The sequence below is a fragment of the Nothobranchius furzeri genome, chromosome 10 (assembly GCF_043380555.1).
Source record: "Nothobranchius furzeri strain GRZ-AD chromosome 10, NfurGRZ-RIMD1, whole genome shotgun sequence".
NCBI lineage: Eukaryota > Metazoa > Chordata > Actinopteri > Cyprinodontiformes > Nothobranchiidae > Nothobranchius > Nothobranchius furzeri.
In genome coordinates this window covers 54,195,094-54,339,272 of record NC_091750.1, presented here as the reverse complement: position 1 = coordinate 54,339,272, position 144,179 = coordinate 54,195,094, and the positions used below count along the sequence as shown (strand labels likewise).

The 144,179-nt window shown below is 41.2% G+C and overlaps 3 protein-coding genes across 8 annotated transcripts; 1 reads left to right on the top strand and 2 right to left on the bottom strand.

Moving 5' to 3' along the window:
* Nucleotides 1-58,703: 58,703 nt before the first annotated feature.
* On the bottom strand, nt 58,704-74,491 carry macroh2a1 (macroH2A.1 histone). Of its 3 annotated transcripts, none has more exons than XM_015961256.3 (9): nt 74,343-74,491; nt 72,612-72,812; nt 72,408-72,514; nt 72,125-72,316; nt 71,881-71,988; nt 69,763-69,862; nt 65,101-65,190; nt 59,563-59,737; nt 58,704-59,430 (listed from the first exon to the last, which is right to left on the bottom strand). In XM_015961256.3, the coding sequence occupies exons 2-9, from the start codon at nt 72,781-72,783 to the stop codon at nt 59,265-59,267; spliced, it is 1,110 nt and encodes a 369-aa protein (XP_015816742.1). In that variant the 5' UTR covers nt 72,784-72,812; nt 74,343-74,491; the 3' UTR covers nt 58,704-59,264. The 3 variants fall into 3 exon arrangements, 2 of the variants coding, with proteins under 2 accessions (XP_015816742.1, XP_015816743.1); XM_015961257.3 differs by lacking the exon at nt 69,763-69,862 and adding an exon at nt 67,615-67,705; XR_011521706.1 differs by lacking the exon at nt 69,763-69,862 and having other exon boundaries at nt 58,825-59,430.
* A 2,764-nt stretch (nt 74,492-77,255) lies between these two features.
* faxdc2 (fatty acid hydroxylase domain containing 2) lies at nt 77,256-86,697 on the top strand. The gene is made up of 9 exons (XM_015961255.3): nt 77,256-77,381; nt 78,155-78,195; nt 80,369-80,466; nt 80,935-81,038; nt 81,269-81,390; nt 85,531-85,736; nt 85,813-85,918; nt 85,997-86,163; nt 86,442-86,697. The coding sequence occupies exons 1-9, from the start codon at nt 77,357-77,359 to the stop codon at nt 86,596-86,598; spliced, it is 1,026 nt and encodes a 341-aa protein (XP_015816741.1). The 5' UTR covers nt 77,256-77,356; the 3' UTR covers nt 86,599-86,697.
* A 4,173-nt stretch (nt 86,698-90,870) lies between these two features.
* larp1 (La ribonucleoprotein 1, translational regulator) lies at nt 90,871-135,832 on the bottom strand. Of its 4 annotated transcripts, none has more exons than XM_015961251.3 (21): nt 135,230-135,832; nt 110,538-110,602; nt 108,447-108,512; nt 105,009-105,080; nt 100,373-100,523; nt 98,531-98,665; nt 98,219-98,371; nt 95,937-96,099; nt 95,051-95,195; nt 94,795-94,969; nt 94,557-94,723; nt 94,373-94,468; nt 93,926-94,252; nt 93,043-93,166; nt 92,452-92,657; nt 92,267-92,373; nt 92,019-92,176; nt 91,792-91,936; nt 91,606-91,715; nt 91,377-91,504; nt 90,871-91,304 (listed from the first exon to the last, which is right to left on the bottom strand). In XM_015961251.3, the coding sequence occupies exons 1-21, from the start codon at nt 135,597-135,599 to the stop codon at nt 91,101-91,103; spliced, it is 3,267 nt and encodes a 1,088-aa protein (XP_015816737.1). In that variant the 5' UTR covers nt 135,600-135,832; the 3' UTR covers nt 90,871-91,100. The 4 variants fall into 4 exon arrangements, with proteins under 4 accessions (XP_015816737.1, XP_015816738.1, XP_015816739.1 ...); XM_015961252.3 differs by having other exon boundaries at nt 94,373-94,453; XM_015961253.3 differs by having other exon boundaries at nt 94,373-94,450.
* Between the last annotated feature and the right edge of the window lie 8,347 nt (nt 135,833-144,179).

Here is a 144,179-nt window from a genome sequence, read left to right as displayed (position 1 = left end):
CTCAGCCACCCAGCCATTGCCAGATTATAGAACGTTATCCTAGTAGATTCTCCAGCATTCTCTTACCTTGTCTCCTGATCCCGACTCTGTTCCGTTCCTGACCTTGATTATTGGATTATCCTGTTGGCTCCGACTCTGCTCCGTCTCCGACTCCGATTCTTGGATTACCTTGTCTGCACCGCTGCCTTTCTGATCCTCTGGCTCCGACTCTGCTCCGTCCCCGACTTCGCTTCCTGGATCTCCCTTGTGGATTATTCTCTGCTTCAGATCTCCCGGTAACGACCTCCTGCCTCCTGACATTGCCTCTGCCTCTCTCCTTTAAATAAACTCGTTTAACTGTCATTCTGTGTTGGGTGTTTTTACGGATCCGCCAGTCAGCTCGTTACACCCCCGTACCCGCTGGTGGACACCAGAGGTTCGGGGAGCCGTCAGGCTGAAGAAGGAGGCCTACAGGGCGTGGCTGGTCTGTGGGTCTCCGGAGGCAGCAGACAGGTACCGGATAGCCAAGCGGGGTGCAGCAGTGGCAGTTGCCGAGGCAAAATCTCGGGAGTGGGAGGAGTTTGGTGAGGCCATGGAGAAAGACTATCGATCGGCTCCAAAGAGGTTCTGGCAAACTGTCCGGCGCCTCAGGAGAGGAAGGCAGCAACTCGCTCACACTGTTTACAGTGGGGATGGGGAGCTGCTGACGTCAACTGAGGCTATAGTCGGACGGTGGAAGGAATACTTTGAGGAGCTCCTCAATCCCACCAATGCGCATTCCGAGGAGGAACCAGAGCTGGGAGGCCTGGGGATGGACTGTCCGATCTCGGGGGCAGAAGTTGCTGAGGTAGTCAAACAACTACACAGCGGCGGAGCCCCGGGGGCGGATGAGGTTCGTCCTGGGTATCTCAAGGCTATGGATGTTGTAGGGCTGTCATGGTTGACACGTCTCTACAACATTGCGTGGTCATCGGGGGCAGTTCCTAGGGAGTGGCAGACCGGGGTGGTGGTCCCCATCTTTAAGAAGGGTGACCTGAGGGTGTGTTCCCACTATAGGGGGATCACACTCCTCAGCCTCCCTGGAAAGGTCTACTCCAAGGTACTGGAGAGGAAGGTCCGATCAATAGTTGAATCTCAGATAGAGGAGGAGCAATGTGGTTTTCGTCCTGGCCGTGGAACTGTGGACCAGCTCTATACCCTTGCAAGGGTGATGGAGGGGGCATGGGAGTTTGCCCAAACAATCCACATGTGCTTTGTGGATTTGGAGAAGGCTTATGACCGTGTCCCCAGGGGCACCCTGTGGGGGACGCTCCAGGAGTATGGGGTGGGTGGCTTTCTGTTAAGGGCCATTCAGTCCCTTTACCAGAGGAGCGTGAGTTTGGTCCGCATAGCCGGTAGTACATCGGACCTGTTCCCAGTGGGGGTTGTACTCCGCCAGGGCTGCCCTTTGTCACCGGTTCTGTTCATCACTTTTATGGACAGAATTTCTAGACGCAGCCGTGGTGTGGAGTGTGTCGAGTTTGGTGGCAGGAGAATCTCGTCTCTGCTTTTTGCGGATGATGTGGTCCTCCTAGCTTCATCCAGCTCTGACCTTCAGCTCTTGCTGGGTAGGTTCGCGGCCGAATGTGAAGCGGCTGGGATGAGGATCAGCACCTCCAAATCTGAGACCATGGTTCTCGACCGGAAAAGGGTGGCTTGCCACCTCCGGGTCGGGGGAGAGGTCCTACCTCAAGTGGAGGAGTTTAAGTATCTCGGGGTATTGTTCACGAGTGAGGGTAGGAGGGATCGGGAGATCGACAGGCGGATTGGTTCGGCGTCTGCAGTGATGCGGACGCTGAGCCGATCTGTCGTGGGGAAGAGGGAGCTGAGCCAGAAAGCCAGGCTCTCGATTTACCGGTCGATCTACGTCCCAATCCTCACCTATGGTCATGAGCTTTGGGTAATGTCCGAAAGAACGAGATCGCGGATACAAGCGGCCGAAATGAGTTTCCTCCGTAGGGTGGCCGGGCTCAGCCTTAGAGATAGGGTGAGGAGCTTGGACATTCGGGAGGGACTCGGAGTAGAACCGCTGCTCCTCCGGATCGAAAGGAGCCAGTTGAGGTGGTTTGGGCATCTGGCCAGGATGCCTCCTGGACGCCTCCCCGGGGAGGTGTTTCGGGCATGTCCTGCCGGCAGAAGGCCCCCGGGTCGACCCAGGACACGTTGGAGAGGTTACATCTCCAATCTGGTCCGGGAACGCCTTGGGGTCCTGCCGGAGGAGCTGGTGGACAAGGCCGGGGAGAGGACGGCCTGGAGCTCCCTAGTTGGGATGCTGCCCCCGCGACCCGGACCCGGATAAGCGGAGGAAGACGAAGACGAAGACGTATTCAAACGCATTTCAACTAATCAGTCACCATTATCAATTCATTATCAGTTAATAGCAATGCCAGGGTATCGACAACAGAGAACTAATGCAACTAAGTGAAACTTTGATGGTAAACTTATGTCCTTTTTTTTCTTTAAAAAATCTTTATTAGCAGTTTAAACATTACAAACCTTCATCTGATTTGCAGATGGAGGACGTGATGTCATATGTCAGCTTGGCTGGAGCTACTGACTGGTTTTAGTTGGTTTGTGTTCTATTAAAACATGCTGCTAAATTTCTTGGTGTTTATTAGTTATGCCCCCGTGTTCATATTGGAAAATATAGATGGGGGTGGGGGGGGGGGGGGGGGCACTTTTGGGCTTGAAAACTTGGACTCCATCTGCCAACACTGACTGCAGCTAACTTGCTAAAATATCAATTTTAATAGGTATACAGTCAACTTTGGTCTTGGCCTTACCATCATTAGCGTTAACATGTTAGTCCTGTTAGAAATAACCTAAAAACTAAGGTAGTTAGGGTAAGATATTAATTGGGGCAACGGTGGCAGAGGAGTTAAGTTTCTGCCCTGTATTTGGACAGTTGCAGGTTCAAGGGGACGTCAGGGCCCAAAGGGCTGGGACCGGGTGGAAAGACCTGGCAGGCCAGAAGTGGCCCACGAATCGCCAGCTGAGGTTTATGGTGTTAATGCGTTTACCGTGTTTATCTCCTGAAGCCAGAATAAAAGGAAGAGGAGAGGGAGATAGAGATGTTGTTTAACAGAATAATGGTCATGTCTGTGACGCAATATGAGGCTCTGCTGTGTGTCTGAGCTCCCGCTCTAACCGTCTTTGGCGGCTTCATCGACCACCGGCCACAAACATCTTTATCTGATTTTAATGTTTGTTGTACAGAAAACCATTCACACGCTCTCCCTGCCTGCAGAGCACTGTGACTGAAACAGAAATGCCAGAATGATATTAATAGAAGAAGCAGTGTGGATTCATGTGAAATACTAAACTTTCACAAACACAAAGTCAACTAAAACGAAAGGAAAAAGTGTTTAGCTGAACATTTTAATGCAACGTTTGCACAGTTTTTGTGCCTATTTAAAAAGGAGTGTAATGTAAACTTTACATGTCTTCCATGAATTACAGCTAATAAAAGGGATAAACATTTCAACAAAAGGCCCACATTTTAAATTGAGAATGCATCAAACATAAAAATGCTAAACTACCCCTAAAAACATTTATCACCTTGCTAACTAAGTTAGCGGAAAGACAGAATCAGCCGAGTTTTGCTGCATTAAACTCTGTTTTGGTGGGAATATTATGCTGGTTCACTCTTCCTACTGTAACAAATGCATTCCTCTGCAAAAGAGAGAAGAGCTGAAGAACCAGTCATGACTAAGACACATCCTGGTAAAGCCTGACTTTCATGGATCATCAGCAGCCTCTTTAGCTGATCCAACATCAGTCATGAAGTTCATGGGTGGATTGCTGTCAATCGCCACCACGCATCCACAGCTGCTCCCTTTACAGAAGAGCTGACGTATTTACTGTGAAGCTGCAAAGCTTTGTGTCATATTAGAGGCCTCAGAAAGCTGTCCAGCATCATTTCAGATAACATTTATTAAACTGTCGATTTCAGATTCACCTGCAGGAGCAGGAAACGAGATCTGCAAAACACCTGGAGTCAGTCAGGTTAACCAGACCATCATAATGTTGCCTTTTTGTGAGACGTTGGTCTAACAATGGCGAGTGCCCATAAAAACAAAGCATATGTCATGTAATCCAATGAATATTTCATTTTTTTTCATATCTCATTTATTCAGCGCCTATAAGAAACATAATTATAGAGCTGGAGAATCTGATTAAATACATTTTCATGCTTGGCAGCACTACTGTCAGACGCTTATTGTTGTTGTGCAAACCTTTCATCGATTAATCTTACTGTTCCCAGTCAAGTGTTTGTTCAGACAAAATACAGGATGAAGGTGTGTGTAGTCTGGGCGTTATTTCCTCTCCTATTGTGTGTTGTCATACAGCAACATGGTGGGAACTTCGCAAACACACTCGTTTGTGTGTGTGTGCGTGTGCGTGTCACTGTGGTTTCTCACACTAACTAGTGTCTGCTTGCCTTGCAGCTACATCTGAGGTTAGGAGTGTGTGTGCTTTATGAAATACATGCTCTTTGTGTGTGTGTGTGTGTGTGTGTGTGTGTGTGTGTGTGTGTGTGTTCGTGTGCGTGAGTGTGTGTGTGCGTGTGTGTGTGTGTGTGTGTGCGTGTGTGTGTGTGTGTGTGTGTGTGTGTGTGTGTGTGTGTGTGTGTGTGTGTGTGTGTGTGGTCTACAGGTGTCAATCAAAATTAAATCCAAAGATTAAAGGAAGGGGATGCCCGTCCCCAGGTTTTGATTATAGTGTTAGTGGTGAGGTCGGCAGATGCAGATGCAAATCGTAAGGTGGGCAATGGCGGAGTCACCTGCACAGGTAAACAGGAAGAAATGAGTCACATGTTTATTGTCTCGTTTATTCATTTAGCAGATTTAAATGAAGGCAGTAGACCAAAATAAGTGGGTGTCTGATTTTTATGGTAGGAAAATGAGGAGGAGATTAGACACAAAGAGGGTGGTCACCATGGCAACCCAAACACATCATATATTGTTTAAGGTGGAAATGAGACACTGGAGGCGGACAGGTTAATCCTATGTTGGCATCCCTCCTATTCATCCCTCCTTCATCACACTCCTCTCCACCTGACGTTTATTCCAACCATCAACCTCACTCCTCCTTCGTTTTCGGCCACGCGTTCTGAGAATTATCTTCAGAAGTTGAGCAGCCTGATGCAACACTCTGACTCAGTCTTTTTTCATCTTTAACAGAGCAGATCTGTCATGCACCGTCGCGCCGATAAAATCTGCAGACCGCGTTTTGATAACTGAACTAACAGAAAAACTGCCACCTTTTTGAGGTGAACATGAAAGTTTGCTTCTACTGGTAGTGGTATATTTGGTGCAGATAAAACCTAGACTGGAAATGTCAATCTAAAAATACTGTTGGCTTTAGCTATTGTAATTACAGGATGTCCCACTATCATTAAATTCTCCTGATTGCTTCTAAAGGCTGAAAAGCAACTGCAGCTTATTCAGAATGCTGCGGCTAGAGTCTTAACAAGAACCAAGAGAACTGAGCACATCATTCCTGTTCTGGTCAAACTACAGAATCAGTTTCAAAGAGCTACTGCTAGTTTATAAACCTCTCAATGGCATGGGGCCAGAATACTTGTTGGATCTCCTTGTAATATGTATAAAACCAGCAGTCAGTCAGCTGGTAGAACCCAGCAGTTCACCACTGGAGAATCCGCCCCAGTCCTTTTACATTTGTTATTTGGTTTGTGTTTTTTCTTCTGTCATTCCCAGTTGTACTTGTGTTTTCTGCTTTATTGGTGTTCTGTTCCCTTTCTCCAGTTCTGTTTTATTTAGTCATCTATTGTTGTATTCTTTCAGCGTTTAGTTGTAGCGTCTTATTGTTTTATCTGGTTCTGTACAGCCCTTTCGTGTTTTTGTACTGCCTCCATTTCCTGTAGTTCTGTTCTTTTTTCTTTATGCTTTCCCTCAGTGCCATGTTAACCAATCTCACCTGCAACTAATCAGCAATCATCACACCTGTTCCCTTTTCCTCCTCACTGCTTCAGTCTATATTTGAACCCGGTTCAGTCTTCCCCTCACTGTTGGTTCCTTGTGTAAGTGTCATCATGTGTTCATCGTCTTGTTCCATATCGCCACAACTTAAAAGCAAACTTTTGAACCTATCTGGCTTCCTCCTGAATTTACCAGATTTTTTGGGTCCTGCTTCAAAATCCACCGATTCCATGACAGATTCCAGTTTTAATTCAAAATAAAGCTTCAAGATGGCCTCTATTAATATCTGATCTAACTTATATCTGTCATCAGCTCTTAAAAATACCGCAGAAGTCAGTGTCATTGTCAGATTTTTTGTCTGCATTTGATTTAATTAAAATCTATGATCAGGACTGAAGTTGGTTAAAATAATTAATAAAGCAAAAGTGAAAAAATAATACATTTTTGGACACTTTTTAAAGAAACTGGAAGCATTCAAAGCTAAAATCTGAGTTGTTTTGAGGCGTGCAGGTTTTTGATGGCGGCAGACGTAACGAACCAGGAAGTAAGTAATCAGCTCCTTTAATCGGCTGATTTACCTCCTCAGACCAACACGGCATGTGCTAAACACGCTTCTTGTATCTGCTGCACTCTGGAAGTGCATCAATGTTCTTAGTTGTGTCACAAATCCTTACAAGAGTCTTTTCTCTTGTTGAATGATGTCAGAGCTATAGTTCAATAAAAACCTCATCTTCATGTCTGAGGATGAAACGGGTTCATAAGAACAGAGTGAACATCTGTGTGTGTGTGTGTCTTTCTCTCTGTGTGTGTGTGTGTGTGTGTGTGTGTGTGTGTGTGTGTGTGTGTGTGTGTGTGTGTGTGTGTGTGTGTGTTTACAACTTAATCTGACATCAGGTTTCCTGTAAAGTGAGTTTATTTATTTATTTTATCCTAACTAGTTTTACCGTTAGAAGTGTGGCCTTAGTGGCAGCAGCGCAACACGGTTTCTGTTTAGATTCACTGAAAATAAATTAATTTTGGAACAATAATTTATTTGATATCACTTACAATTTTTTATTTTTTAAGAATGGATTTTAATAAAAATATCGACTTTTTAAACCCACACTGAACTATTTTGACTAGATCCTTTTCATTTTATAAGTAACAAATACAAATAAAAAGCATAAATGATTACAAATTTGGACACAAGCTTCATATCTAAATCTAAAACACACGTTTTCATCTATTAAGAATATTTTCGTGTCATGTCACTGAAGAACGTTCCAGTTGACAGATTCATTTTTTGTTCTCTCAGTACGACGGTTTGATTTCAGGTGAACGGGACCATAAATGAGCTAAAGTGGGTCAGGAGACGTACGGGAGCAGACAGGACAGTTTAGGTCTGCCTTTGATCTGGGGACCAGCAGAATCCTCTGTAATCCTTTAATGGGTGGCTGCTGACTCACCAGGACGGTCGTCGCACTGGAAACCATCTGTCACACTTACAGCAGCAAGTCTGAACCAACTTGTGTCTATCGCTGATGAACACGGGATTAAAACATCTGAGCAAGAGGAAAAACGAGTTAGTTTGGTCTGAGTGTTTGAAATTGAGATTACTTTTTTATCATTCTTGCTACGATTTAATGATTGTTGTGCTGTTTTCCTGTCCTTAAACCAGCAGAATAATAGTGTGTTACTTTTATAATCATGATTATAATCTGGTAATCATGTCTGGATTACAAAGGGGTGGCCTTCAAGAATAATCTGAGATGATTCTTTTTGTTTTAAACAGCTTCATGTTGTAGCTAAGAAATGATCAAAATGTTAGAAAACTTCTTCAGCAACTTGGACAAATAAGAAGTAGTTTTCCTGCAGGACGGTTTGGCTTCAGGGTTCCAATTAGTTGTGTGGACCTGAGGAAGACTCTGGAGACGCTCTCCCTTCCTCCCACCTCTGAGCCTCTGAGCGGGGATTAAAGATGGCTGGGTAAGAAAATGATGACCTGCTAAGCCTTTTGCTCTTTTTTTGTTCTTGTGTGTCAGAATGGTTGTGAACTTTGTGGGGGGAGGATGGATAAAGGTGTGTCTGCATCGCTGAGTCTGCTGATGGGATGTCCTACTTTCAACCCACCCTAACTGTGCATCTGCTCACCTTACAAGGTGTGTGTGTGTGTGTGTGTGTGTGTGTGTGTGTGTGTGTGTGTGTGTGTGTGTGTGTGTGTGTGTGTGTGTGTGTGTGTGTGTGTGTGTGTGTGTGTGTGTGTGTGTGTAAATAAACAGACTTATGAGGGGGTTGAGCTATCAGCCTTGTTGGACACCCTTATCTCCAGGATCTGCTCCACAAGCATCACACTTCTGAACCACAGTTACATAAAAATGACTCAATTATGTGGTTACCATGGTGACCATATAAGCCACTGGCATCAGCATTAACCTTTTGTTTGTTCTTGTTTCCATTTAAACTGCTTGTTGGTCCAAATGTGCTATTTTGTTCTACCTTAATGTTCAGACACACCTTAAATTCCTTCGAACATTTCAGAATTATTATAATTCTCTTTAAATTTATCATCATACCAGCAAACACTCGGGTTACGGCTCACTGGAGAAATTAATCTACTTTTGTTCAAATTACTTTTTTAAGACTTTTATCAGCAACTTTTTTCAGCTCATTCATTTCTATCAAATATTCTGCTCTCAGCCTCCTTTGCCTATACAGAGTGCTCTCTCTTTCTCCTACACACACACACACACACACACACACACACACACACACACACACACACACACACACACAAAGAAATGGTTGCCAGTCTCTGGCAGAGTAAAGAAAAAAACCAAGCAGCTCAAAGTGGGGCATCATTCCTTCCCGAGGTCGAAATTGCGCTGGAATGTTGAAGCAGCCAATCAGATTGAAGCAGAGTAGGAGGGGCTGGCGTTTAGCCATGATGATGCTAATTCATCCAATTAGAGCCGTGCAGACCACGCCCCCCCCACCCCCACCCCCCACACACACACACACACACACACAAGCACACACCCTCCGCAATGTCAATGGCAACATTTATCCCCCAATAAAGCAGACGTGATCTCAGGGGCCCGGGCCCTGCCAGGGCTTTCCGTTCCTACAAATTTGACCTGATTGTACAGTGCTGCGCCTGTAAGCACTCCGAGGGATGATTACTGAGCTTATATTGCATGTTTTAAAGGCATTTCACTCGGTTTTCTCTTTCTCCTCTGCGAGCTGAAACCCTTGATTGAAATATGAAGGCTTAGACACAAAGGTTGCACAGATGGAGAGCGGTAGGTTGCAGTAGGTCTGAGGGAGGTTAGCTAATATCCCGTCAATCAGTGCAAAAGGGCTTCAAAGCTGTCAGTGAAAATGAGCAGAAGAACATGTATTTACCAATATGGCGGATAAAAGTATCATAGCTCTCATGTTCTTTAGTTTGTTCTAGAGAAAATGATAAACACTGAGATCTAAAAGCAGAAAGTAAAACATTCATAAATGAGTCCGTTTTTGACCTTCTTGCAGGAAAATGCATGAAAGTTGCAGCTAATCTTGCTGAAGCATCTAAAGACCTTTCCATGTGGAGATCTGCATCAAACATCTCCCTAATCCTGTTGAAGCCAAACTAGTTAACGGAGCATCACCTGCACAGGTACGTTCCGCAAAGCAACATGCATGTTTTTACAAAATGCACATTTGTGTGGTTTTGGTTGCTGTTTGAGTTTAAGGCGTCTCTTTTCGGCATGTTTTGCTGCTAATGTGTGTTGAAGCTGCACATAAGGTCTTAGGGGAGTTTCGCTCCCGACACCCAGGAGTAAAGTCAGCTGGTGTTTGACTAATTTAAGGTTCATTTTGCTGTTTTACTAGATGTCCCTGAAAGCTAAACTCAAATAAATGATCTGGAGTTTAAAAAAAGTGGGATAAAAAAGGGTTTAATGAAAATTCTTGATGAGCAAGGTAGTGGGGTTGTTGTCTTTGGGCCCAATTATAATCATTTGTGTCCTAATTTCATTTTCAAAAGTCTGGATTAGATTATAAATAGCCGCTGCTCCTCGACTGGGCAGTCCAATGGGATTAGAGATTATCAGATGCACAAACCTGCATCATCTTTATTAACCAGGTGTTTTGACATATCCAGAGGTTTCGTTTATAGAGTTCTCAGTTATCCAGGATGCAGTCAGAGTAAAAAAAAAACTCTTACTAGAAAAGAAATTGGAGGCTTTGTGAATCTGTGAGGGACTCTGACTTTTTATGAACACGTGTTTCTTCATCCCACCACCATCTTCCCAGTAATTCATGCCTGAACCCAAACACTTCTGCTAATCTTTGGAGCTTTTTCATTAATCTCATTAAGACCGTCCCTTTCCCTGGATAGCGGCTGCTGCAGCTAATTAAAGAGCATAAACGGATCCAGGATGAGGATTTTAGTGCTGCTGGAGATCAGCGTGGCTCAGCCCGGGCCTTGTGTGTGAGGCCCTGCAGCGCTGACCCCACATCTGCTGCAAACCCACGTCAGGCAGGGTGTGTGTGTGTGTGTGTGTGTGTGGAGGGGGGGTGAAACAGCCTGCCAGAGTTTATAAGACAGTAAAGGCTGCACGATAAAGTAACCAAATGTGCCTGTTTGGAGGAAACAGTCTACTCATTCATCCAAATGTCAGCTCCACTCCAGATGATGGAAATCAACTTATATTTGTATTTGTTTGTTGTTGTTTTTGATACAAAGGATTTTAAGTGGAGTTTGTAGAAACTTGCATGAACAAAATGTTTCTGCAATTTAATAAAAATTAGATCTTTTTTTTCTTTGCAGGGAAGATTTTGCTGCCCGCCGGAATGAATTGGATCAGTTTACGAGGATTAAAATGTCTCATGAAATATACTTAATTTAAAAAATCTACATAAAATGTAAAGTGTTTGTTATTTGTTCTGATTTAAAAATAACGTAAAAGATCAGTAAGAATTACTTGTTTAAAAAGTGGCATTGTTTAAACTTTTCAAGTTTGAAAATGAAATTTAGAAGAATTTGTTTTTAGATGTTGTCACATTTACATAAAAAATAAACATTGCTGTTATTGTTGCACCAGATTAATGAAATAAATGCATTTTTTTGTTTGAGCTTCAAAGTGTTAAAGGAAGAATTATGAGCTCCTATTGGTAATTATGATTTTTATTTTTGATAGGAAAACTTCCAGTTTTTCAGTAATATGAATAATTGTCAGTTCGCTGAAAAAACAGAGCTTTTGTTTTTTCAGTGTAGTTTTGTGAATGTTCACCATATTTATTTTATTGAAAAACTCTATTTAAATTAACGTTTTAGAAAGGTAACAAATGATTTACAAAAAATAAATGAAATAATTTTGATGGGCCCTATAAATGTTTCTAATCATCTGAAAAATTCAGGCATCCAAACATCAACTTAGTCCTGTTGGGGTAGACAGGAGAAGGATGGGGGAGGCTGGGGGGGAGTCAAGGAAGCCAAGGGGGGCAAGAAGAGATGGGTGGAGGCTGTTGGAAGTGGTAGGAAGCTGGGAGAGACATGAGGCTGGAGGGAGACAGGGGAGTCAGCTGCAGATATATCGATCAGCTTCTCAGATTAGGGGACATCTCCAGATCCAGTTTTTATTCCCTGAACTCATCGCTGCTTCTTTGATAGTGTGGAGCCGCACGCCTGACACATTAAAATCCTCACATTTAGTTTTAATCTGGAGAAAAGGAAGAAAATCTGATAAATATTTTTCCATCCTGTTGGTTCTGCAGGTTCCATGTGGATGAGAGCATGGGGAACTTTGATCTGTGAGCGGCTCGGAGGTCCTGAAGGGTAAAAAAAACCTCCAGAGCTGGACTCCTGCTCACCTCAGCAAAATAAACCATCACAACTAAAACACGTCAGGAGAAGTTTACTAGACACGTTTTAATTGTGTTCAGAGAGAATTTTAGAAAAATGTAAATTTTTATTATTTGATGACTTTTTAATTTTATGTTTAGAATTTTTTATTATCAATAACTTGATGTTATGTTTGAAAATAAACATAAATGTTTGGAATCAGTATGATCTTCAAAGTAAAAATGAACAGGGACAATTATGGCCACCTGTAAAATGTTAGTTGTTTTTTTATTAAGCTCCATTTTCTCTTTTTTGTCTGCACTGATGCAGTCAGATCCTCTGAATGAGAAAAACGAAGCTTCCTTTTAATTTGACAGAAGATTCAATATTTTCTGTTAATTCTTCATTCTAAAACTGAAAAAAAATAAATGGATGCAATGGGTCAAAATACTTAAAATGACAGAATTTGCTTTCATCAGTATAAAAATTAAAAAAGTAAAGTAAAACAAACTCTTAACTCTAACTACTTAATTATCTCTACAAGAAACACGCATTTAAATGGTTTTATTGATATTTTAAGTTAATGGATTGGAATTATTATTATTATTATTATTATTATTATTATTATTATTATTATTGTTGTTGTTGTTTTCTGTTCATATTTTGTCTTTGTTTTCTTTTTCATGTTAATATGTAAAATAAAAATCCGCGTTTTTTATCCGGTAATTTGTTTTCTTCACCGAGACTCGGAGGACATCTTGTTTTAAAGCGTCTCCGACTCCAAAAGCTACAAATAAAACCTCTAAATGATGCCCATTTCTCTCTGGGCTCCCATCTGCGCGTCTGCACACGGAGGTGATAATCAAACCGCCGCAAACTGCACGATCTGCGCAGAATTAACACCGCTCTTTGCTACACGATTCAAATCTGGAGGACTGGGTTTAATATCGCTGCGGTCAAGAGAAGAAAAAACTCCCGCACAGTTTTAATCAACTTTGAGCAACACGAAGGAGCGGAGTGCGCAGCCGTTTGACCGCAGAGCTGCACTTCGGGATTTTACTGTCATTAGGAAGAAAAAAATCACCTGATTAATGTGGAGAGTTTGGAGCAGCTTAACTTCTGGATTTGTTTATTTTTATCTGTAGTTTTCACTTTTTTATGTTGAGCATCGTGAGAAAAAACACCAACAAGAGGATTTTTTTTAATAAATAAAATATTTTACCTTCAAAGCATTCTCCCACAAAAGAAAACCAATTCATTATGGAAAGATTCTGCATCCCTGTTGGTCTGCATCAAGTTTTATTGTTTTAGATTTTTTTAAATGATCACAACAAAAAATATTTTTCTGTGGCTTGCTACAAATGAGAGTAAACTATAATTTTCAGAGACAAAACTTGTGTCCATCGACGGGTTTACTCTAAATCTGTTCATCAGGCTGAGAAAAGTATCTGAACCCAATTTTTAGGACATTTCTGTGAATTTCTGGTGGAAAACTGATCAAAATTTGTATAAAACTCAGGATTAACTATTGTTCTGAACGTTGCAGGAATGAAAATACTGCAAGTTTTTGCTTTGATCAGTTTACAGGGATATTCCCCCTAAGTCAAATATTCCCCAGAGTTAGATAAGTGAGAAAAAAGCATTTTGTAACCAGCACAGTAATTCTCCTGGTCTGGAAGCAGTCTGTCTGCTTTAGCGTTGCATAAACAATGGCAGTGAATAGCAGGAACTAGCATTTTGTGTGCAAAAGACATTAAAACAGGAATAATTTTTATAATTGTTGAATAATTTTAATCACTTTTGCACACATAATGCCAGTTTCTGCTATTAACTTCCATTGTTTATGCTAAGCTAAAGCAGCCGGACTGCTGCCAGACCAGAAGAATTACTACGCTGGTTACAAAAGGCTTTTTTCTCACTTACCTAACTCTTTAAGTTCTTCTGGCTTCTCAGAACATTTCTGATTTTGAAGGTTTGAAGACAAGAAAATGAATTTTAAAAGTATTCTTTTTCCTCATTTTGCATTAAAACTGTTGTTTTCTGACAGGAAAAAAATCTTTTTTTGAAGTTGTGTTGGAATAGAGGAAGGTGTTGTCCTCTGCAGGAACATCTGCACCAAAAACTGTCTGAAGAACAAAAGCTTTTCTGCAAAATTTTGCATCAGAAATTCACACATGGACATCTACACCAGTAGATCCACCCCAAAACAACTGATCTCAGAATAGATGTAAGAAAATCCTCAAAAAACTCTCACAGAATGTGTGCTAACATTTTTTGTCGTAACAATTGGAAAAGATAAAAACAGTTAATTTTAACATTTAAGATTATTGTTTTGGTTTAAAAATCAGAATGTTTTACTTTATAATCTAAACTTTTTTTCCCCAAACTGACAACTGATTTTCTGCAGGATGACTGTGTTTTATTCATGGGTTTAGATTAGATTTTAAAGCAAAATCACAAAAATGCAATTGTGATCATGAGGTCAAAGGTCAAGGGTCAGCTGGTAAGCCCTCTAACATGCAGGAATTGGTGTATTTTTCCTTTATATTTGGCCCTGCGGACCTCCTCCTGTTCTGCCTGCAGCTCCTGCAGACTCGGACCGGTTCTCAGCTCTGCTGTTCCGTGATAACGCCGAGGCCTCAAATCCCTCTGTAGAGCTGACCTTTGTCCTCCGCTCTATTTTTAAACTGTCTTGTGCGTAGACGAGCGCTGCGATCCGGCTGCGAGGATTAGCTGTATGTTTGGGCAGAGGTGACTCCAGCAGCCCCTCTGTGTTTGGTTTGGCAGCACCACACAGCTGCTGGCGAAAGCCCGCTTGATACCAGAACCTAAAAAAAAAAATCATTATGTGCTGTTTGTTATGGAGGCAGGCAAAGTGAAAAGGGGAAAAGAGGAGACAGATTTGCATTTGTTTGGAGAGGATCTGGAGGGTTTGGAGTTTGGTCACAAGTTACAGAGGTCCTTTTAAACGTGACGGATGGATTTATTAACAGCTGCTTTTGTGTTTTATCATTTTTAATCCAAAAGCACGCAGAATGTAAAGTATCACACAAACTTTTACAGTCAGCGCCCGATTGGGATGGAAGACGATAAAAGTTTAAAGCCTCTCCTTATTAATAGTTAATAAACATGTGATTGATTCATCTGTAAATCTTTATATATCTTGAATGTTTGTTTTGCACTTAAAACATTGAGAGATCTGTCTGCTTTCTTGCTAGTGTGCCAGACCTGTTTTTGTCCTTATTACCCTTAATTACTGTATAATAAATACAAATTAATCGATGACAAAGTGTTACAGATTAATAAATAACATGTCTATAAACCATTTTAAAGAGAGTCTCAGTATAAAAGTATACATTTATTTTATGCAATATCAGGTTTATAAAGGGATGCATCATGTTAATACTAGAGCTGTCATGGCAGTCATCCTGACTGTTTAGCCAACACATTCTCACTCCCAGCGTATCAAAAACAAACGCGTGGTCAGCCACCCTCCGCGTCAGACCCATGACTCCAAAAGCGCCCTTTATCGTCACTTATGTGCGAAAATGATTTTTTCCCTTATCTGACTGCAGATCCCAATGCAGCGTAAAACTGACCCGATGGGATGTCCGCTGATGCGGCTCCGAACCAGCTCATTTAACCGCACCTAAACCTTAATGTTTTGCTGTTTATAACCTTCCCCTCACCCTCATCCTAACCTTAACCCTCTTGCTACCTAAAACGTTACTCTCGCTGTAATCAAGCGTTTGTTTCCCATGCATTCTGACTGTGAAATTTTGTATTTGCTGCCCAAGGGGAACGTTAGAACATACCATCTGGTGAGGGGGAGGTTACAAATACCCTCTACTTTTAACCTCCACCTTGGTAGTTGAAACCTCCCCCTCGCAGTGGCTCGTTCCAAACCCAACCAATGACGAGGCGGCTCCCGCCATTCACTTCATAGAGCCGGCTTTCAGAGTGACCAACACATCACGAATGTGTTAGCTAGCAAGATGGTTAAGGTTAGGATAGGGGTGAGGGGAAGGTTAAATAACAAGAGGATAAGGTTAGGGTGAGGTACAATGAGCTTGTTTGGTGCCCTGGCTGCGGGCATCCCATCACGTCAGTTTAACGCTGCATTGGGATCTGCAGTCAGAAAAGGGAAAAAACCCTTTTCGCACATAAGTGACGAAAAAGGGCACTTTTGGCGTCAGGGGTCTGAGGCGGAGGGTGGCTGACCAAGCGTTTGTTTTTGACGTGCTGGGAGTGTTGGTCTAGCATGAATTTGCATGTTTCATTTATTCACCTAATAAAGACAAACAGCTTCACTCGTCCCTGACTTTTCCTAAGTCAGTTTAAATTTTCACAAGAAAATTATTTTATGTTAATTGTGCAAAAGACCAACAAAATATGATCATTTCTACCCATTTGGTCCAATGTGGTCGTTTTTGGTTTTCTCGCTGAGTTCCCTGGACAAGAATGCCAAGAATGCAAATTTCTACAGTCAAACAGAATCTCCAGCATTTGATCAGTCTTTTTTCTTCTTCTTAGATTTGTTCTTTTGTCTTTTGTAACTAAATATGAAGGAAGAGAGAAAATCGTGCAGAGGTGTAAAAGAAATATGCCATAAAAATGAAGTTAGACATCAGTTATCTGAAATTATAAAGTTACAAGGTGAATAAATAGACCTTTAAGCGCAGCAGTCAAAATGAGACCAATCTACACTCAAAAAATTATTCTTGGCCATAATAAACACAAGGTGAAATATTCTATAAGGTTTACTTAAAATTTAATAAATCACTACTTTTATGTATCAAACTGGTAAAACAAACTCAAATATACTAATTGTAAACCTAAACTAAGCATGTTTTGTAAACCCTTCTTACCATTTTGAGACCTTTAAAGAACTCAGTAGCCAGCAGCGTATCCTCAGTGTGTCATTTGCTCTTCATGGGCTGAAGAAGAATAAAGAAGGAAACTAGTGACGGTGTGGTGGCAGTTCTACCAGTATGTATTTAGAATACTAAGTACTCCGTTACAGCTACTAGTTTTAGACATGGTATTTAGAATACAATTACATTTGTAATACAATGGAATACCTGTGTGTTTTCCTAGCCTGGCAAACCACCCTATTTACATGAATATGTAGTCTGACCAACGACAATTGACAACTCTCACTCGTGTGTCGGGATCTACGGTTGTCTTTCATACTGTCTCTGCATACTACTGGATAACAGTGTGACATAGTCATCGCTACGGATGTCAGTCAACAAAGCCGTCCGCCATACTCCAGCAAAGAAGATGCAAATACATCCTCTTTCTAAATAAACTAGTACCTCCTTCTGCTCAAAGAAAAGTCCAAGTCAAAATCGTCCAAAGTTGATGCCAAAGCCATCTTGAGCCATCACCATCTTTGTTTTTACAGTCCTGCCCACCAACAGAGAGCTGTGATTGGCCCACCAAACCAACAAAGTGCTGTGATTAAACCGCCAACAATGTCAGTCACAGCCCACGGTGCATACACTGTCGAAGAAGAAGCAACATCTCGCCCACCAAACGGGTAGAGCGCTGTGATTGGACTGGCACCAGATGTTCAGGGCTGCTTTAATTCCAGTATTACAGACAGCAATGCTGTGCTGTCTTCTAGCACTTTTCACTTTATTACAGGAACAGAAATATAATTTATTGGCACTTTGATAAATAAAGTAACAAAAATGATTAAATAGTTGTATTTAGTTTTTCCCACTCATTACATAATTACATAATTAATATGCCCTCTTTTTTCCTGCGGAGGTAGCTACCAACACATCTATAAGACTTAAATCCCGTTTCTAAGGGGAAGTAATCCAAGTATTTAGAATCGAGTACCAGGATTAAGTAAAGTAACGGAGCACGTTACAAAACACATTTTAAAGCAGGTATCTGGTATTCTGTAACTAAATACATTTACAAGGTATTCTCCCCAACAGTGATGCCTAATTATTCTAAAAACATGAAATAAAGGCAATGAAACCATAGCTTTAAAACTGAAATTGAAGTCACTTATCTGTAAATAATAACAACTCCACAATTAGGATGGACATTTTTTTATGAGAAGTATTGTTTTTTTTTCAAATAAAATAGAAATAAGTTCCCTCTCATGAAATTTGAAAGCCAAAATCACCTAACAGAAAAAAAGTAGAAGAAAAATTATGAATATTTTTTTCAAATAAATGTGATAATAAAGAGACCTGAAACACTCCGTCATTCTCACACAAACCAGGAAATGGGTTTGTTCCTCTGATGAACTGGGATAAATGGAGACCACTTGGTGTAAAAGCAGCAGGAGGGAAACTACTGCCCCCTGTTGTTCTCAAACGCTTAACAAAAGCTCCATAATCTGAAATAAAAAGACAAAATATAACATTAACATGTCTATTTGTGGTCTTTTTTTTAGTGCAAACACCAAAAACAAACAGGCTCAGATCAGAAACAAGATATTTTTCTCCTGTTCTTCTGCTAGAATGAGAAACACATGAAAAATGTTGCTGCGAGCAGCGATCAAGGGATTTAAACCCATGTGGGAATGTTAATAATTTAAGGCTGTCAGGGGTCAAGAGCTTCATGGGAATGTTGGGAATGCTGACAGCAGAGTTTCTGGCAATCACGGACATAATGACATGGAAACACGTCCAGAGGAGAGAGGTTCACTTTAGCATTTATCCACTTTTATTTTTCTGTTGTTGTTTTGATGGATTCACTGCTAGCTTCCTGTCTCGGGAGCGAGCACTGCGTGTCATAAATGTTGGAGTGTGAGGACTTTGTCCAGGAGTGTGTGAGTTAAACAGACCAGCACCTGGAAATCCCAGTCTCAAGATTTAGACTCTTGGTGATCAGACGTTTCTTTTGCATCAAAATCTGACATTTCCAAGGATAAAACCAAACGTGGCGTTCATTTTTTTTTCTCATTTTAATATTGAAACAAATTTGGTCTGATTCAGCTCAAAATGTTTGGAGCTCATTGGTTTCATGTAAATATGTCAAATTTCTAAATGCGGTCATCTAGAAAGCCCGGTGTGTGTCAGATTTAGACAGAAACAGAACCATTTGGACACGTTTTAAGACAGACTTTACTAAACATACCCTGGTTTTATAATCACCAACACTCATTAATATTCTTAAATTTCAATTTAGACTCATGAAAGTATCCAGAATTCCTGTCTTCTGTACAACTTCACTCGTCAGATGCAAAGTTGAATTATTAATAGGTATTTTGTTGAATAACTGTGCAACATAACATTTATTCACCATTTATTTAGAGATGAACCCCGTCCATGTGGAGAGTTAGAGCTGTTGTGTTTTGTGAAATGCGAGGAAGATAAAGTATAGCAGTATTTATGAGTTGCACGGCGATGCTTTGTGAACAGATGTTACATTATTTTAAACACAGAGGGTGAAGCTGCAGAAACCTGCTGAGTTAAACAATAAAAAAATCTGATTTTGATCCGTGGCAGGATTCAAACTTTTGTCTTTATGTTCCAGCCTGTTGCACGGGAATATCCACCATATTGATAGAAATGCAAACAAAAAGTTTCATTTGTCTCAAAATTTAGCAAAAAATTAGTTTGTTAACAGTGCTAAATGATAAATCGGACTGAAATTGAGAATTATGGAGGTAGATTATTATATTCAGATTAAGACGTTTTTATGATTTGAAATTTCAGGAATTATTTAACCTCAAAAACTTCTCAACCTGGTTTTAGTCTTCATTTGTATCTTATTGAAGGAGGTGTTGACCTAATGAAAAAAAATTTTTGGACTGTGTTGCTTTTTCAAGTTTTATTATTATTATTTTATTATTTTTGTAGTACATTGTACATTTTTACAGAAATGACTCCCTTTGCTTTAAGTAAATCAAAAATCACACACACACAAGAAACATTTGGCTTTTTCTTTATTTAATATTGTTGTCAAAGTGTTTGTACTGAATTTGTTTAATTTCTGGTGTTTTAAAAAGACTTTTTGATAAATTAAGGAAATATTTTTATTTATTTACAGTAATATTTATGTGTAAGGACAACACGTCTTCTAAATTATTTTATTTATTTCATAAGTGTCATCTGGAAAGCATCTCTGTCTTTGGTTCCTATCTGTTAAGTGTGTCCAGTGTGTTTGCATCTCCAAAGATAATGTGACATGTTGCTATGGTTACGCACATTGAATGAGTTTTAATCAGGTGAAAATGGATGGAATCTGATTGGAAGTCTTCCATCAGTCAGACATAAAGATGTCCATTACCGGCCGGGTCCCCTACATTAGCCGGTCCTGCCGACAGTGGGGGTAAATAAAGGCCAGTCTCTATTAGTGAACGGCTTTACGACACAAACCTAACCGCCAGCACAAACCCAGACACAGTTTTGATAGCTTTAAAGTACTATTGATGTTAAAATATTTGGATAAATAGCGTACTTCCCCACTGTTGATGAATTAGAGTCTCACAAATCACGACGCCAGTCTGATGACGTATAAACAATAGAGTCACTTCCCGCTTCCTGTTTATTTTGTCGTCGTCGTCGTCGTCTTCCTCCACTTATCCGGGTCCGGGTCGCGGGGGCAGCATCCCAACTAGGGAGCTCCAGACCGTCCTCTCCCCGGCCACCTCCACCAGCTCCTCCGGCAGGACCCCAAGGCGTTCCCGGACCAGATCGGAGATGTAACCTCTCCAACGTGTCCTGGGTCGACCTGGCGGCCTCCTGCCGGTAGGACATGCCCGAAACACCTCCCCGGGGAGGCGTCCAGGAGGCATCCTGACCAGATGCCCAAACCACCTGTTTATTTTGCTCAAATTGAAATTGAGGCCTGCCTATAATTCTGGCCTGCTTCCAATAAAGGCCTGAACCAGGATGTCCTTGAGCAAATAAAGACCCAGGCCTGTATTAGAGGATTTACGGTAATGTCTAAAACATTACACTGTAAAAAATTGTTTTAGCAAAATAATCTTATGTTAGGTTTATTTCAGCTTCACAGGCAGATTTTTTACACAGAATAAGAATATTTGATCATATTTAAGAATTATTATCTTATTTAGAAAAAATATCTAACAACAATTCTTGAAAATCAGATTTTGCAGTGTATTATTTATACTAAAGTCAAGTTTAACGCAATTCCTGCTTGTACCTCAACGTAATTTATGCAATTTCATATAAATGAAAATGTGTACTAAAATCTATCTAAAAACCTTTATTGCCATAATATTTTTAATCATTTAAACCCAACAGGAAATGGTTGATTTTAACAGTTTTAATTCTGATATAATGAAAGAATTATGAACGCTCTCTGCAAACATGTTGTTATCTTTTTCATTTCTACAGGTTAACTTTTTTATTTTTAAGATTTAAAACATTGTTTTAATTTTTTCATGAAGCTGACTCAACAGGCTAAAGGACTTGATGCTTCAGTCACAGCTGAGAGCAGATTAAACACGAGTTACCCCTCATCTCAGATCTCCATAACACACACACGCACACACACACACACACACACACACACACACACACGCGCGCGCGCGCGCACGCACGCTCCACGAGATCTGAGGCTGGAAGTTTGATTTACACTGACGAGGTCAGAGAGAATGCATTAGAACCTTCTGCAGGAGAGGTGCAGGGAACAGCCAGGACGGATGCTGACACTCGCTCCTCGTTCTGTGCACTGGCCCTGACCTCCTCCTGCACCTCCTCCACAAACACCCACCACACTTCTTTCTCTTCTCTTCCTCTCTGTCCAGAGTTTCAATCATTCTCCTGAGCTGAAAGTCTTTCCTCATCAATCCCATTTGTTATAAATAATCATCACTTATTAACACATAGCTGTCAGCAGCATTGACTCATCTTTTATTTGCACTTTTCTCTGGCTGGGAAACAGAGGGCAAATCACTCCCCTTTTAATGTGTTATCTGAAGATTTTTATGTCTGTCGTAACAACTCTTTATCTCTGTTTGAACTGATTACTCAGTGAAAGGATCTGCTGGTGCATTTTACACTCATTCACACTGTTTTATAACATGATGACACTCAGTTCAAGCATCATGACGTCCTTCAGGCCTTCATATTTCAAGTCAGCGGCAGACTTTTATTAGTTGGGAGTTTATTTTTGTAAAATTGTTCTTTAGAAAGCAGCTGAATCCTAATTAAATTAATTTAAATATGGAATTCTGATAGGATGGGAACAAGTGTAATTAGAAATAGTACAAATTAAAAAGATCTCCGTGTGGGGAAAAATTAACTGTGTTTCATAGATAAATGAATGTTCCAATACCAATGCGAAAAAAGAGAAAATACATTAAAAAATTCCAGAGTAAAATAATATAAAAGTTCTGCTTTTCAGAGTATTTATACTAAAGTTTCAGATTTATTTATTTTTATTCTAAAATATCAGAGCTTAAAGGAGTGGAACACTTATTTGATCTGCAGCGATCTCTAGTAGGAAGGAATGCCTCGTGAGTATTACTCGAAGGCAAAAACACCAGTGCACCATTTCTAGGAACTAGAAGCGAATCACGTCACAGCTGAGCTTCAGACAGCAGGATTTAGAATCTTATTTCCTGACATTTAGACATCTCGCTTCGAATTAGGGAACAGCAACACAAATCTACCACTGACTTGCAATGTGGATGTTTTATTTCCACAAATAACACAAGCCTGAAGGAGTCCTGCCGTGTGGTGAAGTTGCTAACGCTAACATTAGCTTCCACTAGCCTAGAAATTCTCTACTGCTTCCTGGACGCTAAATAAACAACAACCTTCCCCGTCGTGAGTCAGGATGGGTGAGTCCGTGAAATTTAAGTGACAGTGTGACGTAGATCTGTCAGGATTTTCTAATCCTAGAGTTTGACCGTTTATTTTCTGCCAGAGGCTAATGCAGCAGATAGGTATAGGAGACTTTTTTCATTATAATCAGAAATAATATTTTTAAAATGGTTTTATCGTATTTCACACCTTAAAATTAAGTCAAACTTATATACGTATATATGTATATATGTATGGTCTTAAAACACTCTCCCTCGGCTCTGCACCATCACAGCTGCAGGCCCGTCTCCTTCTTCAGACCTCTCATTCAATGTTTGCATCACTGTTTTTATAACACCGGGATGACAGACAAAGATGGACTGCACAGTGAATACTCGACAGACTACACACACACACACACACACACACACACACAATTGTGTCTGGACAGCATCAGGCCACACTTCAAAGTGTAGGATACCCCTCTTTACAAGCCATATTAGGCTCACATCAAAGCGTGCCCTGCACTTCTGACCTGAGTTTTCTGGACAAATGAAACTCTGCTTTAGAGGGGCGACGAAGCAACACAGCGCGTCACATCTGACCTGGAATCAGCCTCCATGCCAATATTCACAGTAGAAATTTATGCCAAGATGTCAAAGGATTCCAGCTGCAAGCAAGGCTGGAAATCAGTCCATCCACGGGGAGGTGGGTGTAATTTCTAGAGTTTTAATGTTTGCAGGATTCTGATGCACCTGGTCAGACTGGTGAATTTAATCCAGTAGTTTAAAAGGTAAGTTGGAGAAAAGCATCAATAACCTGAGTATGCGCAGCAGTATAATGGGCGACAGTAGGAAGCAAAACTCCTTTATAACAGGAAGAAACCTTCAGCTGATCTGGGATCAGGTTGAACAGCCTTCTGCTTATGACCATGTGTATTTTAGTCATACAGAATCCTTACCACTCCTGTAAATCTCACATTTAAGTGCTACTGTAGCTGCAAAAAGACTAAAGAGTCCATGTTTCTTCTCTCTCCTTTCGTTGATAATCTCCTGATGAAAAGCACTTGAAAGCATCGTGCAGCGCTGTTGCCGTAGCGTGTTCCACGCCTGGATTCCCATGCGGTCACGCTCCTGCTAGAACACTGGATGTGCCATTCAGGAACATGACGTCTGCCAGAGCACCAAGATGCCTGACACCCCAGTTGCTGTTCCTGACTGTCGTCATGGCAACAACCAAATAAATACCCAGGATCAACGAGCTCAATCACGCAGACAAAGAGGAGCTATCTGTCTTTTTGACAACAGACAAGTCCTTTAATAAACACGGCAGCACCCATGGCATCTCTCGCATGCTGTCAGCTTTCTGGTCTGGTTGGATTTGGGTTGATGTCGGGTGCGGATGGTGCACGAGGAAGTTGGCCCTTGTGAAAAAGATGGATGCTCTTTGATGGTGTCTTTTAGGAGCGATTGCTGCAAGGATACAACTGGGACTGGACCCATGCCATCCACCTCCACCACTCGGCATAAAGAGACAGTCAACTTTATCCACAGTAGAAAATGTCAAACTGCATATTTCTCTTTGCTTTTCACTCGCCACTCCTTGGCCCTGCCAAACAGACGTGTAGGTCGTCTATTCATCCACATTTGTTTACTCTTTGTTTGAGAGTCAGCGTGTTTTTCCAATGAGCGACGTTTTGGAGGGAAACTCCCTCAGCAGAAGTTGACTTTGTGCAACCGTACCACCCGTCTTGATGCAAAAGTCCCATAATTCATCAGATGCTTTCCCTCAGAGGCCCACTGTCATCTGAGGGGTTCACATGACCGTTCCACCCCTCCTCCACCCCACGGTGCGTGCAGTCGCTCCCCTTTCAGGTCGTGAAGTTAAAACACACCTGCATCTATCTGAGAGCTGTAGCTGTCCTGCAGATTTGCATTTTGGTGACAAAATGCTTCATCAGTCGGACCTCTACGGAACAAAACTGTTTATATCCTACAGTATTCAAATCGTTTTGTGTTAATGCACTCCTCAGTGTCCAGTTATAGCAGTGGTTAAGTGTTTCTGCTCACCGTAAGTTCATTTTATTTTCAAATTTACTTTCCTCTGTTCAAATTTATGCAAAACTGCAGCCTTTAAAACATGCTGCACAGCTTTAGCATGATGCAAAAGTTCCAGATTGGATATAATGTAAAGCTCCAGCAATAAAGGAGCTTCAGAAGTGGCAATGTCTCTCATAAGAGTGGTTTTATAAAGAAATAAAAAACATTTTCACATGCAAATTTGTTTTTAAAATGTAACTAAGTCCCTGACACTAGAAAATAATTTGATCACATAGAATAATTTCTTTTAGTCTTTTTTAGCAACAAAATGTTGAAACCTTTTAAAATTGTGCTGCTGAGTTCTCACCTGATTTTCAAAATAAAGCAACAAATTTAAAAACAGATGACATCTTTATTATGTTCTGAACTGAAATAGTGAAACACGAGTCCAACAGGCTGAGACTCTGCATCAGGATCCTCACAAACTCTTGAATCAACCCAAGTTTAACCTTTTAAATTCACATCAACATTTCATGACCCCCAGCTCATCACCTCTGGGTTTTTATACGTACATATTATCTTGTGTGTAGAATAACTCTCTCCAGTGTGTTTTACTGCAGAGTAAACTCCCATTCGTTAAACAGGTATGTGTGTTGTTATTGCCCTCTTAAAGTTATTTTAGCAGTTTTCAGGCTTCCCTCCAAGCTCTCATGCCCTCCTCCTCTCCAGCTCTGAGACCTGCAGAAGCACAATCTCTGCAGGATTAACCCAAAGTTCTCTAATGGAGCCCGAGGAAGAGAAACCTGCAACAAAATTTAAAGATCACCTCTTAAGCTTCAGGTACTTAGGCCAGATCCTCAGCTAAGTCAGGCTACTTGGTGCTTAGCACTGTGGTCCACTTTGTGATTTTTTAAAATACAAACTTTCACAGATAATTAGAATGCATCTAAATACCGTAATCAAAGAGAGGCTACATGTTTTTCTTTAATATTTATTAAAAAAAACTCCTGTTTTTTCCTTTGGTTTGTCACCTGTTTAAAAAATTCAATTCAGTTCAGTTCAATTCAATTTAATTTATTAATCCCATTTATTAATGCCTGAACTGACAGAGCAGTTTTAGCATTTTTTGCATGTAAATATACTAGCACTCATCAGCCAGTTTCCTAAAACTGCTCATAAACTGAGGAAACCATCGTGTTTAAACAGCGATCCATATCTCCTCCTCAGGACAAAGAGATAGCCTGCGTAGACCAGATCCTCCCTGATTCATTCACCTAAACTATCTCCAAGTCATTGGGCATTAACAAGGATCTAATGGACTAATTGCCATTAGTGATGGTTGTTATCAGAGAGGCTTTAGGCGGCCTATCGCCCAGTGTGAACGTGTGTGTGAGTGTGTGTGTGTGTGTGTGTGTGAGTGTGTGTGTGTGTGTGTGTGTGTGTGTGTGTGTGTGAGTGTGTGTGTGTGTGTGTGTGTGTGTGTGTGTGTGTGTGTGTGTGTGTGTGTGTGTGTGTGTGTGTGTGTGTGTGTGCGTGCGTGCGTGTGTGTGTGAGTTCCTCGCCCTGAGGAGAGGCTCTTGGGTAATCCAGTGTTGACCAGAGGGCTTCGTGGTCCATTACAGGTCATGGCTTGAGACGGAGGGTAAACAAATTCCTAACTAACGAGGAAAGAGTAGGAGGGAGGAGGCCAACTTCCATCACACACACACACACACACACACACACACACACACACACACACACACACACACACACACACACACACACATACCTAGTCCTAACCCCATACACACCTCTTCACTCAGACATAACAAATTACCTACGCTCCAGTGTTTTAGGACATCTTGTCACGTTTTGATAATAATTATTTTTTGCATCTTTTACTTTATTTCTGATTTCATCTTAGCTTTGAAGAATGCTCTGAATTTTTTTTAAGTGTGTTGTTTGGATTTTTCTGCAAGAAGTTGCAAAAAGTTTTTGAGATCAAAGGTGGAAGAAATTTAAAAAATGATGAATTGAGAATTTGCACAAATGGTTTAGCAAAAAAGTACATCAATGATCTATATTTATGCTAATTTGTGTAACTCAACATGAAGATTATGAGTTAATTTGGGACTTAAATGTTTAAAATCTTTATATTTAAGTGGCTTCTTCTCACATATGACATGCCTGCACCCAAACACACCGAGGGACTTTCTCACACACACTCATGCACAGACCTGCAGGTGCTTCTGCACCAATTCAAACTACATTTACTCAGGATCAGTGAGTGCATTTAACTATTTGTGGAGCAAATGCACCTGAAGAGCCTCTAAACTGGGATAAAGTTGAAATGAGTGCAGCTTCTGTCTGCAACGTTTAGGTTTCTGCCACTAAAGAGTTAAAATCTGATCTCTTGTCTCCTTCATCCTGAGCATTACCAAACCTCTTTAAACATTCAATTAAGTTTAAGACACATTGACACAAACTGTAATTTTAGGTGTTATCACTAATGCTTAAATTACCCTGTGATGAAATCATTGCGTGAAACAAAAGAATTATCGACAACAGAAGAGAGTTGGTAAGAAATACAGATTTTAAAAAGTATATTTTTTCTGGATTTTTTGCTCAAGTTAAAATGGGTGAAAGTGAAATGATTTAATCTGAACATTTATTGTTTAGTCAGTTCCAAAATGGATTAGTTCCGTTTGACTCACCTTTAAAGGGAGACTAGGCAGTTTGGGCTTGCTTTTAGCACCCCCTAGTGTCCCTTTGTAGAACAGAAACCAAAACCTCCTCGCTGAGCGTTTGTATTTTTAACACCTTAATCTAACAGCTGAAACATCTCCCAGCCTCCATTAGTGTCTACAGGAGTGATTGATAATGAATTAAACTAATCAGCTGTGTTCATGACCTACAACATACAGGAAACGTGCTGGAACCAGACTGCAGCACCAGTATTTAAGCTCAGTTTTTTCTATTTCCAACAGACCAGACCGGTGTTACACCAAATTCTGCGACCCTTCACATATTGTGACTGCGTCTGTACACCCCATATTGGCATACACTGTAAAGTCAAAAGTTCAAAACAATCAAATATATTGAGTAGATAAAACTCATAATAAAAAAATGTTTTTAGAACTCAAATGTGTTGAGCTTGTTCAACTTTTTCCTTGTTTTAAGTAGATTGAACTCAAACGTTTTAATTAATCTGAACTATTTCTTTTTTTAAGTAAGCATAACTTTAATTAATCAATAAAACTTAACTTTAATGATTAAAGTTAACAAAAAATGATTGATTTATTGTTTTATGTTTCTATGTTATTCTGTTCGTCTTTACGTCAACCCTAAAGTGTGTCTGATAAAAAGACTTGTATCTTTTTAAAAGACAGTTGTGGATTTCCAGGAAAAACAACCACAAACTAGCAATTTTGATGGATTGCAGGAACAATAAACAACTGCTGGGCGTGGTGAATTGTGGGTAGTCGTATTTTCAGTTATTTTGCTCTATTTTGGGGTGTTTATGCATGTTCATTGTGGAGGATTGTTGTTCTCAGTTATTATTCCATTCAGTGTTGCAGATGTGGTGTTACTTTTTGTATCATGTTGGCCCCATAAGTGAGGAGGTTGGTCAAAGTAATGCTGTATGGCTGTGCCGTCCCATTGTTATTAATACTGTGGTTGTTCACACCAGATACTCTTGACTTGACTTTGAGTGTCCCACTTTCATTGGCTGTTAGCATCTAGGGGTGTGTGAGTCATGATCTGGTGTTAGTCACTGCCTTCACCAGCCTGTCACATTGTCACTTTTAAGTAAATTCAGCTTATTTGGGTTAGAGTTTAATAGGTCCATTTAGAGTTCATATAAGTTATATTATTTAAGTTAGTAAAAACATGTAATATACTTAAAATAAAATAAAATATGCAAGTTTGGTGAAATAAAACTTTGTAAGTTGCTTAAGTTCTAAGTTATAGGTTGGAGGTAGTTAAATGCTTTGATTTTATTCAGGTCATATTTTTTAGGTTATGGTAAACTTCGTTTTTAGATAAGTTAACTTAAAAATTATTAGGTAATCAGTTTCCTCATAAATTTTGAGTTCAGTGAACTTATTCGGGGTTACAGTGTAAAAGAAGATGCTTCGTTAAACCCTCAAGCTACCTAAATTAACTTTGAGGGAGCTGTGCAGCGCGGGCCATGATGGATATTAAATAAAGTGTTCAAAGTTGATTTTAGACATATGTGACATTAAATGCAGCGATAAGCAGGGCTTTGACAAGAAACGTTTGCTAATGGTTAATAGTGATTGTACAACATGTGGCAGCCACAGTCTGTGATAGCTGCTACCACATTCTGTGACATTGCTGTAACTACAGTTATTATGACTTTAACATCAAACAAACTGTTTCTGATAACTTCTCTGATGATGTAGTTTTTACAAAAAAGTGCATTTGACCTCTGACATCTGCATAATTACTGAGATGCAGACGACCACATTCTGTGACCCTAAAAATCTTAGTAACGTCATTAAACGTGATAGCAGCTATCACAGACTGTGGCCGCCGCATGTTGTACAATCACTTTTTACCATTAGCAAACATTTTTTGTTAAAGCCTTGCTTATCGCTGCATTTAATGTCATGGTTGTCTGCAATCAACATTAAACACTTTATTTAATATTCATCATGGTCCGCGCCGCACAGCTTGCTCAAAGTCAGTTTACGTATAGCTTAAAGTTGTAATGTAGCATCCTCTTCTTTTATGCCCATTTGGGATGTACAGACCCAACAGAATTCAACACTGCCCCTGGATGTGATAGGTCACAGAATTTGGTGTAACACCGGCAACTGTGAAGTTGCAAGTGTGATATTCTGGCCACAGGAGGCGATAGAGGCTGGGTGGCATTTCAGTAACCATGTAAATGCTGCCCCCGCGACCCGGACCCGGATAAGCGGAGGAAGACGAGACGAGACGAGAGATGTAAATGGTCATTTTAGCACATAACTAGCTTAAGAAAATGATTTTCAAATGTGAAAAAGTTGTAACGTACCCCTTTAAACTCAAAATGTTACAGTAGTTTATGTAAAATATGTCATATCTACCTTTTGCAATACATTTCACATTACATGGTAGCGCAGTTGTTAGCACTGTTGCCTCGCAGCATGAAGGTTGCAGGTTCGAAACTCGGCTGCTGCCTTTCTGCGTGGAGTTGCGTGTTCTCCCCATGCATGCGTGGGTTTGCTCCGGGTACTCCAGTTTCCCCCACAGATCACAACATGCCCTATAGGTTATAAATTGTAAGTCGCTTTGGATAAAAGTGTCTGCCAAATAAATAAACATGAACATAAACATAATATAAAATTTTATGGTTTTAACACTTTCAGTTTTATATGATTTCTGCCAGAATAATTGTGTGATTTAGAACTAATGCAGTGCTGAAGTTTAAAAAGTGGAGTGCGCATGATTTTTGAGTTTGTGGCAGTTTACGGTGGCAGTAACCAGGGGCGGTGCTAAGCGGGGTCCAGGGTGGGCCAGTGCCACCTTGTGGCCCCCCAACTGAGGGCAGAGCTTAAGCATTAATAAGCATGTTTTTTTTTGTGATAATTGAGCCAAAGCATGTGAATTTATTTATCTGCAGCTGAAAAGACAACACATTCTCACACAAGGCGTCAAAATATGATGCGTGTGACCAAGCCTCGATATATGACGATTCGGAATGCCCCAGCATATCAGGAGACGATGATCAGAGACAAACTGCTGACGCAGCGTCCCAGAGCGTTGCTATCTGACGCTGGTGCTGAGATGTACATTAGAACTACTTGTGAACTACTTAACCTTCCCCTCACCCCAATCCTAACCTTAAGGTCACAGTTTATGGACCTTAAGGTTAGGATTGGGGTGAGGGTAAGGTAAAATAGTCGAATAATGTCCATGTGACCGTGCGTGTCAAACAGTGACGCCAGCAGAGCCACGTGTCCCAGCGTGTCCCTGATTGTCAGCTCCTGATGCGCTGGGGTGTCCCAAATCGTCATATATTGAGGCTTGGTCACACGCGTCATATTTTGACACCTTGGGTGTGAGAATGTGTTGGAAAAGAAATGCTGAGACAAATATTTTCATGATGTTACTGTGATAGATAACTACAATATCAACATACGTTTGCAAAAATATATTGAAATGGTGTAAAGCAAGTGTAACTCAGTTGTAATTACTTATATTGTTCTAATTACACACTAAATTTTAAAATACTTAAGGGAGGGCAGAAAACAGCAGGATTCGTAGTCTGACTCATTAGAATTCATGATGTTTGGACATTTCAGATCAGATTGGCAAACATCAACATAACTCGTCCACTCCTCCACACCTCCGTTCACTCTTCAACATTTTATCTCCACAAATAACCCAAGCCTGAAGGAGTTCTGCCGGTTTGGGAAGCTGCTAATGCTAACGGTTAGCTTTTACTAGCCGAGGCATTCTCTACTGTTTTCTGGACATTAAAACAATAACAGCCTTCCTGGTTAAGATGGGTGATCCCATGAATCCTAATTTTCTGTGTAACATAGATCTGTCCGGCTTTTGCTGACTCAAGACTTTATCCGTCTATTTTCTACCAACGGCTAATGCAGGAAGTAGGGGTGGAAGACTATTTTCATGTTCAGCCTGCATGTTAAACTCAGAGTGACGGATTAGATTTCAAAAACAAGTAAATAAACTGTTTTTCAGTGAACTTACTCTTTAATGTTTTATTACAAATGTGCCTCTCTAACAGAGCAGCTGCCGCCCCACCTCTAAACTTGGTTTATAGCCTTCCCTGGCACTGTAATTATTGCGTCTGCAGCTAACGGCTGTTAGCTTGTCTGTTTGTTCAGAGCACCGAGGTTTAAGGAATCTACAACAGGTATGCTACCTTTCATAATAGTTCCACACAATCATCCCATAACAATAATAATAATTTCATTTAAGCATTCTCTTACTGTACATCCTTATATAAAAATCATGTTTTAAATTAAACAGTAAGGTTTTGTTGTAATATCAGAGATCAAGTATCTCAATCTAATTTTATTGCTTTTTTGATTCTTTTATTAATCAGTTAAAAAAAACACTTGATATTTTAAAACTACAGTGTCCAAAACTGAAAAAAGGATTCACAAATGAGGAAAAAAAAAAAAAAAACCCTTTTAGTGTAAATCCCAAGCCCTTTTAAGCCTGCTCATGAACAGGAGTTGACACTTCCTTTCGCTCTGAGCTCTGACTCTGCTTCCTTCATGCTAACATCAGATAAGAGGGACAACATCCCGGCCTCCTTAAGACTCAAAAACACAAACTCACAAATCCATCCTCCGAGACAGTGAAAGCAGTGGGAAAAGGCAGCGTTACACTACATCCGACAGCTCGTCTTCATCACGCTGTCACGACTGCTCAGAACAATGGTTCAGACTTTCTTTGTTGTTACATTAAAGAATTCAACATATCAGACCTCTCATGAAGGTAAATTTGTTGTAATCTTTGTATAAAATGAACAAAAATGTCTTTTTTCACACAAATCTTCTCTACTGACGTTATATTTTGTAGATTATTGCAGAGTATGCTCACTTTCTCATGCTTTCGTCTCATTTCAGCATCCCATCTGTCACTATCGAACAATGACACATAACTTGAGCTCATGACCAAGCATCAGCCGGATGCCCCGGAGCACCGTGTCCCCCCCTGACGCCACGTCTGTCACACCAACATGTCACCCATGTCTGCAGGTTCTTTTTAACACCTCAGGGTGGATCTGGGCAGAAAAGCAGCAGTCCAGCTGACAGAGCGGAGGCTTTCTTTTAACGTTCCTGTAAAAGCTCTACGACATCAGCAAAATATACAATGTGGACGCTGTCCTGCAAGAGACAAGCAGGAGGGACAACATTTGGTGTTTAAAGGTGTAGAATTCTGAAAAAACATGTTTTAAAGATTATTCCTGATTATAATCAGTCACTCTGAGACTTTCATGCAGGCTGAACATGAAAATAGTCTCCTACACCTCTCCTGCATTAGCATCTGATAGAAAATAGGACTCACCCATCTTGACTCACGACGGGGAGGGCTGTTGTGTGTTTAGCACCCAGGAAACAGGAGAGAACGTTTTGACTAGTAGAAGCTAACTATGAGCATTGGCAACTCCACCACACAGCAGAACTCCTCCAGGCTTGTGTTATTTGCGGATATAAATGTGGTAGAGTCACGTTGCTGTTAGCCAAAAAGAGGCGAGATGTCCAACTATCAGGAAACAAGACTCCAAATCCTGTCGTGTTCAGCTCAGCTCTGATGTGAAGAAGAAGAAAATATCTTTTCTATAGCACCTCTCAAGATAGAAATCACGAGGCGCTTCACAAAAACAAAAAATGTAAAAATATAAAAAATAATTTAGAAAATGTTGAAAAATATATTTAAAATGAGCAAAAAATTGGCAATTGTGATAAAGTGTTAAGAAAGAGAGAAAGTGAACATGAAAGAAGGAAATCAGTGGATCCTGAGGAAGGTGGAATAGGTGGGGAGAGCTGAATAAAGAGAGAGTGGTGAAGAAGGTCATACAAAAACCAGCTTGAACAAGTGAGTCTTCAGCTGCTTTTTGAAGGAGACCACTGAGTCCACTGATCTCAGGCTCAGGGGGAGAGAGTTCCAGAGTCTGGGGGCCACAGCATCAAATGATCTGTCACCTTTGGTCTTTAGCCTGGTGCTGCACAACCAGTAGGCTTTGACCACTGGACCTCAGGGACCTGCTGGGGGTGTAGGGACTAAGAAGATCACCAATGTAAGATGGTGCTTGTCCATGTAAGGCCCTATAGACTAGAACCAGGATCTTGAAATGAACCCTGAAGTTGACTGGCAGCCAGTGAAGCTGGGGGAGAAGCGGGGTGATGTGGGTGTGTTTGGAGGACTTGGTCAGAAGCTGAGCACAGGCATTCTGAACCACCTGTAGACGGTTCAGGGAGGCTCTGCTCAGACACGTGAAAAGAGAGTTACAGTAGTCTAAGCGTGAGGAGATGAAGGTGTGGATAACTGTCTCAAGTTCAGAGCGAGACAGAATGGGACTCAGCTTAGCAATGTTCCTGAGATGGAAGAAGGAAGAGGGTGCAAGATAACTGACATGAGGATCCAGGGTGAGAGCTGGGTAAAAAGTCACACTGAGATTCCTGACAGAAGGTTTGGTGTGAGAAGCAAGCTGACCAAGAGAGTCTCTGACTTTGGGAACCAGCTTGTCTGGGGCACAGATGAGGATCTCAGTCTTATCTTAATTCAGCTGAAGAAAGCTCCCAGCCATCCAGGTTTTGATAGAGTCTAAGCAGGTGTGTAACAGCTGCAGCTTAGACATCTCATGGGGTTTAAAGGAGACGCACAGTTGGATGTCATCTGCATAAAGATGGTAGGAGATTCCTTTGAAGGAGCTCAGGATGTGCTGAAGAGGAAGCAGATAGAGGAGGAAGAGCAGAGGCCCCAGCACAGAACCTTGTGGGACACCATGGGTAAGAGAGGTGGTGGAGGACCTAAACTTGGAGACGGCCACAGTGTGGCTCACTTCCAGTTCCTAGAAATGGTGCACCAGTGTTTTTTGCCCTTCAAGAATGACTTACAAGCCAAGGTATTCATTCCTACAAGAGACCACTGCAAATGTACAGATTAGATGAGTAGTGAATAGTGAATATGAATGTACAGGAGCCGAGAGATGACATTCCTAGACATTAATTTTCATGATATCATAAAATAAGTGGCTTATCTCAGTCATTTAAAGTAAAGCAGCTTGTTTTTTTAGATCTTTGTTTATTTATTTGATCATTTATTCAATAAAACTAATGTTATAATAAAGCTTGTTTTGTATTAAATTAAAATTGTGAAATTACCAATTCAGGCTATGAAGGAAATACCAACAAGATTACTTAGTTTTTGTCTTTTTATTGGTATAAAAGTAAACAGAGTCATCTGATGTTGATAAAAATCCGAATTCAGTGAATTTCTACCATCTTTCATGAGTCATTAATGATTAAAGACTTTCTTCCTTGACATTCAGGTCATTAAATTGATCAGTAACCTGCAGACATAACCTTTCTTCTCAGCAAATGAATAAGAGTCCGCTAATGATCGCCACAGCCACCCCTTACACACACACACACACACACACACACACACACACACACACACACACACACACACACACACACACTTGAATGGACAGCCAAGGCGTTTGATATGATGACCTCCCGTCTGATAAGCTCACAGCTTTATAATCAGGCCGCAACAGTTCCTGTTGCAGTGCAACGCACTGAGGTAACCATTTACCAAGAATCAACAACGCCCTGGACCCTTCGACAAACACAACACAGGTAAGTATGCTTATAAAACCAGGCGCTGGAATGTTAGTGAGGGCGGGGCCATTGAGAATGAGTGACAGATGAGATGACGGGGGGGGGGGGGGGGGTCAGGACTTTAGGGGTTTTATTTGAAATTTAATGATTGCTCAACCATTTAAACAACTTACTGATAACTCGGTACTAGAACAAGTTGCAGGCACTCATGCAACAAATCATGCAAACTATGAAGCGTTCTTAAAGATTAAATGAATGTTGTGCTCAAAGTTGTGTTATTTGAAAATAAATTGTTCAGATATTTGTTGTTTTTGTTGATCAGATCCAATAGTTTACAACATCCGTTAAAAAATCCCTGCAACATCAGAGTCTTCCCTCTGTTCACACATGTTGTTAATGATATTCACATCCTTTCGTTTGTTCCCTTTGTTTAGACGTTTGTTTGTGTGCTTACAGTAATTACCCCCGTGTAAAATTTCCCACTCACTCTTTCTGAGATTTGTTTCCATTCAGAGGAATCAAACAAATCTCATAAATGCTGTCATGGAGGAAGGGAATGAAGCTTCACTGTAACTCTAGAGACCCCCTCTGCTCTCTCAATGTGGACCAGCTGTGCCGACCAATCTGTCGCCATGCAGAGGATTTAGAGACCGCGGCCATTTTAACTGGGCATTAATTGTAAACAGTGCCATTTTCTATTGAGGTGATTAGAGTGGGGTTTCTCTTGTGTTGGTCATTCACCAATCTCAGATTTTGTTTTGGAGTCATTTTATCATTTGGAATGAATATTTCACAGTAACATTTAATAAATGGTTTTATCCACATGATTGTAGAGACGAGTTGCATGGTCGTTACCTCGCAGCAAGAAGGTTGCTGGTTCAAATCCAACCTGTACGGCCTTTCTGCAAGGATGTTGAAAGTTCTTCCCCATGCAAGTTTGGGTTTTCTATGGAGACTCCAGCTTCCTTCCTCTTGCAGACTCTAAATTGTCCCAACGTGTGTGTGAGTGTGTGTCTCTGTGGTGACCTGAGTATGGATGGATGGATGGATGGATTCATGTTCCTCCTGCGGGTGGTGGGTCCACAGTTGGATGAGCCCATGTATCCGGTTCGGGCTGGGCCCGGCCGGGCCCCATGGGCGAAAGCCCGGCCACCAGGTGCTCGCTCACTGGCCCCAACCCCAGGCCTGGTTCCAGGGTGGGACCCCGGTAACCCTCCGGGCCCGGGTACTCCGGCTCTTTGATTGTATATTCATGAAAGATCCTCTGAACTGTTCTTTGTCTCACCCTTCACCTAAGACCAATTTGTCATGGGAGACCCCACCAGGGGCACAAAGTGCCCCAGACAACATAGCTCCTAGGATCATTAGGGCACTCAAACTCCTCCACCACGATAAGGTGATGGTTCAAGGAGGAGCAAAATAATGCATTAGATCATTTTATGTTAAAGGTTTGAAATACTACAAAAACATTTTTTTAATTATTGTATCTAATTATAAATGTGAAAATAGCCTCCTACACCTATGTCTTGCATTAGCTTCTGATAGAAAATAGACGGTGTAACTCTAGGATTGGAAAATCCTGGCAGATCTATGTCACACTGTCACTTAACATTCATAGACTCATCCACCTTGACTCACGTCGAAGAAGGCTGTTGTTGGTTTAGTGTCCAGGAAACCGCAGAGAAAGTCTTGGCTAGTAGAAGCTAACTGTTAGCATTAGCAACTCCACCACACAACAGAACTCCTTCTGACTTGAGTTATTTGTGGAGCTAAAACATCAACACTGCAAAGCAAACCGAGTCAGTGGTAGAGTTGCACTGCTGTTATCCAATCAGAGGCAAAATGTCAAAATATAAGGAAATAAGGGTCCAAATCCTGCCATCTAAAGCTCAACTTCTAGTTCATGAAACTGGTGCACCAAAACGTTGTTTCCCCAGTGTACGACTTACAAGGCATTCATTCCTAATAAAGAGCGTTCCACACCTTCAAATAATGGAGTCTTGTGGTAGTCTTAGTCTTTTAGACAAATGCAGACAACAATGCTATGCAATCACAAGATCTCCCTCTGAGCTACTGTAAGATTTAAGCTCAATATGGGTCCAACTGACTGAGCTTGTGCTAATATTGTGTTTGCTTTAACGCTGTGATAGCCAACTTGAATAGATAGGGTTGACTACCAAAGGGAGTCAGTCATAGACAAACAACTAATTAAATTAACTTGATTTAAGATTTAAGTGCATCAGACGTAGGGAGAGAATCAACAGACATATCTAACCCCTACGTCACACTGAAAGCATCAGCTGTGCAGAACGTCACTGCTTCAAATAGAATCCATTATAGTGTATGGGAGTAGTTCAAACCAGCTGCGACACAGAAGTTTTCAGGCGCATTGCAGAAGCAGCTTGCCACACCGCATTGCTAGGGATAGGATTGGATTCTATTTTTGCCGTGAGCCGCTTCTGGGACATGTCAATTTCTGCAGTTAACATAGTGGCTAGACAGGAAATCACACATGGTTTCAATGTGAAACCTTAGGTAATTTTCTAAATAAAAGACTATTGAAGCAATGCTATTTTCATATTACATCAATATAAGAGCTCTAATGGCTTGTTTACCCCAGCATTGCTCCAGAAGTGCAGCGGTGTGTTTTTCATGGTTTTAATCCTGGCAGTGGAGAGGAACAACATCCTATTTGACATCAATAACCAGCTCACTATCCTGGTGGTATGAGTGCCCGCCCTGGGACTGGGAGATCGGGGGTCATACCAAAGACTTTAAAAATGGGACCCAAAGTCTCCCTGCTTGACTCTCAGCTTTAAAGGGTTGGATTGAGGGTTAAACCTCCAAATAGCTCCAGAGCGCAGCCAAAGCTGCAGCTCACCGCTCCCCATGGGGATGGGTCAAATGCGGAGATGTAATTTCACCAGAGTGTGATGATGACTAATGGGACTTTAAACAGAGATGTCAAGCGCAGTTGTTGGTTTAACGGTGAATGACATAAACAAACCGTGACCTTTGAAGTCTCGAGGGATTTTACAATTTTGCTAATCCAGTGAGGAGATTCTCCCAGTACTGGCACGCAGCAAAACTCATGAGTAAAGTTTTTCGCTGCCATCCCGCATCGCTGGTACCTCCAGTGGGAAGTAGGAGCCGTCTGCGTGGGAGGAAAGGTGTGCTGGTTTCTCTCAACCAGCTCTGAGTGGCAGCCCCCCTCCCCCCCAGAAAAAAACTCATACATCTGAACCAGATCATTTTGTCCACTCTAAAAGAAACCTCTCTGCTAGAGGTTACAGGAAGAAAAATAAGCTGTCCTCAGCTAAAACAGGCAGCGGCGAACTGTTGACTCATGGAGATGGTGTGGTAGTCTAAACACCAATTAATCTCTGATCTCTCTGAGTGTAGAAGTCAAAAATGATGTAGCACTTGAGTCTGCTTTTATCTGCAAGGGGTCCGTGCTCCTCATATAGAAGACTAAACTAGCATTTTAGGGCAATAGCTAAACAGAAGGCTCATCACAGTCCAACGGGCACAATTAGACCTCAAAAAGACAACATTTGATATTTACACCTAAGTATTTTTTACAACCATTAAAAAGTGAAATGAAACATTAACGCAGCTACAAAATAAAAACCTTTTATATCAACAAAATCCAATGCTGGGAGAACACTATGGTGTATTTTTAATTTTTCATGAAGAAAATGCTGCTAGAAAAGTCAGGATATAGAGCACATCAATACAAAGAAAGATAATTTACCACAGCTGATTGGATATTGCTTCTGTTAACACATTAGTAGCTTCCTTTTTTCTTATCATCTTCTCTCAACAATTACATTTGTTCCCCCAGAAAACTAAAACGTTCGGTTAAACCTCGTTGTTCCTAAGCAGCTAATTAGCAAAGAAGGCTTCAGCACTAATACTTTGATTAAATATATATCTTTATACATAGGAAAAACATTTTCCCCTAACATGTTCAGTTTTTGGGTGAACTGGGTTTCCGATCCACCATCTTTACTCCAAAATTTCCTTCTTTTGTCTGATATTTATTGACGGGTCTGTCAGGGTACCAAAGGACACATGTTCAGTCTAATCAAAAATGGACACTTGTTCATGATTTTTCTGTGCCTCTGGAATTTTTTTTTCTAAACCATGACGCTGTCTCTACCTCACCAAGAGGTTTTGGTGTGCATACCAAATCAGCAAACCACACAAATTAAATCTGTAATTGTCCATCCAACAATCACAACTGTCTGGTGCCATCTCCCACATGGAACATGAGCAGTTTACAATAAAAACCATATGACCTCTTTAACGTTACGGTGATGTCGAAAACAAAGGGTCTTTCAGAGAGAAACGTTGCCTTTTCTCTTTTGGCTTCAAACGCTGATTTTCTTGGCCCAAACTCTTTCAGTAATGCAGTTTAATGGGAAGGGATTTATGTCTCAAAAGTTTTAGACCTCCCTTGAAATCCAAGAAAGAAAAAAAAACTAAAACAACATATCTTAATGTTAACGTGCCTGATAGAAGCCATTATATTTCTGACATAGAAGAAGGAACAAAGGAACAATGGCTACAAAGTTACAAGTCTCATCTTCTTGGAGTTTTAACATCAACATCAATGTTTTTTTTAACTGGTTGGGGCTGAAAAAGACACTATGATACAGAGAAAATAATGCATTATGGGAGGTTTCCAGTTTGGCAATTGTTATCAAGGGGTAAACTCCACCTGCCAAAAGTAAAGCCGATGTGAAGTGACAAAAATTGCAGTTCCACCCTCCTCCACTAGGGGCTGGCTCCAGAAAGTAGCAAGTTCCCATCGATTCAAACATCACTAAATTAAAATGTATTTAAGCTGTTTAAAAAAGTGTCCCAGAATAATAATTACAGGGTTCAAACATCAACCTACAGGGTTTCATATTCAGAATGACAGTCCAGACTATTTGCTGAATAAATTTATAAACCACAAGAATTTTTTTGTGTTTACAGAAGATGGTGAGGACCACTGAAAAATCATGATTTTAAAGTGAGTGTGTATTTTCCCTGGCAATAGGGGGCAGTAGATACCTAAATCATTGCAAGTAAGCATTATTATTTTGTTCAAGTAAGACCTTACCAACACCTTACCAACAGAAGCTAATTAGGGTCAAAAATCCTTGGGAGTACAACCTCCAACAAAATAACAAGTACATCAGACTTCCTTTCATCACTGGAGATGAGTGAAGAGGTAAATGTGTAAAAGAACAACATTTATTAATGCTGAACATTTTGTAACCATTTGTTACAAATCAGTAAATGCATTCTGTCCTCACGGGCTTCCGTAGAAGGAAACATGGCATCCAATATGGCGTCGCCCAAAGACTTAGGGTGTGTCACACCCTGTCCTGTCTCCCCATTCTGTTCAGTCATGTGTCTCTGTTAATTGCTCCAACCTGCCTCTCGTTTTCCAATCACCTTCTCTGTGTTCCCGTGGGTGTCTGGAATCCGCCCTTTTGGGGGGGTGGGGTGGGGGTGGGGGGGTGGGGGTACTGTCACACCCCGTCCTGTCTCCCCATTCTATTCAGTCATGTGTCTCTGTCAATTGCTTCCACCTGCCTCTCGTTTTCCAATCACCCAAGCTCCCAGCCCTCATGTATTTAAACCCTCTCAGTTCTACCTCCCATCTTGTATGTGGTACTGTCACGATCTGCTCCTACCTACCTCTGACTCCTACTCTCCTGCCTCTGATTAGCTGTTTATTGGTCTCACCTGCCCCTTGTTAACCTGCCCATGTGTTCCTGATTATTCCCTGTGTATTTATACCTCCCGTCTTGTATGTGTCAGTTGTTGGATCATTGTCGTATGTTGTCTTTCCTGCTATATCTTCTACCATTAAATCCATTTTACTTCATCTGAGCCTGCATTTCTGCCTCCTGGTCAGCTCCACCACACATGGTCCGCCGCCACCCACACCTCAACATGACAGGGTCGACGTCGTCTCCTCCAGCGTCTCGACCAGCCGAGTCTACCCCTGCAGCGGCTCTACCTCCGGTTCCGCCGGTCCTGCCCTCGCCAGGTGCGAGCCTCCCAGAGCCCGTCGCCGTCTCCTCCTCTGCCCCAGACGCAGGCCCCCAAGAGCCCGTCGCCGTCTCCTCCTCTGCCCCAGACACAGGCCCCCGGACTCTACTGGTCCCTGCCTCCTCTCCACCAGTCCCTCGGTTCCTCTCGGCCCTCCTTCCTCGTCCCCCTCCTCCCGCCCTTCTCTGTGTTCCTGTGGGCGTCTGGAATCTGCCCTTTTGGGGGGTGGGGTGGGGGGTGGGGGGGTGGGGGTACTGTCACTTCCTGTCCTGTCTCCCCATTCTATTCAGTCATGTGTCTCTGTCAATTGCTTCCACCTGCCTCTCGTTTTCCAATCACCCAAACTCCCAGCCCTCATGTATTTAAACCCTCTCAGTTCTGTGTCTTGTCGGTTCATTGTTTCAGTGTCAGCGTGTTTATTATTAAAGCCTTTAATCGTTCGTGTCTGCCTGCCTACCTTCTTCACCCACGTGTGGATCCTCACCTCCGCTTCACTCACCAGCACGCCTGACAGGGTGTTTCTCAATGTCAAGGTGCCTGGCCTTGCGAGGCGATGTCTTGTGAGGCCAGACGCCTTTCTTGCGAGGACACTGTCCTTCCTTGGTTAAAGAAAATGGTTAAATGGAACAGACTTGCATCATGTGACCACGGCTTCCATGGCAGTCACGTAAAGTCACGTGACACGGGAGACAACGTCATATTTTATACGTATTAGTTTCAATATAAATATATAACAAGCTTTTACTTTTTAAATTGTGTACATGTTTATTAAAATAAAATATAAGTGAGTTACTACCTGCAAGCCACCGAAGCTGCAACTACTGAGCAACTAACCAACAATACATAACTTCTTTGGATCTAAAAAAAAACATTTTAAATTTGTTGACTTGCTTTTAAACTTGAAAATTGTCCCCGAAGTAGCTGCCGGCTTCTGATCTGCCGTCCTTTTGAAAATACTGCGGTGTACAGGTGCTGGCCAGTAAATTAGAATATCATCAAAAGGTTGAAAATATTTCAGTAATTCCATTCAAAACGTGAAACTTGTACATTATATTCATGCAATGCACACAGACCAATGTATTTCCAATGTTCATTACATTTAAATTTGATATTCATAAGTGACAACTAATGAAAACTCCAAATTTGGTATCTCAAAAAATTAGAATATTCTGAAAAGGCTGAATATAGAAGACACCTGCTGCCACTCTAATCAGCTGATTTACTCAAAACACCTGCAAAGGCCTTTAAAAGGTCCCTCAGTCTTGTTTTGAAGGCACCACAATCATGGGGAAGACTTCTGACTTAACAGCTGTCCAAAAGACAATCATTGACACCTTGCACAAGGAGGGCAAGACACAAAAGGTGATTGCTAAAGAAGCTGGCTGTTCGCAGAGCTCTGTGTCCAAGCACATTAACAGACAGGCGAAGGGACAGAAAAAATGTGGTAGAAAAAAGTGTACAAGCTCTAGGGATAACCGCACCCTGCAGAGAATTGTGACGACAAACCCATTCAAAAATGTGGGGGAGATCCACAAAGAGTGGACTGCAGCTGGAGTCAGCGCTTCAAGAACCACCACGAGGAGACTCATGAAAGACATGGGATTCAGGTGTCGCATTCCGTGTGTCAAGCCACTCCTGAACAAGAAACAGCGCAAGAAGCGTCTCGCCTGGGCCAAGGACAAAAAGGACTGGACTGATGCTGAGTGGTCCAAAGTTATGTTTTCTGATGAAAGCAAGTTCTGCATTTCCTTTGGAAATCAAGGACCCAGAGTCTGGAGGAAGAGCGGAGAAGCACAGAATCCACGTTGCATGAGGTCCAGTGTAAAGTTTCCACCGTCAGTGATGGTGTGGGGTGCCATGTCATCTGCCGGTGTTGGCCCACTCTGTTTCCTGAGGTCCAGGGTCAATGCAGCCGTCTACCAGGAAGTTTTAGAGCACTTCATGCTTCCTGCTGCTGACCAACTTTATGGGGATGCAGACTTCACCTTTCAACAGGACTTGGCACCTGCACACAGTGCCAAAACCACCAGCACCTGGTTCAAGGACCATGGTATCCCTGTCCTTGATTGGCCAGCAAACTCGCCTGACCTTAACCCCATAGAAAATCTATGGGGTATTGTGAAGCGGAGGATGCAATACGCTAGACCCAACAATGCAGAGGAGCTGAAGACGACTATCAGAGCAACCTGGGCTCTCATAACACCTGAGCAGTGCCACAGACTGATCGAGTCCATGCCACGCCGCATTACTGCAGTTATTGAGGCAAAAGGAGCCCCGACTAAGTATTGAGTGCTATACATGCACATTCTTTTCATGTTCATTCTTTTCAGTTGGCCAACATTAGAGAAACAAACATTTTTTCATTGGCCTTTAGAATATTCTAATTTTCTGAGATACCATATTTGATGTTTTCATTGGTTGTCACCTATAAATATCAAAATTAAACGTAATAAACATCGGACATACATTGGTCTGTGTGCATTGCATGAATATAATGTACAAGTTTCACGTTTTGAATGGAATTACTGAAATATTTTCAACCTTTTGATGATATTCTAATTTACTGGCCAGCACCTGTATTCTGGGTAGTTTCTTGGCCAAGGCTAGGCTACAAGACACCTCCCATGTATCCTCACTAAGCTAGCTAAACGGCTAACAAACCGAGAACACACGCCTCGGTGGAACATGAACATTGGAACACGTCTTGGCGGTTCCTGATGACGTATCTCCTAGGCAACTGGAACGGGGCCAAGACATCAAGGTGAGGTTCCTTAGCATTGAGAAACACCCTTAGACCCGCTCCCATTTATTTTAGATCTGATTTTTATAGTTATATGTTATGAAACCGCCAATATTTTTCAACAACTGGGTATCTTTTAATTCATTTACAACAACATTTCAATGGATATTTCCAGAGATTAATGGAAAACTACACATTGTCACTTTGGCATTCATCTGCATCAACAATCAATTTTCTTTCTTCAAAAGGTCTTGTAATGGTTGCAGCTCTAAACTATTTTTATTTAGGCAACTGTGGGGGCAAACGGCTCTTTGGATTGTAAAGGTTGCACACTGCCAGTCTAAACTAAATAACAACAATACCAGGAGCTGATCCACTGAAATGTGGGCAAATGTCTAATAAAGGAAAGATTCAAACAGAGCACAAATAAGTGGTTAGAGGTACTCAAAGAATGTTAGGTGTGAACTCCACTCATACTGAAGGGTTTACTTGTTTACTACGTTCAAACAGTCCAATATTAGTTTACTGTAGGTTAGGAGTTAAGGTTTTCAATGCAGTCGTCTTTTCTACAACCAACTAGCGACACCAAGACAAAACTATCCTTACAAAACTTTACAAACTCTTTAATTTAACATGAAGTCAAATATGTCCCGTGATTCTCTGGACCAATGCAACTGACTCCAAACCTGCAGCTGCATCTTCATGTTGTCAGAAATCAAAATGACATTTTTTTATTCCATTTTCCTGGAAGTGGTTTCAAACATACAGTTGTTGTGCCATCAGTCATATCTGGCCCAGATGTTCTGGTCACAAACCGGTGAAGCTTCTCTGTCACAGATTTTCTCTTACCCAGAAACAACAGAGTCCAAACCACACATTTCATGACTCCGAGTCATTTCGGCATGTCTGACCGTCATATTATCCGCTCCCTCATCTCCTCCATCATCCCTCAGTGTCATGTTGTAGATAGAGCCAGAACCTGGACGTTAAGATGATCTGAGGTCTTCGTAAACTCTAGACACAACAGTCATTCTTTCTGGTCACCTGTGGTCTGGTCGCCATGTGTTTCTACTCATCATCGTTTTCAGAACTGATCAGTTTTGGTTTCCTGATGTTTTACACCACTGATCTTTTGGTGGTTGCTTTTGTTATGTTTCAAACACGTTCCTATGTGGAGGAGGTGTTTCTATGAGCCAGACTCATCTTCTAGCAGCACTTTGAGCTCCTGTCTGTTATTTGCATGTTGGTCCTGATGATGAGTGTTTGTGTTGTTGCGCTGCTAACAGGGGTGACAGCAGCTCTAAGGTTTCAGATTGATTCAGCTGCATGTTTCTGGGGATTAGAGCCGGTAGCCAGCCAGTCTAGACTGGTCTCCAGTTACAGTGGACACACACAATGACCGGGACGAAGAGGGGACACCATGAACAATATGTTTAAAGGGTATGGTGGTAGTGGGGGTAGGGTGCACTTATTCAGTACGCTCCTGATGGAAATGTGTAATTAGGTTGCATTATTTCTAGTCTAAATGAAAAATAAACTTAATATCTCCAATTTTAGCTGTTGAATGAAATGGATTTGGTTTATTTATCAGTTGAAGTTACTGTACATTTGAATATCTGGTGTATTTGGTGGAACAGTGATGACCCAACACCCAGCTCTAATGTTCATGCAACAACCAGGACAACCGTAGCCTCAAGTTCTACTCTGATCACCTTTTTCTGGGCTAAAAACAGTAAATGTTAACTTCTTTATTGGTTAGGGTTAGGGATTGGTATCTGAATTGCAAAACCTCCACTTATGTTCCAAAATGAGAAGCTTTTCATAAAAAAACACATTTATCTATCTATCTATCTATCTATCTATCTATCTATCTATCTATCTATCTATCTATCTATCTATCTATCTATCTATCTATCTATCTATCTATCTCTCTATCTATCTCTCTATCTCTCTATCTATCTAGATAGAGAGATAGATAGATAGATAGATAGATAGATAGATAGATAGATAGATAGATAGATAGATAGATAGATAGATAGATAGATAGATAGATACATATTTCCATATCTGTTGTTAATTTGATTTTTTTATCGAGTCCCACCCGTAATATAAAATGTTGTGCCTAATCACTGCAAATGTGTTCATTTTTAAACCAACCTGACAAAGAGAAATTCACAATCACGAGAATTAAATTCATTTATGCCTTTAGTATTATATTTTTGTTTTAGTTTCCTGTTTTTAACACATACTTCAGGCATTATTCTGATTAATTAAAAGGAGTTTTCTTGTGGACCACCAGGTTTGCCAGAAAGTAATCATGATAATGGGATTCTGTGAAGTCTCATGATCCACACCACTCTGCAATATTAAAACCCTACAATTAACTCTGCGGAAGTCTTCTCTAATGTAATTGTGTCAGAGAAAAGACCAAAGAAAAGGCTAACTGGTGATAGAAAAAAGGAAATAAACACCCACAAGGATTTTCTGTATGTTCTCCTGCTCATGTCTGTCAGCCTAACAGAGAAAAGCGCAGATCCTCTCTGTAAGCTCCTAATTGTCTCTCATTGTTCTGTTGGACTTTGAACTCCGAGGGGTAATAGATGACACCGAGGGCTGCTGTTTGAGCTCCATGCACACTCTCTGCAGTGTGTGTGTGTGTGTGTGTGTGTGTGTGTGTGTGTGTGTGTGTGTGTGTGTGTGTGTGTGTGTGTGTGTGTGTGTGTGTGTGTGTGTGTGTGTGTGTGTGTGTGTGTGTGTGTGTGTGTGTGTGTGATGGGTCCTGAAGGTACAAAAAAGTAGAGGCTTAAAGTGTCAAGACCCTGACACCCAAAACTCACAAAGGTGTGCATGTGTGGCCCGAAAGAGCATCAAAACGTGATGCAGACATGGCGACTCAAGGCTTTGGCGTGAAAATACACACACACACACACACACACACACACACACACACACACAGCCAAGCCTGAGCTTTTTTGATCCAAATTCTCTTGACCTCCAACCTGGATAAAGATCACCAGTTTATCTCCACCTTTTCTTTATCTCTGTGACCTTATATTTTTGTTACCTGTTGGAAGATCTAGTCTGTCTGAGGGGGTAATGTTTCCCGCTTCTCCCTCCTACTGGATGAAAGAGGAACTACAACAGTTGTAAATAACCCGAAATAACCCTGCTGTAGCCTGCTGCTCCCAGCGCTAACAACAAGCTAATGCTAACACTAGCTAACTGATACTAAATAAGCCACGAACAAAAATACCCACATTGTTGGACAAAAAAAATATAACTTACGACAGTAGCAACAAAGATGCACGTCACCATCAGTCCGTGATTTTGCAGCCATCCTTTAGCTCTCTCAAACTAGTGTAAGCCTCACCGATGTTCACTCTGGTTTTAGCTCTTTGCTTCACCTCCAAATACATTATTCTCTTACTTTTACTTCCTGGCTCCACTATGATGCCAAAAAAGAGCTAAATTTTTCTTTATCTTCTTGTGTTATTTGTTGACAGCTGACAAACTGAAAAAGCTACTTGCTGGCATTTATATTAGCTAAAGGCACAGTGAATGGCTATTGCCATAAGGTAGAGACCCCCCATTAGTGTTTGTACTCTGACCATAAAACTGTAAAATGCAGTTTCTTGTCGGAAGAGGGCTACAGAGTGCTGTACAGTATAATAATGCTCAAGTTTATGGCTCAAGAACAATTGAAACCAGTTTGAAAGCAATATCTTAAAGTGTTTAAAACTCTTTAATGTTGCTTTAAAGGTATGGTGGAGGATGTTTCTGAAGTTCAGGAAATCTCTCCACGTTTTGAAAAAATGCACGCTCTGTTTAGCCACCGGCCTTGCAGCACTTCTTCTGGCATTAATCTGAAATGAATTTCTTCAGATAGCATGCTGAACTTTAGCTTACCTGTCGAGCAGAAAACCAGCAAAAAAAGACTTCTGTGGAGAGCCCAGCCTTTGCCATTATTGAAAAGAGTCACCTAAAAGAGTCTTATTTCTCACTTCGGAGGTCTTTTTCTTCTTATCATAGACTTCAAAGACATTCTTTCTCTTGCAACTCTCAGCCATTTTCTAAAGAGCTTGGTGAGAACAGCAAGAAATGCAGGTACGCTAAATGCATAAACAGAATGCACAGGAAGTGAAACCCTGGAACGAGCACGTACGATGACGGCCTTGCATGAAATTCACCAGAATGATTGGCAGTTATGCGGACCAATGGTTCAGATGATCGAGGGTTCGATTAACAGGGGCGCTAAGGGGAGCCCGGCTCACCCGAAAGGGTGACAGGCTCCCCTGGAAGCCCTCAATTCACACACCCAGAGGGAGCCTGAAAAAAGATCCCAGGGATTCTTTTGAGCGGAGAGGGCGCAGAGCGCTGGTCATTGCGCTCTAGAAAGTTTCCTGCTCACAGCCACAATAACGTTCTCAAAGTGTTGCCATGAACCCCACAAAAATTCAATAAAAACACGATTGTTTATGTCAGCTCATATTCTCTCTTGCTTTTTGAGCCTGATGCGCTGCGGAGCACATCACCTGTCCTGTGCTACGGTGACTCACTGGTGCAGCCGGCGCGTAACGCACGTTCCGCCATTTTTGCGGTAGGTAGATCCCTTTGATCTGCTTAGTTCAAAAGTAGCTCTGGAGGTGAAAATATACAATACATTCTCACACCCTAAGCGTCAAAAAATGACGCGGTGTGAAATGTCGGGGAAATCGCCCTTTTACCACGGGCGTCAGATACTGACGCCCTGCACAGTGCGTCGTCTCCCGGCGCGCAGGGACTCCCTACGCGTCGGAAACAAACACTTGGTCACACCGCGCCATTTTTCGATGCTTAGGGTGTGAGAATGTGTTGAAATATAGGAAGTCAGGCAACAGTTTTTCTGTAGGGTTGAGAGATGATGCAGGAAGAAAAAAGACTGACAGGACAGAAAACAAAACAAAGTGTTAAAATGAAGGAAGATTTATCCCACTACGTGTTTTAAATTTTCTAAATCAAACAATCTATAAGCATGTAATATTTATATATTTGATAGAGTTCAGATTGTCTTAAAGCTCAGTCCCACACCCAGGGCCGTTTCAAGCCATTTGAGGAACCAGGGCAAGGATTTGTGACTTCAGCTAGCAGCTCTACGATCAAAGGATGGCAAACCTCATCCTCTGGTTGTTATTATTTCCTCTGCCTCCCAAACCACACAATAACTGAATACATGCTGAGGGGAATGGTTCAACACATTAACATGAATATAACAACTGTTCTCGTGTTTGAGAAACATATTGATAAATCCATGACACTAGTGAACGTTTTCATGTCTCAACATCCCAGTTTAACCACACAAGCAAAAATTAAAAGTCACTTTTCCTGTACAAGAAACGATTCATCCAAAGCTACAAGACAGAACAAGAGATAAAAAATGTCAGAACATTTGAAACGTCACCGTTGGGTAAGGGAAACGATGTAAAGAGATGCAGCGACAGTAGACAACGTTTTTACTGAGATACACTTAAAGCAGCTCATCTCAGATCAGTCACTATATTTATTATTACAGATTATTTAAGACAAGTTGATGTTTTTTTTCTGTTTATTTAAATTTCAGCAGTATTTGTGCTGAAAAGCCCACAGTCTAAGTAAACTATGTACTGACACAAAAGCGATCTTTCATGTTTTGTGTCAAACCGAAACGATGACAGAGTTCTTGGCTGTGTTTAAATGTTTTATTGTCAGTGTTTGCTGCTGCCTTCACTCCCAGGGAACACACCCTTTTGATTACCAGGAATGAGCATGCAGCTCGGCACAGAGGTGCATGTTAAGAGTGTGCATGCTTCCACATGTACGTTTGAATACAGAGACGAGTAAGAATCCATACACATAGGTTCACTGACACAGATGAACCTGATCATCAGAGCTCACCCCGAGGTGAACCTTCAACCTATCCCACCCTATTTAACCCCTTTTCTTTGGTGGGATGGAGGAGTGGGGCGTGTCCTGGCATCACCTGTCTGCCTCTGTAGGTGTCAAAGCACCGAGGTGGGGTCTGTTTGAAAAAATGCTGTGATCCCAATCAGCCAGAGGCCAACAGATGTGTTACCATGAAGCTGCAACACCAAGTTCTTTTTTGAATAACAGAAACTTTAAACATCAGTGTGTCGAACAGGTGATATCTCCCAAATGTACCCTTTTTTCTCAAGTTTATTCTCAGCTCTTTTTCTCTCTTTGCTCTTCTTCTTCAGCCCTTTTCTTCTCTTCATTCTGGACCTCCCTTCGTGGCAAACTTCCACGCTTTGATACCCTTCATTAAGCATGTCAGTAGTGATGACACATGTGCCCATTCATCCAGCCCTCTTTACTTTGTTGAAAGTGTATTCCAAATCAAGCAGGAACAAGCACAACCCATTACTTCCCATTGAAAATGTTCTGCCCAATAGAGCCTACAGACATTCAGCTGGCTGAATATATGTATGGCCTTCTACAATAGGATTCCTCCTCTGAGATCCATCATACAAAGCCAGGGGAGAATATAATGTGCACAGTGTGTTTTCAGCTAGATCTTCTCCTGTCAGAGCTGAAGGATCTTTTATCTCTGGGGTTGTCCTGAGTGGCTCCCTTGTCTGGTTCAGAGCGTGCACGAAGAGCAAGTGCAGCAGCAGCGGTCAGCAGCAACGGCTCGGACAAATCTTCCCTATCTGGCCCAGAATCCTCTGGAGATACTTGGAGAGCTGCAGTGAATCACCTTGAGCTTAATGATTTGTAGAAATGCGAAGCAGAGAGAGCTGGAAGGGCCGAAGTTTATCAGCTGGAGCTGACCCTTTGATCTGGCCCACAGATTAACCCTGCAGACAAAGGGCGTTGGGCTGTATGTGTGTAAAAGGGGCGAACAGATCTTGGGAGGATGCATCTTGTGTGTGAATATTTGTGTGGAGATGTTTGAGAGTTGCATGACCTCAGTATAACCTTAAGACCCTGACAAGACCCAATAAAAGCAGTTTACAACTGACCAGTGATGCATTACCTGACCCTGTTGTCCAACTTTCCCAAGAGAAATTCACTGCAGCATTAGTCTTTTGTCCATGGAAGAGACCCAGAAACTATATTGTCACCCAATGTAGTTCACAGTTACATGACTAATACTGATCATACAATAATTTGTAGCTTATTTAAAGCTCTTCTTAATAAAATTTTATGCCAAACGTTTTTCATCACATTCAAATGTTAACCCTTTGATGCACGAATCATGAAATCTTCAACCATGATTTTTTTAACAATTTTTTTAATTCGTCTTTAGGTGTGAATGAAATAAATTTCAACAAATATTTTTTGTAAAATTTTATGATTTACAAATAATTTATTACATGTCCACCTCAGTGGACAGCGTGCATTCTGAGCATGAAATATGTTGGCTTGACTTACTGAAGTCCAAATGGAGGGGCTCAAATGCAATAAAGTCTTCAACAGCTGTGCTTAGTAGCAAAAACAAATAAATAACAATTTTGAGTACCTGTCCACTGTAGTGACCATTATGCATCAAAGGGTTAAAAATGGAAGCTCTCCTCAAAACTGTTCTTTTTCTTGTCGTTTTGAGTGTTTTAGGACAAATACTTATAGGCACAGCAGTGCCTACCTATACAGTCAGACTGAACTCCTCTTCATCAATCATGGAGAACGTTGGATTTGATCACATCAGAAATTAAATCAAGGATCCTTTATAGTTGTTCTTAGATGAAGTAAAATAAGACTGACTTTGTTCTTCATTTGTTAGGAACTGCAGCTCACTCAGAAGAACATTATTTTCTCTCTCTCTCTGTTCTTTCTGTCACTTCTGCATCCATTTCCAGTTTGTGCAGCACGATCAGATGCTAACACATGCTAACGTATCCTATCTACTGAACTCCATGGATATAATTAGTTGCCTTGTGACTCCAATGCTGAAGAGATGGTAGGAGGTGCTACTTGCCCGCTAACAAATTTGTCAGCAGACCCGGAAAGCACCAATCGTCACCTCTAATTGTCAGTAAAGGTGCTCCACAAGGCTGTGTACTCAGTTCACTGCTGTTTACATAACTATTTATTGCCAGAACATCCAGAATTAGCTTTTCTGATTTTCCCGTTTATTCACTCTTTAGTTTTTAGTCTTTTCTTTAATTTTTGATGTGAGAAAATTGGCATTTGTATAACATTATGAAATAGTTATTGATCATTTTGAAGTTGCTAAAAAAATTATGTTTGTTCCTGGCAGCAAACAAAACACCTTGTGTTTCCTTTAGATGCAGTCCTGTCACTCAAAGACACAAGCAGCATCGATTCCCAGATAAAAAAGTCTAAACACATATTTACAGGCTTGTTGTTCCTCTTCAGCTCTGAGACCGGTAGCTCTACTAAAGCCCCCAACACTGCATTTGGGATCAGGACAGAATATTTGGGATCTCAGTCTTCTAAGCCACCTGGTGACTCATTCTATCACTGTCCCTCTGCAACCAGCAGCTCTCACAGCCCCGCTCTCCTTCCCTGACTCCTCTCAGTGACTGACAGCTGTTCTGAGCCTTTATTATTGCCTCACCAAAGCCATATTTTAAACCATATTTACCATTTTTTCCACTGAGATTGATGAAACAGGGGGGATGCGGACAGGGAAAGCAGGAAGGGAGGGTAAAGCTCCCCAGATGAAAATCCTAAATCAGTGTGCCCCGCCGCTGCAGCTGAGGCCTAGGAAGGGATTGCATTTAATTTATTCTCTTAAGCCTGGGAATCAGGCCATCAAAAGGAACCAAACTATCAGGTTTCCTGCACTAAATGGCCCAACAGTGTGATCCCAGCCTCAGATCCAACTTAACCCTTTCAAGGCGACGGGCTAGCATCAGCGTTTGCAACCGTTGTTGTCAAGACTAATTTATCCCCCGACACAATGATGCAGAATTGAAAACACTTCAGTCCTGTTGGTGACACGGAGAGGACCAGTGGCAACAATGTTTGATTGTTGTCTTCATTCTGGTTTAGTGGCATCTAAATATAGAGTTATTGTTTTTCATAATGAAAGGGAACCTATGTCCTGGGAACAATTGTTTCACCTACAATGTTAGGAGAAATAGCAGATTTTAGGGGGAAATGTTAGTTAACGTGGTTATTAATTATGTATTTTTAAACTGTCCATCGTTTGTGTCCAAATGCCTCATGATGAGCTCTCCTGAATCCCACAACCAGAAGCAGCTGGGCACAGAATACAAAATCACCATCTTTTGAACGCCATGAAAAGCAGGACATATCTCTGATGACCAGCTCCTTACCCCTACTCTCCAATCCTCCTTGATCTTTCCACGTTGTTTGCTTTACTTTATTTTCTGTTTTTCTCCCCCCTCCCCCTGTAATTTTTTCGTGCAAAGAATAAAATTTCATCTGCGTGGACTCTGGGAAAGGTGGCCCTCAGATCGGCCCTTGCCTGTACAGATGCTTTAAATTTGCCAGGCTTTTCTGCCTGATAGTAGAAGCACCACCGAGGGCTGGATGGAGGGATGGGGGGGGGGGGTCGACCTGCCTGTATTTCCTGTGGATTAAAAATCAGATGGGCTCCCTCAGAGGAGGTCTTAGGTCCCGGCCTCCCTGGACGGCTGGGAAACTGACCCCCATCTGACTCCGTGGTCCTCCCTGCTCCCTACCAGCGTATCGCCCTGGGACACTAGCAGAGCCTGGATGGACGGAATACATTCACCTGTTTTAAACAAATAAAAAGTTTCAATTAATACCTGATAACAGAAAAGCATTTTTTATTTGGTATGATTTTATTTTATTTTATATTTTGTTATTTTCAGATTAGTCAGACTTCAGAATCATGAAAACATTTTATTGATTCAAAATCAAATAAAACTTACTTTTACTTTTATTATAAATAAAACCCAGGTGTGTCTCAACAGTGAAAATAAGTCCAAGTTGAAGAGAATAAAATATTTTAATGAAAGAAACTAATAATGTCCTCCGATGAGGCCTCACGGACAAATGTATAATGAACATGTGACGCCTCCTCCTTTGTGTTAAATATTAAATCAATATTATTATATTAGAATTATTTGTCAGTATAAAATTAAATATATTTTTTTTTGCCAGAATTAAAAAATCTCCATTGGCATTTCATATTTTATAATTAAACCCTGAACTCTGACAATGGCAATGGAAAAGTTTTAATTTAACAACCTGAATTTACCTTTTAAATGGTTTCGGACCATATGTAATAACAACATTCCCTGAAACAATCAGCACAATCACCCTATCTCACAGCCATCACTATCACTCTTTTAGTTTCCTCAGATAGGTGCAGTGATTCACTGATGAGAGGTCTTCCACGCGGAATCAGTATAAATGATTAAGAATATATGCAAATTAATCGTGAGGTTTTTGTATCATTGAAAAGCTTTAAACCTATCCTGTTCCTGCCTGATTAAAGGGATAATGTGTAGTTTTTACCATTTATCTCTGGAAATATTCATCAAAATGTTGAAAATAAATCAAATGATGCCCAGTTGGTGAAAAATATTGGCGGCTTTGTAACTTTTAACCATGAAAATTGGGTCTAAAATACATGTGAATGGGTCTAAGGCCCACTCCCAATACTCGCCCTGCGCCCTACGGTCTTCAGCAAAGTACACTTGGACTTGGAGGAAGTGTGCAGTAAGGCTTTGAGTGTGTAGTACTCAAGTGTTCAAATAATAACCAAATCGAGACCGTTGCGTCATTGACCACGATGCATGCCATGATGCCAGTCGCTGTTTGGGCTACTTAAAAAAAATCTTTATTAACAACTTTAAAACAAACAATTGACAAAATGTACATTAATTGTTGTCCACATTAAATCTTAGTCTAAAACATTCAGAGCATGAATAAATTAATCATCTTAAAACGAACTTTCATTTGAAAATGCATACAGTATTTTTGGAAAAGGCAATTGAGCTATTGTACCATCATCCTCCTCTCAAAAGTCCCACGCAGCAATGGATTGTGGGTAATACCCTTCCCCAAAGTCTGCATCGATGCAGACTTGGGCGAAGTGCGGTTCAAGGGTTAAAAAGGGCGTGGCCAACTTCCACACTTAAGGATCGGGACTCCCTACGCACTTGCACTCCTGGACTGGAACGCGCAATTGAAGGGAGTGAGGGAGGAAGTGTGAGTATTGGAATTGGGTCCAAATCTTTGGGCAACACTATGGGTGTTTCTCAATGCCAAGGAACCTTGCCTTGATGTCTTGGCCCTGCCCCGGTTGCCTAGGAGATATGTCATCGGGAGCCGCCAAGACGTGTTCCAATCGGTTCCAATGCTCATGTTCTACCAAGGCATGTGTTCTCCGTTTGTTAGCCGTTTAGCTAGCTGACTGAGGATACATAGGAGGTGTCTTGTAGCCTAGCCTTGGTCAAAAATTACCCAGAATATACCGCAATATTTTCAAAAGGATGGCGGATCAGAAGCCGGCAGCTACTTCGGGGACAATGTTCAAGTTTAAAAGTAAGTCAACTAATTTAAAATGTTTTTTTATATACCAATTTTGGCCGGTGTCAGAGTCAGCTGAGGTAAATAATGGCCGGTCTCTTATTGTGACCGGGTGAAATTGTGGCCGGGTGAAATGTGGTCACAAACAAGTACGAGCGTCCCAGCGGCAGGGTTATAGTCCCCAAATCAACAAGCAGGAGGCAGTAGAGGTTCACGCAGACCTTTGTTGGGCTTTTTCTTCAATGCTTTGTAACACTACAGACACGATCCTCTATCACGCTCCTACCACACAGAGTCACGGTGTCAGTTAACCATGCTAATTCAACCGCTCCACAGAACACACATCACCTTCCCTGTGGCTTACATAACACCCACACAACACGCAAATCAGCACATAGGAACTAGCAGAACGATAGGAAACACATATAACACAATACCCAGAATGCACCTGGCTTACAACCCCAGCCAGGTCATTAAGTTCAAAGAGAACGTGCTGATTATGCTGCAGAACACTCTGGAGAGCAGCAGTAGGGGGTGTATGAACTAGTCAACTTCACTATACAGTAATCCCTCGCTATTTCGCGGTTCGTTCATCGCGGATTCGCTGCTTCGCGGATTTTTTCTTTGGAGCATTTTTCAGGGGGAATTCGCAGATCAGCGGTATTTTTCACTGATTCGCGGTATTTTTCTATGCGAAATATCAACTAAATCTTGTTTTTTTTTCCATCAATTTAATCATAAAATGCACTTTTTGTAATAAAACTAAAAAACAAGTAAAAAAATTTTTTTTCTTGAGTTTTACCCACAAAAAGAGAATGTGATCATACGTTAATTCAATAGGGAGCGTGGTTTCACAGACGCGGAAGTGATAGCGTCGGTGCTCTAGGAAACCCCCGAGCGTTCGAGCGTCAACGAAGTGACACGGAAATGCCGGGCTTTCCAGAAGTAAGTAAGATAACTTACTATGAGCTGATAGTTCGTTGGATTGATCGGTAGGTTGGAAACTCTGATCATGAATCTGAAGAAACGATGACTGAGTGGTGAGCTGGAAAATGCGACTTCCGTTTATAGCCGCGGTTTGTGACGTAGGTGCAACGTGGAGGGAATCCCCGCGAGGGGCATGCTGGGAGTCCCTACTTCGCGGATTTTCACCTATCGCGGCCAGGTCTGGAACACATCTACCGCGATAATCGAGGGATTACTGTAGTGACTTTTTATGCCTGTCGTCGCGCTGTGCCAGACCGTAGGTACTGACACGCGATCGTTGATGTCAGTTCATTTCCTTTAATGTTTTCTGTCTTTTATTTGCGCCTGATGCGTTTTGCTGCATGCTGTGGAGCGGGGCGCTGCACGCATCACCTTGTCCTCCGACGCACTGATCACTGATACGGCCGCCAAACAGCGAGCACTCCGCTGTTTTTGCGGTCGGTAGATCTTTTAGAACTGCAGTTCAAAGGTAACTCATGAGGTGAATATATATGAACCCAGGCAGCAGTTTCTCTTTAGGATTGAGAGGAGATGCAGGAAGATAATAAACAGACAGGACAGAAAAATAGTCAAATAAAAACAAGTTAGTTTTTGTACCTGCTGTTGCAACAAACAGACATTGAAGGTCATCAGAAGTGAGGAACAGAAAATGAAATAATTATTTTAATGTTTAGAGCAGCAGGAACTCCGAGAGGCTGCAGGCGCATCAGTGAGTTTGCAGCGCTGCGCAGGGGGAGGGGGGAGAGGGCTGAAGCAGGGGGAGGGGGGAGATGGCTGAAGCAGAAACTACTGTTGTTAAAAGAAATGTGTTTAACTTTGAAAATGTGGGCACAATTTTAATTGTCAAAAACTCCAGCGAACCATTAGTTTATTTTGCTCAAATAGAAATAGAGGCCTGCCTCTAATATTGGCCCTCCTTCCAATAAAGGCCTGGAGCTTGATGAGCTTGAGTCAAATACAGGCCCGGGCCTGTATTAGAGGATTTACGGTATATATCCAAAGAAGTTATCTATTGTTGGTTAGTTGCTCAGTAGTAGTAGCTTTTGGTGGCTAGCGGGTAGTAACTCGCTTATATTTTTAATTTAATAAAGATATACACAATTTAAAAAGTAAAAGGCAACTTATATATTTATATTGAAATGAATACATATAAAATATGAAGTTATCTCCCATGTCACGTGACATTACGTGACCGCCGTGGAAGCCGCTGTCACATGATGCAAGTCTGTTCCATTTAACCGTTTTCTTTGACCAAGGAAGGAGTGTCCTTGCAAGCAAGGTGCCTTGACATTGAGAAACACCCTGTTTCCTGCTATGGAAGTCCATGAGGACAAAAGGCATTTACTGATTTGTAACAAATGGTTACAAAACTTTCACCATTCATAAACGTTTTAAACACATTTACCTTTTTGCTGGTTGTCAGTAATTAAAGGGAGTCTGATGTTCTTGTCATTTTGCTGGAGGTTGTGCTTCCAGGGATTTTTGACCCTAATGGCCATCCGTCTGTAAGGTCTTACTCCAACACAAAAATTCTGCTTGGTTGCTATGATTTAGTTATGTACTGCCCCCTATCGCCAGGAAAAATACACATAGTCACTTTAAGATAGCTTCAACATGACTTTGGATGATCAGAAAGCTACAGAATCCGTTACAACAAACAAAAAAATGATTACAACCACCATTTATTTGTATATTAAATGTTTTAAAAGAAGTATCTGAAACAATCCTAGATGATCTGACATCACCTGTACTAGGTCTATTAAAGATAATTTACTAAATCCTGACTCATCCACAAAGCTTTTAGTTCTAGAAGTTGTTTTCTGCTGATCTTGCTCACTGATGCCTCAATAACGCGTCTCAGGGGTTCAGATGTGAGTTGGCAGCAGCTTTTCCTCCCATGTCTCTCAGAGCAGCTCTATGAAGGTTTCTATTATTAGCTTAATCCATAATAATAATTATTATTTTATACCATCCTTGTTATGTATGAAAACATAAAAACATTTGTACAATTTCAAAAACAAAAACATGACGTTTTTCAAAGTCGTTATTTTAATTATCGGAGTGTATACAGACATCTTGTAGAATCAATTATAGCAACTCTTTAGAAAGCAATTTACAATTCTTGTTTTCTCATAAGAAAGTTAGGCTGTTGAAAAGTCCAAATGCAGCAGAACCACCCTCCATGTGATTCGTCCATCGTTCCCAATTTAAATCCAACTCAAATCACCAGCATCTTCTGCTGAATAAAACAAAAACCCAGTGGCTGGTCACACAGCGCCACCTGGTGGAGGCTGAATGGAGGAAGAAGAGAACCAAAAACCAACAGCAAAAGCATTTTTTTTTTTAGTACACATCCTTTTATGGCCAAACAAAGACAAAAAACCACAAAAAAAATCTAATTTTCCTCCTTCCAAATCTTGTGCGGTTATAATCAAAGGAAAAATAAAAAATAAGATTCGGATATTTAACCATGTTTCACAAATACTTCCACCTATATGAACACTGACAGGAACACAGAATAGAAAGGGGTGCTTTGCAAAAAACCTCAAATCTGAAATGATTTATGCTGTTAATAACTCCATCCTGGCACTTACGTTGCACTCAGCTTTATTTTACGTTTATTTGCAGCAGCCCATCAGACAAAGGCAACACACAACACAAGAACTCTTCCTAAAACACTACTACTCAAGTGTCCTACAGACCAACGTATCTTTACCTTTCCACTTTACAGTACGACAGATGCTCCAAACCAATACCAAAACGTACAACACACAGGTAAATGTAGTGTGATGCAAGAGGAGAGCTGTTATCGTTACATGCATTAACCCGTATTATCGGACTTCTCCAGAAGCCGCTGGAACTGAGGTGCAGTCAAGTGTCATAAAATTATCTAAAATTTAAACTGCTGATTCTGTATTATGTGGCACTGTTACATTTAAAAAGGACTGCAGAATGAACACCAGCTGCATGATATTAATTAGAAATTAAAAACAATATGGTAAACATGAAAACATAATGCTAACAGAGTTCCCAGCTTTGTGAATCTTGCTTTTCTCCTCTAAAAAATGACCAGTGAACAACTTTCTCTCTCCTTGCAGGCAGAAAAAAGAGGGATGAGAAAAGGGAGGAGAGGAGGTAAACATCCCATCCTTTAACTGGACTCCAGCTTGGCCATTTCCTGCACGTAGATCCCGATGCTCTCGCTGTCAAACAGCACAAAGTAGACGGTCTTGATGGTGGAAGACATGGTGGCAACAAAGTAGCTGGAGATGGCCTTCAGGATCAGCTGAGCCGCCGTCTGCTTCGGGAAACCGTTCCTTAAAGCACAGAACACACACATTTAATTCTACCTCGTTTTTTTTTTTGACTCATTTTGTTTTTCTCTCTAATTTGTGTGAAAAACGCATTTTGGGGTTTTCATGTTTTTTTTTTTGGTTTTTTTTTTTTACCTCCCACTGCCGATGGAGGGGAAGGCCACAGACTTGAGTTTCTTCTCATCTGCCAGAGCCAAACAGTTCTTCACCGTCTTCTCCAGCATCTCCTCACACTTATCAGAACCCCAACCCGGACTGTTGCAGTGGATCACGTACTTGGCAGGCAGACCGAAACCACCGGTCAAAACGGCTAAAAGGAAGAAGAGAAGTAATGAAGATCAGGAGTTCAAATCAGCCTCCTCCTGTCAGAAGTCTGGACCCAGAGGTGATAAATGAGCACTTCTCTTTGTGGAACAAGTAGGGAGGAAATCTCCAGCAGCTTAAACTGGTCTGATCAGAAGGTTACTGGGAGTGAAGTCACTTCTCCAGGGAGAGGACTTGCGCATTTAGACCCAGCAGCTGTGAAAAGCGTCACTGGGCCAAAGCCTCCTGCGTTCGTTAGTCCTCAGAACTTGTGTGAATGGACTGAAGTCAAAGCTGATGGAGACGCTTCAAACAGCAGAACCAGAGCCACCGCCTGTGTGATGATGATGATGATGATGGTGGTGGGTTTTGTGACTGATCCGTTTCATGGTTGAGGTGGGTGAAACAGTACGTGTATCCAGGCACCGCACATCTGGACCATCAAAATCAGAGGACAGAAGGTTTTGTGTTGTTGCCATCAGAGATGCTGGTTTTGATCCGATTTGTGTCAAAGTAAAACGATGACATCATAACCGTGCATTTTCTGATGAAGGTCAGCTTACTCGTGTAGCGTAGATCAAGGCCCGAGTTTTCATCAAAATGACCGGAGGTTAGTTTCTTCATAAAGGTCAGGCCAATCTGACACCAGAGGTGTCGATATGAGGATCTATGAACTTGAACAGTATCCTTAACCTATCCATAAGAAGCTTTATCAAATCATTTTAATAAAGTTATCTTTTCTGGCTCATAAAATAATTTTCTAACTTTACAAGTTACTACAATCATATACTGTGGTGCCTACAATATGCTTTTAAATCTAAAGTGTTTTAATAATGTTAATCAATATATTCACATATTAATTAGGGGTGGGACTTTAGCGCGTTAATTATGATTAATTAAATAGAAAAAGTGACACGTTAAAAAATTAATGTATTTAATCACAGCTCGCAAGGCGGAACCTTTTGTCATTGCATGATTTCCTCATAGACCGAATATCAGTGACGCACACAGCAATGCACATTGATCTGTTACCGGGTACTTAAACGGAATAATGTAAAGAAATTGCCTTGTTTGGACTGTTGCAGTATTTGGAAAACACGTCAGACTCTTCTCTTAACTTGTAAAGAAAAAAAAAAAAAACCCTTCCTGAAAACTACAGAGTCTGTGTCGCGGACGTTTTTCATCGATCGTCTCTGATCTCTGCTGCTGCCCAGTGACAGCAGAAACTTAAAAGTCAAGGTAAGCTATATTTTTAACATGTCTGTAACATTTGTGCAGCGGTGAAAGCACCAGAAAGAATCATTTTTGCCATAACAGCAGTTTATGAAAGTAGTCAGACGAGAGGCGCCTGGCTGCAGCCGGGAAAATGCTCATGTTCATCAAATGCATTACTATCATTAAGTAGCGAGGTGTGTTGAAGCAGTCATCAGCTGATGAGGAGCTAGAGGGGTGGATGTTTAGGCGCATCAGGAGCAGCGAGGAACGAGAAAGTTCTGTTCAGGCTGGAGATCACACCAGATTCGCTGCTGCAGGCGTGAATCTGCAGCCATCCCCCTTCTTGACGTGACAGCAGGACTTCCCGTCCGCTCACCTGTTCACCGCTCAGGCATCAGATCATTAATTCCTTGTCATGACCTTTTATCTCCTTAACCTCCTCCAGTCATCCAACTGGAACCAGTTAGTGTTCTTGATCATTCTATGAACATGTCACGCCTGCTCTGGTGTTAAATTAAGTCCTAGATTTTTTCATTTTTAAGGATTTTTGTGTGTGTGTGTGTGTGTGTGTGTGTGTGTGTGTGTGTGTGTGTGTGTGTGTGTGTGTGTGTGTGTGTGTGTGTGTGTGTTTACTGCATTATGAGTAATAGAAATGCTAACAAAAACACCCAATTATACAAACAAGTGAAACTGTAAAAATTAGAATCTCCTTCCAACGAGACAGAGAGACAATATAAAGGTTTGATTCTCTGCCTCATTATTTTTATTTAAGATTTGCTTTCAGGGCGCATTTTCCCAAACAATTAAAATGCAATTAATTAGGATTAATTAATTACAAAGCCTCTAATTAATTCGATTTTTTTTATCGAGTCCCAACCCTGATATTAATATTATTGTTAATGTTTAATATATTCACTTTGCTTAAATGTTTAACGTTTTACTTCATATAACCTCTCTAAGGGTTGGTGAAAGGAGTGGTGTCCGAGGTCTTTGATGATGCCCACTTTAACTTGTCAAATGCTGATTTGTCCAAATTGATAAACACTGGTTAATAAAAGAGTTCATTTCCTGAACGCTTCAGTTCTAGCGAGCTGCCCAGTTCGGCTGACTGGGTAAGCAAAGCATAAGGAACCATCTTCCTTTTTTACCTCAAAGGCAAAACCTTCTTTGCAAGCTGCATCAGATGCAAAATAGTTCAGCCAGATTCCAGCAGCCACCTGGAAGGTATCTCAGACCAGAGGCTCATATTTGGGGTAGACCTGCGTGCTCCAAATACCACAGAAGTCCAACTCCACCGGCAGTCTGTCCGACCCAAGTCACACGGGGACCTTCACCATAAGGGTTTGTAGACTCGGCAAACAGGCGCGGGATGTTTTTTTTTTAATAAGTGATAGTTTGTTAAACCATACAGTCAGACTGATTTTACAACCCAGACATCACAATTTTCTAAAACACTTAATTAGGCGTTGCTACACAACATCTAGGCTTACATTCCATCATTCCATTAATTGTCTCAGTTATCTTGTTCCAACCATCATTCATCATCATGTGTTCTGTGTCATCATTAGTGTAGAATAACAGTAGAGCAGGGCGATACGGCCTAAAATTAATACCACAAGATTTTGAGGATTTCACCTTGATAACGATAAATGGATGATTACTACAGGTATGCGCAGAAACAAAAGTTGTCCACTAGATGGGGCTGTCACGTGACTCAAGGTGGTACAGCTTCTTAAAGGGACATGAACGCTGCCAACCTCATTTTTTTATTAGCAGATTTATTGACATGGAAAAAACGATCATGATAAGTCAGAAATTTCGATAACAATAAATTTTCGATTTATTGCCCAGCCCTAAATAATAGTATTAAACTGATTTTATAAACAATGTCTGTTGCCTCCGTCTCATATTATTATGAAGGTGTGATTTCCCTGAACTACCAAAAATACCTGGGTTCATCTTAGGTCAAATTTCAAAAGATCAATAATATTGATAAGTCATATTTAGATGGAATATTACATCTTATTGATCACTTAATAAAAGTAGCCACTTACATCGTGTTACATTAATTATTGACAATGGAGTAAAACCATGATTCTGTTTGTGTTCACATTTTATCTTTTAAACAATTTCTAAAAAAAATACAAATTAAAGGTGTGGAACACTCATTTAATCAACACATTTGATGCTGCCTCTGCCTTGTAAGCCGGACTCGAGGCAAAAGAAGCCCAGAATTGCTTAGATTAAAACCAAACAACACTATTAGCCATGCCTCATGCCTGAGTTAATATTTGGAAAATATGCCTTCCAACAAGTCTCGTGTCTGTGGGAAAACCGTAGCCTGACCAGCCAGGGAACTCTTCTATTCCAATAACCCCACCCCCTGAGAATTCTAACCAATCTAAGCCAATCAGCGCTGAGCAGCGTTAGTCACACACCACAACGCTCAAACAAGAAAATGGCGTCTGAAGTGGAGTTCGCTGCAGCACTTTCCTCTGTTCTAAATAACTTGGACCAGTCTTTAAAACCACAACAACAAGAAGCACTAAAAGTCATTCTTCTAAAGCCTTTTTCCTACCGAGCTGGCTAGTCCCGCCCCTCGTGTGCCTCTCTGCCTGTGAGTAACAGGACTACTTCTCTGTGGAGAATTAAAGAGAACAAGGATTGTGCAAAAATCAGGTATAAGCGTCACAAGAACGATTCTGCAGCATTTTTTTTAGTCCAAAAGCCACAAACAGACCTCATATTCTGACCATTAAACTGATATTTTTGTTATTACTTTGCCAATTTTCTTTAAATTATTCTCTTAAGTGTTGGTGCTGCTGTAACAAGTGAATTTCCCCACTGTGGGATGAATAAAGTCTATTCTAGTCTATAAATCAGGGTTGAAGAGGATGAATCCTCGTGTTTGTTTTAGATGGTTAGAGAAGGACACAATCAGACCTTTAAGGCCAGAAACAAGTCATTTATCATCTGCTTCTCAACAGGATGTTAAAACCTCAAAAAAGGTTGTATGATCTGATGAAATTAAAAATAAAAATTTTGTCTACAAAGACACCTAAGAAGAGGAAACTAAGCATCACCTCGTCAGCACCATCCCATCTGGAAACACGGATAAAAAACTAAGTTAAACATTTTCTAGAGTGCTTCAAGTCGGCTGACTTCCACAAGGGAACGATCTGAAACACACTGCCAAGAAAACAAAATGGTGTGTTTGAGAAATCTATAAAAGTTCTGGAGAGACCCGGTCTGGATCGGAGCTGAGACCTGAAACAGCTGCAAAACAAATTCCTAAAGACAAGCTGGCTGGCCTTATAAGAAAACTCAGCTGACCGTCATCAAAAAACGTGTTCAAAGTCCCAAACGAGCTGCTTAAAAACATAAGCTGATCAAACACGAACCCTAAAGACTAATAAGGTCAAAAATAGAGTATTTTACTTTGATCCACATCCAGAGATCGTTATCCTGATCCAGAGTCCCTGAAAGGCTCAGCAGCTTCAGCCACCTGAGACCAGATCAGGATCTGAACTAACTCAGAGGAAAGTGGTGATGACACAGAAATATGGAGAAGGAATAAAACTAAACTGAAAATGAAGAATAAAACTCAGAACTCCCTCCTGAACCTGTGACTCTGGAAACTGAGACCTGATCTTAGAATAATCTCAACAAAAGCAACCGTACCTTTGTTATTCACCATCAGAGACAAATGTCCATGGAGCTAATAACGGAGTCAGAGTTGGGACATCTTCACTTTAATGGGGGTCAAAATGAACCCAGGCTCATTTCATTTGGTGACACGGAGCGGTTTATGGGGTGTGCTGGCGTTCCTGTCAGAGTCGGGGTGTGCATCAGCATCACACTACTTTAAATTGACACTGGAACGTCACTGCTGGCCTGAGTGGGAGTGTTTGTAGAAAAAATAATTTAAAAAAATCAGACAAGACAAATAAAAAAAAAAAGGATTTGATTACGTGAATGTTTGAGTACATTTTATGTTCATTTTCTCCGAATTTACTCTAAAACTGGAGTCTCTAAACATGTTTAAATCATTTAGTCCAGCTCTAAGGTAAACTAAAAAAATCTCAGTGCATCTGCTTGTAAAATAATCCAGTTAATTATCAGCATGAATGAGAAGAATCACAAGCTTGCACTTACCACCAGCCACCTCCAGGGGGCCGTTCTTCTTCTTCAGCTCCTGCAGCGCCTCAGTGAACTCCTTCCCTCCTTTTTTCTCCAGAGCAGAGCCTGAGAGAGAGGAGAGGACAGCAGTGAAACATATATTAAATAAATCATCCTCACACAGTGCAGACAGGCAGCAGGAAGCAGAGGCAGCTGATTGGTGGTCATGCAGACAGACAGGCAAGCAGGAAGTGATGATGATGATGATGGACAGACTGACATGAGGGCAGACATACAACAGTGTTATCAATTACTGCATCTCTGAGCTCTCGCTTCTACTGATGAGGCTGAGAAGATTCAAGACAGGAAGTCCTTTCTCTGTTCATACAGAAACTACACCTACAGGCTGGAATTCCTGCAACAAATGGCATCATGTTTAAGTAAACGAGTCCAGGAAACCACCAAAGTTTGATTAGAAGGAAAAGTTAAAAGGTGCAATTTGTAAAAATTACATCCAGTGGTCAAATCAGGTAACTGCAGTCCTTTTTCCTAAGCAGTCTCTTTCATGGCTGTTGCCAGATACGGATCAGCGCCAGAAGATTCTAGTTGAGGAACAAAAACGAGTCGTATGCAGCAAGTTGATAAGTAGATGAATACTTAGATATATCTGGTGTGGGCACTCGGGTGCTTTGTGGAAGGGAGCACTTACTTTACCTTATTACAGTAATATTTCTTTGGGATTGCAGGAAGTGTGATCGTTTACTATATTGCTGTTAGCCTAACCCTAACCCTATTATTCACCTCACACACACATTTCACTGTAACATCAAGTTGTTGGTAACTGAAAAAGTACCTTGGGATATTTATAGTGCCGATTGAATTTAATTCATTGTTAGCATTGTTAGCTTCTGGCTCGCTTCACTAAATATTAGAGTAAAACCAAAAGATGCCATGGCTTCTTAGGGGTCGCTCCTGTTTACTGGCTTTGATTCTTTAAACAACTCTGGAGCTTTTAGCATGCCAGGGTTGAATTATAAACACCTGCGCTGCGGCGTTAGCTTGCAGCTGACCCGGCAACCTCACAAACTCAGATTGTAAATGGTGACTACGTCCAGCTTTTGTTTTTTGTTTTTTTTTCCCTAAAGGAAAAAACTGACAAACCCCCAGCTAGCTGAGAACTAAATCCGTTTCAGTCGAACATTCCTTCCAGTATGATTGAGACATTAGACTGTTGTGTAGTTGTTTCACGCTGGAATTCTTACATACTGCACCAAAAGACAGAAATATTCAGCCATTTTCTTTGTTTAAGCTTTAAAGGAGACTGATTCATTTTTAAGATTTACTCCCAGCTTAAGAAAGAAGCCATAAAAGAAACCCAAAAAAGGAAAGATGCCTTTTAACTTAACAAATAAAACAATTCAGCTAAAGATGAATTAAAAACTACTTAAATCGTGTCAGACGTTTATAGACAATGAGGTTAAAGCTCCTCTGATAGATTAACAGAAAATAAAGTTTGTGTTGTAACGGCTTGTAGTCATTAGCTAACGGATAACCTCCGTTCCCTCGTCAACTCTGATCAACCCTCAGGAATTAGGTTAGACCTGTGTCATCAGACAGTCGACATTCTCGCTTTCAAACCAGCTAAACTGACAGCTTGGTCAAGAGTTCAGAGGTCAAAGGTGAAGAGACAGATCTCAGGCTGTCTGTGTTTCAGTCAACAGAAAAACGACAAACAGCAGCAACAGAAGCAGCATGACGATGGTTTGTTTAAGTGTGTAAAGTCAATTATAACAGAAGGATGCACCGATTGTTGTTTACTTGACTGCATTCCAACATTCCAGTAAATAAAGCTGGGGTGCATAGTTTAAAAATGTTAAGGTAACTTAAAATACTTAAATTTGAATATCTGACCCCCATCTGTGGTATATGTAGTAACCAATAATTTGCAAATCCACAAGCAAAAGCTGTCCATCAACAAGAATGTGTGATTAGTGTAGTTTTAGCACTAGCGCTACGTCATACTTTTGTTTCAGCTCTCTTGGCTCCTCTTCCCGTGAGTGCTCGGGAGCAGAGTGGGAACAAGTAGCCGTTTAAAAACTCCTCCTCCTCTCCTTGATGATGTCACACTACAGACCATAGCTTTAATGATAATATTTATGTTTCTAAGAACAGCAGTAATTTATAGCTTTTTCTCTCTAGCCTTGGAAAAATATAAACAACCCTTCAAGTTACTGGAAAGTGGAGCATTAAAATCACCCATGGAAAAACACTACTCTATAGCTCTATTTTAACAGAAATCCACCCATTTACCACCATCATCATTATTATTTAAACTGCTGATCTCAGAATTGACTAAAACTAACAAGACTGGTGCATCCTTCTGACTTATGCAAACATCAGCAGAATGATTTATTTGCATAAACTCTCAGAGATGAACTAAAAGGTGAAGCTGTGCTGCTGTTTTTGTCGTTTTCTTCTCAGACCGTCTGGACATGCAGAGGGAAAGCAGACAGGCAGCCGAGGTCTCTGCAGCATCACTGGTTCCTTTACCTACTTCACCACCTGCATACAGGGAGGAGTTGGTCGGGTGAACGACAGCGTCGCTCTCCACCACGGAAATGTCGGCTCGGACAACTTGCAACTACGAGACGACAACATTGACAAACAACAGGCAACAATATGGTGGTAAAACACAGTGAGTGTTCAGAGCAATAAAATGAGTCAATAATGAGGGGAAAAGACTGGATGGTACAGAAGAAGAGAGGCAGAAGTCAGGGCTCTCCTTATTGGCTGAGGGCATCCCAGGAAACAAGGAGGCAACTGAGGAGGAAGAAGGTCATGGTAAAGAGTTGGATCAGGACCAGGCAGTTGGCTGGTTGGACTACGCAAACAGCTTTTGATTTTGATCTCCAAGGCTGGATCTTAATAACACATATTTTCTTTTTAAAGACATAAAGTATTTCTTCTGTCCAACTGCGTCGCCCTGATTCCTTACTTCATGATCACACTCCAGGTGAGCAGCCTCTCAATCAGGCTAAGAGATGCTTGGCTGTTTTCATTCAGTACACCGCTGCTTTATTTTAAAATGTCAACTTCTCAAAAATGAGATTAAATCACTGCAAAAGTCTGGCAGCCAAGAGAAAGAATGATCACCTGGAAGGAACCTCGACACGTCCACACAACAATGGCTCTGGGAGCCGAGAGGAATCCTTAATGGTCATCAGTCACGAGCCTTTCTGCAGCTTAGTTTGTGTCAAAGAGGCTCGAGACCTCCTGAATCATTCAGTTTTTCACACTGACAGCATATTTTTATTATCGGTGTGTGTGACAACTAATGGGACTTTAACTTTATAAGCATTTATTTTATTTTATTTAGAAAATATAAAGTGAAACATCAGATTCCTCCCGTTTATAAATAAAACAAGTAGAGAAAAACCTAAATGTCCAAATAAAATGTGAAAAAAGAAAAAAGAAATTGATTTAGACCGGAAACATTATTTCACTTTAAAAAATATTAAAAGTAGGAATGCTCGATATCGGTTTTTCAACCGTTATTCCAATATACCGATATTGTCTGACTCTTAATTTCGGATACTGATATGAACAGATACCAATAAATGCTGTGTCCCCCTCTCATAAAAGAAAACTAAAACATTTTAGGTCACTTTAGGTCATTTTCTGTGCAAAATGACAACTACTACAATTTAAGTTAGTACTATTTATTTAGTGTCCAACAGCAGCTGAAGCTCATTCGAAGGCCTGGAATATACTTGCTTTTTAACAACGCATGTTTACAATGGCTGCCTCAGGTAACTTGCATTGATTTCATGTGTTGTTTGTGCGTGTCGCCCGAAATCAATATGATGCCTTTGAACGCTGCAATATACGAGTAACCAGTAGGCAGGGTAAACAAAATGAGCAACACACACTCACCATGGTCACTCCATCCCTGGTTTAGAGGTCTTTCACACCATCTACGATACCGCTGCTGTCTTTTTTTCTGTTGTGACCTCAAAATTGACCAGTTAGTTAACCCTTTCTAACTCCATGTTTGTTTTGGTTTTAACTTGTATCCATGACATCACATATGTAGACACCCTGTGGACTGACGCTGCCAATAGGGAACATAAGGTTCCTCCCTTTCCGGTCGACTCATGGGTCCCCGGAAGAACGAAAAAATGAATGCGAGTCAAATGCAAGTAAAAGTTATTTTCTAATCCGCTTAGTCTTAGAACAGTGGTCTGCAATAGGCCGCCCGCGGGCCCCCTCTGTGTGGTCTACCTCCCAAGTTGTGCCAAATAAACTAAAATATCTCAAGAACTTTACCTCAGATCTGTCATATGTTGACATTTTGAGAGGGATAAGTAGCTGAACATTTTTTATGTATAATATGTGTATGATATGTAAAAGTGGTGTCATTAAAAGACTGAAAACCGATAAAAATATTTTCGGCTATTAAAATTTTATGCCGATATTAATGGTAGACCGATAATATCAGACATCTCTAATTAAAAGCATCCAGTCTTTTAAACAGACCAGCAAACATAAAAATACTGCTGGCAGTGTGAACAGAGTCAGATATATCAATCAGTTATTCAGAAGCTTCTCAGCTGCTGGACATTCAAGGATTCCAGATGTGGTAGTCCACGCGGGGGTGGGTGGGGGTGGGGGGGTGGGGTGTCTGGGATGAAAGCTCACCTAGATCATCTTTAAGTTCAAGTTCAGCATTGATGGGGTTGATGACCCCGTCCACGTCAAAGCCAGCCAAGTTACTGACCTCACTGTGGATGAGGTTGAGCTGTGAGGAGGGTGGGGCATGCACAGGAGGAGGAAGAGGAGCAAAAAAGGAAAGAGGTGAGGAAGCGTTAAAACCAGATTCACCCCGCAGCTCAGAGGGATACCTTAATAAGTCGTAATGTAATGAAGGCACATTTCTTTGGTGCCTCACTGTACAGCACCATTGTGTTTTGGCTTCGTTCTGCCTCCTTTACTCAACTTAAAATTTTCACAAGACAATTTGGATCAGCCATTTCAACGTTAAACCGACATATTAGCGCAATAAACCTGAAAGAATTTGAGTGAATTAGAATGAATATAAATACTTTTTAAATTGGGTCTGCTTTTAACATTTTATAATACAGCAAAATTACACCAGAATTAAATCTGTACATCAAAGGCTGAACCCAACAAAATGTTTGGAAGAATAAAGCCTGCAGATACTGGCACACATCATCTGATTTTACCACCATTGTTTGGCCCAACTTCTGCTTTTCAAGAGTGAAACTTTGGGTTTTTACCGTTTTAGAGCAACACAATTGAAATAGTAGCCGACAGGCCAAAGCATCAAAGTATCCCTCGAGTTTCACATATTAAGCCAAGTTTGAGGAACACAATTCAAGACTTATTGTTATTTAAACCTTGAATTTCACCACCAAGCTGTGAATTTGATAAAAGAATAGACAAACCATCCACAGGAAAAGTAGCAAAGACAGAAAGCAGATAGAGAGACTGAAGATGTCAGAGTAACACTGTAAGAATGATACAGTTCCAGTGTTCAAGTCTATAAAGCAAACAGGAGGCAACACAGTAATTCCTAATGAAGACAACAGATGTTTTGTTCTGCAGATACAGAGAAAATCAGCTGGGAATTACGTCACATTTCAAATCAATTTTGTCTTTGTGTCATGAAAATATGAAATAAGGATTTAATTTAAAAGAATGTATTATCTAAGAAGCTGTTTATTTGTTTGATGACATCTAAAGCAAACAATGAGACTGAATCATGCCGACTGGCGTCATTAATCACTAATGCATGTGGCACGTGGCAGATTGAATCAGAGGACTGAAACCAAAGAGAGAGAAAACAAATGGCTCCAAGTCTGCAGATCTAATGTTCCGTGGAGAAATTCCCACTAGATGATTATCTATAAAGACAACCTAGTCCTATCAAACAGCATACAGTTGACTGAACTGAAAACTAAACCATTCAACTGTTGCTATCTGATGAAACAATATAATAAACTGAACAGAGCTTACAAAGTTAGAATCATATGAAAACAGAAATAAAAGTCTGCAGTAATCACTTTCTAAGCCAAGCAAAGGAGACGCTGGCTCTTGTTGCATCATTCTGGGGTCATTCTCTAAGAGGCTTTGCTGATATTTCATTTCTCAGATCTTTTAATCATGAACCTTTGATCTTGTGATTTTAATTCGCTAAAGAAAAACCTTTTTTCAAGACTCGGCTAAACTTACTTCCAAATCCTGTCTCATCAGGTAGTTTAAAAAGTCGTTCTTGATCACTAGTAAAGGCAAAGTAAGCTGACAAGTCTGAGGTATAGATTAATAGAGCCAATAATAACTATTACAAAGGAGAGCTGTACTGGAAATATAAAAGGCGCTTTATAAGAGGAGACTTACAGGGTTTTGTTTGCATAGTTGATTCCTGTCACTTTTTCTTTTTGGTTTCATGATGTTTAAAATTAGCTGAAACACGAGTGAGGTTTATAGATCTGCATGGGGTTTGTTGATCTGCACACGGTTTATAGATCTGTGTGGGGTTCATGTATCTGTGCAGGGTAATAGATCTGTACAAGGTTTATAGATCTGTGCAGGGTTTATTGATCTGCATGGTCTTCATAGATTTGCACATGTTTAAAGATCTATGTAAGGTTTATAGATTTGCGCAGGGTTCATAGATCTAGATATGTTTATAAGTCTGTGATGGGTTTATAGATTTTTTTCTGTGTTTACAGATCTAAGTGGGGTTTATAGATCTGTGCAGAGTTTATAGATATGTGAGATGACAGTAAAACTGACCTTTTGACCCAGGAAGAGGCTTTTTGTGGAGAGCACGGTGAAGCTGTCAGCCGGAGATCCCTCTGTGGTGCTGTCTGCTGACGCCGCCTTGCTCACCTCGCCCGGTTTCTGTTAAAGACGTAAACATTTGTGACTTTGTTATTCTCTCTGTGGCATCACTGATATGCAAAAAGACTAAAAAGGTAAAAAAAAACTATCTATAAAGAAACCTCAAACATATCAGGCTTTTTGCTGAGAGACACACCTTAGTCTTCCCTCCTGCCCTTTTCCCACTCAGCTTCTTAGCTGCCGTCTTCTTGACCGTCTTGGGTTTCTTCTCTGGAGCAGGTGACACGGGAATGTCCAGTTTGCCCCTTGCTCCTCTCTTCTTGGCCAGTAGCTCTGGATGGATGTTCGGAAGTACTCCACCAGCAGCAATGGTCACACCTTTGAGCAACTGACAGGAAAACAAAATGTGACATATGATATCTTACGGCACCAGTGAATAAATCTTATGTCTCTCTTTTAGTGCATTTGAAATTGGTCACCTGGTTCAGCTCCTCATCATTGGCGATGGCCAGCAGGATGTGTCGCGGCGTCACGCGACCCTTTTTATTGTCTCTCGCTGCATTACCTGCCAACTCCAGGATCTCAGCTAAAGATAGAATGACATAAACAAAATGAACACCTATTGCCAGGTCAAAACAAAAATTTGATATATATAAACATATTAAATTGAAAATAAAGTTCACCAGTGAGGTACTCCAGGACAGCGGCCAGGTAGACAGGTGCTCCCACTCCTATGCGATATTTGGGCAACCCTCTCTTGATGTAACGCAGCATGCGTCCAACAGGAAAGATGACGCCGGCCTTAGTGGACCGTGACGTCTTAGTCGACTTCTTCTTGCCTCCTCGGCTGGACATGATGCTAAAACTGTAACCAGTGGCGGGCTCTGCAGAGGAAACCAATGAAACATGTGAACAATGATTACTTGTACTTTATGGTAACATGGTGCATGTAAAGAAAATTAATAAAATATTCATTAGACTTAAGTGAACATTGCCTTAGAACGCAACTCTAAATGATCAAAGATTCTCTTTTAAGAGTAAAACTGAATTATTTTGTTCATTTATCCTTTTCCTGGTTTTAAATCAGAAGAATAATGTATGACTACTTATCAATAAAGACTGTATGTGGCCACTAAATGCTGCCTGTTTCGAAAAAAATGAGAAGCTGCCTTGATTAACATGACTGAGACAAAGGGGGTGTGTGTTGGCAAGAATCTGGTGATATGATACATATCACAATACAAGGGAACAATATGATATATGGCAATACTAAAAGCTAGGCAGTATTTGAGATTTTTAGGACTGAATTTGTTTAAACACTTGTAAAATCTCATTACTTCGTCATAATAAGAGGTGGAAAAAGATGCTGCCCCCTAGCAATCGGAGTATAAATTGCACCAAACAAAAGAAATACAGAAAATATTTGCCAGTAAATTCACTAAAATGTCATTTGATACACTGCTTCAATTACGTATCATTAACACAAAACACTGCAGTGTTTTGATGTTTTCTTACATCCACAATAGATAAATATTATTCCAGTGATGTTAGGTAATGGTCACTAATCCACTGAAGGGTTTGGTTGATGTCACCTCGTGCAAAAAAATAAATAAATGAAATCTATGTCATTGTCATGCTCTGATGCCCTGTGGGAACTTATGCTAGATGGCATTTTCATCCCTGGAACGGTCGTTTTTAAACGTGCATAATTAAAAACGTTTGGATATCTGCATGAAAACAAACTCAAAGTCATGAAATATAAACAAAACGGTGGAGGAGATCAATATTGCAGCGCCAGATCGGTTAGTCACTGGCAATCGGTTATCCGACACCACAGGCCACGCTTTTCCCGTTCTCTTTTTTATTCTGCTCCAACACAAACACCACCTCATTACCATTACACGTGACGTTAACCCGCGGCAGCTACCGTGTTCTAAACCCAAAGACCGCTAACGCAATCCATTTGACTTGAAACATCTGCGGCATTTCTCCATCCAGCCAGGTGTAGGTAGGTTCATCAGCGCGGAGGGCATTTCCCTGTCCGCTGCTGCCCGCTGACATCCATTTCCGCATGTCAACAGCAGCCGAACGTCTCGCGCGCATCTTTCGTTTCAACCAAAGTGTAAAACGACCGAATTGCAGCTGTCCGGCGACACGGGGGGTGTTTTCCCGTACAGGTCAGCGAGCTTTCGGATGGAAATTACCCCGGTGGATCGGCGGCAGCTGCCCGCTCCTCCTCCCCTCCCCTCCCCTCTTCTTCACCGCCTGTCAGTTCCAGAAACACGGTCTCCGCTCTCGGGCCTCCCATGGCAGTAAGGGACAAAACGGTAACGTTAACAGCTCCATTCGGTGCACGAGTACATGCTCCACCGACGAGAGGCGACACTTGGTAGACACGGAGCGGGGGTACTTACAAACAAGCGGCGGCAGAGGGAATAATTCTCCCGTTCACCCGGTAACAAGCCTGGGTAGTGTCCCCGATTCCCACAATCCACAGCGAGCTGGTAGAACGGCGCGAGCCAGGCTGCCCGCGGAGCTCGACCGACCGCTGTGATGATCTTTAACCTTTTACGCATGTGTTTCTAAACACCTGATTAAACAGGAAACACGTCCTCTTTACGCGGAAATAGCTTTTATTTTTTTTATTTCAGCTTCTAAACAAACTTAAGATACATTTAAGTAACCTTTGCCCTCGTGACATGCTCCTGAATGAACCCTAATTAACACACTTGTTTTTATTTAATCACACTAGTTTTTATTTAATCAATGTTAGATTAGCCTTACAGTGCTGCCACAAAACTAGCTCAAACATGTTCCTTTAATGCTAGTGTGTCGGAACATTACATGATGGTCAAGTGTTTTTCCTTTACTGACTAGTCAGCAACGTTCAAGGGGAGTTCAAAGCCTTTTGAAATCCAAATGACTGATTGGATTAATTATTTTTCATTTGGGGAAGAACTGTGTCATCAATGACTGACTTTTAAAAATAAACGATACGATATCTTCACTTTTATGATTTTCTTCATATTCTGTGGACTCCACTAACTCAGCTGACAACACTACATTTTTACACACCATAAAATAAACTAAACAACTGTGAAATCCTTTATTCTTCAAATTTCTACAGACGATTGAGTAATGACAGCATCTTGCCACTAGAGGTCACACCTAAGCTTTTTCTTTGTAGAAATATCATAGACTGTACATAGAAATATTCGCAAAATCAAGAAAATCTGTGTATTGAAATAAATTGATCGTATTAGTTGATCATATAAATCAGCAAGAGGCTTGTGTATAATAATTTAAAATTAAAATGTACTTTCCTGATGATAGTATTGATATTTTTACCTCACTCCAGACCATACATAGCCTAGTGAACTATGGACCAAGTTCTTGCTTTGCAAAGTTTGTAAATAATACATTTATTCAGCCTGGCTTGCCAGGCTAGACCATACACACACTTTTTAGGATGATGTACATTTTGTGTTTTCTTTCCATACTTCCATTGATTTAAAATACAATCATGCAAATAAAACGTTTATTATATTTCCGTTAAATCAAAGCAGTAATTGAAAAATATTTAATGCAAAATTTTATTCTTTTCTTGCATTTGAGATGTGTGAATGAAATTCCAACCAGTTGACAAATAATTCACAGCACTGCCTTATGCCTTATCAGTCTGAATGTTTAAACTCTGACAACAGGGAGTGAAGGTCTGATGAAACATAACAATAGCTAACTTCATTTCTGTCATCATATAGAGGCTCACATTTCATATCACTTGTGCAGCACACCAATAGATTTTAAGTTTATTCTGAAAATGCAAAATCTGACATGAGAGGCAACCATCGAGGGCAACATGCTCTTTGAATCAGATCCTTGCAACAGTTTTCAAACTTGCATGAGTATAGGATGTATTGTTAAATAATTTACATTGATAATGGATCACATGGTGCAGCAGCACACAGGCTTGAAGTTAAGTTCTGATCCTTCAGGGAGTGTCTTCTGATAATTAATGGCATAAATGGAAAGTGCAGTAAGGTCATGAAGCCATCAGTAAAGCTAGTTGTGATGCAAATTACTGCATTAAAAGATTCTGATACAATGACAACAGAACTGCCTCTGTGTTTCATTTCTCTGTTCACATATGAACTATAGAAAAAAATGTTTCCTGAAGGAATAAAGTTTAGCTTAGCTTAGTTTAGTTTAGTTTAGTTTAGTTTAGTTTAGTTTAGTTTAGTTTAGTTTATTGAACAACAACAGCACAAAAGACAATGTTACATGTAAGGGCAATCCAACTGTTGTTTTGCACAGAGATTTTCTAACAAATATGGTTCAATTTAATTATTTTCATCATTGATTAATATGCTGATTGTTTTTGTGACAATTATTTGTATTGGATTGGCAATCAATTTTAGAAAAAGATAACATCGGTTAAAGTTTCAGCAGATTGACTCTGTAATTAACATTAGCCCAGCAGCCAAATGATAAAAATGCAATTCTTTTAAAATAATTAGAATACAAATATTTCTAATAAAATAACAGTAAAGTCATTTATTTGTTTTTAAAAAGCTGTTTTTCTATCCACAAATTCACTTCTGTACTTGTTTTGTATTTGAACAGTCTCAACCATAGATGTGAATACGTAGATGCCCCACTGGGCGCTGGAGAGCGTAACAATGTGGGCCTCCTCACCACAGATATGTAAATAAACATATTTAAACATTATATACATGTCTATGCTCCTCAGTCTATGCAGAGTGTGCAACTATGACCGTTTTTGTGCAGCCCATGGTTGTAACACATTTGAAAACAGGTCATGTGGGATTACTAATGACTTTTCTAAGCTACCTGGTGGGATTCTAAATTTTAATTTATTTTCTTAAATTATTTGTATGTTTTAATTATCATGTCATACAATGTGTCTGATTTTGTGAAAAAGTTTTACAACGTGTGTTTTTTAGTTGGGTAAGCACAATCCTCAGCAGAAATGAATGAACTTGGTTCCAATGAGACCCATCTAAGATGTCGGCGGGCCACTACGGCAGCGGAAGTCCATGTGGGCGGGGCGTCTGCGGTCTCAACCTTCCAACAACAAACCGAAAAAAAAAATCATAGATCAGTGGAAGCATAATGTGTGTGTGTGTGTGTGTGTGTGTGTGTGTGTGTGTGTGTGTGTGTGTGTGTGTGTGTGTGTGTGTGTGTGTGTGTGTGTGTGTGTGTGTGTGTGACAAACAGAGCGCCCCGTGAACGAGCTTGTAAGGGCGCGCGCGTGCGGAACACATTATATGGAACACCGGGTTCGTCCTGGGCCAGCTGACCACGAATCAGCCAATCAGAAGTCGTTATCTGTTGTAAATAAATTGCCGCTTCCAAACGCTGTGAACAGCTGGTGCAGGAGCAAACAGAAAGGAAGAACCGAAGGAACATGGTGTTGGACGAGTCCGTCAGCGGTGAGTTGCAGTTTTATGTTACTGTCTACATTATCAGAGGGACATAAACCTGGACGACTTGGTCACTAACTCAAGACAAAGCGTCTACATTCACTGTTTTTGTCTGAGATGCATCCCAATTTCGAATGAAATTATAAATATTTTTTTATTTCAAACACCAACCAGGAAAACGATCCTGTGTAAATTATTTAAAATTCCCCAGATTTCTAAGTCCTAAACCAAAGGCGTTACACAATTTAGCTGTTTTTAGTTCGTTATAAAGAAACAAATGAATATTTGTATTATTAGTACAAATAACCGTGATTTGTCGTTTATATTTCTCTATTAGTACTTGATCAAAGTGGATGTAAGGCATATTGATCCTCAAGAATGTTCAAAAGTGCACTGTAATAATGGATTGTGATGGAATAGCACATTTTGCTGCACTTGGGGGACTGAAGTGAAATCTAAGAAGTTAAAGGTTAATAGTAAAACACACTAGTGCTTTTGTATTTTTGTGATTTTCTTTATGTAAAATCACACAATTTTAACAAATAGAAATTTTCTAACTTAAATAATATGCGGGAAATACTGATTTGTCCAAGTTAGTGTTACATAATCTCAATTTTAAAGTAAAAGCCTGAAAAGTCTAATTAAACATGAGTTGTGTTGATAAAATAAGTTTATTTTTACTCATTTATTTGCTATGTGAGTTCAGGAAAAAAAGATGGTGTTTTAATCTTGGTAATATTTACTGAGTGATGAAGCTGTTGCACATCTGTTTGTGTCTACAGAGAGGAGGAAGGCAGAGGGGAGAACAGTAAGCAGAGGACAGGTATGACGGCAGCTTTGCAATGAAGAAGAAACGTCAGAAAAAGTTAATTAATAGCATTTAATCAAACAGGTTAAGCAGCAAAACAAGTCATAACCTGTGTGTGTGGACTTGCATGCATTATTATCTCCATGATTGATGTCAAGTTGTTGTTGTTGTTCACCTCAAGGGCAACATGCCGATTATCACTTGTAAGTCGCTTTGGACAAAAGCGTCTGCTAAACACATAAACAGAAACATTATGTTTTCCTTTTTCAGCCTTCTTGGTTTTGTTGCTGCTTGTTTTTTCATGGAGAACCACTTGGTTATTAGGCTGCAGAACTCTTGTTTTCATAACCTGTTCAGACAAAACTGGTGTCGGTGCAGGATCCGCTCGGGTGCAGGATCCGCTCGGGGTCCTTCGACTGCCGACGACGTCACATTACTGCAAATCTACTCTGCTTTCACACATACTTTTTGGAAAGACATCAGCAGTTTTGTTAATAAATTCTTGTTAACACCTAAATGTTCTTTATAATTGTAATTTCTTAAAGAGCAAGTCAACCCCTACCAGAGTCTAACTCCACTCCCACTTCATGTTTGAAAAATGCAACAAATGCTGTTGCCTGGCAGACAGAGGAGCTGTTAAAAAAATACACACACACACAGGCTCACGACAGCATTGTGACATCATAATGTACCAGTTTACATCATAGCATACCTCAGCCAATAGCGGTGGCAGATTTAAATTAAAATACAGTGCAGAGTTTTTACCTGACAACGGCACAACACTGCCAGTTTTAGGCAGAATATTTAAATTTTAACTAAGATGCACTGAAGTGCCAAATTATTGACTACACATGTCTGCAGCACGATTAGACACTCGTTTATTTAGTTTATCGGCAAAAAATGATTATTTGGGGGTGACTTGCTCTTTAATAAAACACCATATTATCTTTGTTTTGTAAAAAATGTGAAGCCGCATAAAACCAACATCGGACTGACAAAAAAATAGAACAGTTCTTATATGTGAAGCCATATCTGTTTGTATTAATGCGGAGTTCGTCTGTGTAATTCCTTAGTAGTTATCTAAATACATTCTTTGGCATGCTTGGTGTCTTTCAATAAAGTTTTTATATTTTATTTTGCCCCATTTCATCAACATCAAGAGTTTTTGAGGGTCGCCGTTTATCATTTGATTATATTTTACATTTCCTTTAGAAATTCAAACATTTTCTCCAAAAAACAGTTTTTTGGACTACAGTACTAAGACCGCAAATTTGTTCTGACCAATCAAAATCATAACATAACTTCCGTAAGATTCATGTTCAGCCAATCAACTACTTTGACGTCATCGGCAATCGAAGGACCCCGAGCCGATCCTGTACCGACACCGGGCAACCAGGCAAAGCCCTGCTCACGTTTAAACAATGTCAATTTACTGTATTCTCTCGTTGCTGTTTTCGTTTAGCTCATGCTGAAAGGTAAGTTTTTTTTTAATTTTTTTATTACTTTCCTCCTGTTTTAAACTACTGGGACTGAATTCCTGTGCAACAGGCTCAACCTGAAAAGCTGCTCCCTCTAGTTGTGGATCAGTTGCTAACATGAAGTCATCGTTTGTGCTCAAAAAAGGAGAAAATTCACTTCAAGTTTATTTATATAGCGCCAAATCACGACAAGAGTTGTCTCAAGGCACTTCGCATAATAAAACCTTCCAATACAGAACAATCTGAAACTTCAGGCCTGAGACCTTCCTGATAATCGTTTAACATTGTTCCCACCGTTGCCATGGTGACGCTGGAGGCAGCCAGGGTAAAAGTTGTCATTTTTTTTAGAAAGTCTGAAGAATGCGACTCTTATCCCTAGATGGAATTCCTGCTGACTGATCGGATACAGTTCCCTTTCACTGGTGAAAGCTTTCACTTCTCTGAGGAAACCACTGGACATGAAGGAGTTTTAGTATCGATCCAGAACAAACTTTTTTATTTTTTCTAATAACAGTAAATTCATCTTAGCAGCCACGGTATTGTTTCTTTACATAACCTGAAGGCAGCTTCAGTGTGTTATCTTTTTTAAAACATGGCTGTTTTTACATGTTTCTCCATCATTAAGTGCATGTTTCAGAAATGCAATACAGCTCAATATCTGTGGATTACACCACATGTTCAGTTTCTGTCTTTTTGTTTTTGTACTGCAGGAGGCCCCTGGAGGACTGTGGGATTCTGTAAAGAAAGCTGCATTTGTAATTGGATCTGGAATATTGTTCTTGGCTGCCTTTGGCAACTCGCTGACATGGTAAGAGGACCATTGCACTGCTAACATCCAGTGGATGAGTGAGATTATTGCAGATTGGGAAAGATGAAGGGCAGAATTATCTAGATGGTATTGGAGGGGCATGGTTGGAAAGATTAGATCAGACCAAGATGGTGGCTCTGATTTACATCAGAGGTTGACATCACATGACTGAGCAGGCTCTTATGGGGTTAGGGCTGGGGCCAAATAACTAAACCGTGATGGAGAAAAGCACAATTTGACCCATAGGTGTGCATGGAGGGGGTGGTGCCCATCATGCATACTGGAACCAGCCACTAGGGGGCACTTGCATGACATTCAAATGGCTGGTTTTATCTATGCTAATGATGTAGGGAGGCTTTAAAGGTGTAAAACACAGAATAATATATTTTTTAATTGTCATTTCTGATAAACGAGTGTTCAACACCTTAAAGAAAAAACAAATGAAAAGTGATGGACTTCTTCCAACAGGCACCTTCAGAAGTTCTGGGGAGCTTCAGGAGACTTCTGGCAGAACTTGTGGACAAAAGTCTACGTGGCCTTTGAGGGTCATGATGCTGCTTTGTTCTTTATAGGTAAGAAACTCTCCATAGTCAGGCTGCAACTGGTAGGATGTAGGGGTGGTTGGTTTGTAGAAGTTATCCAAATTTCTGCAGACTGAGATCTTCCAGCATTGCAACAATATCAACATATATTGATCATTTTTATCCCATCGGACAAAAACGCCGGTTTATTATGTGAATGCTATCCAGTGTTCCCTCTGTTAGATGTTCCAGTAGTTGGACTCTTCTGCTTCCCCGAACAGGAACAATGCTTGCCCCCACTTTGGCCTTCTGGGGTTGTAATCTTCTCCTGCTGGTGGTGGACACCACTGGTAAACCGTCTTTCATCACCCGGTACCGTATCCAGCAGGACAAGAATAATCCGGTACGCTCCAGATACTCAACTACTGTTTTTCTTTTTCATATACTGAGCTTTCATTTCTCCTTGAACAAAACGTCTCATGACCGCAGGAATCTCCTCATAATAAATCAGTCGTATTTTTTTAGTGGGACTCGATCAGCAAGTGACTTCATCTGGACCTTTTTGAAAATGGTCTTTTTTTTTTTCCAAGACCGCTTCTTATCACCACTTCTATAAAAATTACAACACAAATTTTCTAAAATGACTGTTTTGCCACGATAATCTCAGACAGATGGGACACATCGGGTCCTCAGTGATCCTAATGTGATGTGTCCAAGCCTGAACAAAGTTCTCCGACTGTGTTTGATTAACAGATGTTGTTGCACGCTGCAGAGATAAAGACATTACTGATAACCAAGAGTGGCAACAGTAAATAAATTAGTGATACTTTATCAAGCCAGGACAGGGAGCACACAGGAAGCTCATTTATTGATCTGAGGAAATTGCTTTTAGGTTATTTTTTTATCAAAGAGCCATGAATTGTGCACATTTGCATTTGCATAACCTTTTATGACTCCATCAGAGTTCATCCCTTCACCCGAGGGATTATAACTTTCATAATTTCATTAAACCCCTTTATCATCTCTGATGCTGTAATCTGTGATCTGTCTGAAAATGCTGTTTGGGTATTTTTCCAGGCTTTAGGACAAATTCTTGTTTAATCGGTCATCACTAATGAATGCAGAATGAACAGAACTTTTTGGCAATTGTCCAAACCTAACCCAAAAAAGGTCTTCAAATCAGTTATCTTTGTTTGAAATGAGTTTCTGTATAAATCAAAGTAATTCACAAAGACTTAATAAAATACAGATAAAACCAGTCTCAAACTTTTGAAGTTGTGCACACACTCATGCATACCCTCACTCTCATAGATCAGGGCCAACCCCAAGGCAAAAATTCTATTCAAATTCGATTCAAAGACGCTTTATTAATCCCAGAGAGAAATTAGAGTTTCAGTACACACAATTCTGAGATCAGACACACATACATAGGCAAAGACACATGACAAGAATTGGTGACTGTGGTCATTCGCAACCCGAGTCGCGCTACCTTAATAGAGATCAGAGGGGTTTACATGAGGATTGGGTTAGTTTTCAACCTCACAGGCTCAAGGGCACCAGATTCAGATAAGAAATTGTTTTGGGGCCAGACAGATTGATTTCTTCTCTGTCTTAAAGTTCCACTGGTCCTCAACCTCTCAAAATCCAATAATGGCGTGAATTAATCTATCCCAATCCGTGCTGATTCGTCCACTCGCTCCTTGATTGCATCCATCTTTTGTGCCAATGCGTGAATCTCAGCCAAGTTCCAAGCTTACGACTCATCTCGCCAATTATGAGTTTGTGCATTCACAGCGTGGTGTAATCCATCCCTGAGCTCCGGGAAAGAGCCAATATTCCTCGACGGCTCGTTAACTTTCCGGTAAGCCAGGTAACCTCCCAGGCCAAACAGCAGGAAACCTGACACCAACACCACGAATATCCATACGTCTTCAGAATCCTCTACAGACGGTTGAGAGAGGCAGATCAGGTTCCACTGTTTCCAGGAGTCCATGATATACCCAGCTGGCTCTGTCCCAGAGGGGCACCCGGGAGCCCCTTCTCCCGTTCTCATTGTTGAAAAAATTTGTCAATCGCGTTGACAGACCAACTGACCAGATCCATTTTTAATAATTTCCAGAAAAAATGCAGAAAGCGCCGTACACCCAAAGACAGGACAAAGAGTCTTGGGATGAGGAGGGATGAAAAAGAGAAAAAAAGCGTCTGTACTCTCCAAGAGCCGGAAGAATGAAAAGTGATAAAATGTATAAATGTTATGAAAAGCTGATGTCTCACTGGGTGTGTGTGGCTCTTTATAGGATGCAAAAAAATATCGATACTCTGAAATATCGTGATACTTTGTGTTCTAATGCTGAATTTAAATTTAAAGTGGAGTATGGATGTATTTCTTTTGCTTGGTGCAAATCACACTCCCGACTGCTAAGTGGCAGCAGTTTTTACAGAACAAGATCTCATGATAACTGGATGCACCTTGGGCCCAATCCCAATACTCGCACTGCCCCCTACGGTCTTCACCAAAGTGCACTTGGAGGAAGTGCGCAGTAAGGCTTCGAGTGTCGAAATAATAGCCAAATTGGGGGCCGCGAGCATTGCGTCATCAACCGCAACCCATGCCGTTCGCTGTTTGTGCTAGTTTAACAAAAAATCTGTAACAACTTTCAATTTCGTGACAAAATTTACATTCATTGCGGCTCATGATGAATCTTAGTTTAAAACATTCAGAGCATGAATAAATATCAATTGTCTTAAAAATAACTCCTTTCATTTGAAAATGCCTTTTTTCAGAAAAGGCAATTAGGCCGTTGTTCCGTCTCCTTCTCAAAATTCCCATGCAGCAATGGATTGTGGATAATACCCTTAGCAGATCAAGGATGTAAAACGGGCGTGTTCAATTTCTGCACTTAAGAATTGGGACACCCTTCACACTCGCACTCCTGGACAGGAACCTGCAATTGAAGGGCGTAAGGGTGGAAGTACGGGTATTGGAATTGGGCATAAGTCTTTGGGCGGCACTGTTTCCTTCTATGTAAGCCTTCAAGGACAAAATGCATTTACTGATTTGTAATACTGATGGATACGGGTAGTATTGGGATTGGCCCTTAGAAGCGTCAGGCCTGCGTTTTTCCAATACGGAGCCCATCTACTTCCGGAAAACGGAAATGAGAAACAATTAATTCAAGTCAGTGCGGCTATAAAAGCTATGTTCTAATCCCGAGTGGGGCTATAAAAGCTATGTTCTAATCCCGTTTGATATGTGCCATGGATTTCACTTATGATGTCTGTACATTTTAAAGGTGTGTTTTGATGCCAACAAAGCGCTTATTTTACAACGGCAGCAAGTTATTTTAGGTTTTGTGTGAAAAGATGTATAGAACTACAAATGTTTCTCACCAAATTGACATAATCAAACCAGACACGAAGAAAAAAATTGAGTTTGGTGAGCTTCCAATCTTTTACCCAGGAGGACATTAAACGTGGAGAAAACCAAAGCAAACGATCTAGTCATGTGTGAGATTCTGCGGTGATGTCCTATATATGCAATGTCTGATTTTGTAGTCTTCTTACAAGCTGATAGATCTAAAAGTTTATCTTATAAAATGGCTTTTTTAGCTCCATCCACTTGCATTCAGTTTTTCATTGTTCCTGGTGGGATGAGACTTTGACTCAGTCTTAAAAATTGCAAAATTCTCCTTTCATTATTGTATTATTGTAACAAGTTGTAACATATGTGAGATTTACGGCCATCTAAAGGTTTATAAAGTAATTTGAGTGTGACCGTTTTTGATATTAAAGCAGTTTTATTGGGCTGGGCTGGTTTTCAAATTGCAGCTGTTCAAAGAACTAATTTCAGATAATGGTTCATAACTCACTGAATATCATAATACTTTACTGTACTCAGTTTTGTATCTCTCTTTTGGGGGGTGTTCATTAAAAAAATGCAAATCTGATAAATGCTTTAAAATTTGTATTTAGAAACAAAACAAAGATAAATGGACGTTTGATGAGCTACGCTGACCGAACATAACCCACAGGAACAGTTCTGCGCTCTGGTGATTCATTAACTTACACAAATAAAAGCGATTTTGCTTTTCAGGGGAAGATCAAACAGAAACTTTGGTTCTTGGTTCGGTTCTGCATGAACAAATGGGAACCTCTGGTTCATAGAAAAGCTTTCTGTCGGATTATGAAAAACAAGTTTGTCTATAAACGGAACTAATCTCACAATGTGCCAGCATTTATCATTTTGTTGCTTTGAATATAAAAGAACATAATTATCTGTGCTGCATTGATAATGAGGTTGTTCTGCCCTCAGGTTGTGTCAAGTTAAACCCGTGCAAAGGTCCAGGTTCACTGTGTTCTCATGCAAATGCACGAAGACCATAAACATATTTATAACCAGGGTTCATAGGTTTAAGATAAACACTGACCTGATGGTAAAAGATCAGTAGCCACATGCGCTAAATGTTGAGATTTAGTCATTTTCTGTGTTACTTAATTGTGTTTTCTGAGATTTGACTGCGGTGTGATTTCTATGCCTATGTAGGTGGATCCTGTGAAGCTGCGCCAGGCGGTGAAGACTGTCCTCTTTAACCACATGTTCATCTCCGGCCCGATGGTGGTGGTCGTTTACCTCCTGATGTCCTGGAGAGGTGACCCCTGCGGTCCCGAGCTGCCCACCTTCCACTGGGCCCTGATGGAGCTGGCTGTCTTCTCCATGCTGGAGGAACTTTTGTTTTACTACTCGCACAGGTAGGGAGCGATCTGCTTTAACAGCACACGCGTCTTTTACACGGATACTTCACGTGAGTCTCCTCTACATTCCCAGGTTGTTCCACCATCCCAGCCTCTACAAGCACTTCCACAAACAGCACCACGAGTGGACTGCTCCCATTGGACTCGTCTCCATTTACGCTCACCCCCTGGAGCACGTGGTATATAAAAGTTTGTTTCGTGCTTTGATTTAAACTCCGTAACCGTGAAGATTCCGACAGGTGTTGTTTTGCTGTTAGATCTCCAACACGCTGCCCGTAGTAATCGGGCCAGTGATTCTGGGCTCACACATCTCCTCAACCTGCATGTGGTACTGCTTGGCTCTTGTCAGCACCACCATCTCTCACTGTGGATACCACCTCCCCTTCCTGCCCTCCCCTGAGTTTCATGACTTCCATCATCTCAGGTGAGTCTGCCTAATCGCATTACTTGTTTTTCATTCATCTTTTGAATGTGGGATGTTATTTATTTATAGAAGTAATGGGGAACCTTAAATATCCAGGTCCTGATGAAACATTTGATCTCTGACTGAATTTGTCACATGGAATTTCAGACATGAACATGTTTGGAACGCACCAAATACATTAGGGAAAAACAAGAAAAAGGAAGATTTCTATAAATGACTTTAGATACCCAAACTAAAGTTTAAAGACATTGTCTAAAGGTGTATTATTCTGGTTCCAGGTTCAACCAGTGCTTTGGGGTTTTTGGTGTTCTGGACCGGCTCCACGGCACTGACGCTAAATTCCGAGAGACCAAGCAGTATGAACGGCACGTTCTTCTTACCAGCTTCACCCCTCTCACCCAGAGCATCCCTGACTCACCCAAAAAGAGCCAATAATGGCCTCTTAACCTTTCTAGTTCCTACTCAAGTGATCATTTTAAATTTCATGTATTTGATTTTAAACTGTGAAGCTCTGCTACAACTCCCAAACTTCACTTTTCTGTGACAAAATCCAGATTTTCCTTTTGAGAAGCAGATCATATCTAATTACTGGGACAGGATCTGGATTAATGTTTGTGCAGCAGATGTAACCGAACTTCTACCTAAGCAGGCACTGCACCTTATTTTCTGTTGTTGCATCCAATTTAAACTGTATGACTTCATCACGGCGCACCAATCATGTTCTCACGCTGGAGCAAACGCAATTTCCATGGCAACGAGTTGGCGCTTGTGCAGTGTGACAGGTTGAGATAAATTCGGTTCTTATGCATTTGCCACTACAATGCCAAACATGATTAAATTGGCCGAATTCACATAGCAAGACATAAAGGGTTACTATGCAGTTTTGGCTTGCGTTTAGCACCCTCTAATGTTTGTTAGTAAAACCAAAACTCCTTGCTGTGCGTTTATATATATAAAAAAAAATAATCTAACTTCTCAGCCTTCCCTAGTGTCTAAACAAATTGGTTGTGTTCAGAACCTGAAACATGCAGGAAATTTGCTGGAAATGGACTCTAGCGCCAGGCACGTACGCTCCACTTAACAGGAACCAGTCTGTAAACTCTGAAGTTGCAAGTGCAATATTCTGGCCACAGAGTGACATTTCATCCATGGGTTTCACATATGCCCGCAAATTTTAAAGACACATTCTGATGCCAAAAAAGGGTTTCATTTTGAATGGGGGCAAAAGTTATTTTAACTGTTGTGTGAAAATATGTCCAGGACTACTGTGCATCACCAAATTGACGTTATCAAACCAGACACTGAGAAAAAGAGGAAAAATAGCTATGAATCCTTCATCCAGGACGAAAGAACTACCATAAATCTGTCCATGAGGCAAGTAGCAGCTACTCTAGGGGAGAGGGGATGACTTATGTGCGACCGTGCCGACAGCTGGTTTATAGTCATGCATCATGAGTTTTCTCCGTTTGTAAAAGTCTGTAAAGTATGTGACTGGCATGGTCGAAACACATTATTATTTAAATTGACGTACATCATATGTGCGATTCAGGGCGTGAAGCCAAGAAAATCAGAAAATAACCGTTTTAGCCCAGTATTTTTTCATTCTTCCAGAGACCCATGAGCAGACCAGAAAACTCCCTATACTAACATGTTTAATGACCCTGACTTAATTGGAGTGCTCCCGATGTGCTAAGCAAACCAGAGCACACTTAACACACCACACACGGCAGGAAGATTATCTTTAAAGACATCACAGTAATCCAGGGCATCCTTAATATTGTTTAAAAAAAATTATATATATAATGAATTTCTTGTGTGTGTGAACCGGGCCTAAGAGGAATATTGGGTCTTTGGGACAGATATACTTAATAAAATAGTTTTTCCTCAGTTTTCACTTTTAACTGTTAAATTTAGGATTTTTATTTTTTTTTTTCAAATAAATGCTCTTCTTAAGACTTTCCATCACTTCGACTACCAGCTTCCTGCACCAAAACCAAACCTCCAAATGCTGCCAAAGACTTAAACTAAACATCTGAACTTCTAATGTAATTAATCTGACATTTTCTTATGTATGATGGGATTTCTAGAACTACCATGACTTTTAAACTAATTTTATCTACCGGTACTTTATTTCCATTTTGAATTTCAGTGTTAAACCTGGATTCATTCCTAAACGGATTTCCTAACGACACTTAAAAGCACCACGATGTAGCTCCAAGAGTTGCACTTTATTGTTGTGGCACTTAAACTTCTCTAATGTTAAATGTGAACTTTTATACAATTTACTAAACTATTGGTTATGAAGCCGTCTGTAATAAATAAAAGTTTTTCTGTGTGTGTTTGTGTGTGTGTTTTTAGTGTTCAGTCACATGAGAAATGATTCCACAGCATCTGGTGTTTAAGGTTTTTTGTCAGTTTTTGTGTTTTTTTTTCTTTATTAAAGGAAAAGCATAATTACTACAAATTACAAATGACACTAATAGCGAATCACGTCAGCCTACAAAGCAGATATTATGAATATTAAATGTTATAATACAAGGTCTCATTCAAGTATTTTACATTTTTCCCATTTTATATATTTTTTTGCTCCTTTTATCCATTTAATCTTTTTTTTTTCCTCATGACAAGCCTAGGATCATGTTCTGAACTTTAATGGTTCATACAGTTGTTGCTTAATCATATGGCTTTATGGAAATCTGTCCTATTATTCTCAGTCTCCAGACATCAGAACCTGTCACTCTTTTCCTTCCCACTTTTCCATGTCTTTCTCTGATCTTCCCATCTTCAGTCTGCTCCTGTAAAACTGATGATCCGAGTAGGCAGCGCCCCCTAGAGTTTGTGAGGGCAGCTAGCAGCACTTTGATGCTGTAAACCCCCCAATAAGTTGTTCACAAACAGGTGATGATCACATTAAAGGGAGGTGACAGGGTGGTGGTGGGGGGGGGGGGGGGGAATAACGGTCCATCACATCCAATCACTCAAAGGCTTCTGGGGAAAAAAGTGTGTTTTTGTTGTGGCTCATATGCTTCAGCCTGGTAAACACTGCAGCAGCTGGAAGTCTAACAGATTCAAACCTCCCTGAAGATGTGACGTGAAGCTGAAGCATGTGGGGAACAGCTCCAATTAGCTTTTTATTTTACATCCAACAACGCTGGATTTGAAGGGAACAAACGGAAAAACACTGACAGGAAAACGTGACGTACACCGTAGGTACCGACAGGCTGAATCATCACTACAGCTAGACTTGAAGAATCAAAAACAGGCACAGTTTCGTCTAAATATACCAGGTTTCAATGATGTCACTGCAGCTAAAAGAAACAAGCAACAAAACAACTGGTTCATTTCTGTGTGAGCTAAGACTTTTCAAATCTCAAAAAAAAAAGAAAATAAAAGTAAGATTTTCTTTCAAACCTACGAAACATATGAAACAAAACTGATGGTTCAGTAATTAGTTAGCCAGGTTTTTGTTGGAAATCAGACTCCCAGTTTGACAACGGTGCAAAATAGTCGTCAGATTCTACAGGAGTCATCCCGACTTCACCCAGGTGAAGACGTTCCCTTTTGTGTGATCACACGGCTTTGATTTTTGAAATCCAGATGTTTTTTTTGAGCCACATCTCCAGAGTAAACTCTAGGCTCTAGAAACACAGCAAATGGAAGTTAAAAAGCAATAAGAGTTAAAAATAGAACACACATATAGGCAAAGATGTGTGTTCTGTAAGGGCTAAAACAAAGCAGGGGATCGTTCCTCTTCATCAGTCTAATTCACAGTTTCGCCAGTGGAAAGGGAATCTGTTGGATATCATCAGGTCTCGAGCTGGATCAGGGTTTCCATCAGAGGAAAACAAAAACACGAAGCCGCTGCTGCAACTGTATCTGACTGCACTCCTTAGTGTTCACACCTGTAACCGATGTGAGAAACAGGAAGCAACAAGGTCCAATACCAGCGTCTGTTCTCCTCACAATCATCTAGTAGTCCAGAGTGAGGATTTCAGTCCTGCAGCGGTGTTGATGCTCGACTGATGGATGGATGGATAAACAGATGAATGCAACATGTCTGACAGATGTGGGAAGAGAAGCACCCAAAAGGAAGTCGTCGTCAAGTCCCACTTCCTTTTTTTATTTTATTTTGAAGGGTCGTAGAGGAACGGTGATGAACTTCCATCAGCTTTCAGCACACAAAGCTACAAGTCGTCACAATAACAGATCAAAGGACACGTGGAAGACAGTTCACAGACAAAGATGAAAGGAAGCGGAGGACAATTTGGCAGACAAAACGCCACCCAGTGGCCTCAGGTGGAAACCGATGAGACAAATGGTGATTTTGATGCTGTTCAATCGACAGAACGGTGGCGGGCACAAGTTGGAAGCAGTAAAACCATCAAAATAAGGCAACTTTCAATAATCTGTCCAAAGTGAGGGGTTGAAACAAGTCACTTATTCTTTCATAGTTCCCCCTCGGTATCCAGCCATAAAGGAAATCAAATATTTCTCTGTTTGAGCCCCGGGTCTGGAGAGGTCGGTCGCCCAGTTGAAACCACTTTGGTCCGGCTGAACGTCGGGAGCAGCTCAGCTTCCAGATCAGTCCGGTTCAACCACCTCCTGCTAAAGAATTCTGAAACACGACGTCTGAGGAGGAATCCAAATCTTTCAGCCAGCAGGAGATCAGAGAGCGAGGGGGAGGGAGGGGGAGTCGACTTAGCAGGAAATAAAAGTCTCGGACCGCTCAAGATGTGTTTTTTTTATTCCCTCACGATTTATTTGTCTAATTAAGGTTCTAAATTACTCCAAAGGATCTAATAAAACTTGAGAAGGTGGCTTTTGTTTTCATCAGATGCAGAGCTGGAGGCTCCTCCCCCTCCGGTGGCGCAGAAAGAACCGGTGATTTGAAGACGTGGTGCAGTCGATCCAAATGGGCCAGCGCATCGGTGCAGCAGTTATTTCAGAGCTTTGGCGTCCGGTGTGGGATCAGCGCTGTGGGCGGGGGCTTTCTGGGAGGGGGGTTTGGCAACATCCTTAGAGGCAGGGGCGGAGCCTCCGCTCGCCTGGCTGTGAGGTCGGCTGGAGGACTGGGAGGGATGGCGACGGCGACCGTCCCCACTGGACGCGTGTCTTTTCCGGCCTCCTTCCTCCATCGGTGGCTGGAAACAACAATAATTATCAGTATCAGAATTTATTTCACCTTTAATCTGGATTAAAACAAAAACTCTTACATCTATTCTGAAATCCTCCAGTCGTTTAAACTTGCTCAGGTGCTCCTGGAGTTTCGGGTCGATCTCCAAAGTCTTGGCTTTGGAGTATTTGAGGAAAGCCCAGAACTTCTCCAGTCCATAAAGCTGACCTGAGATCAGCAGACACAAACACAGTTTTATATACTTTCACCAACAAACGCTCGTTTAGGAGGCCTAAACTGTCAGAATGATCCGCTTCATGTTTCCTCACCGGCTTCGTAGTCTTTGACGGTTTCCTCCTGGAAGTCCTTAAAGATGTCTGGTCTGAACTTCTTCTCCAGACCGTAGCTGTAGTACCTGAACAAGCACTCTAAACCGTACCTGTCGCCCACAAACACACGAGGAATCAATTTCAATCAGAATTTAGAAACACAAGTTCTCAAAGCCGTCACCTCACCTGTAACCTTCTTTCCCGTCCTCCACCACCAGCTGTCTGAACTCCTCGTACATCTTCCTGTTGAAGTGATCCCGCAAGAAAAACGACCAGAAGCGGAAGAGCGTGTTCATCTCCTGCGATTGGCCGATTCCAAGCCGCTTCCGCTCTGTGATTGGTGGAGAGCAGAGATGGGGTTACTCACAATGAAGGATTACTCCTGTAGAATAAACCGTGAGGAGGCGACGTACCGTTGAGGCAGCGCCGCCGGTACTTGTGGTAAACGTGTTGCGTGAAGCCGTTTTCCTTGAGCAGCTCGTGCGACGGGTGCTGGAACTTGGGGAGGGACTGGGGGGTGCAGCCGATGTTGCTAAGGGCGGGGGTGCCCTCTGACGGGCTGGCGTTAGAGCTGGGAGGGAGGCACAAGGAGCAAGAGTTCAGTTAGATCCGAGACTGGGAGGAAAACATCAGCGGCAGCATCAGCACATGGACGTCCCACCTGACGGAGGCGGTGCGGGAGCGATGTTCTCTCGAGTCCATCACCCAGCCAACATGACACTCCAGCGGCGGGTTTGAGCTGTGCCGGGTCTTCCTCTTTCTGGGCGTCTGAAACAAACCCAACAAGCGTTTATCGTTCCTGTCAGTCTATAAGACCTCTCGCTTTACCAAACCGCTTCCCCTCACCTTGGCGTCAACCGGACGACTTTCCTTCACCACCGGGTAGAAGCGTGGCGTCATGGTTGGGTCTTTTCGGTGAGGGGTGCGAGGCGTGCGGGGCGTCCGGGCACTGCGGTAGTTGGGTGACTCGGGCACTGTGGTGGGGAGCGAGCGGGCTGTAGACGAGGGTTCGGGGGCTCCAAAGAGTTTGTTGGCTAGAGCGTCTGTAGGAACTGAAGACGACGCAGAAGGAAAAGTCAGGAGTTAAATCTCTAAAACCGCCGGCTCATTCTATTACAACCGTCTGAGTTTCACATTTCAACGTGTTTAGAGACGGAAAACAAATGAAACAATCCCGTTTTTATCCACTAGATCATAATAGACTCAACTCAGCCATCTGACCTCAGAAAAGAAACATTCCAAGTTTTTACTCACCTTCATAAAGGAAAACCATCGACTCTAAAACAGTCTGACTAATCGTTTCTTCTTGCCCAACAGTAGTTGGGTTGTCTTTATTAATATCAACATTTGAAGTTTAATCTTTTCCATGTTGCACCATCAGGTAGATGAAGCTGGATTAAAGCGGCTTTAGGTTTACACAAACACGCGTGTCCTTACTCTGTTGGGGCCGCGGCGGCCCGGGGGGGACCTCCTGGTTGGGGTCAACGGGAGGTTCTGGTGTCAGACAGTCGAACTCCTCACGGCTGATCAGGTGGACCTTCTTGAAGTTCTCCACCTCTTGCTGTAAAAAGAAATTTGAGAAAAGTTATTGTGATTTTCATCAGAGCAAACTGCTGGGATTGTCGGTAACTAGAACAGAAACTAACGTAGAACTGGTTTAAACCAGAAAAGCTTTCGCATGAACACTGTGAAATGATCAGACCTCATCTGCAGCAGTCTGGAGACCGAGACGCAGCAGCAAAGCACAGCAGCCAGAAACACCCTCTTCACCTTCATATCTGACACGAACTGTTCCCACACACACACACACACACACACACACACACACACGCACACAGCTTCTACTTCTACTCAGAAACCCACAGACACACACAGCCCTTTATCTAAAGCTCAGGGTAAGGACAGCTCCCAGGTGGTTTCTCTCCCTGATCCTGATCAGATGTGACTCACAGCGACGGGTAAACTCCGAGTCTCTTCCATTTTCTTCCTCCTCGACCCGGCGGCTCCGATCCCCAGGCCGAGACCTTCCATGTGGGGTTTATTTATAAACAAACTGCCTTTGTTCCGCGCAGCGCTGGATGAGTGCCGGTGAACACGTGAAGGTACCACAATGCAACAAAAAGGCAGCGAGGACAACAAAACTAAACAAAAACTACTTTGTGTTTCCATTCCACATCCAGAAACAGCTCCAGCTGCCACTGAATGCATCTCCTCGTCCTCCAGTTTCGTGCAGAAATGTCTCCAAAACGTGAGACAGAAACCGCCAGAGCATGCCCAGCACCTGCTGTTCTGGTGATGTCATCAAAGAGTGCAACCTCACCTTGATGGTGGCGTACTCGGGCTCGAAGTTGTCTTCCCACAGGTCCTGCTCGTAGTAGAAGAGCCCGTCGTTGATGACTTTGGCCAGCTCGCTGGTCAGCTTGGCGCGCGATGTGTGCTGACCGGTGCGGTCGCCCCCCGGATGTTTTCTCAGGTAGGGCGGCGTCTGCGTCACAATCAGGATCTTGTTGATGTCGTTGTCGTCCAGCTCACCGTCCGTCTCCTCGTCCGACCAGTCGGTGAAGGTGTTGCGGCGTCCGTCTATCTGCTCCATCTCCTCATCGAACATGAAGTCCAGCTCCTCGGGTTCGTCCTGCTCTGCTCCGTCCTAATCAGACAACATAACACCACATCATCGTACAATCAGTAGACATGCATCTGTAAACAAAAATAACAAAACGCCTCAAACCGTTGGATCAGAAGAGGGGAAAATGATTTCCTCACTCACCTTATTTCCTGAGACGACAGGGGATGGAGAGGAGCCGGGCCGAGGAACCAGAGACCGAAGAGATTCGTCCTTTTCTTTCTGCTGCAACACAGGGACCTGATGTGAGTCGCACAATAACGGTGGAGGTGAACCAAACACAACAAGATAATCTTCTGCTAAGTTTTCAAAGGTTTTCGGAGCTCACCTTCGGTCTGGCTGGAGAGGGTCTGGGCCTCTTCTTCACCTCGATCCAGGACTCGGAGTCCAGATCAGGGAGACTGGCGGAGAGGCCCTTGGGCATGGTCTTGAGGTTGGAGATATCTGGTTCAGTCTTGGTCAGTTGTTGAACTGGCGTGGAGGCTCTGGGAGACCCTGGAGAAGAGACGAAACCCCAGGTTGGTTTGATGTTTTAGAAACATGAAATCCCAACGAACCTTCCTCACCTCTGCGCTCTTCAGACATCTGTCTGGGAACAAACTCGGGGCAGTTGATGAGCTGGGAGAAGTCGGTGTGCGTGTGGTTGGGCATCATCAGACCAGGAAGAGGCCACTTCTCTGGGTCTTCCTTCCGCCGGATCTTCATGTCGATGATTTCCACCTCTTTGCTGCCCTTTAAAGCCTGGCAGCAGATAATCAATGTTCAGCTTCCAAACGCGTTTCTTTTTACTGTTCTATAAAAACAAACTCCAGCTCCGCTAACCTCGATGATGAGGTTGACGTCTGTAGTGAGCGCCTGAACTCTGTGGAAACTGGCGATGAGTCCGATGGGCAGGAAGCCCTCCTGATCCATCTTCCTCCGCAGGAAAAAGTCCCGCTCCAGATTGTCCAGACTGAAATAATACTCTCTACAGGGGTGAGAAGCGGGGTATTCAGAGGGAATTTGATGCACAATGAAACAAAACGAGGAATTTGTGGATGAATTTAGAATTTATCACATTAGAAACCAGGACAAGATCAGGTTTCAGCTCCAGATAAGACTAGTTTTACTTAAAGAGCAAGTCACCCCCTAGCAGCCACTCCCATTTCCTGTTTGAAAAATGCGCCACAGGGAGTTGTTTCCGGGCAGATCCAGATGGCAGAGCTGCTAACAAATAAACACACACAGGCTCAGTGGCACTGTGCCCTCATATGGTACCAGGAAACATCATAGGGTACCTCTTAGCCAATAGCAATGGCCGATTTAAATTAAAATGTAGTGCGGAGTATTTTACCTGAAGAGGGCGCAACACTGACAGTTTTAGGTAGAATATTTTCATTTTAACTAAGATGCATTAAAGTGCCAAATTATTGACTACCCATGTTTACAGCACGATTAGACACTCATTTATATCGTTGAACAGCAAAAAACTGATCTGGGGTGACTTGCTCTTTAAGGGGATCTGCCACAGCTGGTTTGAATGCTTTAATGTATTTTTTATTTAAATAGAATTTTGGGGCACCATCAAAATAAAATCGTACCCACAGATTATATCGTGTGCATATTTGGTCAAAGTGGAGCAGGAGTTTATCAACTATGATCTCTCTGCATTGACTACCCATCAGAGATGAGACATGAAAGCTCATCACCTCTGAAGTTACAAACTCACATCTGCCTCTTGATGTAGTCCTTCAGCAGGTCCTGGTCCACGGTGTACAGATCGCTGCTGCTCATGTTGTCATAGTAGTAGGTGACGGAGCTGTTGAACTTCTGGCTGTACGGTCCGTCCTTCACGTCGTAGGACTTGTAGCCGAAGTGGTAGTCGTAATGACCTTCAGAGGAAACGGACAGAGCGCCAAGATCAAATCCACTTCTGCAGCTTCAAAATCCTGTTAAACAGCGTCCTTTCTTTAAATTTTATCATGGAAGAACTCATTATTTACAGCAACATTTCAGAAGTTATAGAATCGAAAGAGCCTGATTGCTTAAGAAGTAAAGCTTTTATACTCACTGGCGAAAGATAAATGTTAAAATAGTTTCTTCTGTGCAGCATCAAACTCAACAGCACTTTGTCTAATTTATTCTGTTATTCTGCTCTGCTCACGTGGGCAGCCACGGCGAGACCTGGAGAGGTGTGGTTGGGAGGAATGGCCCCCCTGACGTCTGGCAGTCTCCAGTCAGAAGGAGCCTCTTCCAACTGAAGTGTGAACTGATGGAATGCAGCTCGGGTGGTCGCGGAAGCAAAAACTCCAAAAAACAAGCATAAGCATGGGAGGAGTTTGGTGAGATTACAGAGAAAGACTTTCATACGGCTTTGAGGAGATTCTGGTCCACTATCCGGCATCTAAAGGGGTGAAGCAGTGTGCTACCAACACTTTTTATAGTAGGGATGGTATGCTGCTGACCTCGACTAGAGACGCTGTGGTGGGCGGAGCACTTGGAAGACCTCCTTAATCCCACTGGCATATCTTCCAGTGGAAGAAGCAGACTCTGGAGACTTTGGGTTGGATTCTCTAATCTCTGATGCTGAGGTCTCTGAGGTGGTGAAAAGGCTCCTCTGTGGCAAGGCCCCAGGGGTGGAGAAGATCTGCCTCGAGTTCCTTAAGGCTCTGGATGTTGCAAGGCTGTGTTGGTTAACGCAGCTCTGTAACATCGCGTGGACAACGGCGGCAGTCCCACTGGACTGGCAGACCAGGGTGGTGGTTCCCTGACTTAAAAAGGGGGACCACAGGATGTGTTCCACCCACAGGGAGATCACACTCCTGAGCCTCCCTGGTAAGGTCTATTCAGGACTTCTGGAGAGGAGGGTCTGTCGGGTTGTCAAACCTCAGGTTCAGGAGGAAAAATGTGGTGTATTATCCCTCATGAAGTTATTTACACCAGAAGACAGTGGAGATGTGCAACTTCAATCTGACCAACAATTCTGGGTGTTTCTATTGACATTTTTTGAGTTTATTGAGTTTGAAGACTGCCACGCGTAAACACGCTTCACACACATGATCCAAAGCTCATTTCATCGTGTTCAGGACACGGTGGGTGTAGAAGGGATGGCGCAAACTCCGCTTGTAGAGACAGACGAAGCAGGAATGTAAAAGAAGAAAGGCAGATGTGAAGCTGAAAGTAAAAGTGAGTCACATAATTGATGTGAAAATTCCAGCGATCGTAATAAAACAGCAATACTAAAAAGGGGAAAAACTGTACTTTTGAAATCCGGATGAATGTGAGATTTAATAAAGCAAAGAGCAAGTTGCCACATGAGGGCTTCCCTAGTAAAAACATTAAAATGTGTAAAGATATATTAAGGATTGTGCCGAACTGAGCAGGAAATCTGAGCATTAACTCTAAAAACCTGCTCAGCCTGAAATCTGGACCAGCAATGGTTGAAGAAAACAAAAAACAAAAATCAAAAATCTAGAATTAAAAACTGTGTTGAGTTGTCTGGACTCCCCCCTTATCTTGTTTAAAGTTAAAAACACACTCATACCGAGCTGGGTAACAGGAAGCAGAGAAGAAAACGTGAATGAACAAGGAGTGATGGGAAGAGAGGGAAAGTGTGAATCCGAGGAAGCTGAAGCCAAAACAAACCAGACTTCAGGGAAAAGCTGCTTGTCCTGTCGGCTCCAAGGCCTTTTCCTCATTCCAACACTCTCTGGATGTTATTACACTGTTTTTCCTGTTTTCCCTGCAGCCTCAGTGGAGCCGGATCAGGGCCACAAACCAGCCAAAACCAGAACAGCAGCAGCAGGAATCACAACATCCAGAGTTTAACTGCAATTTGGTCCAGAACTGAACTAAAATCTGAAAACTGGCCGCACCCCTCAGAAAAATAACGTTTCAAATCCTCTGGACAAAAACAGAATGATGCATCAGAGAGAAATGTTCCACTTTAAAGGAAGAAGGGAAATAAAGCTCGGGTTTCCGTCTCGGCAGAAGAGAAAGTTTTAATTCTACCATGTCCTCCGCCTCGTCCTCGACCTCGTCCCCTTCCTCTCCCGCGTCCACGACCTCTGAACCCTCCACGGAAAGGTGCCCCCTCGCTCTTTACGCTGGACACTTCGTCGTGGTCGTCTCGCCACTCCCGCTCGTACTTCTGGCTGTGCCAGTCTATAAAGGACAGATTTGCATTAATAAAAAAGGAAGTAGAGCATCAGCCATGATGCTGCTCAGCTGTTTATCAAACCACACCCTTCACTTAATCATCACAGCAGACCAAAGACGCTGCCCGACAGCAACTAGCGGTGTTAGGGGATGACCCGGACTGACCTCTGAGGTCGTTCCTGGCGTTGGGGGGCAGGCGGGGGTGTTCGTTCTGTCTGCTGTTGTTCCTGGAGGCCGAGCGCTCTCTGGGGCCCTCAGAATTCACCTCGATCATCAGAGGAACCCACTTCTGCTTGTTTCCTGTTTTAAGACAAACACAAGTGTGACAGAATGAAACATTTTTACAGGTTTGTCTTTTCTGCTGTAATCTAATGAAACATTTATAGAACTAAACTACTTTTATTCTCGTGTTTGTGAATGGTTTCAATCTGAAAACTACCTTCATGGTTTAGTAACTTTCTGCACTGGTTGCAGTTCAACTGAAACGCCATGAAATGATGAGAATACATTAAAACACCATTTTTCTGTTAACTCAACAAAAGGCCTTTTTTAACAGAAGCCTTTACTGTGAAAGTGTGTGATGGAGGAAGTGAGTTTTAACAAAGTCAGACTGATTTTATCATTAAGGCTTTTGTTAGTCTCTGATCTACAGAAAGGTTTTTATTCTTAATAAATAAAACTGAACTAAAGTATAAAATTAGAGTTATTTTAGAGCCAATAAGCTCACATTTCATTTATTAGCAGCAGGAAACAAGACTGATCAGAGTTCTGGGGTTTCATGTTCAGCTCTCGGCGAGTCGGGTGGATTTCAGCTTCTGTTCTGGTTAGGGCTGTAGCGAAGCCTCGACGAAGTCGACGGCTCGATTCTAAAAATTTGTCAACGTCAGATCCGGAAGTCGACGCACCGCGCCCACTTGTTGCATCCTCAGGAGTTTGTAAATAGAGGAGGAATCTGCCCGTTTTTCCTCTAGTTCGCCCTCTTCTCCGCCTTCACTAACATCTCCGCCAAATACCGAAGACCCGGAACAATGTCCGTCTACTACTAGATTATTTTCCTGTTTTGCCCCTTCGTCTCCCGGCAACGGACAACTTCCGGGGTCAGATGCGCTGCTTCGTGTCTATCGCAGATGTAGAAAATCACCGGGAGCGTTTCTCCCTTCATTAAGGAGCTTCTTTCAGACATGAGGAGAGCTGTTTTGGTGGTAGCAGTCCCTCCTCCGTGCTGGTCTGTTTGCTGCTGGGTGTTTTTGGTTTATTTAAACTTGGTAACTTGAACTTAACGTTGGTAAAGCTACTGTTAGCATCTTCGCTAACAGCTTCTTGCGTTGGGATAAGCTGTTACGTTTTGGTTTAGAGTTCATCTTTTTTGTGGTGTAGATCTCCCTTTTATTACATTTAGAGTGTTGTGGGTTTTCGGTTTAGTGTAAAATATCACCTGAGTTTGGTTTAACCCGTAAGACCACTCGCCTCACGCACATAAGTGACCAAAACAAAGCAGCATGGAGACACTCCATCTCCTACCACCTCTCAGGCAACAGCCTGCACTCCCAAGTTCTACACGTCACCAGAACATAACCAACCTACACAATAAAAGCAGTGTTATACAAAATGGAAGGCCTGTAGTGTTTATTCTCTTACAGTAATAATTTATCAATTTTTTTGAGGAATTTATTTGAGATTTTCTGGTTTTTGTTAATTGTGCAATAGAAAAATAATCATTAATTAATTTTCTAAATAGTCATTAGAATAGTCGACTATTCGATAAAATAATCGTCAGAATAATCGTTTTAAAAATAATCGTTTACCCCCAGCCCTAGTTCTGGTTACTGTCAGTAGAACGATGTGGTTTATATCCAGCTTTTATTATGAAAATCTGATCATCTCAGTGCAGTTCTCCCGCTGACCAGCAGGGAGCACAGGTGAGCTGCTGTCCAACATAATCAGAGCAGACTGAAGAAAACTATTGGGCAATAACTTTAAAAAGGTATAAAGCAGTCCAACCGTCACCTTTTCTCTTAGAGCCATTTTTCTGGGAGTCATCGTCACCGTTCTTCTCCTCTCCAGAGTCGTCAGACTTGGCTTTCAGGTTCTCCTTACTCTCCTCGTTGCTCTCTCTCTTCTCCTTCAACTCCTTCTTGGCTGTTATTCTTCTAGGACCCTAGAGAACAGAGAAGAAAAATAATTTAAAATGATTTTCAGCGTTTTTTGTTTTGTTTTTAACTCAACATATTTGTCAAACCCGTCTTGTCATGAGGAAACAACCTTGGCTGAAATCACCCACAGGTATAAATTTACATAAAAATACTGCCTCAGGGGGACAATGATAGAAAACGACCTAAAAGAAAACCCTTAGCAGGTTTTTTACCAAGAGAATGTGCAAAAGTCTTGCAGCAGTTAGTCACGTTTGAAACTCGTCTGTAAGAAAGTGAGTAGTCATCACACCTGCATCAGTGTTCGTAGAGTAAAACAAGATCCAACTTCAACACATCTTTGTTTATTTAAGGAAGGGCAAACAAGGTGAGAAGAATTGCACAAAACCAGCATTCAGTGTTCCAGACTAGAAAGCAATGGTGGGATGATTAATCAGCCACTCTTAGTTGCTTCAATAATAAGTTCTGAATCAGAAGCAGCAGCTGATGCAGCCGGACATCGTAGAAAACAAGGGTCTAGACCGTCATTCACACCAAGGTGAAGAACTAAGGAACAAAAAACTATTTGTTCAAAAACTCCAACCAAAATGAAGATTGGCTAATCGCACATTTGTGGACGTAAAGAGCCAGATGTAGCTCTGAAGTAGCACGCGGGATCCCTGTTACACTTACTCTTACAAGCCATTAGCTGCCCTGATCTCTAAGGATCAGCTTGAGCAAGGGCTGGGCAAGATGGAAGAAATTACGATCACGATATTCATTTTCATATCGGCCAATACACACACACACACACACACACACACACACACACACACACACACACACACACACACACACACACACATATATATATATATATATATATATATATATATATATACACACACACACACACACACACACACACACTCAACAAAAATATAAACACAACACCTTTGTTTCTGCTCCGATTTTTCATGAGATGGACTTAAAGATCTAAAATTCATTCCAGATACACAATATTACCATTTCTCTCAAACATTGTTCACAAATCAGTCTAAATGTGTGATAGTGAGCACTTCAGCGTTGCATAGATAATCCATCCCACTTCACAGGTGTGCAACATCAAGATACTGATCTGACATCATGAGTAGCGCACAGGTGTACCTTATACTGCCCACAATAAAAGGCCACCCTGGAAGGTGCAGTTTTGTCTCACAGCAAAATGCCACAAGCATTGAAGGAGTGTGTTGCTCGCTGATCTGCCGGTACCGGCTCTCCCTCACGCTGATCTGCGGCTCTCCCTCGCGCTGATCTGCCGGCTCTCCCTCGCGCTGATCTGCCGGCTCTCCCTCGCGCTGATCTGCGGCTCTCCCTCGCGCTGATCTGCGGCTCTCCCTCGCGCTGATCTGCGGCTCTCCCTCGCGCTGATCTGCTGGCTCTCCCTCGCGCTGATCTGACTTGCTCTGGTCTGCGCGCAACGGCGGGCGGGAGGGGGGGGGGGCGCTTTTGGAAGAGTTGTGCGACACAACGAATCGATGACGCAATTCGTTGCCAACGCTTTTAGTAATCGATTTTCATCGAATTTATCGATTCGTTGTTGCAGCCCTAATGGGCAGGCATCTGTTATGGACGAAAAACACAGGTGCATTTTATTGATGGCATTTTGAATCCACAGAGATACCGTGATGAGATCCTGAGGCCTATTGTTGTGCCGTACATCCATGAACATCACCTCATGTTTCAGCAAGATAATGCACGGCCCCATGTTGCAAGGATCTGTACACAATTCTTGGAAGCTGAATATGTCCCAGTTCTTGCATGGCCAGCATACTCACTGGACATGTCACCCGTTGAGCATGTTTGGGATGTGCTTGACCGGCGTATACGACAGCATGTACCAGTTCCCACTAATATCCAACAACTTCACACAGCCATTGAAGAGGAGTGGACCAACATTCCACAGGCCACAATTGACAATCTGACAAACGCTATGCAAAGAAGATGTGTTACACTGCATGAGGCAAGTGGTGGTCACACCAGATACTGACCGGTTCTGAGTCCCCAGACCTCCAATAAAGCAAAAACAACTGCACATTCCAGGGTGGCCTTTTATTGTGGGCAGTATGAGGTAACACCTGTGCACTACTCATGATCTCAGATCAGCATCTTGATGTGGCACACCTGTGAGGTGGGATGTATTATCTCAGCAAAGCACAGGTGCTCACTATCACACATTTAGACTGATTTGTGAGCAATCTGAGAAAAATGATAATATTGTGTATCTGGAATGAATTTTAGATAATTTAAGTCCATCTCATGAAAAATCGGAGCAGAAACAAAGGTGTTGCATTTAAATTTTTGTTGAGTGTACATATATACATATATCTATACATATATATATTCATATATCTATACATATATATATATACATATACATACTAGGGGTTGTATGAACTAGTTGACTAGTAGACTTCACTGCTCTGTAGTGACTTGTTATGCCTGCCATTGACTAGTCGCTGTCACGTGATAATGACCGGCAAGATGCAGTCCTCAGAAAAGACAGCAGCCTGCTGTCAGCAGGTGACAAGCTCCTGCACTTCTGGAGGCAACGCGCTGTGCCAGAGCGTCGGTACTGACACTGGCGGTAAAACGGACATTTAACCAAACTGTGACCTTTTCCCTCTTGCAATTTAACCTTCCCCTCACCCCCATCCTAACCAAAACCAGCTTGCACATGCAAAGCTCTGATCGTTGACGTGCTCCAGACATCTGCGTCCTGAGCATGGCCACAGTAACATCAAACCAGGTGTCACCACCTCAAAAACAAATTAAACACACGATCGTTCATGTCGGCTCATTTCCTTTTATGTTTTCTGTCTTTTATTTGTGCCTGATGCGTTTCGCTGCTGCGGAGCAAGGCGCATCACCTGTTTTGTCCTCCAGTGACTCACCTCACTGATGCGGCCGGAGAACAGCGAGCACTCCGCTGTTTTTGTGGTCGGTAGATCTTTTAGAACTGCAGTTCAAAGGTAACTCATAAGGTGAATTTATCTTTGCTTTAAAAACTTGAAAGTCTCACCCAGAAGTCCAGATGGTTTATATGAGAGGTCATGTTACCTGCAGGTGGCACCAAACAGATGTGTTTGCCAAAAGAAAAAAAAAACTCACCAGTGGGATGAGTAATTTCAGAACATTCAAAGATTTGTTAAAACATGAACATTTTGATAATAAAAATTATTTTTTTAATAAACAGCCGTTTCTCCCCTGGCACCAGAGAATATCCCAACATAACCAAATAATCTCCCTGACTTTGACTAGGATATTTGCTTGAAACGCCCATCCCTACAGACTCTTGACTGCTATGGACAGCCACTATACTGTCAGTGAAACATGCTTGGAGCTTAAATGGGTTTGACCCCGTGAATCGATTTGTTTGTATTTTTAGTTTAACACTGAATCTAGAACCATTAATCATGAATCTGATGAGTAAATCTCCTTAAAGCGTCTAATTAAATCATTTTGCTGTTCACCTTTAGCCAACACAAAGAAAACAGGTATGTTCATGAGTTAGCTCTGCTGCTTTATCTTCATTAGCACACCTGATAAATTGATGCTTATTCAAATCAAGCAGCATTTTACGCCTCTCCTTCACTATCAGCAAGCTGCTTATCTACAGACTCTGCTGGACCTGAGAGGTTTGCATACAAGTCACGCAGAGCTTGTCTAGAGTTAGTGAGGGTCAACCGTTTTCCAGGATCTGACCTTCTCTCAGTCTGGGAACACGATGCATACTGTGAAATGTGCAACATTTGGAAGATTGTATGAAAACAAAAGCATCACCCAGAGCTGAAACCACTGCAGACATGCACATGTAGCTTCAGGCAGAATGTTCTCTGAACCTTTAGGTCGGTGAAACACCAGGCAGCAACAGCAGACACAAAGATGACCAAAGTTTTAGCATCAAAGTGAATAAACCCCTTTTTTGTTTGGTTAATAATGACATGCTTGGTCTTCCGATTGAACAGAAGACTCACCCAGGAGAACGGTGTCAGTCATCAAGCAATGACCTTTTCTATTTTTACCCTTTTTTTTAACTAGCTGCTAATTTTATACTGATCACTGCAAACAAAATAATTATCATTGCTTTATTTATGGCTCAGTATTTTGTTAACTGTCCTACAGGGACACCTGTGGGAGGCGTTCACTGGTTTTAGAGGACATGGACACAGTTCTTCCGTTTTTTGCCATTTTGCAGTCAACTTGACTTGAAACCTTCTGCTGGGATTCTCATCACAGCAGAAAGGAACTAATAATAAAAACGATAATAACCAACAGCCAAAACATTTAACCTCTATGACAAAGTAGAAGTTTTAATAACGAGTTCTGTGTTAGACTTCATAACCACACCACCAGACGATGAATGGGAACTTCACAGCTCCTCAGACCAAAGGCTGACAGGGATTAGAGACTAAATGTTAGCAGGTGGGCAGGCTGCTGCAGGTGCAACTTACACTGGTCCTCCACGAGTCCCTGACCTGCCTGTGAGTCGACGGGCAGGACACGGGCCGTGTCACTGCCTCCATCTGAACAGAGGGAGGGAAGAGCAGTTTAGAGACGACAATGTAGTGGATTATGATGAATACACACACACACACGTATGACAGGTGATGTTGCTCAGGAGCTTCCTCCTGTAATAATCTAGTCATTTGTGTCAAAGCCGCTCTGCTCCAGCAGCCTGAAGGCCCGGTTCTTCTTCCTGTAGTAACACGATGACAACACCACCTAGTGGAGGACGGAGGTCCTGTGGGTTTAACAAAAGCATTCAGTGGCGTGTTGTCATCACAGCGAAGGACGGCCACACTTTGTTTGGGTTAGTTACAGACAATTCTGCACAAACACAAACTAAAGGAGATTCATGTGATCACCGACACATGACAAGAATGAATTAATAAAGTGGTGTAAACCGGTAATCCCATTCCTCTGCAGTCCACTAATGGCACAATAACAACAATGATATTCAACATAAAGAATTAAAATTAAGTTAAGTCATCCTGAACAGATGAAAGTTGGAAGTCATGTTTCTGTGACAAAAAATATCCAAAATAACGTAACCTCCGTTTACTGAAGACGTTTCAACCTACAGGTGGACACGAGTCAAGATCTTAAAATGAACGAATTAATAAATAAATACACAACCCAGAGGTCTGACCTGCTGCAGCAAAACAGAAACACCACAAAACAAACAAGTTGTCATTATTCATATGGATCCGCAGGCGGCATCACTGAAACATCATTAATATTGTTGGTGTCTGGAACTGGAATTTTAATGAGCAAGCACGTCCGTCTCTCTGCCCATTCGTCTCTCTGTTGCAGAATCACTAGAGGCACCAGGAGCTTTTGTAAGTGATAAAAGACATTTATATTATATTACATAATATAATATAAACATATTTTACAGCATCCTCACATGCAGTCATTTCTGAGAATATTTCGCTTAAAATAGAACACACACAATGTGTCTATTCTAGAAAATAACTGTTACCATTTTCCTGAGTTCGTGTTGTAAAAGTAAAGTGTTGCATTAGTTGTGAAGGAATTGTGAAATCATAACCTCAGAATAAACAGTTAAGATGAGGTAGACCTGCATTCCTGTCTTTAACATTAACTACTTTCTTTGTACAGAAAAATCAGAAAATAGGAGTAAAAATGCACTAATTACACTAGTTTTTAAGCTGTAACTGCAGCAAATATTCAACTATAAAATTAATTATTTATCGTCCATGAGCTGATTAGATCAGAGCGATATGGAGATGAGATCTGTAGTTGTTTAAATAAATCTTATGGATGCAAAGTTTGAATTTTGCACATTTGTTTTTTAAATACCTTGTCATTTGTAATTCATGACACTGGAAACATGTGCATCATTTTCTATCTGGTCCTAATTATAGGAAAAGTCAAACATTTTGTGCCGGTAGAGGTGTCCAGAATAGTTTAAGGAAATGTATGAAAACCAGGTGGACCAGCTTGAAAATCACAATAAATATGAATAAACTGATGCAGACTTCCGCAGAAAGTCTCAGGATGAGCAGCAGAGATTATTAATCTGTTACTGGATCAGATTTCAGAGTCCAGCTCTCAGCAGCGGTGGAGCTGATTTAGGACTTTACATGTTATGTGATGGGTGGTGCATCTCCACCACCTCCAGGAATAGCAGCAGCATGGATCCAGCTGGGGTTTCTTTATGGAGGGGGTCCCTAAAAGGACATCCTCGCCCAGCCTTTGGACGCTACCTCCTAACTCTGAGCCCTGCTACAGCTGATTTCTGCCACCGAACCTGCAGGTTATTCCTGGCCCTGATGACACCAACCACATCTTCCTGCTCAGGGACTCACTCCCAGTCAGACCAGACTTCCTTAAATAAGAGGACGCTGCCCACCTGGTGACACCTTCATGTCGAGGGAGTTAAAGCACCCTGAAAAGTTCATCTGGAAGATGGCACAATTCAAAGGTTTCCTGAATCGGACCAACAGCTGCATGATCACTAAGACTGGTTAATGTGGGTTTAATGGTGTGAACACCTGAGCTCAGTGAGTCTCTGTTGCAGAATGGCACATTAGTAACAGAACTGAGAGGGAGCTTCTAACTGTGAGAAGCTGCTTATTAAATAAATTAATAAATAATAAAATGCACTCCTGATAAATCTGACTCTTATTTTAAAACGCTTTGCTTCATTAACTATAAAAAGTTTAAAATTAAACTGACTCCTAAATCAACAAAATCTAATATAAATCTTAGGTTACAGTTTAAATTTGCCAGAAGCAACAAATCTTACGAAAATGACAAAACTTGGAAGGAGAAACGTGTTTTTAAAGGGTACAGTCAGACAGATGAATAGTGAATAAACACTAATAATGTATGGTGCTCTGATCATTAAATCTCAGTAAATGTTTATTGTATGCAAGAACTTTTATTAGAGCATTTGTGGAAAACTTTCCTAAACATCGGACTGATTTTTTGGGCAAATTCCATCAGTTTAAAGGCGTAAAACTGATTTTTTTTTAAGGTGAAAACTCTGTTTTGCGGTGATTTCTACACCTGACCAGTGAGTCCGTCTCTGCTGTCTTCCTCCTCCTCGGAGACCAGGCTATTTTGAGTCTTGCTGCAGAAGGACTCCTCCGTCTCAGCTCTATTAAACCAGGAAGTAGATGACAAAACTCACCAGAACTCTAGTCATTATAACCCAAACTGCATGTTACATGTTCTGTAAGCACTTCTATCACAGGAGGAAGACTAAATCCTGAATTAAACCAGTGTAACCCACCTTAATCTAAAAACTTGCATCTAATTTATTACCATCATATATAAATGTAGTTTATAAAAGGGTAAGAAATCCTTCAATTGGAGGCGGGTTGTTGGGTTAAATAGTTCTAGAGGTAAAGTCTAATCTTGGTGATTAAAAGCTGCAATAATCTTGATTTATGTGGTATTTAAGTTTAAAGAATTTGATCTTGTTAAATCTGAAACAACTTTTTCTGAATTCTTCTTTTCAAACTAAAACAGGGGGAGATTACGGACATCAGAGCGGCCACTCCATCCCAGCCATCCTCGTTTCACCGCTCACGTCTTAATTACACAACAATTAAGTCAAAAGAAATAAAAAAAACAAAGTAGACGTGCAGTTGTGGGGACAGGCCTGCAGAGTAAAACTGGTGTATGATTACAGCAACAAACACTAAAATACCTCCTGGAGGAAACTAGACTCAATGGAGTTAGCTGCAGCAGGACAAATGGACCCAACATTACTCAAACGTTTATCAGCGTGTTTTGTGTCAATATGACCAAATCTGTTGTAGAATGCAACCAGATGCTTGTTAAATACACAGCGATGTGTATAGAGGTCACGCTGCTTCAGCTTTAGCCCACGCCTCCACGCCAACCATGACGCCTACCTGCATGTCTTTAGTCGCTATCTCTCCTGGGGTCGGCCAACTGTTGGTGTCACCAAAATCTCCCACCTGAACAGAAATGGGATTAAAAAAACATACGTAAAGAAAATAAAAGAGGTGAAGGATTTATTCTAATGTGTTAAAAGGAAACTTAACTCTTTTGAACAATTACTTTCTCTTTCTAATGGGGAAGAAAAAAAACATTTGAGGCTGTTTGAGTACTGACTGGGTCATTTCCATTAAAAAATTTTAAAATAAAAATTATTCACTAATTTGTAATAAATTGGAAGAGTCACTTCCTGAAATTTGAAGACGTTGATCCTGATCGTGACATTTAGTCATAAATTTACTAAATCAGAAAGATGCTTTTGGGATTTGGAAGCTGGAGTCATGGGTTGAGTTCTGTTAAGGAAAACTGTTGGTCTAACGGTTGTTGGTTGAAAACAATTATCAATCCAAATCTGCCCCTCAGCAAAAGTACCACAGATGTACCAAACACTCCCTAATTACTTCACTATGACTCTGGATTAAAGAAACAAACACTAACCCGGGCTTTCCACCGGATGAAAAATGTGCCACAACCTCTGTGGAGTGTTCGAGAGTCAAATGTGTTTCACACAGCTGGTCCAGCGAGGTCACGAAATTGCCCAATAAATTCAAGACCACGCGTGATTTTGTCAGTTCTCGCAATAATGAGCAGTGAAGACAGCTGCATGAATCCAAAAGGTGTGTAGATGTGTGTGTAGCCAAATGTTTTACACCGCTCCCATGTTTGACTTCCTGTCTGGCCCGATCTGAACCGCTGAGTTTGACGTGTTCTGGAAGCATAAACCTGGTGTGTAAAGCCTAGTTTATGCTTCTGCGTCGGTGCGGAGACACGCAACGCCAATATGTGTCCTTGCACGGGTTCTCCAGCAGGCTCGCAAGGACGGAGGGAGTCGTGCCCATTTTTCTAATCATCTGTCCAACGAGACAGAAAACGCAAGCTTGTGATTGGTCAGGACGCCACTTTCGCCAACAGCACCGCCAATGTGCCCTCAAAAGCATAAAGAGAGCTAAAGATATCTAGCGACAGATAGGGCCGTGCAATCTGACGATATAAGACCATTAAGGATTATATAGTGATGACGATCCACCAAAGCTGGGAAATTGTGTGTCATTATTTGTGGATTCATCTACCAACACATTTTTTCTCAGCCGAGTCGTGCTATTTGCTAGTGTGCTTCTGTCAACACGACAGGCACACCAGCGCAAGTTTAAGGCAGTGTGTTGTTATGTTTAGCTGGGGTGCTCGGTAGAGCTGAGGAAAATAATCTAACAATGGAATGGATGCATTAAGATGCGAACATTAACGATTATGAATCTTTGAAGAAGCACACCATACTATATAATAGCGGCTATCTGCTAGCATTAGCCACTAGCTCAAAAGTCTGCTCGATCAGGGAACCTCTGGGCCAATGTTCTGCTCTAAATGCTGCATTTAGCTTTCTGACTTTTATTATTCTGAGTCGTTTGTGTGTGTTTTAACGAGCCTTTTCACAGCGGATGCCAACCGGAACATTGTGCAAACCCTCTCCCCCGCATAATCAGGAAACAGCTACGGAGAGCAGTGAGGGACACATAGAAGACAACAGTGAGTGTAATCCTGACTAAAGAATGCATGAGATGATAATGCATCATGAATTTAGCTTAACAAGAGATTTTTTTTCTCTGAACAAAAAATATTTACTGGTAATATTGTGGATGATAGGATATGAGCCACCTCTAGATAAAAACTTAATTATTGCGCACCGCTGCTTGCCCAGGCGAAACACACCCACAGACAATAATGACGGCTACTAGCTGCGTATTGAGCTGTGCAGACATTACACAACGATTACGCATTTGGTGGAAAGCCGGGGTCATGACAGTAATGGGAGGTTTGAACATTTTAGAAATTTTTTGAGTGCAATGGTTGATGACAACTGGTTTTATTGGTTAGATAAATATCCAGCTACAACTTTTCTTACCGTTTTTAATATTTCAGCATAAAATAAAATTACACATCATCATTAAAATCATCTTATTCTAAGACTTTCTAACTGAAAGGCTTACCTTTCCTCCACGCCTGCCTTTGGGAGGATTCCCTGCTTTCACCACCTTGGCTGGACCAGTCAGTTCTGGTAGGAACAAAACAAAAACACAGACATTACCAAACTGCTAATAATAATAAATAATGTGCTTTAACTGAACGCTGCGCTGGGTCTTTTGAGGTGTAAACTCACATTACTGCCTTATTGGCCCGTTCATAACAGGGACACATTTGCCAAGAAGGATTAATTCAACTCTAAGAGTTTGGAAAACTGATGTGTCAAGTTTAAAGGAAATTAAAAAACTCCAGAAATTGGAGTGTCATTAGAAACCAATTCAGCAGGTGGTCACAGAGAAGTTCAAAAAGCTGTGTGGTTTACCCGACGTCTGAACTTTGGACTGTTTAATTTGAGGCATGGAGTTGAGAAACAGTTTAATAGGAATTAACTGACTCCTGATGTAACAGAGTTGCTTCACGTTGTTTGCTGGACTGCCGCCTGTCCTCCAGCAGTTTCTCTGGTGCTAAATTCTCAGAAGCTTCTTGCTTTAATGATGGAGAGCATCACCTCCCAGGATGAATGTAAGCCCCGAGCAGGTTTAGGTGTGGTGTCCCTGAGCGCTGCACCAAGATAACATGAAAATCTTTTAGCAGAACTGACGGTGTCCCTCAGGGCGCTTCATTAGTAGGGACTAGAGACGGGCAGCAAAAATAACATCTAACAAGGCTTTAGTTTGGTTCTAGACGCAACAAAAACTCTCTAAATCTGCCTTTTTTCACACGCATCACACCGAACATTTTACGTTAGCATGCCAAAGCATCATTAAAATCAGCCCAGCTCCAACAATAACACTAAGCTTGACATTAGAAGCTGGCTGACAACAGAATACGAAAAGTTTATTGAACTTTCAGAGAATTAATAAAACGGTATAGACATTTTTTATTATAATAAAGTCAAAGAGTCAAACTGGAGACATTTGCTTAGTACAGATACTTTTCCTTAAAATAAATGTATTTATCACATAGTTGAAAATAAACTTTTAAGACATTTGGAGAGATCTTTCATGATGAGATTTAAAATCAAATTAAAAATCCTCATGAGCCACAAAATGAGATTCATGTTTTCATGTTAAAATAATGTTATGATTTTTTTTATTTGTACTGACAAAAGGCCTAAATTAGACATATTAGTGAAAAGCTGAAGCTAGAAAACTAGACGTTCTAAGAATGAAAGCGGGGACGCACAAAATCCCCCCCAGGGCCGCAGACGGCCTCAGGCCTCGCTGCAGACATGATTGTTCCCCTGGAATTCCCTTAGTCTTTCTCCAAGAACAAGTTTCTTAATGTTCATACTTTAATATTTTAGGGTTTAAATGAGTACAATTTAAATATTTTGTACCATTTTTGTGATTTCAACATTAGACATCTGCTTATTTTCTTGCTTTGTTAGCGTGGTGATGTGAGAACACGCCCATGACGTTACCGTGCAAAGTTCAAAACTCATTCATTCATATTTGTTCATTCATGTCAGACTGAAATGTCAGACCTCTACTGTTGAGAGCCAATTAAAAATAACAACATGAAAAAGATAAACATCCTTAAAGAGGCTCCACCTTTACCAAGAACATAACTGTGTCCGTGCTTTGGGTCAAACTTTGTTGAATGCCATGTCCCCTTCTGTAGCACGACGTTAAAGACCCCCCCCCCCCCCCCCCCCCCACACACACACACACACACACACACACACAAACCAACTGCTGCAATTCCCGAATTTGCTCGTTTGAGTCGTGTTCACCTTCAGTGTACTTTGACTCGGAAACAAACAGAAACAACTTAAACCTTTGAACATTTCAACAAGGGAATGTGGTGACTGTTGCATGCAATGTGTGTGTGTGTGTGTTCACATTCTTTTCAAATTGATTTTTTAAAATCCTACAATGTGTTTTGATTCTATGCTGTAATGTTTTTAAGCAATAGTCGCTTTTACAGTTACAAAATCAGTGGAGCAGCTATTAGTGATTGTAAATCCTGTTGGTGTCCTCACCAAATGAGGAAATATTTGTGGGAGTGAACTGTCTAGACTTGTAGAATCAAGATAAGTGGTAATCCAATAAGTCTCCAGTTATAATAATTTCTGTTCAACAAAGGAAGACAAAACTAGTGAAAAATGAAGGGTAGATCCATGGCTGCACAGATCTTTACCCCTATGACCCTCTCCAAGTCTCCATATAAAAAGAACATCTTTATTTAAGAATTATGGGTTAGAGAGCAAAAGGTCTGTTGATCTTTGCTCCTCATCTGTCTGGTGAAAACAAGTAATGCACGATGTAACCGGTGTACGGTTTGATAAAAATTTAGGCACCGGTATGGATTTTGATGCTACCGGCCGACCGCGACAGCACATGAATGTTGTCCCGAGAGCAGCTGCAGCGGGGAGCGCGTGGATGAAGACATGCTAGTAAAGACGACAGGGCAACAACATCGGTTACATGGACCTGGTTTGTGTTTATGAAATCTGACGTTGATCAGAACATCATCCTCAATAAAACATACTGGACGACAGAGTTGTTAATCGCTCATTAACACCAATTCCCTTAAATGCCTTTTGTTTTTATTTTTAAACACACAAACACACAGGCCTCCAAACCTTCTGTTCATTTCTTGTCATTTACTTTGAACAAATTTCCCTCCAGTTTCTCCTGCTTATCCCTTTATTATTAATAAAGCAGGGGTCTGAAGCAAAACCATACATTAGCATGCTCCAGCTGTGCAAAGTTGGCGCAGATAATTTTTTTGCAGATGCAAACATTTTTGTGTGTTTCTCTTTCTGCATCTCCTCAGCTAAACTTACAGCATCCCACAGCTTCTCGAACATCAGCACTTCCACTTTCACCAATATTTCTTTAAACAACCGACTCCTGTTCTCTTAAGCAGGCCAACATAAGAACTCTGGCTGGAGCAACAACTTTGTGCTAAAAAAAAGTGAAGGAATATAATCCACAAGTATTTCACCCCTCTAATCTACTTAGTTTCTGAGGAACAATAGTTTATATCCCGCTGTATTTGCTGCTGCTTACGGAGAATGGTGACACAAGAGCTACAGGCTAACACACATGGAAAGCCATTTACAGAAATAACATAAGATCTCTATTACAAGATAATAAAAGATGCTAACGTTGTACCAGATTTCCTCTGAGGACCTGATCACTGACGAAGCACTTTGGTCTTTCTGCCTCGTCACCATGACTTAGCACTCTTTAGTTCACACATGCAAACCTGAGAAGCTCCATCTTTCTGCTTCTGAAGAGTGTTTGTTTACACTACATGAATCCATCCTCATGTTCATTATTCTTTCAGGGAAAGTGAAACTTGTGACGCAAGGAGAAACAAATGATTGAAGTGTTTAAATTTTAGGAGCCATTTATTTTTGATTAGTTTAATTTTTTGTAATCTTTTGACTTGATCAACAAACACACACACACACACACACACACACACACACACACAGTTTGAATTGGTCCAGTCACTGAATACCAGCTAAAAGTGAATGTACGAAGCACCAAAATACAGATGGTGACATTTGGTATTGGTACTCTCTTATTAAAATCAAACAACTCAACTATAATGCATTTTTAGGATTTTTAGTTTTTATCTTGTGGTAAACAAAATGATAACTCATCTGTCTCTTCGGGGTGCTTTTAAAGTTGGAGTAGGATATTTTTTATGGAGCACTTGTTACCACATTGTTTAAAATGTTCTTCACACACTGAAGGCAACCAATAAATTAAGTGTTTTGCCAAAAAAAAAAAGGGAAAATTGTCAATCAAATCCAAAATGTACAATCCTGAAAAACCTCATCCTATCACTGCGTAAGTCCCGTTTTTAAAGTGCACAACTTGCGGTTTCTCTGCTTGGAGCAGCTAAGTAAATCCAGCGCTTGCGTAACTAGCTGCTATGCTATAGAGTTAGCATACTAAATTTTTATACGATTACTTAGCCTGATCAGAAGTAGCAGAGGGGGTTTCCAGCCTAGTCTTCCCAGCTTAATCTGTGATAAAGGGGCACATGACAGAAAAGGTTCTAGCGACAGGTCAAAAACGTAAGATAATGCTGGGACTAACTGTTGCGTCCAGCATTCTTCTGAATTCTAGAGGCGTGGCTTAGAAGAGAACCTGAAGATAGGGGTTGGTCCTTTGAATTTTTTTCAAGGAACATCAGCCCTCTTTTTAAGAAAAATAAATAAAGTAATAAAAAATTTATATAATTTTTTTCCTCTTAAAGAAAAGTTTGTTTCAACGCGGGGCTGGGCAATAAATCAAAAATTTATCATTATCGAATTTTAAGACTCTTATCGAGAATTTTTCCCATGTCAATAAACTTGATTTAAGAAAATGAAAAGATGTGTGTAGGTTGGCAATGTTCATGTCCCTTTAAGAAGCTGTCCCACCTTGAGTCACGTAAAAATGTAACTCAACGTAATAGATGTGACAGCCCCATCTAGTGGACAACTTTTGTTTCTGCACATACCTGTAGTTAACGTCCATTTATCATTATCGAGGTGAAATCCTCAATATATCGTGATATTGATTTTAGGGCATATCGCCCAGCCCTGTTTCAACGTTTCTTTTCCAACAACATTGGTGGTGGTGGTTACGCTGGTCACTGAAGGCGACCCATAAGAAATATTGGTAGCACCAGGGGCAGGCTGGGGGGTGGGGCTGGGTAGAGGGTGTGTGTGCTGTTGGGGCACCTCCGACGGGGGGACTCTTGGAAGGGCATTCTGCATTAACTTCTTCGAGCGGATAGGAAGAGGCAGATCATTGCTGCAGTTTGCTCGATCCTCTGGGGTGGATCTCTTTGCACCAACAACGAGCCAGAGCACATCCACCCTTCTGGGATTCTCCAGAACTCATAGACAGTCTGCCAGTGGGTAACACTTTAGAATAAGGGTCTCTGTATTAACGTTCCCAGTATGGTCAACCATTAAGTGCCCTTAGGGTTAGAACAAAGGCTGTGGGGGTGGGGGGTGTCCTGCTCCATAATACATTACTGTTACCGAAGTGTTTTATTGAAGATGATCAACTTCCTTTGCTCCTGTTTTTTACATCAAACACATAAATATGGGTTAACAAATGACACTACAAAGCCTATTAAGCAGACTGTATTGTGCAATCAAATGCAAAGAGATAGTTTTTGTTTTAAGTATACGAATAAATATTTCATAAGTAACTATTGTAGTTAGTCTGTCGGATGCTGGACAGTCAAATTTTACGAACCTTTAATGACGTTCCTTTTATTTCTTCATAGGTTCAGTGGCTACATTAGCCCTGGAAATAATTCAGGTTTGTATGCAGTACAGACCACCTACGAACCAAACTGAACAACCTCCTGAAACTATAACTGTGTGATAATTAAATTTTACAGTCCACCAAAAGCTGCACCAAACGGACAATTGGCTGTTGTTTCGACGATCAACAGCTGGTTTGTGAAGAGCGTTTGACTGATCAGCTGAGCGGCACACGATGAAACGTCCACCACAGGGCAGCTGAGTGTTTGGTGCATCTCAGATTAGATCAGATGATATGTTAAAGGTCAGAGGAGAGTCTCCCAGGAAAAATGCCAGACTATAAGCTGATGTTCCTGAGGCAGTCACACAGTCAGCAGTTTGTTCAGATAACACTCTTCTCCAGAAACCTTCTTTGTGCATTAAATGGCCAGAAGTTTGTTTCTAGGAACGTGCTGCAACTTAAATAAACTCTATTTTTCTTCCTGATTTAGTGCTTCTAGGTGGGACATTTTATTAGAACTAGTAGTTAATATCTGTACAGATAAAGTTAATATAGTTACTGTTAATATCTGGAAAACCGGGTAAACTAGTTTTTCTCGGTTAACTGCTTCAAGTCCTTCTACTGTGCTGGGTGCAATGTATTTTGTGCCACTAGAAGGCGCTAGAGCGCCGCTATCAAATATGTTTACTGGGCGACCGCAGAAGAAGAAATGATCTCGTCACATGACTAAACAAATGTGCTAAAACACAAAGCAGTTAGCAAAGAGCACGGCGTGAGACCTGTTTATTCTTAGTTATTTAATTCTTGGAACACAATAAGTCTCATATCAAAGCGCTGAGCCTGGCAGAACATAGCGCAGCAAACTGAAACAAGACCAGCAAAAGGTCACTTTTGCCGTGACGTTTCTTGTGTCTGAATCCTAATTTGTCCAGTAAAATAAAGAAATGTCAGTGTAATTATTTATTTAAATGTCAGAAATCTGTTTTTAACCGTGGCCTCCAGAATGCGCTTATAAGCATGCCATCGCAAGCAGCGCTGCGCAACAAATTCTCAGTCCGACAGACGTTTCAGCTGTTATCCCACTCTCTCTTTACCTTTTGTTCTTACATGTAACGAGTGTGGTACTTTGGTTGTGTCTCATTATATTAAAAAGAGTAGACGGTAGGGCTGGGGGTAAACGATTATTTTTAAAACGATTATTCTGACAATTATTTTATCGAATAGTCGACTATTCTAATGACTATTTAGACAATTAATCTAATGATTATTTTTCTATTGCACAGTTAATAAAAACCAAAAAATCTCTAATAAATTCCTCAAAAAATGTTGATAAATTCTTACTGTAAGAGAATAAACATACAGGCCTTCCATTTTGTATAACACTGCTTTTATTGTGTTGCGGTTGGTTATGTTCTGGTGACGTGTAGAACTTGGGAGTGCAGGCAGGCTGCTGCCTGAGAGGTGGTTGGAGACAGTGTCTCCATACTGCTTTGTTTTGGTCACTTATGTGCGTGAGGCGAGTGGTGTTACGACCCTTCCTGGGGAGTTTGGCTCATGTGCAAAAAGGAAGGGACAATAACGGGATTTAAAAGTTAAAATGATGATCAGGTTTATTTACAACTACAAAAAAACATAAACCTTTCCATCCACAGATTGGGAATAATAAACTAATTCTGCTTGTGGGGAATTAAAACAAAAGTACAAATAAGTAGGGATGTCCCACTGAGCAAAGATTACAGGGTTCTGGACCAAATATAAGAATCTCCAAAGGTCCAACTCTAAACTGGGCGGTTAAACCAAACTCAAGGTGATATCTTAAACGAAACCAAAAACCCACAACACTCTAAATGTAATAAAAGGGAGATCTACACCACAAAAAAGATGAACTCTAAACCAAAACGTAACGCAAGAAGCTGTTAGCGAAAATGCTAACAGTAGCTTTACCAACGTTAAGTTCAAGTTACCAAGTTTAAATTAAAAAAAACACCCAGCAGCAAACAGACCAGCATGGAGGAGAGACTGCTACCACCAAAACAGCTCTCCTAATGTCTGAAAGAAGCTCCTTTATGAAGGGAGAAACGCTCCCGGTGATTTTCTGCATCTGCGAGAGACGGAGCAGCGCATTTGACCCCGGAAGTTGTTGTCCGTTGCCGGGAGACGAAGGCGGGCAAAACAGGAAAGGGATCTAGTAGCGGACGGACATTGTTCCGGGTCTTCGGTATTTGGCGGAGATGTTAGTGAAGGTGGAGAAGAGAGCAAACTAGAGGAAAAACGGGCAGATTCCACCTCTATTTACAAACTCCTGGGAATGCAACAAGTGGGCGCGGTGCGTCGACTACCGGATCTGACGTCGACAAATTTTTAGAATCGAGCCGTCGACGTAATCGAGGCTTCGCTACAGCCCTAGTAGACGGAAAAGTGTTATTTATAGAGCGGTGGCAAAGAATTGTGTGTGTTGGTTTCCGGTTAACTGGCTAACCATTAAGGGCCGTCAAAGAAACTTTGGAAAATGTGCATCCCTATAACACATAATTATAAAAACCTGATCTAAAGTACATAAGGCATGGGTCTAGTGTCTTTGGGGGAAGCCATATTAGATGCCATATTTCCTTCTGGCCGGCTCGGGGTCTTGCGCCTGGTGATGATGTCACACTAGATGACTGGCTGGACGTATGACATGCAGAAGTTACGTTACCACATTCAAAAACATTTAGGCAGTAATAAAAACGAATTTAATAACAAAACTGCTAAACTCTTTACAAAACATATGCGAAAGAACAGAATCAAAAGAGATGCGAAATATTATGGCCGAGCAATATTACTGCAATATGATGATGTCATCAGCAGTCGCAGGACCCCGGCAGATCCAGAAACTACAGCACCAGAAAATTAGCACCAGCATTGAATTCTCTCGATGGTTAACTGAAGGACCATCAAAGTCTGGAGTCATGTTTCATTCTTTCTGCTCCACAGCTAACATTTACCGTAATGTTTTTTTAACTAGCGACAGTCACGACGATATGGTGTAAAACTACCCTGAAATGTATGTACTGCCTCCAAGCGCCAGGAAACTACACACTGCTACTTTAAAGCAACACATTATAAACAATTTGCAAATTTGGTGCCAACAAATTCCTGAACCCTGTGTGAACTTTGATGCAAAAATTCTTCTTGCCCTAATTATTTTCTAACATTTTCCTTTATTTAACTTATTAAACTGATTACTGAGCTACAAAGACTTTTATATTTAACATAAAAAAAACACTTTAATACAGTCATTGCTTTTTTAACAGGTTTGAGCATTAGAGCCCCTAAAGAAAATTCCTGAGAGAGGGCGGTTAACCTAAGTGCTACGTGCCCGACTGTGTAAGAGCCCTGATAACTTTGTCATTTCTCTAAAACTGCAGAACAGCTCAGCTAAATAAAAAAATCAGAAAATAAGTTTAAATGTTAAATAATAGTTAACATCACTTACATGCAACAGCAAATTCTCTCATTGCTACTGAGCATTTTCTCCACTTATGTGGTTATGATATAAGGCTGTTGCTGCTATTGGGAAGTGATCTGTGCTGGGCCAAACTAGGAGAATATTAAGATTTTCTGAGGGAAAGAGTAAAACAATTGTCTACCTTTCAGAAGAGGAACTGGCAAAAAAAAAAAAATACATGGAAAATATGTGAAAACGTTTGTTTTTAACCCCAAATTGAACAAGTTAACCTAGATCTTAAAAAGCAGCTCATATGATGAAACTGCAGCTATGATTCTGATAACAAGCTAACTAATTGAACTAGCTCCTCTTAAGATAACCGGCTAGCAGAGCTTCTGACTGACAGTTTATGTGCAGCAGCAAATCAACTATCCTGATTAACAAGGTTATAAAAGCTCATAAAGGAAAAATCACTATGATCCCAAGATTGTGTTTTAATCATGAATTAAGCATTAAAAAAGAAATCTTCTTAAAACATGCCATTATAACTATTTAGTTTCACCTGAAAACTTATCACCATTGTGTGTTTTTACCCAGAAAACAAACTCAAACCTGACATACAATCCAACACACACATCACCTCCCACTAGGCTCACAAACATCTTTAACCCAACGTTCAGTCAGATTTGAACAGAAACAAGCAGTCAGAACGTCAGGATACCAAACATAATTGACTGCTTCTCTTGTTTCTCAGAATGATGTTCTTCTGATGCAAAATGTTTTTTTAAATTCAGTAACCTCCTTTGAAAGCTCTTATGATCAGAGTTTAAATCCAAACCAAAGTTTTAAACTTCTTTGACAGAAATTGGAGTCCGTAGCTCAGGACTATGTCTTTTGGCTCTGCTTGTGTTTTTGAAAAGCTACCAGGAAACACTCAATGTAAGGGTTAGGTGGCGATACAATGACATCACAGGGTTTCTAACAAAAAGTTAATTTACTGTTCTGTCACATCTACTAAAAACCTTTGAGTGTCATTAAAATTTTATAAACCCACTTTAAAAGTAAATATAAGTGTGAGGCAAGGGACAGCATCATGGAAGAACAAACAGAAAAGTGCTGACTGGTTTAAGTTTTAGTTAGATTTTTCTGTGTGCTAGAGAACACCGCTTTGTTTCTGCTCTGTTCAAACTTTTCAAACATTTGCTGCCAATCAGGAGGGGGAAACAACCGGGGGACGCTGTGCGCACCTAGATAGCTCCCTCCTGTAGCATGCGGCAAACCATGGCAGCCCGACTCCTACGGTACCGTCTCCTAGACGCGCGATGGAGCCCTTCACACCGCTTCAGTGATTCCATTTAACCATTGAGCTTAATCATCCTGGTCTCTTAATGCTTCTTCGTGTGCGCAGAATTATGCTTAACATAAGTCCGATCAGTGAGAGGAATTCTATCTCTACGCCTGCCATGTTTGACTGAATGGCTTTGTTTGGGTAAATGACGCATGTACGCCCGCCGCACTACACACCCCCCCCCCCCCCCCCCCCCCCCCGGACATCTGGAACTTTTCCCTGCTGTGTGAAGGCAGCCGAAAGGACAACTTCAGGTACAAAAGTGGCGTGTCTGAAAACACAGTTCTGGTTAAAAACCAGACTGAATTGTCCACACATATTCCAGAATGTCACTCTGAAAAGGGTTTCTGAAAAAAGAACTAGAGGTCGACTGATATTGGTTTTTTCTATTGCCCATTCCGAAATGAAGAAGACATGGTCAGCCGATGGCCGATAAATACAGCAGATTTTCATGGTCAATAGAGATATTTTCCACATTATTTTCATGCTAAAATGCCACTAATAACATCAGTTGATGCACAAAATTACTGAAGCAAAATGAATTATCAGCAATTGTTACAATTAGGGCTGAACGGTTTTGGAAAATAATTAAATTGCGATTTAATTCATGATTATTTTCTCAAGGGGCTTTTCTCATATTTTTCAACTAACGAAAGCAACAAAAAAAATCTATGTAAGTTGTACTGAATATAAACAAGTTTATGTATCTACATATCACATCAACAAGTTTATCTGTCTACATTAACACTCACAAGTAAAAGACACAATTTTGTATTTGAAGGTGCAATGCTTTGCAGCCAGGATCATATCCCTTGAAGGAGCATAGGTATTAGCATCAACTGTGAAAATGTATTAGCAGGAGATAAGTGTGTCCCATTAATAGAGCTCCGGGAGTTGACGTCACTTCTCCCGGCATGCAAGAGTTAAAATCGAAACAGCGCCATATTGGCAGGCAGAAGCCCGCGTCTGGGCAATTTGTTATTGTCAGAAAACTCGATCAAACGGGAAATATGGTAGATCCCTGTTGTGCCCCAGGATGCAGAACAGACTCGGACGACATAAGGGATGAGCCATCTACAGGATTCCCTAAGATTCTGAATGCCACAAACGTTGGATCATTGCCATGAAACGCGCTAGTGACCGGGCTAAAATGAAGCTGTGGGATCCCGAGAGTAAAGGTTTTCGCTTAGCAGCGACCGCTTCATATCAGGTACTTAAACCCATGTTTCCTTAACTGTGTATGGTATTTATTTTAAATGCTTTTATTACGATTCTTAGTGGGCTTCCTAAACTTATTTTGGCGTGGCTTTTTCTGTCTTATTACTCATAGAATCAAGTAAACGTCACGTAAAACGTTGCCTTGTGATTTCTGCGTGCTGCCGTTTACGTGTTTTATGATCACAGCAATTAACCGGCTAAGCTGTATTTAATTTTTAAGCAATGGTTGATGAACTGTCAGATCACACATAAAAAGCTATTTGGATTGCTATTATCTGTCTCACCGAGACAGATCTCAGACAGATCCTGAGACGCTCCTGCCTGGCATATTTATTTTATTCACGGGAAAAAATCAGACAAGTGATTTCTCTTGGTGTTCAGTTTATACATTCAAACAGCACAGCAACTACTTACATGTAAATCTATGTTATTTGTCCATCCTTCCATCCGTTTTCATCCGCTTGTATGGAGTCGGGTCGCGGGGGCAGTAGCCTAAGTCGAGAGGCCCAGACTTCCCTCTCCCCAGCCACTTGGGCCAGCTCCTCCGAGGAAATCCTAAGGCATTCCCTGGCCAGGTCTGCTCCGACAGCTTCTGGCGTTTTTAAAAAGTATCCAAGGGGCATGGTAAGGGTCGGAGATGTTTCGTCTATTTAATTTGACTATATAAATCGATTTCTTTAGTTTTAAAGTGTGAAGTAAACTCCGACGGAGTAAAATCCAAGCCGATCCCATTCATTTTGTTTCCCTTTGTTGCCTGCCAACATGGTGTCTACTCTCTGAGAGTCACGTGACGTCCGGAGCTCTATCGAAGCCTTTTGCGTTTAGAGTTTTTGACGTTTTTTCCATTCAGAGCTTCCGTAGTTCAGTTACATCCATAACTGCTAGCCAAAACTCAGTGGAGTTAAAGTCTCTTACAGTTTTCTAGCTTTACTAAAATACCTGTCTGTACTTATTTGATGGCAGTTTTTATATTTTATTAGACTCCAAATGTAATCATTTGGCAGGTTCCTAATTCATAATTTGTAAGAATGTAATTGGCGATATTAGCATTAGCATCCCCATGTGTATTAGCATTGTGCTAACCACTCACTGCCAGTCAAATCGCAGCCTGTGCTATTAGAAAATCTCCTTTTGTCACATTGCAATTTAATTGCATATGCAATTAATTGTTCAGCCCTAGTTACAATGATTGAAATCATAGGAAATTTTAAGCAGAACTTCAACTACTTCGTTTAACTTCTGTTTTAAAGATCTCCTAATTCCCAGGGGCCATCTTTAAAGTTAGCCACATTAACTTCTGACTCTACAGGGTTATCAGCTCATCTGATTCCAGAAACAACTTTCCTATTTCACAATGATGGACTGATTAAACTAAATAGAGCTCCTAACAAAACTACCTTTAGTGTGTTGCTGTGCAACAGCTGTCTCTCAGAGGCCATTTCCCCAACTCTTCCTATTATCTCTCAGTTTTTTCCTCTATGGTGTTCTAACAGTCACTTTTTTCCCAGAAAACGTTAGACACACACACGCACACACAAACACACCCCTTATGTAAAAACCAAAGGAATTCCCATGAGTGTTTCAGCTCAAACAGGCAATACAACCTGCTCCAAATCCCACAGGCTACGGCTCTGTAACCCTATAAATAAACGCTCCGCCACGTCAGCTCTGCAGGGATGAACTGGGCCGAGGTGTTGGGAAACTGACCCAGTCCTCGCAACATGTTGGGATTTTTTTTTATCTTGTCTGAATCTTTTTTTTTTATCTTGTGTGCTGCTTCGACATTCAGAAGTCTTTTTTTCTTTGACATATATACAAAATGTTGGAACTCATTTAAGTGTGGTAACTTGTGTAGCAGCTAAACAGCAACAGTACTAAACTCTTCCTCATTTAAATTTAAGAAAGATATCAAACATGCACCTTAACATTGCAAAGGATTGAGTTTACTGCAATAAATGGGAGGCTATTAGATTTCCAGATGCCACACATTCAAGTCCTGAATGCCAGGAATACTTCTGGCCAATCAGATGAATGCTCACACCTGATTTAGAGGACAATGGCGGAGGTGTTGAGTGAAGCCAGAAGAGAAAGAAATATGAGGCTTTTAACCCTAACCGTGTCATCCTCTCCGTCACCGTAAATCTATAAGAAAAGTATAAAGTTCACATGTTTGAGGAAGACGAAAAAATGTAAATCAAACATTTCCCAGAAAGGAACTAGAGAGGAAGATATTCAGTAAACTAATTCATTTCTAGTGATGCATTCCTTTAAAATCCAAGTTAAAACTTTAACCTAACTGCAGACCAGCGCAGCATGAGGGAAGCCTGACTGCAAAAACCAAATATGGAGGAAAAGGCAGCAAGTCCAGCCCCTCACTCTCTCTCACACACTCACATACACACGTCAAAGACTCTGGCGTCACATGATCAATGTGGTGACATCACCTCTTGCAGAATGAAGAGCTCAGAGCATCTCCTTGGCTACGCTCAGTCACATTAACAACCTGCACACGCTGGAGGTCAAGTAACAGGTGAGCGTCCTGGAATCCAACCTGGACTCAGATGTTACCCGACACCGGGGCAACAAGCTAAACTCAAACCGGTCTGAATCCTGGTGGACTCTTCCACAAAGTAACCCTGGAAGACTTTTTGCAAGCTGATTAAAAAGCATTGGGCTTCTTTCGGTTTAACAATAAGTCATTTATTTTAGCCAGTTCAGATAGTTGATTTTTTATTAAGTTGAAACGAGTCAATTTTTCAAAATTAATTACATCTCTTTAACCTTCGTATAGCTCTTTGGCATTTTTAAACAGGATATGGTTTTGTACGTCTTCTTAATAAAAAGGATCTGTATTTAAAATACTAAACATCTTCCTCATTCAGTAAAAACATCCATGCTAAACACTTGTTACCAAACACCCCTTTGCACCAAGAAAAACACGAAATTGATCATTCCTGTATTTTAATGATGTGTTGAGAGAGGATTAAAGCTTTAGTAAGTTCATCTCAAGGTAGCACCAACATGGTTTTAGCTCTTTGGGATTTTCTGAATCAGACTTTGTTGGAATAAAACAGGAACACAACAAAGCTGCTCATCTGGATGACTTTATGGTTTAGATTCAGAGGAAACAGCCAAACAAGCTCAGTCTAAAGCCGGGCGTACACTGTGCGACTTTTTCACTTTTTTGAGCCGATTTTCCACTCGTGCGAGAATCCACGGGATCGGAACGTTTTGCGCGTCGTGCACACCGAGCGTCATGTAGTGTACAGGGGGTTACGAGAGGCGATTAACACCACGTGACCAGCTGCCAATCAGCAATCGTGAGCTCGCACAAACTTCTGGCGTGTTTGAAATTTTGCTCGTCCCTCGTGAGGGTATCGCACTGTTGAAGCGGCGCTGCGAGCAGCTGTGACTCAAAAAGTATCAGAACTGCTTATGGCGCATGCGCAATCCTGCATCAACACCGCTCGACAGCTATTTCCCTAATAACACACTTTGTTCATTTTTATTTCTTTTTACTCACAAATATTGTCAAGAAAGCATGTTTGTCGTGTTCATGTCAAATTAAACTGATCACAAAACAACAAATTTACTTTCTTTATTTCGTTTTCCTCATCCAACCCCCATAAATCCCTGTGTGTCCTCCTGCAGCAATCCGAAAGGACAACAGGCAAAACAAGACAAAAAAGTCCGATGTGTTGTGTAAAAACTGCTATTTTTAGCATATTTTTAGGTCCGACGTGTTGCTACCAGACGTACAGTGTGAGCAGTCAGGTCGCATCCAAGAACTGGGTCGTACAGTGTGAGCACATGACTCGTGAGATCTGCCCTGCGAGGAAGTCGTACAGTTTGAGCTGAAGCTGAGTGCTACGAGTGAAAAAGTTGCAGTGTCCGCCCAGCTTTACACTCAGTGGTTTGTATGCTGGTGGACATGTTCTGAATGAATGGCATGTAGCTGTGCCACCGTAAACACACCATCTTGCTTCCAAAGTAAAAAATATTCAAACACAGGACAACTAACTAACATGTGGGAGTGAAACTGAATCCAAACTAGGGCTGGACAATAATTCAATAGCTCAATATATCTATCGATAGACATGTCGTGCAATAGGAAAAAAAATGGGTCGACAAAACTTTGATAAAAAAAAGTTTCCTTTTTTTAATTATAACCTATCAGGTAGCAGCATACTAAACTCACTACTTACTCCTAACCAATCAAAACCACAGACTGCACACCACTTCACCAGGCCCTCCCCTTCTCAAGCCAAAACAGAGCATGAGGCAGCAAGATGTCTCAGCACAAGGAGGTGGAGAAAAAATAAAAATACCAAAAATAAAAGGGCCAGGGCTACACATTAAATATATTTTCTACAATTTTTCAAATATTTTTCTATAATTATCAATATAAAAAATTGTTATATACTTTTTTCTCTATATTGCCCAGCCCTAATCCAAACCATAAATATCCACTTCTATATAGAGCCAACAGAGAACTTTATGAAGTGTTTTAGCACAAGAATTATCACATTTATCCAAATGTGCATCAAACATTACAAAAATCAGTCAACGCCCACAATTACTGTCACCCTAAAAGCATCTCAGGAGCAGATCCTCTCCAACTCAAGATGTTTGTAAGAAGCTGAACTGGACACACGCAGACACAGACACACCCAAACCCCCACCAGGGATGTTCCAATTATCACCACATCCAGACACAACTCCGAGACAGATAAAAGAAACAAGTTGGACAACCAAGCACACACACACACACACACACACACACTCCTCTGAAACAGCTGATGTGTGTGTGTGTGTGTGTGTGTGTGTGTGTGTGTGTGTGTGTGTGTGTGTGTGTGTGTGTGTGTGTGTGTGTGTGTGTGTGTGTGTGTGTGTGTGTGTGTGTGTGTGTGTGTGTGTGTGTGTGTGTGACATAGGTGGCATAGGTTACATTTTCACATCTAACCTTTGATAGATGACTATTCTCAGCTTTAATGGAGAATAAATGAAGTATGAACTATAACTAAAGCTATTCACGGTATTCCACATTTTGTCAATGAGTTGATTTTGAAGCTGTTTACCAGAAAACCGGGTTAACATGTCCAGAAGACGACATCCTGAAATGTTTGGTTATGCATGGCCTTTCATTCAAAATGCACAATTATAAACACAGAAAAGAAAAATGGTGGATCTGTAAAGTAGGCTGGTTGTTTTTGTTTTAAAGTTTGAGTTATGAGTTTTTTTCTCTAATAAAACTAATCCTACACAAGTCGAGCTGCGCAGGGTGATTGACAGGAAGAACAGTCTACTTATTTAATTACTTGTCAACTTTCCTGTGTGACTGGAGACAGTTTGAGGTTAAAATTGTGAAACTGTTTCAAGACTGTACCCTTTTTTTTTTTGGGTTAATGACGTTTTAAAGAATTAGTTCTAAAGGCATAAGAGGAATAACTCTGGAGTCCAGCGTTTATCATCTGCAGATCAACAAATCCAGAGGGTGTGTTTGTTATCTCAGTGAGCACATGACCTCTCATTCCATTAGCTAACTGGTAATTGCTCCATCTAAACCATCATGGAGGATCTCTAAATTCCTAAAGGGCACAGTGAGTGTACATCAACCTAAACTGAACGTCCTCGTGTTCTTAGTTTTGGTATTTTTTAGCTTTTTGACAGCAGCGTCAGATGCAACATTAGATGACGGAAAACTAGCTGGATTGGGCAAAAACGTTGCTTTTAGCTTGCAGTTGGGTCTATTTTTGTGCATTAGACCAAGATCCTCTGAGGTTTTATTGAGCAAGATCCCCCCTGCACTTAACTGCCTTTTTGCTTCAACGCAGTTGTTACAATCAGGTGACAAGCTACAACACAAAACTTTAGCCCATGTGTGAAATTGACTGGGTTTTAGCTATTCTGCTGTTTGCTAAGGTCACTGTAGATCCGTTATGGTAAATTTGTCAGAGAAGGAAGTCTGAAGCTGAAGCTTAACAACACCAGGCTACAAAGCTGTAAATTAGAGAGCGTCCCATCAAACACTTCCAGTGACTACCCTTCATTTACTTGAGCTAAACAGCATTCCTTCTCAGTCTTGCTCTTTACTCCACTTTAAACGGATGTTGAAAATAAGTTAATAATCACTAGTGTGTATACATATATTCAGAATCAGGTTTTTTGCTATGGAGCGTTTGGTATGGCACAGAGGCGTACAGAGTTCCCACACGGATGTGTAACTGTTACACCTGCAACACATGCTTCTGATTCCAAACTCAGGGGCTGCTTCCTTCGAAGGGTCTGGCTAACACGGGCTTTGTAGGCTAGCAAGCAAGATGATGCTAAACAGAAGTGAAAACTAAGACTTGCTGCTTTACCGGACCAACCGCCCAAGCCAACCCCGTCTTTGTGGAGGATTATTTTGAAATCACCACCAGATTTTGCCCTTTCAGTAAATGATGTGGACAAATTAATATTTCTAGTGAAAACCATGAAGGTTGAATGAACCTGAAGGCTACAAGGATGTCTTAATATTGCACTTAAATACAGGAAGTTCATTTTGTAAAGATAGAAGATATTTTCAGTTCCCAAAGCTACAGCCTGTTCTTTCAGTTGCAGCTGATAAAGTCAAGTACTGATGTTTCCTATAAAGACAATATTTTAACTGTTTCGTATATATAATAAAATAAAAATTAATATTAATATTTTTTATGTTATCTGAAATAATTTATAGTTAATTCTCCCACAAAATAAGTTTTTAGTTCCAAGCTGTAACCATTTACAAAATGACCTAATCTGTAAAATTTAAACCAAGGTATGTTTCAAACTGGCATTTTATGGCACATTTACATCTGGGTTCACCCATGCAGCCAGGTTCTCTTCAGACAGACTTCTCATGAAGGCGAATGTCTCTGGGCACGTGGGCAGGGTAAAAGTGAAGTGGAGAAGTCCATGGTGTCAATCGTAAGCGCCACAAGTTGGTAAACAAAGGTGGCCATGAGCAGTGTTGCTTTTGGGGACTGACATGAAGCACACAGCTTGTTTATATTCAGAGTATGTGCTGAATTTGCAACAGAACACATTTGAGTAGAACACTAAATGCTGGGGCACATCGGAGACATATACGCCACGATTTTGGGAAGTCAAATGGCCACACAGGATGCGATGCGATGCACTTCTGGCAAAGTTATGCGATAGTGGCACATCACGCGGGACTTGAGAACAGGAAGCGGAAAGTGACTCTTGTTTTTACATGATCAGACTTGCCGTCGTATTTTGAGAGTAATTCATTAAAAATGGGTAAGTACGTTATTTATTAGAATATTTTAAGATCAATTGTACTTTAAAGTTATCGCTACCGCGGTTGGGTTTGTGCCGTAAAGCTGTTCCGCATCGTAATGTCTGTTGTAAAGTACTCCACAATGTTGTAAACAGCTGCGGTGCTGCCGGGCTTGAAATAGAACTGAATGACGAAATAGAATAAAATGACGACGTGCCCCAGGCTTAAGGGTAGTTTTCCAGGACCACTACTCAGTAACTCGGACCGATGCAGCTCGACCACTTTTCCCAAGGGCACGGTTTGGTATTTTCCCTCCACTTTCTCCCCTATTTTTAGTCCCTGCTCCACTGAGTTACCTGGCAAGGCGGAGTCGGGCCGGCATTGTGATTCTCGCTGCTCGTTGACTAGGGGGTGGAGTCACTGGTTGCTCTGGAGGTTTTTGCCTTCTGTTTAACTGCCTGCAGCCATTTCCTGGCTCAGAGTCTGACAAAAAGACAACACTGTGCAAAATGCCTAGCAACGCCACCATTTTTGTGCCGAATTGCGTTTCTGTAGAGCATACAAGTTACCATAGACTATTTACTGAACCCCTCATTCCATTTTTCCCACGTAAAACTCATGAAATGCGTCTGAGTCATATGTAATGTTTGTTGCAGTCAGACTTTCACCAATCAGATATACTCTTTCCTACCTTTGAGTTGCCCAGTGGAGTTTTCATGTAAACAGATGGTTGTTTACCAAAAACACTTTTTGGGTTTCTGTTACAGTTGCTTTGGGTGAATTTTTTCCCCAACATTTTAATTGTGGATGTTTATTCAGGCCCTAAAGATCTGTGGTAGGACTCTGTCAACTTGATGAGAAATATTGTTTTAAAGGACATTTAGCTGTGTTAATTAAAGCACTTCGCAAGATGATAGGGAAAGAAGTTATTTTTCAATTAAAATGATTCCAAAGGTACATTAGTTTTTCATTTTCATTTGGAATATAAATGCTGAAACAATTACTTTAGCTGTGCCACTGGTTAAAACTCTACAGGTTTAATTCTGTTATAGTACTCTGGTTGATTAAAATATAAGTAGAACAAGATGGGCTTTTTAGGCTGTGTGTGAATTGACCCTTTGCACATGATATCATGCTACTCGTGGGAATGCCTCCTTCGCTATGATGGACGTCAAAGCAATTGTTTATGTCCATTAAAACTGTTTGCCCTTACAGTCAAGGCTGCAAATTTAAACCAATGGGAATTCTTTGTCTCAGTTTTATGAAGCCAACCAGGAAGTAGCAAAAATTGCTGTCCCCCCTCATCTGCTAGGTGTTGGCTCCAAAACGGAGCAAAATTTCATTTTCATTTTCATTGTTAAAAAATGCCAGCTTCACAGCAGGAATAAGTGTATTTACAGCCTGGTTCAAAAATCCATTTTAGGTTCATTAGATCTAGTTTACAGTAATGGCAACTCAGACGAGGTGAATCTTTAGTAACTCTTCTGTTTAGGTGTAATAAACTGGAAATTTTGAATATTAGATTTGACAAGTAGCAATGAGCCATCAGAGCTAGCACTAGTGGCTAGCTCCGCAAATGGCCTCAACCGCACATTAATATACTTGTGGACTCACGCGGCCCGCCTCTGTTATGAGGCTGTGCTTGTTGCCTGTGGAGCTCTCTGAGGGAGCCCACAGAAGATCAGCAGCTCGCGCGCGAGCGTCTGTTCTCCGCATCGGAGCTCTTGTCCTGGTAAGCAGACAGCTGCTCAGGGGAGAAATCAGTGTGTGTATGGCACAAGATTATGAAGACACACACAGCTCAATAAAATAATGTGGTTCAGAGTCCACAAAAGCAACACACCTGGTGGGGTGTCACTGATATAAAAGGTGAGGAATCAGCCCAGAACTACACAAGAGGAGCTGATCAATAACATGAAGAGAGCTGGGACCACAGGTTAAAAGGTCATTGTCAGTAGAACACCACACGGTCATGGTTTAAAATCGTGAATTGCATGGAAGGTTTCCCTGCTCAAGTCATCACATGTCCAGGCCCATCTGAAGTTTGCCAATGATCCAGAGGAAGCATGGGGGAAAGTCATGTGGCCAGATGAGACCAACACAGAGCTTTTGGGTATGAACTCTACTTGCAGTAGGGCTGGGGGTAAACGATTATTTTTAAAACGATTATTCTGACGATTATTTTATTGAATAGTCGACTATTCTAATCACTATTTAGAAAATTAATCTAATGATTATTTTTCTATTGCACAATTAACAAAAACCAGAAAATCTCAAATAAATTCCTCAAAAAAATTGATAAATTATTACTGTAAGAGAATAAACACTACAGGCCTTCCATTTTGTATAACACTGCTTTTATTGTGTTGGTTGGTTATGTTCTGGTGACGTGTAGAACTTGGGAGTGCAGGCTGTTGCCTGAGAGGTGGTAGAAGATGGAGTGTCTCCATGCTGCTTTGTTTTGGTCACTTATGTGCGTGAGGCGAGTGGTCTTACGGGTTAAACCAAACTCAGGTGATATTTTACACTAAACCGAAAACCCACATCACTCTAAATGTAATAAAAGGGAGATCTACACCACAAAAAAGATGAACTCTAAACCAAAACGTAACAGCTTATCCCAACGCAAGAAGCTGTTAGCGAAGATGCTAACAGTAGCTTTACCAACATTAAGTTCAAGTTACCAAGTTTAAATAAACCAAAAACACCCAGCAGCAAACAGACCAGCACGGAGGAGAGACTGCTACCACCAAAACAGCTCTCCTCATGTCTGAAAGAAGCTCCTTAATGAAGGGAGAAACGCTCCCAGTGATTTTCTACATCTGCGGTAGGCACGAAGCAGCGCATCTGACCCCGGAAGTTGTTGTCCGTTGCCGGGAGACGAAGGGGCAAAACAGGAAAATAATCTAGTAGAGGACGGACGTTGTTCCGGGTCTTCGGTATTTGGCGGAGATGTTAGTGAAGGCGGAGAAGAAGGCGAACTAGAGGAAAAGCAGGCAGATTCCTCCTCTATTTACAAACTCCTGAGGATGCAACAAGTGGGCGCGGTGCGTCAACTTCCGGATCTGACGTCGACAAATTTTTAGAATCGAGCCGTCGACTTCGTCGAGGCTTCGCTACAGCCCTAACTTGCAGTGCTTTATTTATTTTTTGGGGGGGGGTCACAAGAACACCAGCCCTACTGTAAAGCATGGAGGTGGAAAAATTATGCTTTGGGGGAACATTCCTGCAGGGGAACAGGACGACTGCATTGCATTAAAGATGAATGAGGCAGCGGTTTGTGAGATTTTGAGAAACAAAATTCTTCCCTCAGTCAAGGGCATTGAAGATATGTCGTGCTGGGTCTTCCAACATGACAATAACCTGAAGCACACAGACTGATAACCAAGGAGTGGCTCTGTAAGAAGCATATCAAGGCTCTGGAGTGGTTTAGACACTTTCCAGACCTAAATCCACTAGAAGATCTTTGGAGGAAACTGAAACTCCTTGTTGCTCAGCGACAGCCGTGAAACCTGACAGATCTAGATGAGATCTGTGTGTGTGGAGGAGTGGGCTACAATCCTTATGTGCAACACAAATAAATTCTTTAAAATACATACAATGTGATTTCCTGAAAGTTTTAAATGCTGTCTTACAGTAGGAATGCTCCTACAGTGTGAACCTCAGACCCCTCTATGATTTCTAATTAGGAGAACTTGCAAAATCGCAGGGTGTTCAAATACTTTAGTTCCTCCATGTATGTGTATTTGATCAGAGCAGAAAAACTGCACAACTGTACATCTTTGGCATGCACACATTTTCAATAATTTTGTGCCAAATGAACATAAATATGGGATATTACAGATTATTTGTCATTTTCAAAGGCAGCCTTGAATGAAGTGTGTGAGGGAAAAGCTGACAGTTGCAGCTGGTAATGTTACACATCCCGTTTCTAAACATAGAACATGGTTGACAGCAAAACAACAGGGTGCAGAATTTTACCCACCAGTATTTCTAAAAATCACTCAAATTCTAAATAAATGCTGCCCATTTGGAAAAATAAAACCTTTGAGAACAACTTTTCTGCACACAGAACCAACAAACCAGGTCATCATGTGCATTTTAACATCTTTTGGCTTTCAAATACAACAAAAACAAAGAGTGCCTCTACTGCCTGGTTGGCCCAACCAGTCTGTGTTAATGTGACAGCGTTTGGAGCCAATTCGCTCAGATCCTGGGTACAGTCTGTACCATGAAGTTTGCAAAGGTTACACGTACTTCATAGCTGCAAACAAACCCATCTGGAACAAACACAAAAAACAGAAAATCCAGGCTGCTAGCAGGTCACAGCTACAGCATGTTAGCTAAAACCTGAAAATACTAAAAAATTAAAGTGGTTTAACCACAAAACAAAGCTCCACATAAGCACTACACAACAAACAAGGAAAAGTGTTTCTTGAAGCTAAAACATGAATTGTAATAAGGTTCGGAAGTAAACAAATGACTACGATGATCAATCAATAAAAACGTTTATTATAAAGACCAGTGCATGATTTGAGCTTCTGTCATTACTATGATTTGGTAGAGGTTTTGTGCTGATCCAAACCATGTTTATACTCTTGACAGCCAGTTTGCTTATGTAGTCGTTTATTTTTTTTACATTTGCGTTTGAATTGTGAGGTCATTTTTTTCATAGATGACATTTATGAGTACTCCTGGAGAGTTAACAGTTTAAATCACTTTTGTTTTGTGTTATTTAAACGAGCAAAATCTTGTTGTCTTGGGATACAATAATGCTGAGGTGGTGTCGCCCAGCACTAGATATTTAGCCATATGTATCTGCACCTTAACACTGACTTTTCTCTACAATCACCATTTTTGTTAGTTTTGATCAGTCGGTTTTTATTGTAGCACAACTTCACAAGGTATCCAAAAGAAACAGGTAATAGTAACTACAGCGTCCTTAAGTAGAGGTAATGATGACTCTGCTGAATTGCTAACAAGCTAACGTTAGCTAGCAGTGTGAACCAACAGACAGGACCTCGGTTTGTCCTGACAACAGATACACGACATGACAGCTGGCTCTGTGACCACTAGACAGGCAGACTGTCTCAAATTTTATGCTCTAAACTAAATTGTAGCTTCAGACTCGATGCAGTAACTCGGCTAACTAGTTAGCACCATGCTTTTTCTCTCGGGGAACACGTGGAATGAGCACGTGACGCCTCACAACAATCCTGCTTCTTTTAAGCTATTAAACGAGTAAATGTTTGGTTTTATTGCATCGAAAACGGATCCCAGATAGGCAGAGCAACTGTTTTGATTTTCTCGCCGTAGCTAGATGTGGGAAAGCAGCCACACTGAAGCAAGGCTGAGTGGGAAGGGTTTGGCGACAGACTAGGCCAAAGGGGAGTCTGTGTGCTATTGTTAGCCGGCTGAGCTGCTACACAATCCGTACTGGCTCGAGTTTTAGTCTGCTAACTGATGCAATGAGGGCGTCTTAGTCAGATAATGGCTGGCGTGATGGGTTTGCTCTAAACGAACATGTAAACACAAGCAAAAACTAGTCTAAACACTCGGCTAAGCCGATGGGAGTGCGTGCGTGTGTTTAGAATCAAAGCAGCAATACATGAGCAAAGCACGAAGACACAAGAGCTGTTAGCATGTCCCCTTTAAAATAAAGTATCAAGTGTTTGCAAGCAGAATGCATATTACTAGAATGCTAGAATCCACGGTCCCCGAATGGAAACGACTGCACGTTGTGTGGTGTGATGACACAAACATTCACATCCACAGCACAAAGAGCTTAATTAGTAAAGTACACCTTTCAAAGTGTGTTAGAAGATGACTGTTTAGACCTTAAGTCATGCTAAAAGTAAACAAGAGCCATTATGACTCACTACTCATAGAGCGACGTCAAATCGTTGAATATTTGGAGTATTTTAATTGTTTTCAAAGGGTGTGCCTACTTATACAGTCTGCCACCCATTGACCCCAAGAATAGCCTTCACTGTGAGGGGGAGGATGGGGGTTTAACTCCAAATATGAGAGTGACAGCGCTGGGAGTCTTTTTAATTGGCTATTTGAATAAAAGCTAAGTGAGCCATCGGATGAAAGCGACCAAACGTGACCATAGAGACACCAAGAAGAGAAGAGTGACAGCTGAGAGATGAACATGTTTGGAGGGTACCGACCGGTGTGCGCTTGTCCGTTCACGCTGACCACGGTCACCGCATTCATTTTCCTAGTCCACGGGTTCACCTTGGGCGGGGGAGCTTCGGTAAACTCCTTCCTGCTGTTGTCTTTTACACCCTCCTCGCTTTGCTTGCCTTCGCTGTCACCTCCGTCTTTGCTCTGCTCTACCGCCCGTTTGGAGGTCTGCTCCTCCGCGCCGGTGGTCCCTCCCTGAACGGAGCTGCTATCGGTGACACCAGTCTGCAGTTGCTGGGCCCCCTCATCCCGACTGCCCTCCAACTCCTCCGGCTCACCGTCTATCATTTTACCGTGCTCCTCCGCTGTGGCAAGCGGGTTGCCGGGCAGGAGAGCCTCCACCTGAGTGGCCATTTCCGACCAACCGTCGTTCTTCCCCCTTCAGGATTATTAACTCCCCCTTTTTGGTCCGATTTAGCTTTCAATTTCAGGGAACGGTGAAGTTGTTCCGCGCGGTCTGCTGCTCCTCTGTCGCCCCTCGACCAAAAGAGCTTCAGCCTAAGACGCGGAGCAGTCAGCGCCGAGTTAAAACATGTAAAAACTACAGAAACGTGTCAGTGGGCCTCTCAGGATTACAACCTTATCACCACCACTAGCAGCAATATGGATGATCTCTACCACGCGATAGAGGAGTGCGCGCACGTACGCTGTGGAGGAGGAGTAGCCACGTAAACGCAGGGAGCGCGCTTCAGGATGATGCTTTCAGGAGCTATTCGTAAAAAATCGTGTCTGCAAAGTTGCAGTCTGTAACTTCTTTGAGAATCGAAAATGTATCGGAGTTTTATGGGTTTTTTTTGGTTGTTTTAAGGCTCATAATTCTCTTTGAATCATTTGGCCATCTTGAATTATGTTTATGTTACTTAAAGACTGATTTAAGTCGAATGTAATTGCTTGTGCATACTGCGAACAGTCCATTGTCTTTATGTCTAACATTTTTTTTTATCTTGTTTGTTTTCATCTTATCTGTATGTTGCTCTTTGGTGTAATTGTGTCTGTTGCTGCTGCCTCTTGGCCAGATCGCCATAAACGAGAATGAGTTCTCAATCAACTCATCTAGTTAAATAAAGGTTAAATAAAAATAAATAAAATTTTGTGTAAAAGTTATTGATAGTAAAAATAGATTTCTGAACAGCAGAGAAACAGAGTTTACACCCTTAAAGACTGATGAGCTAGCAGCTAGTTGGAACGCTGCCGAGATCAAAGTATTTTGGTGCGTTAAAACAGCTTCATGTGAATGTTATTTTATGGACATCTAGACTACATTTAATTTCACTTGATAATGATGTTTTGCATAAATTAAGATCAAAGACAAATTTCTTTGCAGGAGCAGAAGTGACAAGTCTTAGTTTCCAAGTGCTATTACATATTATACTTAACATTCATAGTTTATATTTTCTCTCTCTCACTCTTGGTTCATTGAATCATTATCGATTTGCAATCAGGTAATGGATTTTTTTTGCCTATAGTTTGTTTTCATAAGATGAATAAAATAAATCTTGAGACCAATATGACTTTTTTTATTGGACCTGGTGAGAAATGTAATATTGTATAGTTTGCTAATATTGTGTAGTATAGTTTTAAAAAGTTCCTAAAATAACTTGTATAAGCCACACTAAAATGTCATTTACTTTAAAGGTAGTTTCAAAGATTTACTGAGAAATTTTTGGAAAGTTCTTTAGAGCATTTTTTATTTATTTAGTGGAGTCATATCCACTATTGCATATCTAATAATATCACAAAAAGTATTTGGTACACGCAGCTTGGGGTTCAGACAAGATTCAAATACTTCCACGTCAAAGATTTCCGATGAAGTTGAACGCAGCATTAATCCCGTCAGTCCAGAACTTCCTTTACCAGTCCGAAACGCTCATTTTTTAGCACACCTTCTACTTTGTTCAACATCATGAGTATTGTGTAACGCTTACTTGTCTGTCAGGAGTGTGTTTGAGTTTATTTTCACTTCAGCTCTCCGTTAGAAAAAGCGAGCAAAAGAATACGAACCCCCCTTAAACCAAAAACACACACATCACACACGTGTTCATTTCGAAGGCGCACGTGTTTGAAGTGCGCGCTGATTCACGTTTTTCTGTTTTTCTCCCCCCGAAGCTTCATGTTCGGATCCTCACCGGCTAGTACTAAGTTTTGGTCGACTCAAGTCCATGGGACTGAGTTTTATTGGTTATTTTTGTTAATTGGATCCAGTGAGAAACTCAGCTGATGTCTGATTTTCTAAGCAAAAAGGTTCAAGTTAAGGAACACCACAAATCTTTGACTTTTCATAACTAGTTTTTAGAATATATGAAAATGCATTTTAAAATCCATCTACTGTACATCTGTTGGCCACTTCAGGTACACCTTACTGAGTTGGACCCACTTTAACCTTGAGAACTGCCTTTTCTCACCAAGGTGTTAGATATGTTCTACAGAGATTCTGGTTCATATTGAGAAGATAGCATCACAATTAAATCAATTAGTCTCCTGTTCAGCATCCCAAAAGGTCTGGACTGCATTGAGATCTTGTGACTCTTGGTGTTGCTGAAATAACTCATCTTCTTGTTCAAGAAGCCAGTTAGAGATGATCCGAGTTGTGTGACATGGTGCATTATCCTGCTGAAAGTAGCCTTCAGAAGATTGGTCCACTGTGGTCATAGAGGGATGGACAACCACTGTGATTACCTTAAAGCTACTATAGCAAATGTGGAAAACAAATAAGCTTAAAACATTTTCTTTGTGCCTCTTTACGTTCTAACATAGTATACTGTAGCTATAAATATTTTGTGGAGTTAAAAAATTTTTATAAAGGTGTTCTCTCGCATTTGTCTAAAAACCTCTGCTAATAACACGGCTCGAATGAAAACAACTATTGGACCATCCAGTTGTCGGTCTGCCGAACCACTGCACAATCTCAGGTCCTCCATTCAATACACACTTGCGTATTTAGAAACAGAACACCACTGTTGTGAGAGGTTCTGCGCTCAATAGAATCAGAGAAGGAGAAACAGCCACTAACCCCAACCCTCCATTTCAACTTTAAGACGTAATTTTCACTTTAGAAGTGAGGGGGACACGGGGGAAGGGGAGGAGGGGGGGGGGGGGGGCGTATCTTTACAGTATGCTCTAATGGGAAACAGGCTTCAACACAAACGGTTGTTTTCGGCTTGGTCCTATAGCTCAACCAGTGTCAATTTAATATAGCGTAATATTGTTTTTGGATGGTAAAAAGTGCAGGGGCCAAAACTTGACTTTGGAAAAATTGGGGGGGACATGTCCCCCATGTCAACCCAACCCAATTGACATGTCCCCCATGACCCCCCCCCCCAAAAAAAAAATTACGTCCATGAGACAAGCAACCAGAGTACAAAAAAGTAAAACACCATTTGAAGTTAAGGACAACAAAAGACCTTTGGACGTAGAAAACCAACTCAATCTCACACCCAAAGCGGCGAAAAATGACACTGGGTGACCAAGTGTTTGTTTTTGACGCGCTGTGCCAGAGTGTCGGTTTCCGACTGCCACGGTAAAACGGAGATTTCACAGAATTCTCACATTTACACTTTTGCTATTTAACCTTCCCCTCACCCCCATCCTAACCTTAACCCTCTTGCGCTTTCAAAACTTTGTTCCTAGTTGTTATGTTCCTCTCCAACACAGTTAACAGGAACTTTAGAATGAGCAACAGGTTTAAGGTTTACAATGGGGGTAAGGGGAAGATTAAATAGCAAGAGGTTAGAGGTTAAATGTAGGTGAAATGTGCGTTTTATCGCGGGTGTCAGAAACTGACATTCTGGCAAAGAGTGGAAAAAAATGCTTGGTCACCCAGCGTCATTTTTCAACACTTCGGGTGTGAGAATGTGTTGAGAAAACAGTGACTGGTGTTTTGTGCCTTTTTGTTTCCTCTCTGGCAATGCAGGTTTCCAATTCCAGCAGAAGTCTCTCAGGGAAGATACCCGAGGAGAGGGGTGAACGTTCCGTGGCCATGTTTGCATTTAAAATCTTGCTTGTTCTGTAAATTTGCTATAGCAGCTTTAACGAGTTGCTCAGCAAAACATTAGTTCATGGGTACCATCCTGCTTGTTTGCTTTTTTTTTTTTTTACATAAACGTTTCAGTTGAACTACAAAAAACCCTTTTTTGTTGGTGGGCTGTCATCCTTGAATTGGGTAGACACCTTATTTTGTTTTATTAAACCTTTATTTTACCAGGAAGGCCCTTGGGAATAAATTACATTTTTTGAGGGAGACGTGTTAATCAGTTGTAGATAGATATTCAGAATGTTCACTTCAAATCTTTCCACTTGTCCACATATGTGTGGAACAAATTTTAAGTCAAATATTGGTTGAACTTTGTACTGATCACACACACTACTGCTGCTCTCTTGTGTGGATCTGGTGATGTTCCAGATGCCGTAACTGAGTAAAACGTTTCCCACACTGGTCACAGGGAAATGGCTGGAGATGTTTCAGATTCTCTGACATAGAAAAGGATGTAGATGTAGGGAAAATAGTGCTCCCCTATAGAGGCACGAGACATTAACAGTGAAATTGTATGGTTTAAAACAGGTGTGGACAAAACATTTAATTATATTAGTAAATTTACAGCAATTACAGATGGTTAAAGTTGCATGATGTAATAATGTCATCTTGTGGTTGAATGTGGATACTGTATTCCATATATCAAAACAAACGAGTCTCCTCTGAGCAACTGTTGCCGGTTATGGATCAGTACCAGAAGATTCTAGATGAGGAGGTACACAGTAAGTTGATAGCTAGATAAATATCTTATTTGTAATATCGAGTTGTTGGTAATGAAAAAAAGTTGCTTCAGATATTTTTTAGAGTTGACTATTTGCCTCTAATTCACCATTAGCATTGTTAGCCCATGTTAGCCTCTAGCCTTCTTTACCCAATATTAGAGTAAAACAAAAGGATGCAGTTGCTTCTTGGTGGTATAAAAAAAACTTCTGGGTTGCACCTGTTTACTGGTTAACATTCTGTCCACAACTCTGTAGCTTTTTGCCGGCCGATGTCAAATCACAATTGCCGGTGCCTCAGTGTTTGCCTGCAGACTTGGCAACCCTGCAGCCTTACAGATTGTAAACAAAGACTACATCCCTCTTTGGCCTTTATAAAAGGACAAAAACTGACAACCCCCAGCAGGTTGAGAAGGAAATCTCTTTCCTTGTAACCTTCCTTCTAACATGACTGAGACATTAGACTGATTTGTGATTATTTCACTGTAAAAATCTTACTTACTGTACCTTTATGCACAATGTAGCTTAACTCTAACTGTTCTGTGTCTCCCTTGCATAGACTTGTGAAAAATCATACACCTGAAATTGTTCCAAATTAACATGAAATGGTTTGATGAGATTCAGCTGGAGCTCAAAGGAATGGGTTTATGACTAAAGCCTGAAGCATGCTGTCAGCAGAGATCATGGCGAGGGTTGCTCCACATTAGTCTGCATGATTATGAAGGGCGTTGTGTCGTTTATTCTGAATGACAGCAGGAGGAACCTGTTGTGAATGAGAAAAGAGAGAGTAAAAGCTGGAAAAGAGGATATTTTAACACATACACACACACACACACACACACACACACACACACACACACACACACACACACACACACACACACACACACACATGCACATACACTTGTGCACACACTTTGGAGACCTTTGCTGCAGTATTCAGTAGTTTTCTCATCACAAATAAATCCTTTACTAATTATTTGACCTTAAAAATACGAAATATATCCGACTATTACTCAGTGTTTCTTTTCTTTGATTTTGAGACATTTTCAAATGTGGCTCCAGTCAATCTACAAGCAGCGAGGTGTTGGCACCATATGGCAAACTACAAAAAAAATACAAGTCTAATCAGAGCAGCAGCACTAATCTGTGAGACGAAGACTGAGAAACTCCCAGATCTTCATTAACGAGGAAATCCTGCGCCAGAGCGAGGTGTGGAAGACAAGACATAACCAGCCTCCCTTCTCTGGCTGCGTCATGCAGCCTCTGGCTGCCACTCACATTCAATCACATGACTCCTAAATGTTCACATGAACGTGTTGGACACCTTACAGGACTACACCTGTGGCATTTCTGACATGAAACAAGCTAAATGTTAATACTGAGAACCACTTTTATATATTAAAAAAATAAACCTAACAGGTAGATCAAAGGTTTTTCATTGTTTTTACTTCACATGCTGGAAGATTTAAGAATCACAGTGAGGCTGAAGTTTGTTCCATATAATACAGATCCAGTCATCAGCAGAGCTGTGTGGCATTTCCAGCTCAGTGTGTCACATTTCCATTGGGTAAACTCAACACAATAGATCCACAACCACAGCACAACACAGAGGAACCACCTCCACGGGGCAGGGCTCAGCATAATTATGGTGTTGTTTTGAGATTGCTCTCAGGATCCGGTGTTACACCTAATAATATGTGTGAATGAACTCATTCTTCTCTGTAACTTGTAACGTTACTGTTGAGTTAAGTTGCTGTGTACTTTGGCTACCACAAGGGGCTGCTGTCTTAAGAACCGACTTCCCGTGCTAACGTGTAGGATTGTGTGATCATAATTCTGGTTTTTAAAAGTGGAAAGTGTCATTTTCAAAACTACCAAACACAACCACTGAGTTTTTTTTTTCTTGACTTTCTTTATCAAAGTTTATCAGCTTGAGGCTAGCGAGTAGCCTAGCGGCTAATGCTAAAATCCAGAAGTTTTTTTCCCCAGATTTAACTGTGAAAAAAGTAAGAATGACATTGTTGATGTTTTCTTTTCTGATTGTTCTTTTATTCAACAAATAAATTACTCAACTTTTTATAGGAAAAATGAAGTGAGGCTATGTGATGGTGTCGTGTTGTACGATAAGACAAGTTCCACTCCCAAAGAGTCATTTCTGGCTCATAAAACAAACCAACAATTTTTGATTTTCTTGTCTAGTTAGTTATCTAGTAACTTGGCTATTACGAGAATACAATTTCATATAAATATAGGGAAACTATTTTGTTATATATTGTAATATATAAAATAGAATTTTTATAATTACATATTAATAGTAAATTATATTCAAATTAATGTTTTACTGTAAAATCACGATTAATGTCATTGATCATATATAACAACATATTTTATATTTACTCTTTCTGTCACAAGTTTGTAAATTGCCTTTTTTAAGCTAATACTCCTGTTAGCCTGGAAATGTCCAATTTAATTTGCTAAATTGTGAATATTTGGTAACAAGACCCTGTAGTTGTTTGTTTGTGGTTGTGTGTTTATTTAACAATCAAAATTACTCAGGCCCTTTAGATGAGTAATACTTAAACACATAAAAGCACATTTTGAGAAATGTTTTGGTGGATGAAGATTTTTAAAGATTTACGATGATCTGTTGCCAGACTTGTGGGCTGGACATCATAAAAATAGCAGTTTGTTGTTGGTGTTTTTGAATGAAACACCCACTGAGCTGCCTGAGTGTACAAGAGGTGAGGTGTGAGGTATTGTCTTCTTCTTGCGGCCGTCACACACCCTTAGGCCACATAATCTCTATACACACACATACACACCAAATCCTGTACATTCCCAACCATAGTCTCTTGTAGGTAAAAGACTTGTAGACACAGACTCACACCCACAAATCCGCCATGGCCTCACACTGTAAACAGGCTCAAATGTTGTTCGGTGGCAGCAGCCTTTTCTTTGTGGCCAGTGACTCTGGTGAAACCTAAAGCTCTCTGGCATTGTCCAGCACACGGCTGCTCTTTAGCAGTGCAATCACCAGTGAAATGGCAATGGGCCACTGGGTTGAAAACAAGGATCAGCAACATGTCAGCAAATCACAGCTGAAAGCCGTTAAATGGTGGATTTGCCGTGTAAGCAAAGAGAAGTGCGTGGGGCCATTGTGTGGCCAGTTTGTGCACGAAAGGTTGAAGATACATTTAAAAAAATAAACATTTAAGTGGAGTTAGACTCAATATTAGTCCCTTTTGAGACATTACGTCATCATCGGGCTGGGGGATAATAAAAAAAAGTTTTGTTTCTAGTTTGTTTAAAACGTCTCAGGCTCTTCATAAAAAACAATCAGCTGGATTAATTTAATTGAACACGTGCAAATTAGAAGAGTTACTCAGATTTTACAGTGAGTGGTGCTTGCAAAACATAAGAGTACAAACATGAGTGTTGGAATAATAAACTGGTAAAGCATCACATTCACACAACAAAAGCATCTCTTTAATCTGTCCTCCGTGACCTCAGAGAAGAGACAAATCACCTCTGGATGCCCCCTAGTGGCAAATGTGTGGGAATTTAGCTAAATTACCGTGACTCTGAGCATCTGTAAGACAGGAAAACGTTATTCCTCAGTTTGTTTGATGCTTCCTATAGATGGTTTTCTTTGTTTCATGGGTGGAGGGGAGGAGTGGGATTCAGTCTTCCCAGGAGGAATGACGGTGGAGAGTGGGCAGGTAGGTGAGGCGTACCGAACGGAGACCGTGGCTCCAGAAAAGCAATTTATCATCATAAAGCACGATGAAGCGATCCAACCCACGGCTCTACCAAGGAATAGGAAGGTTAAAGAGGCAAAACGGGAAAACTGAAAAGAGGAATGCTCATATAAACCTGTGTATCCATTTCTTTAATAAATAAATAAGACAATCAAATCATGTTAGTAGATTTTTGTAACGTTTCTGCAGTGATTCCATATTACAGATGTTTCAGTTGAGTCAGGCCTTTGGGTATGTTCAGGGTAAGGTGTGAGGATTGTGTCATATCATTTTTAAAGCTGATGCTGCAAGAAAGTCCCAAAAAAGCAGAGATTTGTCTGTTCCTTTCTTGCTTTTTGATTCAGAAATCTTTACCAGCTGTGGTCCTTCCTGTTGAGAAAATACATTATTGCAAATATGCATGCATGGTGAGTGGGCGCTGCTC

Bases quoted from the DNA above. Each gene is read 5' to 3' on its own strand.
- macroh2a1 (XM_015961256.3), bottom strand. From the start codon at position 72,783: ATGTCCAGCCGAGGAGGCAAGAAGAAGTCGACTAAGACGTCACGGTCC. The intron at 72,317-72,407 runs GTGACCAATTTC...TTTTCCTGTCAG, and splicing joins ATGATGAGGAGCTGAACCAG to TTGCTCAAAGGTGTGACCAT. The intron at 71,989-72,124 runs GTGTGTCTCTCA...CGTCTTTAACAG, and splicing joins GGGCAGGAGGGAAGACTAAG to AAACCGGGCGAGGTGAGCAA.
- faxdc2 (XM_015961255.3), top strand. From the start codon at position 77,357: ATGGTGTTGGACGAGTCCGTCAGCG. The intron at 77,382-78,154 runs GTGAGTTGCAGT...TTGTGTCTACAG, and splicing joins GTTGGACGAGTCCGTCAGCG to AGAGGAGGAAGGCAGAGGGG. The intron at 85,737-85,812 runs GTAGGGAGCGAT...CTACATTCCCAG, and splicing joins TTGTTTTACTACTCGCACAG to GTTGTTCCACCATCCCAGCC.
- larp1 (XM_015961251.3), bottom strand. From the start codon at position 135,599: ATGGCCACTCAGGTGGAGGCTCTCCTGCCCGGCAACCCGCTTGCCACA. The intron at 110,603-135,229 runs GTCGGTACCCTC...TGTTCCTACCAG, and splicing joins GAACGGACAAGCGCACACCG to AACTGACTGGTCCAGCCAAG. The intron at 91,305-91,376 runs GTAAGAGTTTTT...TGTTGTTTCCAG, and splicing joins TGGAGGATTTCAGAATAGAT to CCACCGATGGAGGAAGGAGG.